At 44.5% G+C, this 144179-nt stretch overlaps 2 protein-coding genes across 2 annotated transcripts in view; both read left to right on the top strand.

Annotated features, from left to right (window-relative positions):
* LOC142196175 (uncharacterized) overlaps positions 1 to 18172 on the top strand; it is a 24583-nt gene extending 6411 nt beyond the window's left edge. The window contains exons 2-8 of the mRNA XM_075266398.1: positions 3482 to 3601; positions 5967 to 6202; positions 9462 to 9571; positions 9641 to 9828; positions 9952 to 10062; positions 13339 to 13477; positions 17997 to 18172. Of these exons, the coding sequence (XP_075122499.1) occupies positions 3482 to 3601; positions 5967 to 6202; positions 9462 to 9571; positions 9641 to 9828; positions 9952 to 10062; positions 13339 to 13477; positions 17997 to 18167 (1075 nt within the window). The 3' untranslated portion in view covers positions 18168 to 18172. The remainder of the gene's footprint in view (positions 1 to 3481; positions 3602 to 5966; positions 6203 to 9461; positions 9572 to 9640; positions 9829 to 9951; positions 10063 to 13338; positions 13478 to 17996) is intronic.
* A 10020-nt stretch (positions 18173 to 28192) lies between these two features.
* On the top strand, positions 28193 to 131552 carry FANCE (FA complementation group E). The gene is made up of 10 exons (XM_075264311.1): positions 28193 to 28392; positions 31402 to 31855; positions 39706 to 39756; positions 40610 to 40672; positions 65269 to 65412; positions 85532 to 85655; positions 87093 to 87168; positions 94509 to 94575; positions 97697 to 97822; positions 131365 to 131552. The coding sequence occupies exons 1-10, from the start codon at positions 28196 to 28198 to the stop codon at positions 131473 to 131475; spliced, it is 1413 nt and encodes a 470-aa protein (XP_075120412.1). The 5' UTR covers positions 28193 to 28195; the 3' UTR covers positions 131476 to 131552.
* Positions 131553 to 144179: the final 12627 nt, after the last annotated feature.

The following is a 144179-nucleotide window of genomic DNA, read 5'->3' as shown; positions in this document are numbered from 1 at the left end:
CCGCGCAGGAGCCGACCTGCAACTTCACAGGTACGGGGCCGGTGGGGACCGGCCCCGGGGGAGAAGGGGCCACCGATACTGACCCGGCATCCGCTGTACTAGAGAGGCGGGTGCCGGCGAGGGATAGACGCAGGCACAGGTGCTGGGGCCTGAGACATCGCTGCGCTCCTCTGCCCTGCATGAAGCCAGCGGCGGGGAGACGGAGGAGCGGAATGGCATCGCCCCTGACGCTGCTGGCTTCATGCAGGGCAGAGGAGCGCAGCGATGTCTGCAACACTTGTACCCCCTGAGGAAGCCGGTCGTGCGGCGAAACGCGACAAGGTGTCCCTGCCGTTATGTTAGTAGAGCCAAGACACCCAAACAGGACTACAGGTATTATCGTTTTGTGATGGTTACACTAAGTGTTCCCTTGTATACTGGGTATCCTATTGATGTACATCCTATTGGAGCGGAATGAGCATTTAATCGTTTTTGAAACTACCAGTACTTGGAATTTACCCAGCAAGATTATTTTCTATTGCTCTTATGTGTCTTTCTTTTTTTTAAAAAAAAAATTGCCTGTAGATCATGCTCCTGATGGCGTGCCATGTGACTTTACACTGGTTTTAGTGACTTTGGTATAATATTTATTGATATTTATTTACCTTGCAATACCTCTGTTCATTTTAATTTGTATTTATTGGAACAATACATGGATCCGAGCACCTTATTGTCTTTTGTCTGTCTTAATGGCATAAACCATCTGCCCAGCTGCTATTTTATCTTATATGTAAATTTTGTATAATAAAGATATATTTATTTTTATTGAAATTGTTTTTTTTTTTTATTTTTTTGGAGTGTTTTCCTTTTTGAAGTGGTCTATAGAAAGTACCATATATACTCGAGTATAAGCCGAGTTTTTCAGCACAGGTTTTGTGCTGAAAAAGTGCTCCTCGGCTTATATTCGGGTCATTACAGTAATTTTCTGGTAGGCCAGGATAGCAGACCCCGCCCCCCCACCGCTCCATCACACGCCGGGTGACGTGGCCACGTAAGCTCAGGCCTGCACCCGGCGTGTCTGCTTCCTGGCCTGCTAGCAGAAGTACCGTAAGTACTTCTGCAGCTTTTAATGTACAGCATTGCCGCGCTCCTGGCAGGAGCATGGCAATGCTGTGGGCCCCGGCACCCGCCCCGGTGTCTGGATGCTGGGTCTGTAAACGTAATGGCGTCGCTCTGCAGAGCAGTCGCCATAGAAACCAGCACCTCCGCTGTAATGGTTACAGCAGAGATGCTGAAGCTTATGCCTGCGATCTCTGTAGGCATAAGCTTTGGCATCTCCACTGTAAGCGTTACAGCGGAGGTGCCCTCAACCCTCCCCCCCTCCTAGTTCAAAATTACCTTTAAAGTTGCAGTCCGGCTCCTGCCTAATGAAGGCTCCCAGCCTGTCATCGCTATATTACTATTACGGCTGGTCTGTTTCTCGGGCAGGAAATGGAAACCTGCATAACGGAGATTGGGCGCTGGTGTGAACCTGCCCTCAAAGTAGAAAATGACTGTGAAACACATACGCATTAGGTATCCGTGTGTCTGAAAGTGCCCAGTCTACTGAATATAGGATACCTGCAGTGCTTCTATTCCGTCGGAAGGGGTTAATAGGAGCTCTGCAGATACCCTATATTCAGCCAGGCTGAATTCCAAGTGGGGAAAAAACCCAGTCCTCGAGCTCAGGGAAGGGGCAGACAGACAACCAAAACACCCCCTCCCCTTTCCCAGCACTTAATGTACCCAAGAACTCGGCCATTTTAATTTTGAAATTTTCCAGTAGCTTCTGCATTTCCCCCCTAGGCTTATACTGGAGTCAATAAGTTTTCCCAGTTTTTTGTGGTAAAATTAGGGGGGGGGGGGGGTCGACTTATACTCGAGTATATATGGTATATTATCCCTCTGCTTGTTATGGGGTTCTATGAATAAGCTTCTTTAACCCAGTCAGGGCCAAGCATCATTGATGACCCAATGCTCAGTCCAAATTTTGCACTTTTGTATGCAAGCAATATCTTTAATGGCTATGCAGATCTCAGCTACTTTTCCCATGTTTTTTTGTGGTGATGGGGGTGGGGGGTGGTTCAGGAAACATAAGGCTTCAAATAACTTAGTCTTATTTGGAGGAGAATGGTATAAAATGTGAAAATCTATTTTGCTTTTTACCAAAAACAAAATTTATATATACTATTGCATGCACACATTAAAATTTTGCTTTCTTAGTTCTGATCAGTTACACACTTGTATAGTTTTTATAGTTTCACTTTGCTATGATCACTATAGGTTTTTTTTGCAGTCTTTTGTACCAAAGCCAAGAATGGCTTCAAAAGGAATCCTACTAATATTAGTGTGAAAGTTTGTGTGTTTGGATGTTTGTTCCTCAATCACGCTAAAACACCTGGATGGATTTGCGTGCAATTTTCCACAAACATAGTTTTCCCTTAGGATTGAGTCACAGGCTACTTTTGGTGTCACTAAACAACATGGCTTCCTAGCAGGAGACTCTCAAAAGCAGGACTCCTAGCCCCAGCTATAGACTCACACACACTGCCTGGCATTTCCTGCCTCAACCTGCCTGCACCTCAGGAGTAGTCCTCACTCTACTCACTCACATAACACATCACATTGTCTGTATCACTACATACACACTCACACACCCTGCCTGGCATTTCCTGCCTCAACCTGCCTGCACACTCCTTACTGTCACCTCAGGAGTAGCCCTCACTCTACTCACTCACATTTTACATATAGCTTTCCACTATATAACACATCACATTGTCTGTATCACGACATACACAATACAACACATCACATTGTCTGTATCACGACATACACAATACAACACATCACATTTGCTAGCCCACCAAACTTTTTAAAGCACTTTTACAGTTTCACACGTCTGTGTCCGCCCAATTCTCAAATCACCGCAGACGAAGTCGCGGGTAAAAGCTAGTGGGCTATATATATATATATATATATATATATATATATATATATATATATATATATATATATATATATATATATATATATATATATATTTTTAACTTCTGTTTGATCCATTCCTGGCTTTGGCTCAAAATAACTGCAATGAAATCTGCAAAAAGGCTGGGTTTCTGCATTGTGGCCTTGGCCTAAGTCTGTCTTGCTGCCACTACGAAGTGTGCCAAATGAATAGCATAGCGCCCAACTTGTAAAGTCCACTGCATGCTTGGGTAAACTGGATTGTGGGGGCTCTGACACCCCCCCCCCCCCCCCACACACACACACTTATGTGAAATTGATGACAAGCTATCCAATTTTAAAGTGTGGATGCACTCCTTAACTTGACTTCAGTCTACGCAAACTGTCTGTGTGCCATTGGCTGGCCTTATGAGCATAATCCATCTAACCTGTGCATCATTTAATTTGTGTATGTAATATTTTATATAAAAAAATAAATATTTTTTTCTGCTTGCTATAGAGCATTTCTCAGAGGCAGCTGTAGATTTGGTCCAAACTGTCGTTTCTCTCATGAAAGGAAGCCTGTTCCGATTTGCCGACACTTTCAGAATGGATTCTGTGGCTATGGAGACAAATGCAGGTAATGTTATCTTTACTGAATATAAACAATTTTAAAACTTCACAGTAATGGAAATAACTAGTATAATAACTCCTGTTAATCAGTGACCAGTAACATAACTGTAATTGAAATTTCTAGACTTGTTTAACTCTTAACTCCCCCCCCCCCCCCCACACACACTACCTTACTGACCATCATTAGCTGAGTTAATCAGGTTAACATGACCGAGGGTCTAAGGCCCATTTACATGGGAAATCCAAGCAGAGCAAGGAGTAGGAATGGATGAGTACTCCTAAGAATTAGAGATGAGCGAGTAGTATTTGATCGAATACCACCCCTGCATAGTTATTGGTGGGGGAAAAAAAAAAGCGCCAGGGAAGGGAAGTCGAATTTTTACTGCGTTTACCACGTGGTATTCGACAGAGTACACCAATAACTATGCTGGGGAGGTATTCGATCGAATACTACTCACTCATCTCTACTAAGAATTAATGCCCACTCATTGGTTGAAATAACATACAGCAGCAAAGATTTGCTACATGTGAATGACTGAATAGTTTATCGCTATACACTGTAATGGTGCTATGCTGCTAATAAGAAATCTTGTGCTGCATCTGTCCTTGCCATGTGGTGATTGTTCCTGATAAATGGCCCATAAAAAAAAGTACCAATCACATCGTTCCCAATAACTGGACTGATGGGCCCTTTAACACAGATGGATTAATGGGTACAAAATAACCTGGATCTCCAAGTCTGAGAACTGTATTGTTTCAGAGGGTGATATTGATTAGATTCCTGAGCTAAAGTGATGACCAATTTTGCAGCCTTGGGGTGCATTCACACTGAGTAAACGCTAGCTTATTTTGTAGAGTAAAATTACACTTGTAAATTTTGCTATCCCATTGACTTCAATGATATTTTTTTACAAGTGTAAAAATATGCCTGTAAAAAATACGCCTGTAAAAATACGCCTGTAAAATGTCATTGAAGTCAATGGGATAGCAAAATTTACAAGTGTAATTTTACTCTACAAAATAAGCTAGCGTTTACTCAGTGTGAATGCACCCTAATACTGGAATGGCAAGCCTTTATTTTTTGCCACATTCAAGCTATTGTGGATTAGTTACAACCCTCCACAACTTAAGCACTGTTTTTCCGTGAGCAGCATGTTCCCGGTCATGGAAAAAAGCGAGCTGCCTTTTCTTCAGGCAGATTCTGTAGCTGATTGAGCCCCGGCGTCCGCCTCGTGGCAGCACCCTCCGCACTAGGCCCATTCATTTGGGCCTACTCTGGAGCAGGAAGTTGCGACTGACGGAAGCTGCTTGGCAGGATCATTTTGGCCCTATTCTGACGCAGCTTCCTGCGTCAAAATCAGGACCAAAATACGCCATCCCGTGCCCTGTGTGAACTAGCCCTAAGACTCAGTGCTAAATGTCTTCAAGTTAAAGTTGCATTACCTTTCAAGATGCAATTACCTTGTGTTGTAATGCAGTCCCTTGCAGCTTGCTAGTCATCAACACAAGATTAGCATGGGACACCCCCACCAATCAGTTATTCTCTGCAATCTGTTCTCAGCTGTGTAGTGACGATCATTGAGACGAGGGAATAAATGGCTAGAAGTTCCAACTAAGGGAGCCTTCACATGGAGTAAATGCTCCACTCATTCTGAACGTAAACTTGTTCAGAGTGAGCGGCATTAAAACAGATCCCATTGATTTCTATGGATGCTGGATTGTGTGCTCCCCACTGAAATCAATGGGAGGCTTTTTTACCTATTGCTTTCAATGTGATTCGTGTGTATCACATTGAAGGCAATAGGTAAAAAAGCCTCCCATTCACTTCAATGGGGAGCGTGCGTATGCCAGCACCCATAGACATCAATGGGATCTGTTTTAACGCAGCTCACTCTGAACGAGTCTACGTTCAGAATGAGTGGAGAGTTTACGCAGTGTCAAGGCTCCCTAAGGCTACACTTGCACAAGAATTTGCATATGCCTGGTATCTGATTTAAAAAAACAAACACAAAACCCAAAAAAACCCTGACCCTTTCACTTCAGCTAGTGAGCCAGGGCCACGAAACTGGTATAGGAACTGTCCTGAGTGTCCTTGAGCTCAATGCCATATATGTGGGCCCATGACAATACATGGGCATGTTTATGGGGCCGTAGACTCAAATGGGTTAGTGTGCTAGCTAACACAGGTAGTACACACTGAAATATGTGCTTTGTCAAACACCTATAGAGGTGAATGTGAGCTACAGAAACTGTTTAATTGCAGACAGTGGCTGTGTACAGTCAAACCCAGTGGTTTTCCCAGAAAAGAGTGAAATGGTTAACAATGCTTTAATGACAGATTGATGTCATGCAACTTTTGATCCACTCCTCAGTTTCCTACACGTTCCACCATATCAGCGATCTGATTCTCCATCACGATGCCTTGCGAGCCGTAGAGTGTCTGAGCCATGCGTTGTTCCCTGTCTGCCAAATCCCCAAGTTGGTCGTAGAGTCTCTGAACCATCTATCACCCCTCTGCAATCAGCTGCCACTGAAAATCAGAGGGTGTCTGTTCAATTGCCTAGAGAAAACTGGGCACTTGCACCAGAGTTTGTTCCACGGAATACAGGTAAAGTAGCACACTTGTACTTTATTCAGAATGTTCAGGCCTTGTTAGACCAATTTTTCATGAGTTGAAAAATTTTGGGAGCTGGCCAGTTGGAGAAATAGAAACTGTTTCTCTGTATTGATCAGCTTCAATATAAAATACAGGCTTAAAGGAGGTTTTCCGGGCAAAAAAAATACATTTAAGTGTCTATTGGTGCTATTAATGGGTTAATAAATGTATCTATATAGTTTTGAGTGATTTCTGGGGGGCCCCTAGTGTCTCCTACTCTTGTTTACATCCTTCTGCTTTCTGCTATGTAACTTCCTAACCCCTCATCATTCTCCCATCCTTCCTCACCTCCCCCATCCACCCCCTCCCTGTCTAGTGATCCTTCCCATCCTAGCTATCCTATATGTCCTACCCTACCTACTCAGCCCAACCAATAGTACATACTTCTGCCCTCCATGGCTTCTTCCTGTGAAGAAGCCTCTTGAGCGCACACACACAGGACATTTTCCAGTCTCCTCCACTACGCATGTGTAGACACGCAGTAGAGATGATTTAGGGGGCGTTCACACTACCGTCGGTGTCCACTTGTTGGGTTTTGCTGTCTGCTTGAAAAGTCGGACATCTTTGGGAACGGACAGTTAAGGACAGTCGCGGACTGTAAAAGACTGCACCCGATCTCCATTTAAATCAATACAAAATGTCAGACACAGCTAGTGACCGCTGCTAATGTCTGCAAGATTTTGAACGGACATTAGCAGCGGACACTACCTGTCGGACACAGACGGCGAAATATGTAAACTAAAAAAATGGCGTGTAATATATATAAATATATATATATATATATATCTATATATCTCCCCTTCAACATACTGTATAAAAATATGGAAAAGTGTTTGTACTGTAAAATTTCAAAGAGTTTGAGGGTATGTCCATGCTTTCCAGATTAGCTAGAGTTTTGGGAAGAAAATCTGCAATTCTTAGCTGCAAAATGGATGAGCTCTTGCTGAATCTCATCCACATGCTACATGGGGGGAGGGGGGGGGAATGTAAATCTATAACACAAAGTGCATCACTCATGACTCCCCTGGAGAGGACCTACCACCACTAAACAGGAAACCTGTGAAGATAACTCTCCTTTGAGCCTCAATTCAAGTTTCCTGCTCAGTGCATGGGGACCTGGGAGGTTTTTGCCTCCAAAAAGACTTGACTTCTCTCTTGAGGCTGTTCCTCTATCAGCCTTGTGCCTCCCAGGCTGTACTCTACCCAAACAATGGGTGGGTGGTGGGTCCACAGCCTTAAGTGTGTTCAAGCCACCCCACCCTACTCCTTTTCTTTCAGATGGGATGGTTGGTTCTAGGGCAAGCATGGGATACACCCTGGGCCATTTTCTCCACCTACCGTTATGGGCTGAGCAAGCCATTGTGTTGGTTTTGAGGCTCTGCTTGGGGCTAGTGTAGAATTGTGCTAGGCAGCTACTACTGCTTTCCTCTTCTTGGTTAGAGGATGCTTGGGAGGCTCGGTATTGCTTTTGGATGAAGTGAAGGATGGTAATCGGTCAGTACCATCCTAGCCAGCAGGGAGGGTAACCACTAGTAGATTTTTCTCAGGGTCTGGAAAGCTTATGTTAAATTAACCTGCAGCTTCCAGTAACTCTTGAAGCTAGACCTGAGGTTTCTGACTCCTGGGTTTCCCACTTCCTCCCCCTCCTGTTTGAGCACAGGTAACTACTTGTGAAAACAAGAGGCGGCAGTAACCCAGGGATCACATGACCGAGGGTCAGAAGCAACCTGGAATCCCAGGCCGTAAGGGTTTGCTTCCCTTAAAAATCTCTACCTAAAAAAATAACTGGGGAACTCAGTCTTGTTTGCCTCTTTCCTTATACCAACATGGAAGACTGGGTAGTTATGAAGATGCTGCTTTTCTTGCCATCTAAGGCATTCTCTAGCTTCCATAAAAATAGATGAAATACCTCCTTATGTTGGGGTAATCTATATAGAGGTTGCCAAAATTCAATCAGCATAGCCCATTTGCGTAGTATACACACACGACAAAGTGAAGGCTCTTGAGCTCATCAAAGTTTGCTACACTTTCGGTGGTGGTTCCACATCCATTAGCTCATATTCGCAGGGCAGACACCTGGAGTTCTCTGTAACGTTCCGAAGAATAATTCTGCAGCTTAAAGAGGACTCTTCACCACCTCTACTAATTCAAGTGCTTAGCATTTAATAGGTGCTGCTCTGCTAATTCCAGCACAGTTCACCTCTTGTTTTTGTTTTCTTTTTCTCTAGCCTCCATTCCCAAGTAACAAGCACAGTTAATTTTGGTATCTGTGCTAAGTAATGTTATGTAGTGATTCAGAGCCAGCCAATGTTAGAGCTCAGAAGCTCACCACTTACCTGTTCCTCCCTGACATTGCCCTCCTGATGTGTGCCTGATATACTATTTAAGATCTGTACTAATTAATGGCATTGATTGCTCAAGAATGGCAGGGTCTGTAGAAAAAAAATCCAACTGTTCCAGAATCAGTGGAGCAAACAGACTGCTGTCCCTAGCGCTACAGTGCCTCCTAGTGTGGCCTGGTCCTGACACTCCAATGCTTTTTTGCAACGGAAGGCCTCACTGGCTTTGATGTCCTGGGTCCCTTTCCTTAGGCTTATCAAAGGACTCAGCCATTTCACAGATGGTAACGTCCCGTGTCATTCACTGAGGCCGCTGATTGGACTTCTGCCAGAAGAAAACACTGAAGCAGCAGGTTCATACCGCAACTGGAAAGCATCAGGGATAGTTGAGCATGGTTTTTTTTTTTTTTGTTAAAACTGACATCTGCATAGGTAGTTGAATCATAAAAATCACAAATCTCAAGTTAGTCCTCTAAGGAGAAGAGAAATACACACATTGGGTGTTGCCCAAATAGAATGTTTACCTGCATGCATTACAATAAAATCAAAAATAAAGCAGCAATTCTGGCTTTATTTTGTCAGCCACCAAAAGAGTTTTAAAAAGGGTTTTCTGCTAAAATGGCATATCAATAAAAATGTCAGTTCTTCCTGCAAAAAAAACCCCCAAAAAACCCATTGCAAAAAGTCTAAGAAAAATAGCCATGGTCTTGGAGAGTGCCTTTACAAAAAGGGTTTCTAGTAATTAAAAAAAGTCCTCATACAGTTGCATTGGTGGAAAAATTTAAAACCCTAGGGCAAAAAATGGCTGGGTCATCCAGGATTAGAATAGGCCATTCAGTAAAGTGTTAATTAAAGAAATGTTTTCTCTTTAGGTCTTGTGAGATCTGTCTCTAGTCCTATTCTAATGGATAAATCAAAGGAAACGGAATTCAATCATTCAACAAACCGCAGAACCTCTCTGAAAATACTTCATTCTAAAATGGTTAGTACAGCAGTAACTATTGTAACTGCAATGCATGTGTAGAGAACTAATAATTTTTCCATACTGTAGGAGAATTCCAGCTTACAGTATGAACGCAGCAGAGATGTAGTTTGTGGGATCTGCATGGACAAAGTATATGACAAACAAATGGAAGAAGAGAGAATATTTGGAATTCTGCCAAACTGCAGTCATGCATATTGTGTTGGCTGTATTAAACGCTGGAGAAAGACTCGGGACTTTCAGAATGAGGTTATAAAGTAAGTGTCACTAACAGATAAATACTGCTGATATTCCTATGTAAAGTGGGGACATTTGAATTTTAAAGTAAATGAGTCTTTAATATTTTACTTTTTTTTTTCAAATGCGCTTTACTCCAAAAGGAGTTGCCCTCAGTGCCGTGTAAAGTCAAGTTACTTTATCCCACATAAATACTGGATTGGAGACTCCGATGAGAAGCTACAGTTGATTGAGGATTTCAAAGCAAAGACTGGGTAAGTAGACTGTTGCAGTATGATGTGGTAGAAATGTATAAATGGCTGTTGCAGGTTGTTGTCTTGATATGTCTGTGGAGGGCTAGTGAGACTAAAAGCAAAACTCAGCACATGTCCTATTCCTGTCATTTTGTCAGCCTCTATTATGTGGAAAGTATGGTAAGGGTGCTTTCACATCACATTTTTTTCACATCCGTTTAACTGTTCAGTTAAATGGATCCGTTATTTTAATTAAAAAAATAAAACTGATGCAAACTAATGTCAATTCAGGCATCAAAAAGACTGATCCGTTAACGGATGTGCATCAGTTTTTTGCTAAAAAAGTATCAGTTTTTTGTTTACCTTGTGAAACACTAAGGGCTCGTTCACAATTCGCTTCAAAATCCGCCCCTTTACAATGGTGGTCTATGCAGACCGCTGGGCTTCTTTTTCCGCTAGCGACGGGCTGCTGCTAGCGGAGAAAAGAAGCGACATGTCCTTCAGGCGGAAGCCGCGGCCCTGGACCGCAGCTTCCGCCTAGCGGCGGCACCCTCCTATGTCGGCTCATTCATTTGAGCCGACATAGGAGGGGAAAGCCGCGACAGGCGGGTTTTGACCAGAGACTTGGCTCGCCGCGTCTGTCAATAACCGCGTGGGAGATGCACATGTGAACTGACCCTAAAGTTTGTTGATAGAAAGAGGAGCTGTCCCCAAGCACTACAAGTCACAGCACAAATAACAAAAAAAAAGTGCTGTGACTTGTGCTTGGGGGGGACAGTTCCTCTGCCACCCCCCACATGTGCTTCACATAGTACCATTAGGGGTAGCACATGTGGGGGAGGATCAGCCAAGTGTGCTGCCCCTAATGGCCCGGTCCCAACACTAGATATTCTGCCATTGTGATCCCCTTAGAGTAATGTCTGCAACACACACTTGTGCTTCACAACACCATCAGGGGTAGCACATGTGGAGGGAGGCAGCAATTAGGGATTTATTGTATCCTCACCATGTGCTACCCCCTAAAGCCTGCTACCCCCTGCCATATGTAATCCCCCATTACAGAAAGGGCTGCTGCTGTCCCTTCCCCATTTCTCACCACTTTTTAGGCTCCTGAATGCCTACAGCATCATGTCCATGCTTCTCTTCTCTTCACTGGCACTTCACTGCTAGCTTGTCCTGGCTCCTGGATGGAGTGGGGGAGGGGCAGGATGTGTGAAGTGAAGAAAGCATGAGTATGATACTGCAGACAATGACACTATCAGAGGTGGAGGATTGAGGGAAGAACAATATTATCACTCTTGCTGGGAACCGGGAAGGGATTGGACTTGCTTTACGCTGAACTTCAGCTGCTTCTTCCCAGGAGACCCTGCAGTTTCTGGTTGCAGATAAGGGGTGGGGTTATGGCAATGAGGGAGGAGCTCCTATTCAGTGAATGAAGCAAGAGGCTCTAACAGACTGTAGTGAACAGATGCACAGTGCTGGCAGCTGCTCACATAGGAAACTAAGGGGAAGTGACACTGAACCGTCACGGATCTGTTATGTTTAACCCCTTAAGGACCAGGCCATTTTTTGGTTTCGCATTTTCGTTTTTCCCTCCTCACATTTCAAGAGCCATAACTTTTTCATTTCTCAGTTCACAGAGTCACATGATAGCTTATTGTTTGCGGGACAAATTGTAATTTGTAATGGCACCATTCAATATGCTGTGCAATGTACTGGGAAGCTGGAAAAAAATTCAGAATGAGGCGCAATTGGAGAAAAAATGCATTTGCGCCATTTTCTTATGGGTTTAATTTTTACAGCATTCACTGTTTGGTACAAATGACATGTTACCTGTGTTCTACGTGTCAGTACAAACGCGGTGATACCAAATTTATATAGTATTTGAAATTTTTTGATACTTTTAAAAAAAATGATAAACTTTGCAAAATAGAAAAAAAATTTTGTCATCATGTTCTAACACCTGTAACTTTTTCATATTTCCATGTATGGAGCTGGTTGTGGTGTCTTTTTATGCGGGACAAGATGACGTTTCTATTGATACCATTTGGGGAAAGATCTGATGGTTTGATCACTTTTTATTCAATTTTTTATAGGAGGCAAAGTGTTGAAAAAAACGCTTTTTGGCTGTTTTTATTTTTTTTGCCGCTACGCCGTTCGCAGTACGGGATAAATGTTTTAATATTCTAATAGTTCAGGCATTTTGGAGCGCAGGGATACCTAATATGTTTATGTTTAATGTTCTTTAATTACTTTTATAGCTGATCTAGGGAAAGGGGGGTGATTTGAACTTTTATATTTATTTTTTTAATACTTTTAAAAACTTTTTTTTTTCTTCTGTTACATTTATGATCAGACCCCTTAGGTACCTTGAAACCTAGGGAGTCTGATCGCTCATACTATTCACTGCAATACTACAGTATTGCAGTGAATAGGAAAATCGCAGCACTTCTATTAGACGATGCCTCTGGCATCGTCTAATAGATCTCATGCAGAGACAAGCCTGGAAGCCTTCAATAGGCTTCCGGCTGTCATAGCAACCGATCACCGCCCTCATGTGACGTTCAGGAGGGCGGCGATCGGCAAAACATGGCGGCGCCCATGCCGCCAGCGCCGTTTACACACTGCGGTCACGTTTGACCGCAGTGTGTAAAGGGTTAACAGCAGCGATCGGCTCGGGCACCGACCGCTGCTGTTAGTGGCAGGTCCTGGCTGTATTATACAGCCGGCATCTGCCGTGTATGGAGCGAGCTCAGCGTGTGAGCTCGCTCCATACATCCTCATGCGACCCATGACGTACAGTTACTTCAAGGGTCGCTAAGGGGTTAAAGGACAGAAAAGCGGAGTAGTACACTTTTCCTGTCCGTTAGCAATAACGGAGAGGGACATTTTCAAGCCACAACGGAGTCCCCCTCCCCCCATTGGAGTCAATGGGTCCGCTGACTGACATGTTTTTACAGTTGTTTACCTTATAAAAACTTGTCAGTCAGGTGACCCTACAAAACTTGATATGAAAGCACCCTAAGTCATCTGTTCCATTTGCTCATAGAACTGTACATACACATTTTGCATGTAGCCTTAGAGAGGCAGTTCTTGTCACACAATTGAAAGTACATTCAGCATATGCCTTGAAATAATAAAGGTGTTCATGAATTGTTTTCTCTGGAGTACTGCTAACACATGCCTATGTATTGGTTTAAGAAATTCTAAACTTGTCACCAAAAGAAGGCTTTAAACTAAATGTGACTAGAACCTAAGGGCAAACAAACATTACTTACGATTATCTTTACCCTGCAGCAAGATTCGCTGCCGATTTTTCCTTAGGAGCAATGGGTACTGCCCTTTTAAATCTGAATGTATTTATCTTCATGACTTACCACATGGTCACCGAAGGAGAAAAAAGAAAGATCAACGAAGGGCTAGTGCTTCTGCATTGGTAAGTAGAAATGTTAATACAGGACCTTTCATGTCCTCCAACATCATGTGTGTACGTTAAACACTGCTGCAAAGCTAATGGTACACTGTCAAATATGCCAGTATTTTTCCTGGTTGCAGAGTATCTTCTAGTAGCCTGTTTCAGTACAATCATTGAACTCAAAGGGTCTGATCTTGCTGCTCACCAGCATCACTCTACGGTAAGGAACTACCGTGGCAGTACACTTGTATTGTTGGTGTCTATTCACACGGAGGAAAATGGTGAGGAATTTGGGTGTGGAATATTTCACGATAAAAAAAGCGCCTCCATTAACGTCAATGGGTTCCTTTTTCTGCTAGTAGAAAAAGTAACCCGTTGAAGTCAAAGGGAGGCTTTTTTTTTTTTTTTTTTTTTGTGCTGAAATTCCACGCCAAATTCCTCACAATTTTCCTCTGTGAATGGACCCTTAAGGCCCATGTGGCCAGCCCCTCACTCTGATCTCAGTACTGAAACAAACAGCATCTGTGCAACTGAGCAGATAATGGTAAAACTGACGACTTGCTATGCAACACTATATAATGCCCTGTTCACATCTGCTTTTGTATTGTCAGGGGAGAGTCCACATTGAGACCCCCCCCCCCGAACTGAATACAAATGCAATTACAAGCGCTGTGCTGTAAAAGCACACGGACCCCATAGACTATAATGGGGTCAGTGTGCTTGCCGTGCACTGCCCGCACCAATCATGTTTGCATGAGTACCTTTCAAATGTTCACGTTTTGTCGCCTTACAACCACAAACAAGTATATTTTGAGATTTTAAGTCATGGACAATACAAAGTAGTACATAATTGTAAAGCGGTAAGAAATGATACATGGCTTTCAAATCTTTAATCTCCTATATGTGAAAAGTGTGTAACATGCAAAAGTCTTCAGCCCCCCTAGATCAATACTTTGTAGATCCAACTTTTGCTGAAATTACAGCTACAAGTGTTCTATGGTATTTCTTTCTCTATCAGCTTTGCGCATGTAGAGGCTGATACTTCTGTTCATTCTTTGCAAAATGCCTCAACCTCAGCCAGATTGGATGTGAGCTTTTGTGAATTGTAACTTTCATGTCTTGCCACAGATGCTCAATGGAATTTAGGTCTGGACTTTGACTGGGCCATTCTAACACATGATTGAACTAAACAATTCCACTGTAGCTCTGGCTGTCTTGCTGCAAGGTGAATCTTTCCCAGTCTTGAGTCTTTTGCAGCCTCCAGTAGGTTTTCTCCCAAGATTTCCCTAATCGCCATCAATCTTCCCATCAACTCTGACCAGCTTCCCTGTCCTTGCTGAAGAAAAGCCTCCTATCTGCATAATGCTGCTGCCACCATGTCTCACGTTGGGGATGGTGTGTTCAGAGTGATGGGCAGTGTTACTTTTCCACCACACATGGTGCTTTTGAACCTACTACATGTTTGCTGTGTCCCTTATATTTCTTGTGGCAAACTGCAAACTCTTATGGCTTTCTTCTTGCCACCTAAAACCTACGTGTCGAATTTTGCTGTCCGCTTGAAAAGTTGGACATCTTTGGGAACGGACAGTTAAGGACAGGCACGGACTGTAAAAGAATGCATATACAAAAGGAAAAATAGTCCAGCACCAGAAGCGTATAATGTGATAAAACATAGCTTTTAATTTGAATAGAAAAAGTAAAAAAACATATAGGAGGATACAGAGAAATACACAGTATCTTCTAGATTCGACACATATTCATGAAAAAAATCAGTAGATGGGGGGGAAAAAAGCATGACTGTGATATTAAGATGGAACAAACCACATCCTTGTTCACATGAGAGCTGATGCATTTCGAGATGTTGATCTTAGTTGTACTACGACATCAACATCTCGAAACGTGTCAGCTCAACAAGGACGTGGTTTGTTCCATCTTAATATCACAGTCATGCTTTTTTCCATCTACTGATTTTTTTTTTTCATGAATGTGTCGAATCTAGAAGAGAGGGTGCATGCACACTACGGAACGCCGGCGTGTATGAGAGCCGTACACGCCGGCGTTACAGCAGGGCTGCCGGACACTTCCCATTCATTTCTATGGGAGCCGGCATGCGAGCGCTCCCCATAGAAATGAATGGGAAGTGTCCGGCAGCCCTGCTGTAACGCCGGCGTGTACGGCTCTCATACACGCCGGCGTTCCGTAGTGTGCATGCACCCTTACTGTGTATTTCTCTGTATCCTCTGTTTTTTTTACTTTTTCTATTCAAATTAAAAGCTATGTTTTAGCACATTTATACGCTTCTGGTGCTGGACTATTTTTCCTTTTGTATATGTTTTGCCGTCCCAATCCGGGGGACTGGTCCGTTCGTAATCAGTTATTTCATGTGACAGGCTGTGGACTCATACTATTGTGTTTTCTAAAAGAATGCACCTGATCTCCATTTAAATCAATGCAAAATGTCACGGACACAGCTAGTGTCTGCTGCTAATGTCCGCACAAGATTTTGAACGGACATTAGCAGCAGACACTACCTGTCGGACACAGATGGTAGTGTGAACACCCCCTTAGTTATCCTGTGGACAGATTCTCCCACCTGAGTTTTGGAATTCTGCAGCTATTCCAAAGTGACTGTGGGCCTCTTGGCTGCTTCTGACCAGTGCTCTCCTTGCTCGATCTTTGTCTTGGTGGACTGCCGTATCTTGGTAGGTTTTCAGTTGAAGAATACTGTTCCATTTTGAATGATGGATTGTACAGTGCTCTTTGGGATGCTCAGAGCTTGGGATATGTTTTTATATAACCTATACCTGCTTTATACTTCTCCACAACATTACTGCATCTCTGACCCTGGATCACACCTGTGTTTCGGTTTTCGTTTGGGAGGTCCACTTGGGGACCCCCAAATGGAAGCCTAATCTGCTTAAAGGGGCTCTATCAGCAAAATCATGCTGCTAGAGCCCCACATATGCTTGCATAGCCTTTTAAAAGGCTATTCAGGCACTGTAAAAGTTAAACTACCCCCCCGTTTTAAAATAACTTAGAAAAGAATCTTCTCTACTTACGGAATGCGCACCCTGGGCGGGCATTCAGGGTGCGCCGTCTTCTTCTTCCCCGCCTCTTCTTCCTCTGTCGTCTTCGGGTCCCGTCCTCCTCCGGCGCTTGCTCGCGGACACTGATAAAAAAAACAGCCCGGGCGCATGCGCAGTAGCCGTAGTAGAAGCCGCGTGCTACTGCGCATGCTCCCGGGCTGTTTTTTTTTTTTTTTTTATCAGTGTCCGCGAGCAAGCGCCGGAGGAGGACGGGACCCGAAGACTACAGAGGAAGAAGAGGCGGGGAAGAAGACGGCGCACCCTGAATGCCCGCCCAGGGTGCACGTTCCGTAAGTAGAGAAGATTCTTTTCTAAGTTATTTTAAAACGGGGGGGTAGTTTAACTTTTACAGTGCCTGAATAGCCTTTTTAAAGGCTATGCACGCATATGTGAGGTTCTAGCAGCATGATTTTGCTGATAGAGCCCCTTTTAAAAAAAAAAAAAAAAAAAAAAAAAAAAAAAAAAAAAAAATTGGAAACGGCAGACCCTGGGTCTGCAAGGGTTTGCCTTAACACAGCAGAAAAATTTGTCCAAGTTCCTTAGTTTTCATGATGCTGTTTGTTCACTAGTATTCACTTGCAAACCACTAAGGCCTTCACAGAACAGGTGTATTTATACTGAGACTAAATTACACACATATGGACTCTATTAACTAATTGACTTCTGAAGGAAATTGATTGCACTGGATTACTTTCCACATCACACTCTTCAGATTTTTATTTGATTAAAATTTTGAAAACCATGTCATTTTTGTTCCACTTCACAACTATGTGCTACTGTGTTGGTCTATCACTTAAATATATTTTATTCAGATTTAAAATTTGTGGTTGTAAGGTGACAAAATGTGAATGTCCAAGGGGTATGAATACTTATGCAGCACACAGCCAAGGGAACATAAAGTGACTTGCAAATGTCGCAGGGCAATGATCGTGTTTGGATCTCCAAAGTGTACTGCTTTTGTGCCACTGCCTCCAATTCACTTATCTATAGTCTCCCTTTAATCCCCTCATGATTCATTTACCTTCTGCATTTCCCTCTTTTCCTGGCTTGCCATCTTATCTCATGTATTCAGGCTTTCAGTTCCCTCAACATTTACTTGTCTGCTATATTCATTCCTCCTCAAATTGTCTATCAGCTGATTTTCAGTGAGGAAGAAGGCAAATGGAATGTGATTCACAGACAGCAGAAAACTGGAAAGTTAAATGAACAGTATTTACTGTATATGATTTGGCATGTACATATTTAGAAGTTTTATAAAATAAATGCAAATTCATACATTCCTCTCTTACAAAACATCAAACCTGTTGTGGTCTAGTATTGTTTATTCCCAATCGCTAAATGCAGAAATTGACTGCAATACCAGATACAGCCCACAGACAGATGGAATGGAGAGGGGGTATGAAAATTACAGCCTTTAAATTTTGTATTTGACACAGCAGACTTATGTCTTTCAGTCCTATTCCCAGCTGGTAGGAATTTACGAAGAAGACTTCAGTGAAGACGAAGACATTGACCTTCTGCACTGTGCTCTAACTCTGGCGCTCATTGAAGATCGATTTGAGATTGGATTGGGCTTTCCTGAGGAAGTTGAAATCTTGTTGGGAGAATGTAGTGACTCTGAGTGAAGAACGTGTGTATAATAAGGGATGTTCCCACATGTCTGGGTTTAAATTATAGCAGTGCTTTTCAAGCAGGCCATTAAAATAGTCCATTGTATTTTTGGGGCATATCAAACTTTAAAAAAAAAAACTGTTTAAAAGAGATTTTATAGCTGTTAAAATAGTGCTAGAATAAAGAGTTTTGTGTATATTTATTTTATTTATTTATTTTAAATTTCCCCCCAACTTGCACTTGTATGCACTTTCTGCTGTATCTCTAAGGCCCTGTTCACATCTGCATTCGGGTTTCTGTTCAGGATGTCCACTTGGGGACACCCCAAATGGAAATCTATACGCATTAAAAATCAGTTACCAGAAGGAAACCTGCAGACATCATAGACTATAATGGGGGTATGTGTGGTTTCTACTCTGTTGCTGCACTAAACATGCGGAGAGAAAAGTGCTGTTTGCAGGACTTCTCTCTTCGCATGATCTGTACTGAAACTTGCATGGACCTCGTTAGTCTATGGGGTCCATGTGGTTTCTTGGGTAACCGCTTTTTAATGCATATAGGTTTCTGTTCGGGTGGGGTGTTCCGAAGCTGACTCCTCAAACAGACTACAAATGCTGATGTGAAACAGGCCTTACTAGCTTGTCATGCTTGCAGCACACAGTATTTGGCTGCTTGAACAGTTGGAGGCTCTGATTACATTATACTTGGATCAACAAGGAAATGGTGCAGGGATCATCAACAATATTTGTATGGTGTCTATTACACTAAAATAAGATGAGGTACTGGGTGTGCCTTGCCATAATTAGATTACACTAAAGTCCTATAACCACCAACCAATAGGGGTGTTGCCATTTTAGTTTATTGGTATTTAATTCTCATGGCAAATTACAGTTGCAATGACAGAACATGTGCAGCACTCTAGTGTGGTAAATGCGTGTAGCTGGGAACACAGTGAGGTAACACATATAGGGTGGAAACACATTACTGGATGCAGTCCTGTGGCTGTCACTGCTTTCATGTGTCTAAGCGAAACTGATTAATTTTAGATGGATTTCATTACTGATGGCACAGTAATGGCAAAAAGGTCAGTAATTGGTGTTTTGCTTACACCAAAGTGAAAACTCCAGCAGCTAGGTACATGGTGTCATCATCACCCTAAAGCTACATTTGCATGGCTGTAAACAATTTTTTTTTTTCTATTTTTTGGTCACATGGCAGGGGTTAAGGGGTTAAAGGGGTTGTCCCATTTCAAGGATCCTATCTATACTGGTAGCTGGACCACTTTAGTTTTGAAGGGGATAATAAAGGACTATATTAGAAATTCCCCATCATTTAGTTTTCTAAAATTGCACCCCAAATTCAAAACAGCATTTGAGGAGTTTAACCCTTTAAGCACTTCACAGGAATTAAAACAAAATGGAGGTCCCCCTCCCCCTTTCCCACCAATTCTTCATTCATTTAGCTCTAAAATTAACATTCACAAAGAATTAAAGGAGCAAATGCATCTCAGTTTTGCTACTTCTCCTGAGCACAGAAATATCCCACATGTGCGTATAAACTGTTGTTTGAGTGCACAGTATGGAAGGGAAGGAGTGACACTGGATGATTGAAAAGTAGATTAGGTACCATGACTCATTTGTAGAGCCCCTAAAGCAGGAGTAGGCAACTTTTTTTTGGCAATTTAAATGAAAAACAAAAATCACACAAATGATATTCTTACAGCGCAAGTCAATAATTGTAAGGCTGACAACTCCTATATGAGTCATATAACATAGAAGTGCTGCCACCAGATGCTTCAGGACACATGTGCTTTCTGCTATTTTCTGGGACGAATCTGTAATTTTCCATTCGAAGCAAAGGTAGAGCGACAAACTGAAAATTATGCAAACCCAACAAGAAATGAAGGAAACACTGATGGGACAGTGCAATGGGAATGTGGAGGTAAGTAATGCAGATGTCAATGGACTCTAGTGATGCCACCCCTCAACCTGGAAATCTGGTGGAACCTGAAGACAGACAAATCTGTTGAGTCCCTTCAGCTGTTTGGCTGAGGAAATGCAGGCCTAGCTGACTCAAGAAGCAGTGAAGGAAGCTAGCTGCAACAAAGGCTACCTTGGTGATAGAGCTGGGAGGCAGAGTCTGCTAAAGGCAGAATAGTAGCCTGGGAGAGCCTAGCTATCGCGGTACCCTTTGACCACTTGGAGGTAAACTGCTCTGTAGAAGGAAAAAGGACTTCTAAATGAAGCCTGGGGACGGTTTGTGAGAAGCTATTCCTTCAAGATATGATCAATGCAAGCTGGGTGGTAAGGACAGTATAGTGCTGTGGACAAGTATTGTCAGGAGAGGTGTTCATTGCAGACCAGCTAGACTGTCGAACTCCCTTCTGACAGTGGAGAGACATTGTTAATGGCACAGACAGATATCTCTTGCCCCAGGGCATATAACGGAAAAGCTGTTCAGTGTACTGTCGGCTTTCTAGCATTATATAAACCCAAGGACATGAAAGGTCCTCTTTAAAAGCTGTGGGTATGTAAAAAAACAAAACAGTGCTAAAATCAGTGGAGTACTATTATGTATCTAGCGCTTTTCTCTTCACATTTTTTGTCCTTTTCGGGCTGAAAATGACAGAACCAATTATAGTCTAACAGTGATAGCGAACCTTTTACAGGCCGGGTGCCAAAACTGCAACCCAAAACCCATTAAAATAATGCAAAGTGCCAACATGGCAATTTAGCCTTAATCCTGTGCAGATCCACAATGGCGTACTTTTGAACAATTAGGGTATGTTCACACTGCGGAAAATGGATTCCACATGTGAACATACCATGCGGTTAGCCGTGAGTGCACTGCACTGCATCGGCATCCCGCTTCGGATTAGGCCTGAATTAATGTGCCTAATTGGGAGGCAGTCTCACACCGAGGCTGAGTCATCCGTGGCAAGATAGATACTAGCTATCGGAAAAAAGAAGCAAGCGGCTCCCATTGAAGTCTCCTCAAAATCCGCTGCCAAAAAACTCAGTATGAACATACCCTTAAAGGGGTTGTCCCATCACAAGGATCCTATCTATACTGCTTCAAATGTGAATGTAAGACTTTTCCTAAATACATTGCTTCAGCAAAACTGCTTTGTTTGTTCACTATCTTACTTTATTCAATTCATTGTTGACACAGCCCTTGACTTATCTGGTCAAAAGTCAAGTGATGTATCTGCCTGCTCTCGGGAGGGAGGGGCTAAGTGCATGGGAGTGATCCTGGAGGGGGGGTAGTTTATACTTTGGGGGGAAGGGGCTGCCAAAACAGACCCGGCATCCGCTGTAATAGAAAGGCGGATGCCGGGTCTGTATTGGCATTGTGAAGGCTGGGGAACTGACTGTCTCACCATCTATGAGCGAGCATGCAGGGCCAGCGGCATAGAAGCGACGTCATCTCGACGCTGGCTTTGCATATGTAACCCCACCCCCAATGACGCAACAAAGCAGGAAGAAAGAAGATTTCATAGCAGCGAACACTGAGTATGCGACGTGGGAATACCCCTTTAATGTTCACTATTTACATTGTACAGGATCTGTTTTGTTGTGGCAATGTAACTACAGTATGTATGAATATCACATGTCTGCTATAAAACAGACTGCGTGATAAACTGTATTTTTCGGACTATAAGACGAACTTGACTAGAAGATGCACCTAGGTTTTAGAGGAAGAAAATAGGGGGAAAAAAATTAAAGCAAAAAAAAAAAAAAGGTAAAATAATATATGGGAGTTGTAGTTTTTCAACAGCTGCAAGGCCATGTTGACAGATGTACGGGTAAGCATAGAGCGTTTTTTGTGGGGTCAGGTGTACTTTTTAGTTATACCATTTTGGGAAATGTCTATTGCTTTGATCACCTTTTATTTAAATCAGAGGCAAAACGGTGAAAAAAAAATGGGCTGTTTGGCACTCTTGATTTGATGTTCGCCGTACAGGAAAAATAGTAGTTCGGGCATTTTCGGACACAGGGATACCTTTTGTGTTTCACAGTAATATTCTACTTTTATATGAATTCTAGGGAAAAGGGGTGATTTAGAAGTTTTATTTTATTTTTTTATTAAACTTTTTTTTTTATGATTTTATTAGCCCCCACATAGGGGGCTTGAACCTGCAATCATTTGCAAGTCCCATAGACGGTAATTCAATGTATTGCTGTCTATGAGAGATAATGTACATTACTATTGCAGCTACTCATAGACCAGCCCCAGTAGTAATATTACTATGACAGGCCTGGGAGTCTTCAGCAGGCTCCCAGCTGTCATTGGAACATGTAGTCTCTTGCGGCCTCGCCGCGCAGTAGCCGTTCTGCATCTTTAGAGGTATGGGGCTCCCCATAAGTTCACCAACATGGATCTATGGTGTTCACAGGAAACCCGAATGTAGGTTTGAACCTAGTATTGGCATTATTATTAATATATATCTACTGATATTTCTTTTCTTTTTTTTTTCTTATGGTAGAGTTGGAAGGGACCTCAAGGGCCATCGGGTCCAACCCCCTGCGAGTGCAGGTTTTCCTAAATCATCCCAGCTATATGTTTATCCAGATTCCGCTTGAAGATTTCCATTGATGGAGCGCCCACCACCTCCCGTGGCAGCCTATTCCACTCTCTCACTACCCTCACTGTCAGAAAGTTTTTCCTAATGTCTAATCTGTATCTCTTTCCCTTTAGTTTCATCCCATTGCTTCTTGTACTTTCCTTGTGCTAATGAGAATAGGGTAGATCCCTCTGCACTGTGACTACCTTTCAGATATATGTAGACTGCTATTAAATCTCCCCTCAGCCTTCTCTTCTGCAAACTAAACAGTCCCAGTTCTTTTAGCCGCTCCTCATAGGACATGGTTTGCAGACCTTCCACCATTTTGGTCGCTCTTCTCTGGACTTGCTCCAATATATCGATGTCTTTCTTGAATTGAGGCGCCCAGAACTGTACACAGTATTCCAGGTGTGGTCTGACCAGGGAAGAGTACAGCGGAATAATGACCTCTCTTGATCTAGATTCAATGCTTGTCTTAATACATCCCAGAATTTTATTAGCCTTTTTTGCAGCAGCACTGCACTGTTGGCTCATGTTGAATTTGTGATCTACTATTATGCCCAAGTCCTTTTCCCCTATGCTATCACTTAGTTCTATTCCTCCCATACTATATATGTTTTTTACATTTCTGTTACCCAGATGTAGAACTTTGCATTTGTCCCTGTTAAATAACATTTTGTTCGCCTCAGCCCATTGTTCCAGTGTGTCTAAGTCCTTTTGGATACACTCTCTCTCCTCTCTAGTGTTGGCTATTCCTCCTATCTTCGTATCATCTGCAAATTTTATGAGTTCCCCAATAATTCCATCGTCCAGATCATTTATAAAGATATTAAAAAGTACTGGGCCCAGAACAGAGCCCTGCGGCACCCCGCTTTTGACTGCATTGTAGTGTGGCATTGCATGCCACACTACACAATATAAGGAATGCACTTTTTTTCTTTTTTTTTTTAATCTTTTTTTGCGCTGTCTTTTTCACCCTGTCCTGGTGCTTAGTAATATCTTATCAGTGAAAGGCTGTGCCTTTCCATTTAGGGTCCATTCACACGGAGGGAAATGGTGAGGAATTTGGTGTGGAATTTTCAACGTGGAGAAAAAAAAAAAAAAAAAAAGCTAGCAGAACTTATTGAAATCAATGGGAGGCTTTTTTTTTTTCCACGTGGAAAATTCCACTCCTAATTCCTTACCATTTTCCTCCGTGTGAATGGACCCTTAGATTTTGCTCATGGAAACGCTGTCTGTGCTCACTGCAGTCATCGTCCTTCCAAAAGCTGGTGAGAAGCTCTGGTTAAGTTCACACAGAGCTTTTTGGATTGGAACCTGAGGCAGAGGCCACCTCAGGTTCCGATCCAAAAAAACGGGTCGCCGCGACTGAAAGCCAGTGCACTGCCTTGGCATCCAACTGCGCACTCCGCTCCGGATTAGGCCCAATGAATGGGCCTAGGCCAGAGGGTGGAGTTTAAGACCGAATCGCGAGGTGACTCGGCCCGAAGAATGAGCATCTCACTACTTTTTTCTGGCTCCCACAAAACGCTCCTGAGCGACTCCCATTGATTTAAATGGGAGCCGTCTTTTTGGTCCTAGTTTTGAGGCGATTATGGCCTCAAAACCCTGACCAAAAAACTCAGTGTGAACTTACCCTAATAGTATGCAGTATCTGGGATGGAGGAGTACGATAATACAGACTACAACTGCATACCTCTCAACCGTCTCAATTTCCGTGGGACATTCACGATTCCGGTGACTTGTCCCGCGGTCCCGGTTGGAGGGAGGTATGTCCCGATTTCAACTCAGATCTGCATCCAGAGGACGCAGATCTGAGTTGAACACATACGCGGCTACAGCAAGGAACTGTCACAGGTCAGCTCCTTGCTTCGCCGCTGCCGCCGCCTACTGGCTGTGTAGACGCGATGTGAGGACTTTACATCGCGTCTACAACTATGTGCGAGAGAGCGGCGCGCAGAGAGAGTGATGGGGGAACGAGGAGAAGGTAAGTGTAATGTGTACACTGAGGTGGAACGTGAAACTGGGGACAGATGCAGAGGACGGCATGACACTGGGGGCAGAGATGGAGAGGACATGAATCTGGGGGCAGGTGAAGGGTGTAAATGAAACTGCGGGAGAGATAGAGGGGGGGACAATTTACGGGTGACTGTAGGAGGATTATACTGTGTGCGGGCACATGAAAAATGAATGAGACTGGGCGGAGTCAACACAAAAGTGGGCGGGGCTAAATTTGCCACACATTTTGTCCCGCTTTCGGTTCTTAAAAAGTTGGGAGGTATGCAACTACTAGTCACACTGAATGTCAGATGAGGATATAATATCTGTGAAGTCAGCATCTGATTATTGGACGTTTCCTGCTAGAGGGTCACATTCCCACGACCAAGTTTAAGTCGTGAAAATCGGTCCGTGTGCTGGCCAGATTTACCGAGTTTCACGGCTAAAACTTCGTCATGTGATTCCCCCCCCCCCCATACAATCAGCGAGTACACGTGACTCAAGCCTGACAACAAGGGGCATGGTTGTGTAGTATCACATGACCGCTGTAGCACGTGACAACTACGTCACAACTTCGACACTGGCGGGATTTATCATATGGTGTACAGCGCTGGAGAAGGTACGAAAGTGTTTATTCATTGTGCGTGTGTATTACCCGCCTGCCTGATGTAGTGAGGGCTCAGTTATTTAGATCTGAGGCAGTGACCGTATCTTCTACCTGTCACAATATCCGGTTCCAATTGTTACAGTGTGTACAAACCTATTAGCAACTACATCGGAACACGGCACAGTGATTGCTAGTTTCCACTCTCATGTGAAGAGGTGTTCTGTTCATGGCAGAGAGGGTGACATGTCCATCAGTGGGGATCCCGCTGCTCGGCCACCTCAGTGTTCGGTCCCAGATTGAACGAGGCCACCTTGTTCACCATTCTTTTCAATGGAAAACAGCCAATATAGCCAAAGTACGCTGCTCGGCATTCTCCTGCAGCTACAATAAAGATGAAGGGGCGTGCATGTCTAACTGGCCTCCATACGACCTGGAGTACAAAAAAATCCCAGTTCAGTGGGTTTCCCCTATCCTGTAGATAGAGGGTAACTTGTGGTTAGAATACTCCTTTATTGGCTGAAGTCATCTTGTGTGTATTGCATGTTCTGCCATTGTTTGCAGATATTATCAGCAGTTGGTTCTGCTTTCTCTTGATAGTACCTGCATACTTGGCTGAACCAACTCATGAAAGTGTATCAAGGTATCTGACCAGAGTGTTCACGTTTCCTCAGTTGGGCTGTAAATTTCTGCCCCATTTTTCAAAACTGATGTTTCACTTTAATTTGACCAAGTGCCTTTGAGAATTTCTTTATTTATTTTTTTGTGACATTAAATACTTCATGTTAGTGGTAAACATTGATCAATATAATTTGCATTTATTTATAACAATAAAATAAAATAGGAAATTTGATGGAAACTTGGAAAAATTAGCAATTTTTTTAAAATGAGAAATACTCTGCTTTTTGGACAGTCATACCACACAAATACATTAAACCCTTCCCGCCGATGGCATTTTTTGATTTTAGTTTTTCATTTTTGACTAATTCCCTGCACCCCCTATTCCAAACCCCATATCTTTTTTTTTTTTTTTTTCTCATTTCTCCGCTCTCAGAGCCATATGAGGTTTTAATGTTTGTAGGTCAAATTTTTCTTCATGATGCCACCATTATTTATGCTGTACAATATACTGGGAAGCTGGAAAAAAAAATTCAGAATGAGGTGGATTTGAAGAAAAAGTGTATTTGTGCGATTTTCTTACGGGGTTTGTTTTTACGGCGTTGACTCTGCAGCCACAATGACATATGTCGCCTGTATTCTATGTTTCGGTACGATTCTAGGTATACCAAATTTATATGGTTTTATTTACATTTTAACCCTTAACAAAAATCCAAAACTGCCATTTTAAAAAATTTTTTTATGTAGATTGTGAGCCCACAATGTACGTTTTTTTCCTATCAGTATGTCTTTTTGGAATATGGGATGGAAATCCATACAAACTCCTTGCAGATGGGTTTTTTTTTTGCCTTTGGCGGGATTTGAACACCAGGACTCCAGCGCAGCAAGGCTGCAGTGCTAACCACTGAGCCGCCGTGTGGCCCCTAAAAGTCACCATATTCTGACACCCGTAACTTTTTTATACTTCAGTGTATGGGGATGTATAGGGTGTCTTTTTTTTGCGGGGCCTGAAGAACTTACCTAAAGAGCCGCCAGGCTGCCGACTGTGGGCGCTGATGGCTTATGTTATCGCGTCTGCTTTGGGGCAGAGGTCACACTCTGCAGTCAGTGTAGGCTGTGGTCTCGAGATCCGTGGCCTACACTGACAGCCTTAGGCAAATGCACATCCAGCTGAAAGCAGTGATTGCTCAGTAACTGGGATTCCCCATTAGTGAGCGATCTGTGTGACCGCACGCGTGTCAGCATAGAGGGCTCTGCGTGCCTTCTCTGGAACGTGTGCCATAGGTTCGCCATCACGGACTTAAGCTATGGTCCCATGTTGCAAAAATCGCAGTGATTTACAGTACCTGCAAAGTGGATGGGATTCTTACTAATTCCATCCATACATTGCAGAAAAATATCCGCTATGATATCAAAAACCATTTTTGTAAATCTCATTGTGTCAGTTATACCTATATGGAAACACTAGCATTTTCCATATAGGCATAATTGAAGCAGAAAATTCACAGAGAAAAACTTTGCACTGCAGACTTTGTGAAAATCTCAGCAGGGAAAAAACATTGTGTGTGGTTTTTCCTGCAGTGCTTTTTTGCTTTTGGCTCATTATGTGGGGCCTTAGGCAAAGGTCATACGTTGCGCAAATGCAGCTTTTTAGTTGCAGACTTTGCAGTTTTTTTGAGCCAAAGTCAAAAACAGCTACATAAGGAATAGGACATATATAGGAAGTTGTTCTCTCTTCTGCTCAATCCACACCTGATTTTAGCTAAAAAAAAAAATGCAGCAAAATCTGCAACACATTTGTGCTTTTCCACATTGTGGGGCCTCAGCCATAAAGGGATTCTATCATTGAAAAAAATAGGGTTTAATCTGAAAGCACGTAGGAATAGCCTTTTTAAAGGCTATTCATCTCTTAACTTTATTTTGGTGGTTCTCACCACCGTTTTCAAATTCTTCTTCTTTTTCTCTTTATGCTCAGAAAGCAATGGGGGCTTTCTCCCTCTTCTCCGAGCAGTGTTGACTTCCATCTCTGCCTTTTCACTGCGGCAGCAGCCGACGAGTGCAACTTTGGCAATCGAAATCCTGCGCATGTGCAGTCGGCTCTGCCACTTAGGGTTTGGACAGAGCAAACTGCGCATGCTCTGTCGGCGATTTTTCTGTGAGTTTTTTCAGTTTAAAAAACATTTTTTTAGATAGCACCTCTGATGTCTGTTGAATGTTAAACGATTTTTTTTTCCCCAAACTTTCTCTTAGAAATCCTCATGACAAGCTTCTCTGCCTACAACAATGACAGGGTTAACCGTCTCTTCCTTCAGGCCCTGGGAACTGGTTCTCATGGATTCCTGGCAGCTTACAGGGTTCTTCAGATTTTCCCTGGACCTTTTCCTTGGAACAATATTTTGGAAAATCTTTGCATGAAAGTGCCCTCCCAGGATGGACCAACCGGAAAATTGATCTTGTGAGAAATATTTATTTTATATTGTGTGTGTATATATATATTATCTGAATTATGTTGGAGTAATATATTTATACTAATTCTACTTATATTAAGGGTACAGCCACACACAGTCTAAATCCCCACACCCGTAGTGGTCAACGGGCCATACAATGTTTATAGAGATATCAGAATTCCCTACAGAATTGTATAGTCAGTAGCCTCCACAGATGGACATCGTTTCAGCATGTGGAAACCAGAGCTTTCTGCTGTACCCGTCTACTATTATCAAACAAGGAAATGCCAAGGAAAATTATATGTAGAGTGAAAAAAAAATCTATTTGCACTACTGATATAATGGTTTATTTGGGCCACAGTAAGGCTAGGTTCATACCTGTTCCTAGTCTCTGCCTGGGGATTCCGTTGCCCATTCCGCTTTAAAAATGTGGAGAGAAAAGTCCCTCAAGCAGCGCTTTTCTTTCTGTATTCTCTGCTCTTTTTGGGTGGAAACCCAGTAGACCCCACAGTCTATAGGTTTCCGTTTGGGGGGGTCCCAAGCATTATTATTGTTATATAAGATATCGATATATTGGTGGACTTGGCCTATCCTATAACGCAGTGATGTAATCAATTCGCAGATTGTTTTCTTAAACTTTCTGCAAGAGAATCTAAAAGCATTGTTATATATTTGCTATTGTATGAACATAGAGTGCAAAAGATCCTAATTTGTTATATTTAGCACCTTAAGGAATTTACTCACTAGAGTTTCATAGGAATTCAGTCAGATTGACCTTGGCTGTCAGCTATTTGTTAAATGAAAAATATATCTTTGTATCGTAGCCAGTGGATATGAAATATAAAAAATTGAGTGTCTTCAGTAGTTGATACCTTTTTAATGGCTAACAAAAATGATGACAGATTGCAAGCTTTCGAGACTAGTCCGGTCTCTTCATCAAGCATGGTATAGCAAAATTTCTGAAGGGATGCATATTTATTTTGGTGAGTTTTCTAACTCACTTCTATTTATACATAAGGACACAGGAATAACGTGTTTGGTGCGACAGGTGATGAAAAGCAGTACACACAAATAAATAGATGCCTTAAAAAACAAATTATCAGTTCAAAGGATGGCCCTCTGAGTTTTATGGTCCCTTTGATTAGTGATGAGATGCCTAAGTCTTGTAGGAGGACATAAATCCATGAAATTCAAACCCCCTCTGGAATGTGTCAAAAAGGGTCCTGAGTTTATACTCCCATATTCTCCTGTCTCTCGATTTGAAATTCCTCCTTAAAACCAAAATTTTCATGTCATTGATGATATTATGATTTTGATTGCACAAGTGTTTTGGCACAGGGAGGTACCAAAACACTCGTGCAATCTAAATCATAATATGGTGGTTACTAACAGGGCATTATACGGTGTGGTGTCACTAAACTGGCATTAGATATATCATCATATATCAATACCTCAGTTATTAATATTGAATAAAGTTAGGGGTTGGCAATTAATCATAAAATAACTGAAACCAAAAGTCCACTCAATTAATCTACATAAACTTGCTTACTATTAACTAAAGGATGTTTAACTAACACTTTAGCTTTAACCGTGTGCTTTATTAGTGTACTAACCATGCTTATCACAGTTAGCATACTTGACACATTCGTGTGTCAAAACTCGGGACAGGTCCTATATCTGTACATTTTGTGGCCCATGCTCACTTGATGAAATGAATGGGTCAGTGAAGGCACGGGCGGCACACAGATAACCCATGTGCCATTTTTATTTGGACAGGGCACATGCATATGGTTATGACACAATAATTGTAACTGATATAAAATGTTAAAATACTCACTATTTTGCCCAGCCATCAGTTATGCACACTGTGGAATGAATTATGGAGCCTTTTTTTTTCCCCCTTTACTATCCTAGAAAACCACTCAAGGCTAACGCTCCACATAATGGGCCAATGCAGAATAGACTGTGGAGGAATCGGATTACGTTTTTTTTTCCGCAGCATTTTTCACAGAAAGCCTGCAGACTTCCTCTGCAGACTTTCTGCTTTAACTCTACTTATATAGAAAGCATTTCTGTAGGTATAATTGACATACTACAATTTACAAAAATGCAATGGCTTTTGAAATCGCATCATGTGCGTTGTGGATATTTTTCAGCAATGGTTGGATATGGTTAGCCAGAATTCTATTCACTTTTTACTGTAAAATTCTGCGGATTTTGCTGTGGCGTTTCCACTTCATGAATAGGGCCCCTCCTAAAAAGGTTTTTTTTTCCACCAGAAACTTTTATCACCACATTAAACATGCAGTCCTGTAGAAAAGGATCCCTGCTCTAATGATCAGTGGGGTTCCCACACATGAAATTTATGTTGTCTATCCTGTAGATAAGATATAATACATGTGTTCTGGGTGAAATCAATGCAAAGCTGAGGCCCCATGTTGAGGAAATGCAGATTTGTTGCAGATTTTGTTGATATTTTTGAGCTAAAGCCAAGAATGGCTACAAAAGAAATGGGAAATATATAGGAAGTTCTTATACTTGTACCTTCTGCTTAATCCACTTCTGGCTTTTGGCACAAAAAAACCACTGCAAAATCTGTAGCAAAAAAACCCTGAGATTTTGCAACGTGGGGCCTCATCTTAAAAGTAAAAGAACAAAACTAGCAGTTAAGGCTGGGTAATGAATTGGAAAATAACCGAAACTGAAAGTCAGTTCAATTAATTGTTTTGAAATTGCCCACATTAATTTTAATTATTTTGCATCCTTGCCACCCTGTCTCACAATGCGTTTGGATAAAGGATATGTCACTAACTGACGCCATCCAATCAGCATTGCTAATATATGAATAACTGCGTAGGGCATGTAAAAAAGGGGAGTGTCCTAAAACCATTCATTACTCAGAGCTAACATGTTCAGTTAATCGTGGTTTTAATCTAGGACATAATCTGTCATCCCATACTAACAGTTTTGTTCTACAGGTATGTGTGCCGTAATTCCCTGTTACATTTTATTCACAGAAAGCCAAAACTTTTCCTGATGCCTATTCAATTACAGAGGAATGTATTCAGCATCCTGAACTTTGTTTTTCACGTTTTACCAATCTCATGTATTAAGCTTCTAGCAGAGACAGTAAGGATAGAGCATTGCATCTCTGATGACTGGTTGCTGTACCTCACTAATCAGTTTCTCAAAAATAGTGCGGATGAAATCTGTGTCCAAAGATCTCAAGTGGTCGAAAGAGTGCAGATTCTCTGCAAAGACTTGAATCAGACAGGAGCAGAGCAGTCTAAATTAGGCCAATATAAACCATGTGGAAATGAAACCTTTTTAGAAGATAATGGAGGGTCCACTTCAAATATTTGCACTGAAGAGATCTACACAATCTCCCAGTCACATGAGTCTGCTGAAGAACTGAAAACAGAGGAAGCAGTGACCCCCAAGGAGACGGAGGAAGTTCCTTCATTCATCAAGGTAGTGCAGTACTTCCATTACAGATTATTGAACTTCAACATTAATTTTGACACATTCAACTTTTATCCTTTTCTTTATTGAGCTTAAAAGAATAGGCTGGTCTTTGATCCTTAAACCGGAAGGTTATCTATCAAAAACATTGCCTAGTGTAGGGAAGTCCGGATTTGAGTGGCTCCATTGCCTTTGCAAATAAAAGGGGACACTCCTGCTGAATGTCCATGTGTACCAAAAACGTGGAGATAATGAGCTGGTGATAGCTTTGTTGTGGGAGCTAGGGCCAATGCCAAATTTTTTAAGAACTTTGGTAAGTTACAACCACTCAATGGAGGCAAACGCTTGACCTTTCCTCCAGCAGCACCCAGCTGTGTTATTATTCGGGCTCTGCCTAGGTTATCACAAGTATTTCTTCCTGGCATGAAGGCTGATTGATCAGGGTGGTTAACGTAGTCCTCACCCTGTTCAGTCCAATGGCAAGCCCTTTAGCAAGTATTTTTGTAGTTTGAGTTGAGAAGTGATATGGGATGGTAGGATCGGCAGTCCAAAGGGTCTTTCCCCAGTTTGAGTATGACTGCAATGGTTGCATAATAGAAGAAAGGTGAAAATACTCCTTGTTGAAAGGACCAGTTTAGGGTCTTTCTAGGAGAGGGGGGAATAACTGTTCTTGCTCTTTGATATATATTTACTTTGTGATTCCGTCTGGGCCTGGGGACTTGACTCGTTTCATGTGTGACAAGACTTGATTGCCCTGCTTGTTTAAAATGGAGTTGATTGTTAGAGTATATGTCTTCTAGCCTTCTCTTACAAGCGGTGTAGGTAGTCTCTCTTATTCTGCAGCCATTCTTCATGGTTAGCCTTTGTTGGATTGGACGTTTACGCTCCAAAGATATACAGGCAGTCACATGACTACTTCCTTCCTTGGAAGATTCACGTTTAACATATGCATTTGAAGACTGTACATATTCTTTCAAATATGTCTTGCGTGAATCACTAAAGGAGGAATAATTCCGGGAGAGGCGCATTTACTTGTTGGAAGACAGTATGGTCCAGAGCGAACAGGGCGAGCTAGAAATGGTTGATGTGGTTGTAGGGGGGGGGGGGGTGAAGTTCAAACAGGATCAAAGAAAAACCAGATATCACTCTTGGGAAGTGGGTGATGAAGTGTATAATGGCCACATTGCCACATATATAGTTACGTTATAAAGTATTACTGCCCTGGGTATGATGGGTGTATTCGTGCATATTGTGTAAGCAGGAAGAGATTCTCCAATTGGATGGAATTTGTCCTGAGAAGTTAACTTGTAGATTAAAGTCGCCAAAGGTAATGGAGGCAAAAGTTTTGGCTGGCATGACAATATATACCCTAAGGATACATCAGATAATTTCAGGGAGGTTATCTAACCATAGTAATATACATGGAATATCTATGTGCATTGGGTAACATACCATGCATGCATGTATGAATGGTTGTCCATATGTGCAGTAAGAAGTTGGAGGACAAAAATAATGCTCTTAGATTATCAGAGATGGTGATTAACAGCTCAATGGTGCGACGATGGACATCAGGGTGCAAAATAGCTCCAACCAGGAACCACACAGTTAACATTTTGGCGATCGATATCAGGAGTTGAATCACCAGCCTCTGAGTATTGAAGAAAATGGTGTAGTCCTCACTTACAATCCAGAGTTGTGCAGGGAAGGCCATAGAGTAGCTTATTTGTTGTTCCTGAAGGCATTTCTTCAATTCCACAAAGGAAGCTCTAGTTTTCCCTAGCACAGCAGAGAAATTAGCAAATGCCAAGATCGTAGTATTCTGAAAACTTTAGTCCTCCCTGTATCCTAGCATCCTGCAGGATATGATCATGGTCTTGGCTACACTGGAATCTGACAAAGTGGTCATGGTGGAGCTCCAGCTGAGACAGCTGGGCAAGAACCCAACAAGACCACTCAATAGGATATGTACTGAATGGTGTCGGGTTGAGACTGATGTTCCAGAACCACTATTCCATGAAGATACTTGGATGTGTTCTCTCAGCTCATTCAGGCCTAATTAGTGCCCGCATATTATTCCTCCTCAGTCTATTTTTTAAATTGTTGTCTCCTTGTACTCCGAGAGATGTAGATTTCACTAACAAGGAAATTTTGTGCCAGTATAGGAGAAACTGGGTCCTCAAGCTGCGACACTCTGTTTTCAGCTTCCATCCAGAGTAGGCCCACATCCACTTTCACTTTCTTTTTCCATGTTAAGGAAAGAATACTTGAGAGAACCTACAGAGGCAGAAAACTGGACACGTGACCAAGAGATGCAGATGGATCACAAGGCCATCACCACTCACACAGCTAAGTAACCGATATGAAACTCATGCAGGTGGATGAAAATGACAAAAATAACCTATCAGCAAAAGAAGAAACAAAAGTCACCCAGAGACAATCAGGAGCAACAAGAAATGGTGTTGCAAGGAAGAAAAGAAGAGTAGTGGTTATGGGTGACTCACTGCTAAGAGGCACAGAGGCAGCTGTCTGCAGGCCAGACTTAACCGCACGAGAAGTATGCTGCCTCCCAGGAGCAAAAATCAAGGATGTGGCCGATAGGATACCAAGCCTCCTCAGCTCCAAGGACGACTACCCATTCCTACTGATACATGTGGGTACAAACGACATGGCAAAAAATGATTTACCAACTATCTATAAAGACTTTAAAAATTTGGGGAAGACAGTGAAGGAACTGGATGCGCAGGTAGTATTCTCATCAATCCTCCCAGTTGATGGTCATGGCATCAGGAGATGGAATAGAATACTAGAGGTAAACACCTGGTTTCGACGGTGGTGCCGAGAGCAAGGATTTGGATTTTTGGACCATGGCGTGAATTACCTCTATGATGGACTCCTTGCTAGAGACGGGATACATCTCACAAAACCTGGGAAAAACATATTTGCCGATAGACTTGCCACACTCATCAGAAGGGCTTTAAACTAGAAGAAGAGGGGATGGGAAGAAAAAAGAAAGACAAGAACATGCAGCTAAAAGACATACTTAACAAGGTTACTAGATGTGGTAAAGAGGACCCAAGACAGGATACTCAGAAGGAAATTACGAAAAAGGATGCAGTAGAGCACAATCTGAAATGTTTTTACACAAACGCACAAAGCATGGGAAACAAACAAGGAGAACTAGAGCTGATGATACACAAGGAAAACTATGACGTCATTGGCATCACAGAAACCTGGTGGAACGACATGCATGATTGGAACATACAGATGGAAGGATACAACTTATTAAAAAAGAATAGAACTAATAAAAGAGGGGTGGAGTTGCATTGTATGTTAAAAAAGAACACATCTCCACAGAAATTACAGTTTTACAGAATGATAATCTACTGGAAATTATTTGGGTAGTAATTCAAGGGAAAAACAATGATAAGGACATCATACTAGGCGTTTATTACAGATCACCAGGACAGACAGAAGACATGGATGAGATTTTTTCACAGCAAATGACCACGCTCTCAAAGAAACATGAAATAGTGATCATGGGAGACTTCAATTACCCTGACATTCATTGGGAAACCCACACAGCCAAGAGTAAAGGCTCCATCAAATTTTTATCCTCTCTAGCGGACAACTTCATTGCCCAGCTAGTAGAAGAAAACACGAGAGGAACATCCATTTTGGACCTAGTCCTAACCAACAAAGAGCACGTGGTTAAGGGACTACGGGTAGCAGGGACACTGGGATTGAGCGATCATGCTATACTTGAGTTTGGGGTTGCAAGAAGAAGAAGACCTGAGAAGACACAGACTTCAAGGCTCGACTTTAGCAGGGCAGACTTCAAGAGCCTGAAGGCAAGGGTTAGCAGAATTCCATGGTGCAAAATTCTTAAGCACAAAAATGCACATGAAGGGTGGGAAATCTTCCGTAGGGAAATCATTAAAGCACAGGAACTAACAATACCTAGAAGGAAGAAAAATGGGAAGCACCTAAAAATATCAGGATGGATGACCAAAAAATTACATAACCTGCTAAAAAGGAAAAAGGAAACATACAAAAAGTGGAAGATGGGAACTATACCTAAGGAAGAGTACACAGCAGTCTGCAGACTCTGCAAGACAAGCATCAAAGGAGCTAAGGCTGAACACGAATTGAAGCTTGCAAAAGAGGCAAAGAGTAAGGTAAAAGGATTTTGGGGATATGTTAAAAGCAAAAGAAAAGTGAAGGAGACCATTGGAGTCCTGAAGAATGACAAAGGAGAAACAGTTAACATGGTGGAACAACAGGTGGAGCTACTAAATTCATATTTTGTATCCGTCTTCTCCCAAGAAACTAATGGAAATATCAACATTAATGGTGATGGAGATGAGGGGAAGGAGGACTCCAAGCTGACTATAAGCGAAGGTCTGGTAAGAGAGCACTTAGCCAAGTTACAGGAAACCAAGTCCCCAGGACCAAATGATTTACACCCTAGAGTCCTGAAAGAGATAGCAGAGGAAATAACAGAACCCCTTGCTATAATCTTCGGTAAGTCATGGGAAACAGGAGTGGTCCCTTTAGATTGGAAAAGGGGCAAATGTTGTCCCCATCTACAAAAAGGGGAAAAGGGACGATCCAGGAAATTACAGGCCAGTAAGTCTGACCTCGATAGCAGGAAAAATCTTTGAGCAAATTGTCAAGGAACATTTACTTCGGTACCTGGATGGGAAGGCATTAATTAACCAGAGCCAGCACGGCTTTATGACCAATAAATCTTGTCAGACTAACCTGATTTCCTTCTACAACAAAATCACTGAATGGTTGGACCAAGGGAATGCCGTGGACATAGTATATCTTGACTTCAGTAAGGCATTTGATAAAGTATCACATAACCTTCTTATTGAAAAAATGATTAAGTATGGCTTTGACAAAAAATCAGTTAGGTGGATTCACAACTGGCTTAATGATCGGGCACAACGAGTAATACTAAATGGCTACACATCGAACTGGAAGAAAGTCAAAAGCGGGGTGCCGCAGGGCTCTGTTCTGGGCCCAGTACTTTTTAATATCTTTATAAATGATCTGGGCGATGGAATTATTGGGGAACTCATAAAATTTTTAGAGGAGGAAAATAGGGAAAAAAAATTTTGAAGCAAAAACTGGTAAAATATTTAATATATGGGAGTTGTAGTTTTGCAACAGCTGCAAGGCCACATTGACAGGTGACCCTGCAGCTGTACGGGGATGCATAGAGCGTTTTTTTTGCGGGGCCAGCTGTACTTTTTAGTTATACCATTTTGGGGGATATCTATTGCTTAGATCACCTTGTATTGAAAAAAAAAAAGAGGAGGTGATTTAGAACTTTTATTTATTTCATATTTTTAAAGCTTTTTTTTTTTTTTTTTTTTTTTTTTTTTTTTACTATTTTATTCCCCCCGGGGGCTTGAACCTGCGGTCACTTGATCGCAAGTCCCATAGACGGCAATACAACTGTATTGCCGTCTATGGGACATTCTGTGTATTAGTATTACGGCTGGTCATAGACCCAGCCGCAATACTAATATATAGCAGTGACAGGCCCGGGAGCTTCATTAGGCTCCCGGCTGTCACCCGAACAGGTCGGCTCCTGCGATATCGCCGCGCAGGAGCCGGCCTGCAACTTTACAGGTACGGGGCCGGTGGGGACCGGCCCCGGGGGAGAAGGGGCCGCTGATACTGACCCGGCATCCGCTGTACTAGAGAGGCGGATGCCGGGGAGGGATAGACGCCGGGGCCTGAGACATCGCTACGATCCTCTCCCCTGCATGAAGCCAGCGGCGGGGGCACGGAGGAGCCCCTGCCGCTGCTGGCTTCATGCGGGGCAGAGGAGCGCAGCGATGTCGCAGGCCCCGGCACCTGTAATGGCGTCTATCACTTACCGGCTTCCGCCTCTCTATTACAGCGGATGCCAGGCGCCACCTTCAGACTATAAGACGCACCCTTCTTTTCCCCAAAAATTTTGGGGAAAAAAAGTGCGTCTTATAGTCCGAAAAATACGGTAAGTATGGCTTTGACAAAAAATCAGTTATGTGGATTCACAACTGGCTTAATGATCGGGCACAACGAGTAATACTAAATGGCTACACATAGAACTGGAAGAAAGTCAAAAGCGGGGTGCCGCAGGGCTCTGTTCTGGGCCCAGTACTTTTTAATAACTTTATAAATGATCTGGACAATGGAATTATTGGGGAACTCATAAAATTTGCAGATGATACGAAGATAGGAGGAATAGCCAACACTAGAGAGGAGAGAGAGTGTATTCAAAAGGACTTAGACACACTGGAACAATGGGCTGAGGCGAACAAAATGGTATTTAACAGGGAGAAATGCAAAGTTCTACATCTGGGTAACAGAAATGTAAAAAACATATATAGTATGGGAGGAATAGAACTAAGTGATAGCATAGGGGAAAAGGACTTGGGCATAATAGTAGATCACAAATTCAACATGAGCCAACAGTGCGGTGCTGCAGCAAAAAAGGCTAATAATATTCTGGGATGTATTAAGACAAGCATTGAATCTAGATCAAGAGAGGTCATTATTCCACTGTACTCTTCCCTGGTCAGACCACACCTGGAATACTATGTACAGTTCTGGGCGCCTCAATTCAAGAAAGACATCGATATATTGGAGCAAGTCCAGAGAAGAGCGACCAAAATGGTGGAAGGTCTGCAAACCATGTCCTATGAGGAGCGGCTAAAAGAACTGGGATTGTTTAGTTTGCAGAAGAGAAGGCTGAGGGGAGATTTAATAGCAGTCTACAAATATCTGAAAGGTAGTCACAGTGCAGAGGGATCTACCCTATTCTCATTAGCACAAGGAAGTACAAGAAGCAATGGGATGAAACTAAAGGGAAAGAGATACAGATTAGACATTAGGAAAAACTTTCTGACAGTGAGGGTAGTGAGAGAGTGGAATAGGCTGCCACTGGAGATGGTGGGCGCTCCATCAATGGAAATCTTCAAGCGGAATCTGGATCAACATATAGCTGGGATGATTTAGGAAAACCTGCACTCGCAGGGAGTTGGACCCGATGGCCCTTGAGGTCCCTTCCAACTCTACCAAAAAGTAAAAGTAAAGTAAAGGTAGTGGAGTTTGGTTGTTACCAGTTGAATGGAGACCTAACCTAGAGTTAATTCATGGTCAGAGTCATCTGCTCACCCGTGTGAGGATCGTCCAACATGGAGAAGGCACTGGTTGTAGCGTTGACATGATGGGATATCGTATGGACAAAGTTTTTCAGTTAATCAGCTACTGTAGATTGTTTGGTCTGGTTTGTTATGGAGTTCTAACAGTGTTTGTAACATGTACACTTGGGTTGAGAAGTGATGAAGGTAATTATTTGGCATAATAATGAAGGTGGTGTTTTTTTTTGTTTTTTTTAATCAGAGAGCTCCAACACCATGCGTTTATGTAATGTGTTTTAAATTTTAAAAGCAGATTGACAAAAGTTATGCAGGTCACAATATGGTGATGGAAATAAAATTTTCTTTCCTACAAAGTTTTAAAATTTTTTAAAGACATTAAATAGGACTTTTCACTAACATTTTACATCCTTCAAAAGTTGCTTCTTAGCTGATCCAGTACAGGTGGAATTTGTTCTCTAGTCCATTTCGAAGTAGTCTGTCAATTTCAGAATAGTTATGCTCTGTTAGGTGGGAGGTCCCTGTCTGTCCGCTCCAGCTCAGGAACATCCACCTGACAGTAGGGAGCCTAATTGGCTCCACTTTTCCCCACAGCACTTTTTTTTTTTGCTGTGGCCCGCTATGTGGAACCTTTATTCTTAGGGATGCATTTTGAGCACTCGTTCATTCCACATTAAATTATTTGTATGTTCTTTTTTCCAGGGTTATATTTCAAAACTGAAGCATATCATTTATCTGGAAATGGACTCTGAGGTAATTAAAAATCGTATAGTATATAAACTTAATATACTTATTAAAGTATATATACTGGGGGTGAGAGAAGTTTAAAATGTATGTTTTATAACAACAATGCACATTTATATTGGTTGCTAAAAGTGAAAAAACAAACAAAAAAGATATATGCACTACATCTAAAAATAAGATTTCAACATATGTAAAGTTTATTTATATCACTAAGGCCTTCAACGGCATATCTTCAAAAAATCACCAGAACTGGAAGGAACAAAAATCTGCTTTAAAGCTGGAAATGTTAAAGTATTCTAGAAAATGTAGGGATTCCATATTGTGAAAAGCAGTTGCACCCCTAAACTCTATATATTTCTTGAAGGTAAACCACCTGAGAGATATGTCGCAATGGGTTATTAATAGCGATGTCCACCTTCATGTAACTTTGTGACCAACACAAAACATAATTTTTGGGAAAAAATGCACTAAAACACACATTTGTACTTAGAACTCATATTTAATCTTACATTCATACACAAAACCTATAAAATAATAGATCTAGGTGTACACAATGTTTATATATACAGCAAACAACTACAACAGGGGCTCAAAAACACTTATACAGAAGACAGGCAATATTTTGCTGTCATTCACTAATATGTTACAAAATTTATACTGCACATAGCCAACGGTGACTGCTACCAAAATCAAAATTTTTTGAAATTGCACAGCATACTTTATATAAAAACACAACTTAATATTTCACATATACAATCATTTTCATAAAACTTTGCAGCAAACAGATTACAAGCAAAAATTACAAAAAAATTCTAATTTGTCACTAAATCGCAAGCTCAAGCAATCCCTCTCTGTTTTTTAGACGTTGGACCAGGAATTTTTATTAAAGCTGAAACATATCTGTGATGTGTGCAACCCTTTGCAGGTGTGTAGTTTCTTTATTTTTTGTACCCACAGTACGTACTGCATATTTAGACTGCATTTGCAGAAAAGCTAAAAGTTGATTTTTCAGTAGATGGGTAAATAGTAGTATATTAAGAAGTAGAACAAATTCAATATTACTGCAGCACCACCTCATTGTGTACAGTGGTGAAAATAAGTGTTTGATATACTGGCAATTTTCTAGGTTTTCCCACCTACAAAGAATGGAGAGGTCTGTAACATTTATTGTAGGTACGCTACAACTGTCAGAGACAAAATCTAAAAAAAAATACAGTAAATCACATTGTATGATCTTTAAAGGGGCTCTATCAGCAAAATCATGTATCATCACATATAATAATAATAATAATAATAAATTTTATTTCTATAGCACCAACATATTCCGCAGCGCTGTACAATTTGTAGGGTTCAAATACAGACACAAAGATACATTACAAAGAAAGTCATTTCACACAATGGGACTGAGGGCCCTGCTCGCAAGAGCTTACAATCTATGAGGTAGAGGGGGTGACACAAGAGGTAGCAGGGGCGGCATTGCTTCTGCAGAGGACAGACACTTTTGTAATAGAGGTGACTGTCATTACACAAACATAAAACTTTATGAGCTGTCAACAATCGTGTCCTTTAACATGTGGATGGAGCTTGGATAGATACAGTTATCCTGAGATGACATCATATCATGTGGGGTAATGTGGGAGCGGGGACAGAGGAAGGTTAAGGGTTTACGTTAGGAATTGTGATAGGCTTGTCTGAAAAGATGCGTCTTTAGTTTGCGTTTGAAGCTGTAGAAATCGGGAGTTAAAATCTGATTGTCCGGGTAGAGCATTCCAGAGAATTGGTGCAGCTCGGGAGAAGTCTTGTATACGAGCGTGGGAGGTTCTGATAATAGAGGATGTAAGTGTTAGGTCATTGAGTGAACAGAGAGCACGGGTTGGGCGGTAGACAGAGATGAGGGAGGAAATGTATGGAGGTGCGGCATTATGGAGAGCCTTGTGGATGAGCGTGATAACTTTATATTTTATTCTACATTGAATAGGCAGCCAATGTAATGACTGGCACAGCCCAGAGGCATCGCTGTAGCGTCTAGACTGATAGATGAGCCTGGCCGCTGCATTCAGAATAGATTGTAGAGGGGAGAGTTTAGTGAGGGGAAGACCGATTAGTAAGGAGTTACAGTAGTCAAGGCGAGAATGAATCAGAGAGACAATAAGTGTCTTTAGTGTATCTCTGGTAAGGAAAGGGCGTATTCTGGAGATGTTTTTGAGGTGGAGGTGACATGAACGTGCGAGTGATTCCACATGAAGGGTGAAGGAAAGGTCTGCGTCAAACATGACCCCGAGGCAGCGGGCCTGCTGCCTAGGAGTTATAGTAAGGCCTGAGACTGCAATGGATATATCAGGGACAGATTTATAAGATGGTGGAAACAGTAGTAGTTCAGTCTTGGAGAGATTTAGTTTCAGATAGCGTGAAGACATGATATTAGAGACAGCAGAGAGACAGTCACTGGTGTTCTGTATGAGTGCAGGGGTGATGTCCCGGGAAGATGTGTGTAATTGGGTGTCATCAGCATAAAGATGGTACCTGAAGCCAAATCTGGCAATGGTTTGTCCAATGGGGGCTGTGTAGAGAGAAAAGAGGAGGGGGCCTAGGACCGAGCCCTGAGGAACCCCAACAGCAAGGGAAAGAGGGGAGGAAACAGAGCCCGCAAATGATACACTGAAGGTGCGGTCTGAGAGATAAGAGGAGAACCAGGAGAGCACAGTGTCCTTGAGGCCGACTGAGCGGAGCATAGTGAGGAGGAGTTGATGGTCAACAGTGTCAAAAGCTGCAGAGAGGTCCAGAAGAATAAGAAGAGAGAAGTCGCCATTGGATTTAGCCATTAGGAGATCATTGGAGACTTTTGTGAGAGCCGTTTCAGTAGAGTGCAGAGCGCGGAAACCAGATTGTAAGGGGTCAAGCATAGAGTTAGCAGAGAGATAGCGGATTAAACGAGAATAGACCAGGCGTTCCAAGAGTTTAGAGATGAAGGGGAGGTTAGAGACAGGTCGATAGTTAGCAGCACAGGATGGGTCCAGGGAGGGTTTTTTCAATAGCGGGTTTATAACAGAATGCTTGAAGGAGGATGGGAAGATTCCAGAAGAGAGAGAGAGCTTAAAAATTTTAGTAAGGTAAGTCGTGACAGCAGGCGACAGAGATTGGAGAAGGTGTGAGGGGAAGGGGTCACTACTGCAGGTTGTAGGGCGAGATGAAGAAAGTAGTTGGGAGACTTCCTCTTCTGTAACAGGTTCAAAAGATGAGAATGGACATTCTGAAGTGCGGTTGGTGAGGGGATCATTGCTATGGTAGGTGGTGGGATCAATGCCACCTGGGGCTTGGGCAGTAATTTCCTGACGGATCTTATCAATTTTAGCATGGAAATACGTGGCCAGGTCATCAGCACTAAGGTCTGTGAATGGCGTCTGCACCTTCGGTGTGAGTAAGGAGTGAAAAGTTTCAAAAAGCCTTTTAGGGTTGCTGGAGAGAAAAGAGATGAGGGCGGTGAAATAGTCATGTTTGGCGAGGTAAAGGGCAGAACTATATGTTTTAAGCATAAATTTGAAGTGGAGGAAATCTGCAGGTGAGCGTGATTTTCTCCAGAGACGTTCGGCAGACCTAGAGCACCGCTGAAGAAATCGTGTCTGTGGCATGTGCCAGGGCTGCTGCCTCCTACGTGGGACTTTACGAGTGGAGGGGGAGCCACCACATCCAATGCATTTTTAAGGGTTTCATTATAGTGACTGGTGGCCAGATTGGGACAGGAGATTGAGAAGATGGGGGACAGAGAGGACTGTAGAGTGTCTAAGAGGTGCTGGGTGTCGATAGCACGCAAGTTCCTATATGTGTGTTGGGTAGGTGTATCTTGTGAAGGGGAGAGGGCACTGATGGTGAGAGACAGAAGGTTATGATCAGAGAGGGGCAGAGCAGAGTTAGTAAATTTAGAAACTGTGAGGAGTCGATGGAAGACAAGATCAATCGTGTTTCCACCTACATGTGTGGCAGAAGAAGAACATTGTGAAAGACCAAGAGAAGTGGTTAATGAGAGAAACTGTGAGGCAGCTGGGGAGTGAGGGGTGTCAATAGGGATGTTAAAGTCACCCATGATGAGGGTAGGAATGTCACTGGATAAAAAGTGGGGAAGCCAAGAAGCCAAGTGGTCCAAAAATTGGTAGGGTGAGCCAGGTGGACGGTAGATCACAGCTACCTGTAAGGAGAGTGGGCGAAAAAGTCTGATAGCATGGACTTCAAATGAGGAGAATGTGAGTGAGGGTACAGGTGGAATGGCCTGAAAAATGCACTGTGGTGACAGAAGTAAGCCTACCCCACCACCCTGCCTGTTGTCAGGCCTAGAGGTATGTGAGAATTGTAGGCCACCATGAGACAGAGCAGCAGGAGAGGCTGTATCTGCCTGCTATATCCAAGTTTCAGTAAGGGCGAGCAGGCCGAGGGATTTACTAAGGAATAAGTCATTAATGTATTCTAGTTTGTTACACACTGAGCGGGCGTTCCAGAGAGAGCAGTTAAAAGAGACAGGGGAGAGATGAGGAGAAGGAACACGGTAAATGTTGATGAGGTTTGTAGGCCTTCTATGTGTGCAGGAAGAAGAGTTAGTGAAGGAAGGAGGGCCGGGGTTAGGAGAGATGTCCCCAGCAGCTAGGAGGAGCAAAATGGACAGAGACAGAAGGTGGTTCAGTGATTTATGTGAGCGCTTATATTTGGTATCACTGCTAAAAGAAGTAAAAGGATGATTAAAGAGACTGAAAAGTGTGTGAGGGCTGTACATGGGAAAAGGAAGAAAAGAGGGACTGATATGGATGGAGTGTACTGGTGGTAGAGATGGAGGAGAGGTTCCTTTGAGCAAATTGTCAAGGAACATTTACTTCGGTACCTGGATGGGAAGGCATTAATTAACCAGAGCCATCACGGCTTTATGACCAATAAATCTTGTCAGACTAACCTGATTTCCTTCTACAACAAAATCACTGAATGGTGTGTTTTTGTTTTTTTTCTTATGGTAGAGTTGGAAGGGACCTCAAGGGCCATCGGGTCCAACCCCCTGTGAGTGCACGTTTTCCTAAATCATCCCAGCTATATGTTTATCCAGATTCCGCTTGAAGATTTCCATTGATGGAGCGCCCACAACCTCCCGTGGCAGCCTATTCCACTCTCTCACTACCCTCACTGTCAGAAAGTTTTTCCTAATGTCTAATCTGTATCTCTTTCCCTTTAGTTTCATCCCATTGCTTCTTGTACTTCCTTGTGCTAATGAGAATAGGGTAGATCCCTCTGCACTGTGACTACCTTTCAGATATTTGTAGACTGCTATTAAATCTCCCCTCAGCCTTCTCTTCTGCAAACTAAACAGTCCCAGTTCTTTTAGCCGCTCCTCATAGGACATGGTTTGCAGACCTTCCACCATTTTGGTTGCTCTTCTCTGGACTTGCTCCAATATATCGATGTCTATCTTGAATTGAGGCGCCCAGAACTGTACACAGTATTCCAGGTGTGGTCTGACCAGGGAAGAGTACAGCGGAATAATGACCTCTCTTGATCTAGATTCAATGCTTGTCTTAATACATCCCAGAATTTTATTTGCCTTTTTTGCAGCAGCACCGCACTGTTGGCTCATGTTGAATTTGTGATCTACTATTATGCCCAAGTCCTTTTCCCCTATGCTATCACTTAGTTCTGTTCCTCCCATACTATATATGTTTTTTACATTTCTGTTACCCAGATGTAGAACTTTGCATTTCTCCCTGTTAAATACCATTTTGTTCGCCTCAGCCCATTGTTCCAGTGTGTCTAAGTCCTTTTGAATACACTCTCTCTCCTCTCTAGTGTTGGCTATTCCTCCTATCTTCATATCATCTGCAAATTTTATGAGTTCCCCAATAATTCCATCGCCCAGATCATTTATAAAGATATTAAAAAGTACTGGGCCCAGAACAGAGCCCTGCGGCACCCCGCTTTTGACTTTCTTCCAGTTCGATGTGTAGCCATTTAGTATTATTCGTTGTGCCCGATCATTAAGCCAGTTGTGAATCCACCTAACTGATTTTTTGTCAAAGCCATACTTAATCATTTTTTCAATAAGAAGGTTATGTGATACTTTATCAAATGCCTTATTGAAGTCAAGATATACTATGTCCACGGCATTCCCTTGGTCCAACCATTCAGTGATTTTGTTGTAGAAGGAAATCAGGTTAGTCTGACAAGATTTATTGGTCATAAAGCCGTGCTGGCTCTGGTTAATTAATGCCTTCCCATCCAGGTACCGAAATAAATGTTCCTTGACAATTTGCTCAAAGATTTTTCCTGCTATCGAGGTCAGACTTACTGGCCTGTAATTTCCTGGATCGTCCCTTTTCCCCTTTTTGTAGATGGGGACAACATTTGCCCTTTTCCAATCTAAAGGGACCACTCCTGTTTCCCATGACTTATCGAAGATTATAGCAAGGGGTTCTGTTATTTCCTCTGCTATCTCTTTCAGGACTCTAGGGTGTAAATCATCTGGTCCTGGGGACTTGGTTTCCTGTAACTTGGCTAAGTACTCTCTTACCAGACCTTCGCTTATAGTCAGCTTGGAGTCCTCCTTCCCCTCATCTCCATCACCATTAATGTCGATATTTTCATTAGTTTCTTGGGAGAAGACGGATACAAAATATGAATTTAGTAGCTCCACCTGCTGTTCCACCATGTTAACTGTTTCTCCTTTGTCATTCTTCAGGACTCCAATGGTCTCCTTTACTTTTCTTTTGCTTTTAACATATCCCCAAAATCCTTTTACCTTACTCTTTGCCTCTTTTGCAAGCTTCAATTCGTGTTCAGCCTTAGCTCCTTTGATGCTTGTCTTGCAGAGTCTGCAGACTGCTGTGTACTCTTCCTTAGGTATAGTTCCCATCTTCCACTTTTTGTATGTTTCCTTTTTCCTTTTTAGCAGGTTATGTAATTTTTTGGTCATCCATCCTGATATTTTTAGGTGCTTCCCATTTTTCTTCCTTCTAGGTATTGTTAGTTCCTGTGCTTTAATGATTTCCCTACGGAAGATTTCCCACCCTTCATGTGCATTTTTGTGCTTAAGAATTTTGCACCATGGAATTCTGCTAACCCTTGCCTTCAGGCTCTTGAAGTCTGCCCTGCTAAAGTCGAGCCTTGAAGTCTGTGTCTTCTCAGGTCTTCTTCTTCTTGCAACCCCAAACTCAAGTATAGCATGATCGCTGAATCCCAGTGTCCCTGCTACCCGTAGTCCCTTAACCATGTGCTCTTTGTTGGTTAGGACTAGGTCCAAAATGGATGTTCCTCTCGTGTTTTCTTCTACTAGCTGGGCAATGAAGTTGTCCGCTAGAGAGGATAAAAATTTGATGGAGCCTTTACTCTTGGCTGTGTGGGTTTCCCAATGAATGTCAGGGTAATTGAAGTCTCCCATGATCACTATTTCATGTTTCTTTGAGAGCATGGTCATTTGCTGTGAAAAAATCTCATCCATGTCTTCTGTCTGTCCTGGTGGTCTGTAATAAACGCCTAGTATGATGTCCTTATCATTGTTTTTCCCTTGAATTACTACCCAAATAATTTCCAGTAGATTATCATTCTGTAAAACTGTAATTTCTGTGGAGATGTGTTCTTTTTTAACATACAATGCAACTCCACCCCCTCTTTTCTATTCTATTCTTCTGGAATAAGTTGTATCCTTCCATCTGTATGTTCCAATCATGCATGTCATTCCACCAGGTTTCTGTGATGCCGATGACGTCATAGTTTTCCTTGTGTATCATCAGCTCTAGTTCTCCTTGTTTGTTTCCCATGCTTTGTGCGTTTGTGTAAAAACATTTCAGATTGTGCTCTGTTGCATCCTTTTTCGTAATTTTCTTCTGAGTATCCTGTCTTGGGTCCTCTTTACCACATCTAGTAACCTTGTTTAGTATGTCTTTTAGCTGCATGTTCTTGTCTGTCTTTTTTCTTCCCATCCCCTCTTCTTCTAGTTTAAAGCCCTTCTGATGAGTGTGGCAAGTCTTCTGGCAAATATGTTTTTCCCAGGTTTTGTGAGATGTATCCCGTCTCTAGCAAGGAGTCCATCGTAGAGGTAATTCACGCCATGGTCCAAAAATCCAAATCCTTGCTCTCGGCACCACCGTCGAAGCCAGGTGTTTACCTCTAGTATTCTATTCCATCTCCTGATGCCATGACCATCAACTGGGAGGATTGATGAGAATACTACCTGCGCATCCAGTTCCTTCACTGTCTTCCCCAAATTTTCAAAGTCTTTATAGATAGTTGGTAAATCATTTTTTGCCGTGTCGTTTGTACCCACATGTATCAGTAGGAATGGGTAGTCGTCCTTGGAGCTGAGGAGGCTTGGTATCCTATCGGCCACATCCTTGATTTTTGCTCCTGGGAGGCAGCATACTTCTCGTGCGGTTAAGTCTGGCCTGCAGACAGCTGCCTCTGTGCCTCTTAGCAGTGAGTCACCCATAACCACTACTCTTCTTTTCTTCCTTGCAACACCATTTCTTGTTGCTCCTGATTGTCTCTGGGTGACTTTTGTTTCTTTTTTTGCTGATAGGTTATTTTTGTCATTTTCATCCGCCTGCATGAGAGTTTCATATCGGTTACTTAGCTGTGTGAGTGGTGATGGCCTTGTGATCCATTTGCATCTCTTGGTCACATGTGTCCAGTTTTCTGCCTCTGTAGGTTCTCTAAAGTATTCTTCCCTTACTGTATTCAGGGGACTTGCATCAGTCTCTGCAACTGTAGGCTCTCTAGCACTTTCATCCCCCACTGTGTTCTGGAGGCTTGCTTCAGCTTCATCAATGAAGACCTCACTTTCTTTGATGCTTCTCAACGTCACTATTCTTTCTTCCAACCTCTGCACTTTTTCTTCTAAAAGGGCCACTAGTTTACATTTCATACAGGTGAAGTTGGCTTTATGGTCCGGCAGATCTTGGTTGGACCAAGGGAATGCCGTGGACATAGTATATCTTGACTTCAGTAAGGCATTTGATAAAGTATCACATAACCTTCTTATTGAAAAAATGATTAAGTATGGCTTTGATAAAAAATTAGGTGGATTCACAACTGGCTTAATGATCGGGCACAACGAGTAATACTAAATGGCTACACATCGAACTGGAAGAAAGTCAAAAGCGGGGTGCCGCAGGGCTCTGTTCTGGGCCCAGTACTTTTTAATATCTTTATAAATGATCTGGACGATGGAACTCATAAAATTTGCAGATGATACGAAGATAGGAGGAATAGCCAACACTAGAGAGGAGAGAGAGTGTATTCAAAAGGACTTAGACACACTGGAACAATGGGCTGAGGCGAACAAAATGGTATTTAACAGGGAGAAATGCAAAGTTCTACATCTGGGTAACAGAAATGTAAAAAACATATATAGTATGGGAGGAATAGAACTAAGTGATAGCATAGGGGAAAAGGACTTGGGCATAATAGTAGATCACAAATTCAACATGAGCCAACAGTGCGGTGCTGCTGCAAAAAAGGCGAATAAAATTCTGGGATGTATTAAGACAAGCATTGAATCTAGATCAAGAGAGGTCATTATTCCGCTGTACTCTTCCCTGGTCAGACCACACCTGGAATACTGTGTACAGTTCTGGGCGCCTCAATTCAAGAAAGACATCGATATATTGGAGCAAGTCCAGAGAAGAGCAACCAAAATGGTGGAAGGTCTGCAAACCATGTCCTATGAGGAGCGGCTAAAAGAACTGGGATTGTTTAGTTTGCAGAAAAGAAGGCTGAGGGGAGATTTAATAGCAGTCTACAAATATCTGAAAGGTAGTCACAGTGCAGAGGGATCTACCCTATTCTCATTAGCACAAGGAAGTACAAGAAGCAATGGGATGAAACTAAAGGGAAAGAGATACAGATTAGACATTAGGAAAAACTTTCTGACAGTGAGGGTAGTGAGAGAGTGGAATAGGCTGCCACGGGAGGTTGTGGGCGCTCCATCAATGGAAATCTTCAAGCGGAATCTGGATAAACATATAGCTGGGATGATTTAGGAAAACCTGCACTCACAGGGGGTTGGACCCGATGGCCCTTGAGGTCCCTTCCAACTCTACCATAAGAAAAAAAAACAAAACACACCATTCAGTGATTTTGTTGTAGAAGGAAATCAGGTTAGTCTGACAAGATTTATTGGTCATAAAGCCGTGATGGCTCTGGTTAATTAATGCCTTCCCATCCAGGTACCGAAGTAAATGTTCCTTGACAATATGCTCAAAGGAACCTCTCCTCCATCTCTACCAACAGTACACTCCATCCATATCAGTCCCTCTTTTCTTCCTTTTCCCATGTACAGCCCTCACACACTTTTCAGTCTCTTTAATCATCCTTTTACTTCTTTTAGCAGTGATACCAAATATAAGCGCTCACATAAATCACTGAACCACCTTCTGTCTCTGTCCATTTTGCTCCTCCTAGCTGCTGGGGACATCTCTCCTAACCCCGGCCCTCCTTCCTTCACTAACTCTTCTTCCTGCACACATAGAAGACCTACAAACCTCATCAACATTTACCGTGTTCCTTCTCTTCATCTCTCCCCTGTCTCTTTTAACTGCTCTCTCTGGAACGCCCGCTCAGTGTGTAACAAACTAGAATACATTAATGACTTATTCCTTAGTAAATCCCTCGGCCTGCTCGCCCTTACTGAAACTTGGATATAGCAGGCAGATACAGCCTCTCCTGCTGCTCTGTCTCATGGTGGCCTACAATTCTCACATACCTCTAGGCCTGACAACAGGCAGGGTGGTGGGGTAGGCTTACTTCTGTCACCACAGTGCATTTTTCAGGCCATTCCACCTGTACCCTCACTCACATTCTCCTCATTTGAAGTCCATGCTATCAGACTTTTTCGCCCACTCTCCTTACAGGTAGCTGTGATCTACCGTCCACCTGGCTCACCCTACCAATTTTTGGACCACTTGGCTTCTTGGCTTCCCCACTTTTTATCCAGTGACATTCCTACCCTCATCATGGGTGACTTTAACATCCCTATTGACACCCCTCACTCCCCAGCTGCCTCACAGTTTCTCTCATTAACCACTTCTCTTGGTCTTTCACAATGTTCTTCTTCTGCCACACATGTAGGTGGAAACACGATTGATCTTGTCTTCCATCGACTCCTCACAGTTTCTAAATTTACTAACTCTGCTCTGCCCCTCTCTGATCATAACCTTCTGTCTCTCACCATCAGTGCCCTCTCCCCTTCACAAGATACACCTACCCAACACACATATAGGAACTTGCGTGCTATCGACACCCAGCACCTCTTAGACACTCTACAGTCCTCTCTGTCCCCCATCTTCTCAATCTCCTGTCCCAATCTGGCCACCAGTCACTATAATGAAACCCTTAAAAATGCATTGGATGTGGTGGCTCCCCCTCCACTCGTAAAGTCCCACGTAGGAGGCAGCAGCCCTGGCACATGCCACAGACACGATTTCTTCAGCGGTGCTCTAGGTCTGCCGAACGTCTCTGGAGAAAATCACGCTCACCTGCAGATTTCCTCCACTTCAAATTTATGCTTAAAACATATAGTTCTGCCCTTTACCTCGCCAAACATGACTATTTCACCGCCCTCATCTCTTTTCTCTCCAGCAACCCTAAAAGGCTTTTTGATACTTTTCACTCCTTACTCACACCCAAGGTGCAGACGCCATTCACAGACCTTAGTGCTGATGACCTGGCCACGTATTTCCATGCTAAAATTGATAAGATCCGTCAGGAATCTGCCCAAGCCCCAGGTGGCATTGATCCCACCACCTACCATAGCAATGATCCCCTCACCAACCGCACTTCAGAATGTCCATTCTCATCTTTTGAACCTGTTACAGAAGAGGAAGTCTCCCAACTACTTTCTTCATCTCGCCCTACAACCTGCAGTAGTGACCCCTTCCCCTCACACCTTCTCCAATCTCTGTCGCCTGCTGTCACGACTTACCTTACTAAAATTTTTAAGCTCTCTCTCTCTTCTGGAATCTTCCCATCCTCCTTCAAGCATTCTGTTATAAACCCGCTATTGAAAAAACCCTCCCTGGACCCATCCTGTGCTTCTAACTATCGACCTGTCTCTAACCTCCCCTTCATCTCTAAACTCTTGGAACGCCTGGTCTATTCTCGTTTAATCCGCTAACTCTATGCTTGACCCCTTACAATCTGGTTTCCGCGCTCTGCACTCTATTGAAACGGCTCTCACAAAAGTCTCCAATGATCTCCTAATGGCTAAATCCAATGGCGACTTCTCTCTTCTTATTCTTCTGGACCTCTCTGCAGCTTTTGACACTGTTGACCATCAACTCCTCCTCACTATGCTCCGCTCAGTCGGCCTCAAGGACACTGTGCTCTCCTGGTTCTCCTCTTATCTCTCAGACCGCACCTTCAGTGTATCATTTGCGGGCTCTGTTTCCTCCCCTCTTTCCCTTGCTGTTGGGGTTCCTCAGGGCTCGGTCCTAGGCCCCCTCCTCTTTTCTCTCTACACAGCCCCCATTGGACAAACTATTGCCAGATTTGGCTTCAGGTACCATCTTTATGCTGATGACACCCAATTATACACATCTTCCCGGGACATCACCCCTGCACTCATACAGAACACCAGTGACTGTCTCTCTGCTGTCTCTAATATCATGTCCTCACGCTATCTGAAACTAAATCTCTCCAAGACTGAACTACTACTGTTTCCACCATCTTATAAATCTGTCCCTGATATATCCATTGCAGTCTCAGGCCTTACTATAACTCCTAGGCAGCAGGCCCGCTGCCTCGGGGTCATGTTTGACGCAGACCTTTCCTTCACCCCTCATGTGGAATCACTCGCACGTTCATGTCACCTCCACCTCAAAAACATCTCCAGAATACGCCCTTTCCTTACCAGAGATACACTAAAGACACTTATTGTCTCTCTGATTCATTCTCGCCTTGACTACTGTAACTCCTTACTAATCGGTCTTCCCCTCACTAAACTCTCCCCTCTACAATCTATTCTGAATGCAGCGGCCAGGCTCATCTATCAGTCTAGACGCTACAGCGATGCCTCTGGGCTGTGCCAGTCGTTACATTGGCTGCCTATTCAATATAGAATAAAATATAAAGTTATCACGCTCATCCACAAGGCTCTCCATAATGCCGCACATTGCGGCACATAATGCCGCTCCATACATTTCCTCCCTCATCTCTGTCTACCGCCCAACCCGTGCTCTCCGTTCACTCAATGACCTAACACTTACATCCTCTATTATCAGAACCTCCCACGCTCGTATACAAGACTTCTCCCGAGCTGCACCAATTTTCTGGAATGCTCTACCCCGGACAATCAGATTTTAACTCCCGATTTCTACAGCTTCAAACGCAAACTAAAGACGCATCTTTTCAGACAAGCCTATCACAATTCCTAACGTAAACCCTTTACCTTCCTCTGTCCCCGCTCCCACATTACCCCACATGATATGATGTCATCTCAGGATAACTGTATCTATCCAAGCTCCATCCACATGTTAAAGGACACGATTGTTGACAGCTCATAAAGTTTTATGTTTGTGTAATGACAGTCACCTCTATTACAAAAGTGTCTGACCTCTGCAGAAGCAATGCCGCCCCTGCTACCTCTTGTGTCACCCCCTCTACCTCATAGATTGTAAGCTCTTGCGAGCAGGGCCCTCAGTCCCATTGTGTGAAATGACTTTCTTTGTAATGTATCTTTGTGTCTGTATTTGAACCCTACAAATTGTACAGCGCTGCGGAATATGTTGGTGCTATAGAAATAAAATTTATTATTATTATTATTATTATTATTATTATTATTATTATTATTATATGTGATGATACATGATTTTGCTGATAGAGCCCCTTTAAAGATCATACAATGTGATTTACTGTATTTTTTTTTAGATTTTGTCTCTGACAGTTGTAGCGTACCTACAATAAATGTTACAGACCTCTCCATTCTTTGTAGGTGGGAAAACCTAGAAAATTGCCAGTATATCAAACACTTATTTTCACCACTGTACACAATGAGGTGGTGCTGCAGTAATATTGAATTTGTTCTACTTCTTAATAGAAAAAGAAAAAAAAGGACAATGGCTAAGATAGTAAGAGACAGTGTAGCTATAGGATACCATGTGGTAAAACTTGTTGTTTTAGGTTGTAATTTACCTGGTGTTCTGCCATGGTTAGCCTGTTCCGTGCCCTGTTTAAGTGCCATGTATAAGTGCACTTTGATTAATCTGCACTTCAGTTAAGATGCAATTTGGTTAAGATGCATGCTGCAAATGAAATGCCCCCTGCATGAAATGCTCCCCCATAAGCTATATCTACTTATATAGGAAAGCAGAGCTTCAGAACTAGCACTAATTTAAGTTAACTAATTAGTCTACAAACTGTGACACATGAGGAGGCTGGCAGTGTGGATCTAAGTAAAGAACACATGGAATTGCTAGGATATAGTTCAGGGATCAAGCAGAGATGGATGAAATAGATGATCATATACCATTCAATATTACAGCAGATAATTGAAGGGAGATGCAGAACAGCAAGCAGAGATGGATGAAATAGATGATCATATACCATTCAATATTACAGCAGATAATTGAAGGGAGATGCAGAACAGCAAGCAGAGATGGATGAAATAGATGATCATATACCATTCAATATTACAGCAGATAATTGAAGGGAGACGCGGCGATTTTTTAGCGTTGTGCATCATTGTCTTATTGAATAAAATCCTGTTGTGACCTGAGAGCGCCGTCTTTCCATTTCATTGAAAACGCTATAAAAGAATGTGTTCTACTTACCGAATGTGCACACTGGGTGGGCATTCAGGGTGAGTCTTCATTTTCATCCCCGCCTCTTCTTCCTCCGATGTCCTCCGGTCCCGTCCTCCTCCGGCGCTCGCGAACGGACATTGATAAAAAAAATGACCTGGGCGCATGCGCAGTAGCCGTAGTAGAAGCCGCGTGCTACTGCGCATGCGCCCAGGTCATTTTTTTCTATCAAAGTCGGTTCGCGAGCGCCGGAGGAAGACGGGACCGGAGGAAGAAGAGGCGGAGATGAAGATGAAGACACACCCTGAATGCCCGCCCAGCGTGCACGATCCGTAAGTAGATCACATTCTTTTATAGGGTTTTATTTTAAAATGGGGGGATGGGTAGTGTAATATAACATTTACAGTGCCTGAATAGCCTTTTTAAAGGCTATTCACGCATATGTGGGGCTCTATCAGCATGATTTTGCTGATAGAGCCCCTTTAAATAATTAATTTGCATTTTATTGCATGAAATAAGCATTTGATCACCTACCAACCAGCAAGGATTCTGGCTCTCACAGACATGTCAGTTTCTCCTACTCTGCACTCATTACCTGTATTAATTGCACCTGTTTGAACCTGTATAAAAGACACCTGTCCATATACTCAATCACACTCCAACCTCTCTATCATGGCCAAGGACATGTCTAAGGACATCAGGAACAAAACTGTAGACCTGCAGAAGGCTAGGATGGGCTACAGGACAATAGGCAAGCATCTTTGTGAGAAGTTGGCAGTTTATTAGAAAATGTAAAAACCAAAAATAAATAAACCTTTACTTCAGGTACAAAATAAGCAAAGTAAAATACAGCCTCAGATTCAGGCAGAAGAATGTCAAACAAAACCCTGCTTGTCTGAGCACTAACTAAATAATAAAGTACTAACTGTATGTGTGGCTTACTACCAACCACACAAATAAAGAAAAATCGTCTCATTAGACTCTGTGTCAGGACAGACCACGGCATCTCCTCTCGTTCCCAGGATCTGCCCTGAAGTGCAGGTTCTGCAGGCTTTTATAGCCCAGGACCTACACCTGGGCTGAGGCCTACTCAATGCCTGCCCTGGACCATACATAGGTCAGAAACCTGGAGCTGCTACACTTCTATTGGGACTCCAGCACTCTGCCTGTCACCTTCTCACAAAATATAAAATTTCTGTTGCTTGTTCGTTATGCACTTCACTGGACTGATTTGTACCATATTTGGCACATGGCTAATTTAAGGTGATTCTGAAGATTTTAGACTAGACTCTGAAGATTTAGACTGACGCTGGGTTCACACCTGAGTTTGGGGTCTCCGTTCTATGGTTTCCGTCTTCTGCATGCCAGAAGACGGAAACCATAGACCGGGTCCGGCCGTGCGCGGCGGTGAGCGTTTTGCGCTCTCTGCCGCGAAACCGGATTTTTTTATCCGGACACAGAGTACTGCATGTCCGACTCTGTGTCCGGATTATAAAACCCGGTTTCGCGGCGGAGAGTGCAAAACGCTCACCGCCGCGCACGGCCGGACAGCTTTCTCACCCATTCAAATGAATGGGTGAGAAAGTCTCCTGCAGGTTTCCGTCTCCTGCCTCTGTTTTAGGCAGGAAACGGAAACCTAAGTACGGAGACCGGGCCGCAGATGTGAACGAGCCCTTACTGTTATTGACACATTTGTAACAGCAGTTATAGCACCACTGGCATCCACATCGATTCCTCCATATGACATGACTCATAGTAGCCTATAGAAGATTGCTGGTACTTCATTCTTAATAGCCTCCTTGACATATAGCATTATTATTATTTATTATTATTATTGTTTACTTATTTAGCACCATTAATTCCATGGTGCTTTGCATTTGGGGGTTTACATACAATACACAAAATATACAGGTAGATATAATACTAACAGTGACCGACTGGCTCGGTGGGGTAGAGGGACCTGCCCGTGAGGGCTTACAATCTATGGGGGAAGGGGGTAGAGACAGAAGGAGAGGGGGGAGACAGTTCAGATGGTGGTGTGTTGATAGTGTTATTGGAGGTTGTAGGCCTTCCTGAATAGGTGAGTCTTCAGGGCCTTCTTGAATCCTGTGATTGTGGGGATCAGTCTTATGTGTCTTGGTAAGGAGTTCCAGAGTATGGGGAGAAATCTTGGGGGCAGTTGTGTGAGGAGCGGATTAGAGCAGAGCAGAGTAGGAGGTCGTGGGAGGAACTGAGGTTACATGTGGGCAGGTAGTGGGAGATTAGTTCAGAGATAAAAGCCTGTGTTAGCAGTACAATATAGGCCCAAAGCCTGTGCTAGTAGTAATAGCCTGTTACTGCTAGCACAGGCTTTGTGCCTGTATGGCAACAGGATGTTACTGCTAGCACAGGCATTGGGCCTGTATGGTACTGCTAGCACAGGCTTTGGACCTATATGGAAATATCCCAGACCACGTGACATCTGGGACATTACCATATAGGCCCAAAGTCTGCTAGGATTAACATCTGATCCCGGAGAGGTGAGTAACAGTGTTTATTATGTTCCTTCACCTTCTCTGGGGCTCCGATTATTATACTTGGGGTCTGAGACCCCTGAGTATAATAATAGTTCAAGGTGTCTATCTGTGGGGCATAATTCAGCTTGAAGGGTACACTGTGGCCCCTGTAACCTCTGTTATGCCCCACAGCGGCCCCCCTGCAACCTCTATTTTGCCCCACAGTCTATTTTGCCCCTGTGGGGCATAATATAGGCTGCAGATTGAGAGGATGCAGAAGGAACTTTAGTGAGGCAACTGGAATGAAATTACGGTCACCCCACGGTGAAACTTTTTTTTTTTTTTTTTGCAGGGACGCAAAGTCAGATATGCAGGACATGCATGGTTTCACGGTGGAGAGGCTGCATACGGACATCGGCGGTTTGCTTTAAAAACCCATTCAAATGAATAGGTTTTTAAACTGACTGCCGGCAAGCCGTTCCCGAGCAGTTTTGTCTGGCTTTTTGACAGACTCACAAATGGCGGACAGTCACCAGTGACATCAGGAGGGGATGGAGTAGGGGACTGGTTCCTATCATGTGAGCTAGGACTTAGAACCAGGCCAGAATCCCAGGGTGCATTATAAAGAATCTGCCTGATAAATCAATGTAAATTTAAGTCCCGCACAATTCCTTTAAGTTATGAAGTAGCCACCAAAATTATTTTTTGGTTTGGGGTTTTGGGGAACATGAGGAACTGTATTGCGGGGTCACGTCATTAGAAAGGTTGAGAACCACTGCTCTAAACCAACACGCCCCCGCAGGAACCTCAACCGCCTTGACACCTGCACCCTCTCAGACTCACTCCTACCACTTGCTGACATGTCCTCTAGGACACAGATGCCGGTGCTGCCTTCTATAACACCACCATTACCTCAGCCCTGGACTCTGTGGCCCCCTACACAAACATCAGAGCCCCACCGATCAATAGGCAACCCTGGCACACCGACCTCACTAAAAAAACTGAGATGTGCCTCGCAGGTTGCAGAACGCCTCTGGAAGAAAAGCCACTCCCAGGAAGACTTCCTCAGTTACAAAGAGGCAGTTCTCACATTTAAGAACACACCTCCGCAAAGCAGGTCTACTTCACCACACTCATATCTGCATTCTCTCGCAATCCCAAACAGCTATTCACCACTTTCAACTCCCTCCTCCGTCCTCCTGCCCCCCCCCCCAACATCACTTATCTCAGCTGATGACTTTGCCTCTTACTTCAAAACTAAAATTGACATCATCAGAGGCACTCACCCTACACCCCTGGCAACCCCTCTACCCAGCTGTTCACTGCTCATCATCCTTGACCTGTTTCTCCACCATCACTGATGAAAAACTCTCCTCCCTAATCTCCAAATTCCACCTCACCCCCTGCACGCTTGACCCGATACAGTCACGTCATCCACAAACTCACTGAAGTCATTACTCCGACCCTAACCCATCTCTTCAATTTATCCCTAGCCAATGGATCCTTCCCCTTTGCCTTCAAACACGCCACAGTCACACCTATACTTAAGAAACCATCCCTCGACCCGTCCTCTCCAGCCAACTACCGTCCCATCTCACTGCTCCCGTACGCCTCAAAACTGCTTGAACAACATGTCCACTCAGAACTCTCTTCCTATCTCTCATCCAACCTGCCCTTTGACCGACTACAGTCAGGCTTCAGACCCCGTCACTCCACTGAAACTGCTCTAACAAAAGTCACTAATGACCTTCTAACCACCAAAGCCAAGCGCCATTACTCTGTCCTCCTCCTCCTTGACCTCTCCTCTGCCTTTAACTCAGTTGACCACTCCCTCTTGTTAGAAATTCTCTCATCTCTTGGTATTTCAGACCTGGCGATTTCCTGGATCTCCTCATCCCTCACCAACCGCACCGCACATTCAGCGTTTCCCACTCACACACTACCTCCTCACCACGCCCTCTCTCTGTAGGTGTCCCCCAAGGCTCTGTCCTAGGACTCCTCCTGTTCTCCATCTACACCCTTGGCCTGGGCAAACTCATAGAATCTCATGGTTTTCAATACCATTGCTATGCGGATGACTCCCAAATATACATCTCTGGACCAGACCTTACCTCCCTGCTGGCCAGAGTTCCAGAATATTTAGCGGCCGTAGCCTCCTTCCTCTCCTCCCGCTTTCTCAAACTCAACATGGAGAAAACAGAGTTCATTATCTTTGCCCCCTCCTTAAACTGCGCTGCTCGCTTAATTCACCTCACCCCCCGATCCTCATTGGCTGCTCCCCTCTGCCAGTCCCTCCTCTGGCTACCCATAGCCCAGCGAATTGAGTTCAAGCTACTAACGTTAATATACAAAGCGATCCACAACCTGTCCCCTCCATATATCTCCGAACTAATCTCCCGCTACCGGCCTACACCTAACCTGGGATTGGAAGCTCATTTGAATATTTCTGGTGCATGCTGGGAAGAGGAGAAGAGTCGCCTTAATCTCATCGATTGCTGGGAATTGCTGGGTCTCGCTGGTTAGGAGGTTCTACACTTCGTAGACGGCGTCAGACGAGGGAAAAAAAAAAAAAACATATACAAGATCATTCATCCAAATTTAATGAGCAACATGGAAGAGGAGAAAACCCACATGGTGAGCTGCAACACTTGCTATATGTTTACAGATCTGCCGGACCATAAAGCCAACTTCACCTGTATGAAATGTAAACTAGTGGCCCTTTTAGAAGAAAAAGTGCAGAGGTTGGAAGAACGAATAGTGACGTTGAGAAGCATCAAAGAAAGTGAGGTCTTCATTGATGAAGCTGAAGCAAGCCTCCAGAACACAGTGGGGGATGAAAGTGCTAGAGAGCCTACAGTTGCAGAGACTGATGCAAGTCCCCCGAATACAGTAAGGGAAGAATACTTGAGAGAACCTACAGAGGCAGAAAACTGGACACATGTGACCAAGAGATGCAAATGGATCACAAGGCCATCACCACTCACACAGCTAAGTAACCGATATGAAACTCTCATGCAGGCGGATGAAAATGACAAAAATAACCTATCAGCAAAAGAAGAAACAAAAGTCACCCAGAGACAATCAGGAGCAACAAGAAATGGTGTTGCAAGGAAGAAAAGAAGAGTAGTGGTTATGGGTGACTCACTGCTAAGAGGCACAGAGGCAGCTGTCTGCAGGCCAGACTTAACCGCACGAGAAGTATGCTGCCTCCCAGGAGCAAAAATCAAGGATGTGGCCGATAGGATACCAAGCCTCCTCAGCTCCAAGGACGACTACCCATTCCTACTGATACATGTGGGTACAAACGACACGGCAAAAAATGATTTACCAACTATCTATAAAGACTTTGAAAATTTGGGGAAGACAGTGAAGGAACTGGATGCGCAGGTAGTATTCTCATCAATCCTCCCAGTTGATGGTCATGGCATCAGGAGATGGAATAGAATACTAGAGGTAAACACCTGGCTTCGACGGTGGTGCCGAGAGCAAGGATTTGGATTTTTGGACCATGGCGTGAATTACCTCTACGATGGACCCCTTGCTAGAGATGGGATACATCTCACAAAACCTGGGAAAAACATATTTGCCAGAAGACTTGCCACACTCATCAGAAGGGCTTTAAACTAGAAGAAGAGGGGATGGGAAGAAAAAAGAAAGACAAGAACAAGCAGCTAAAAGACATACTAAACAAGGTTACTAGATGTGGTAAAGAGGACCCAAGACAGGATACTCAGAAGGAAATTACGAAAAAGGATGCAGCAGAGCACAATCTGAAATGTTTTTACACAAACGCACAAAGTATGGGAAACAAACAAGGAGAACTAGAGCTGATGATACACAAGGAAAACTATGACGTCATCGGCATCACAGAAACCTGGTGGAACGACATGCATGATTGGAACATACAGATGGAAGGATACAACTTATTCAAAAAGAATAGAACTAATAAAAGAGGGGGTGGAGTTGCATTGTATGTTAAAAAAGAACACATCTCCACAGAAATTAGTTTTACAGAATGATAATCTACTGGAAATTATTTGGGTAGTAATTCAAGGGAAAAACAATGATAAGGACATCATACTAGGCGTTTATTACAGACCACCAGGACAGACAGAAGACATGGATGAGATTTTTTCACAGCAAATGACCACGCTCTCAAAGAAACATGAAATAGTGATCATGGGAGACTTCTATTACCCTGACATTCATTGGGAAACCCACACAGCCAAGAGTAAAGGCTCCATCAAATTTTTATCCTCTCTAGCAGACAACTTCATTGCCCAGCTAGTAGAAGAAAACACGAGAGGAACATCCATTTTGGACCTAGTCCTAACCAACAAAGAGCACATGGTTAAGAGACTACGGGTAGCAGGGACACTGGGATTGAGCGATCATGCTATACTTGAGTTTGGGGTTGCAAGAAGAAGAAGACCTGAGAAGACACAGACTTCAAGGCTCGACTTTAGCAGGGCAGACTTCAAGAGCCTGAAGGCAAGGGTTAGCAGAATTCCATGGTGCAAAATTCTTAAGCACAAAAATGCACATGAAGGGTGGGAAATCTTCCGTAGGGAAATCATTAAAGCACAGGAACTAACAATACCTAGAAGGAAGAAAAATGGGAAGCACCTAAAAATATCAGGATGGATGACCAAAAAATTACATAACCTGCTAAAAAGGAAACATACAAAAAGTGGAAGATGGGAACTATACCTAAGGAAGAGTACACAGCAGTCTGCAGACTCTGCAAGACAAGCATCAAAGGAGCTAAGGCTGAACACGAATTGAAGCTTGCAAAAGAGGCAAAGAGTAAGGTAAAAGGATTTTGGGGATATGTTAAAAGCAAAAGAAAAGTGAAGGAGACCATTGGAGTCCTGAAGAATGACAAAGGAGAAACAGTTAACATGGTGGAACAGCAGGTGGAGCTACTAAATTCATATTTTGTATCCGTCTTCTCCCAAGAAACTAATGGAAATATCGACATTAATGGTGATGGAGATGAGGGGAAGGAGGACTCCAAGCTGACTATAAGCAAAGGTCTGGTAAGAGAGCACTTAGCCAAGTTACAGGAAACCAAGTCCCCAGGACCAGATGATTTACACCCTAGAGTCCTGAAAGAGAGAGCAGAGGAAATAACAGAACCCCTTGCTATAATCTTCGGTAAGTCATGGGAAACAGGAGTGGTCCCTTTAGATTGGAAAAGGGCAAATGTTGTCCCCATCTACAAAAAGGGGAAAAGGGACGATCCAGGAAATTACAGGCCGGTAAGTCTGACCTCGATAGCAGGAAAAATCTTTGAGCAAATTGTCAAGGAACATTTACTTCGGTACTTGGATGGGAAGGCATTAATTAACCAGAGCCAGCACGGCTTTAGGACCAATAAATCTTGTCAGACTAACCTGATTTCCTTCTACAACAAAATCACTGAATGGTTGGACCAAGGGAATGCCGTGGACATAGTATATCTTGACTTCAGTAAGGCATTTGATAAAGTATCACATAACCTTCTTATTGAAAAAATGATTAAGTATGGCTTTGACAAAAAATCAGTTAGGTGGATTCACAACTGGCTTAATGATCGGGCACAACGAGTAATACTAAATGGCTACACATCGAACTGGAAGAAAGTCAAAAGCGGGGTGCCGCAGGGCTCTGTTCTGGGCCCAGTACTTTTTAATATCTTTATAAATGATCTGGACGATGGAATTATTGGGGAACTCATAAAATTTGCAGATGATACGAAGATAGGAGGAATAGCCAACACTAGAGAGGAGAGAGTATATTCAAAAGGACTTAGACACTCTGGAACAATGGGCTGAGGCGAACAAAATGGTATTTAACAGGGACAAATGCAAAGTTCTACATCTGGGTAACAGAAATGTAAAAAACATATATAGTATGGGAGGAATAGAACTAAGTGATAGCATAGGGGAAAAGGACTTGGGCATAATAGTAGATCACAAATTCAACATGAGCCAACAGTGCGGTGCTGCTGCAAAAAAGGCGAATAAAATTCTGGGATGTATTAAGACAAGCATTGAATCTAGATCAAGAGAGGTCATTATTCCGCTGTACTCTTCCCTGGTCAGACCACACCTGGAATACTGTGTACAGTTCTGGGCGCCTCAATTCAAGAAAGACATCGATATATTGGAGCAAGTCCAGAGAAGAGCAACCAAAATGGTGGAAGGTCTGCAAACCATGTCCTATGAGGAGCGGCTAAAAGAACTGGGATTGTTTAGTTTGCAGAAGAGAAGGCTGAGGGGAGATTTAATAGCAGTCTACAAATATCTGAAAGGTAGTCACAGTGCAGAGGGATCTACCCTATTCTCATTAGCACAAGGAAGTACAAGAAGCAATGGGATGAAACTAAAGGGAAAGAGATACAGATTAGACATTAGGAAAAACTTTCTGACAGTGAGGGTAGTGAGAGAGTGGAATAGGCTGCCACGGGAGGTGGTGGGCGCTCCATCAATGGAAATCTTCAAGCGGAATCTGGATAAACATATAGCTGGGATGATTTAGGAAAACCTGCACTTGCAGGAGGTTGGACCCGATGGCCCTTGAGGTCCCTTCCAACTCTACCAGAAGAAAAAAAAAAAAAAAAAAAAGATCCTCCAATGACCACCTACTCCGCTCTGCTCTCATCCGTTCCTCACATAACCATCTCCAAGATTTCTCCCCATACTCTTTTCAGAACCCAGAGTATAATAATCGGAGACCCGGAGGAATAAAAACATAAAAAACTACTGTTACTTACCTTTCCCCCGGCTCCTACGCTGTCTTCTCTGCTGCCGTCATTCTTCTATGACGTCGGACTTCACATGACCCGGGAAGCAGGGCGGGTTCATGTGAAGTCAGAGGCGTCAGAAAGGACGTCAGGAAGGAGGCCTGGCAGGATCGTGGAGAGGTAAGTAACAGTGTTTTTTATGTTTCTTACCTCTCCCCGTCTGCCAATTATTATACTCGGGAGTCCGAAAAGACCCCCGAGTATAAGGATAGCAGCAGTAGCGGCTGTCACCAGGCCCCGGGCCCTGTGGCAGCTGCCTCTGCTGCTATGGCAGTAGTTACGCCACTGTGTATATGCACGTATATTTGTAAAAATGTCTATTGTAAGAATAGAAGAAAATAGTAAGTAAATAGTTAGAAAATAGCTTTACAGGAGATTATTGCACATCATCAGAAGGTGTACAGGACAGGAAGAGAGGATGTTCAGAGGGTTACTGTTGGTGGATGAAAAACTACTAGGAGAGGGGCCACACAGTGGCTCAGTGGTTAGCACTGCAGCCTTGCAGCGCTGGAGTCCTGGTGTTCAAATCCCGCCAAGGGCAAAAAAAATCCATCTGCAAGTTTGTAGGTTCTCCCCATGTTTGCATAGATTTCCATCCCATATTCCAGAGACATACTGATAGGGAAAAATTTACATTGTGAAATCTATGTGGGGCTCACAATCTACATAAAAAAAAACTACTAGGAGTTGCAGTTAGTGGATGGGAAGGGTTGCCTCATGACAAAAAACTGACACTCCCACAACCAGGAGGTATAGCATGAACCTGAAAACATGAAGAATTGGTAAAATTTGTCCAAATACTGTGAGAAGGTGACAGGCAGAGTCCCAGGTTTCTGACCTATGTGTGGTCTAGGGAGGGTCTGGAGTAGGCTTCAGCCAAGGTGTGGGTCATAGGCTCATTACTGGCCCATAAAAGACTGAAGAGCCTGCCCTTCAGGGCAGATCCAGGGAGCGAGAGGAGGCGTCTGGGTCTGTCCTGTTAGTCTGGTGAGACTGTATCATGCTTATTGGTTTGTTCGTGTGGCTGTTAGTAAGCCACACATATAGTTAGTTTGTCATTACTGTTTAGTTAGTTGCGCAGACTAGCAGGATTTTGTTTCTTATTGTTTTGACTGAAGTTAAAGCTGTATTTTATTGTGCTAATTTTGAGCCTGACGTAAACGCTTATGTATTTTCCTGTTTTTGGGTTTTTTTTCTAAATCTGTTTCCTGCATATTTATGTCCCTGTCTTTGACTGGTTGGCTCCACACCATTGCTGCTACCAAGCTACTCTCCCCACAATATACACAGATTTCATCAATTATGTTTGTTAATTTATATAACAAGCCTTTCCTGCCTATAGTCATATTTTCTTGGTCCCGGAAAACCCCATTTATGGGTTCCGGATGATGAAAGTTTTTTCCTAGTATAGAAGATGAGTAATGCTCAGAACTAAATGGCTATTCTGATTTTATTGTTTGATTCTTTTTGTTTTATAAAGCTTAAAACAGTGTTTTCCAATGTTGGTTTTGCACAAGTTTCCCCAAAATGCCTCTTTCAACTATGTATTCATTTGGACTCCATTTCTCCGGATCTTAGTTATGCTCACGCAGAATCTTTGGCTAGTATTTTCTTCCTTGAAAGGGTAAGTTACTATAGAGTGATATATGTTTATATAATTTTGGATATTGGCAGAATAAGTTAAAATGTTTTTTTCACTTGCTTTCCCTTATTTGTAGAAAAATGTACCAGCAAATAAAGCTCACTTAGTGGGGTGCAACACATTGAGCACATAGGCTTTATTGCATCAAGCGTGTAGTGTTGAAGCTTTCTGTAAAAATGTAAATTTCAAATTGAGATCATAATAGTCTTCAATATAGCAAGTGCCAGTTTGCAGTCTGATGCTAATATTTCGACAATTCTAAATGCTGTGTAATTTAGTGTTCCAGATTCACATGGTGCTGTTTTGTGAAGTTTTTGAGGCATCTATTTTGATCTGTAAGTTTCTTGCACAATGTCATCAACCTTAACAGCCAGATTCAATGTTAAAAGGGTTTTCCTGGCATAAATATTTTTGCTTAGGATAAGTCATCAACATGAGATTGTGAGGGTCCAACAACCAACATTTCCACAGATCAGCTGTACTCATCAGCTGATACAAAGAAAATGAAGCAGGAAGCAGACAGCTCAGTTCTTTGTATAGTGATTGAACTGCGTCCACTACAGCACAGCTCCCATTCAAGTGATCTGCAATACTCTGGGTCTGGCCACTACGCAGAGCTGTTTGCTTCATCAACTGAGAACAGCTGATTTATGGGGCTGCTTGGTGTCAGACCTTCACCTGATGTTTATAACCTATCTTCACTATTGACAGCAGCATCTGAGGGGTTAAATTGCCAGGGTCAATGTCATCTTTATACTTGAATGTTGCCACAGTTTACATCTGTAATATACAGCTTGGATATGTCGTAGTTAGTGCTGGTACAGTACCAACACCATCCCTACACTGTATGGTTATGACACTGACCTCAAGGTATTAAATGGAGGAATATAAAGTTGAGATTCATTTTTACTGTGTTTGATCCATCTTTTCTTTACAAGCTGATTTATAATCTTTTCATGGTATCTGTGAAAATGCCAACTTTCCCAGTTGTATTTTCAATGTTAATTCTATCTGCACCCTCAGAATGCCGATAGAGTTGACTACTATGATAAAGCAGGAAGCCTTCAGCTTGCTGTGCCACCATGCAGGCTGCCACTAGTATTACTCTTAAATTTGGGGAGTCTTATACTTTGAACTGATGTACAGAAGCTGGTTTCTTAAATATCTCAAGGATCTCATGGAACTGGTTAACTGGTATTTAAATACCCTACATGTCGGGTTCTTCTGTCCGCTTGAAAAGTCGGACATCTTTTCATGTGGACAGTGAAGATGTCGATGCCCATTTAAATAAATGACAGGTGTCACGGACACAGCTAGTGTCCGCTCCTAATGTCCGTGCCAGATTTTGAGCGGACACTACTTGTTGGACACCGACGGTAGTGTGAACGCCCCCTAACTAGTTGTGATCCCATAACATACTAATATGTAATGGCTGCCTGTTTCCACAAACTAAATTAATAGTACAATAGTGTAGTATAATAGTTATGAAGGTGATGTCGGCTTTGGAGCTAAGCTTTCGTCATCGGGACATACACAGCTGACTTCCTGCTCTAACAGCTGTGAGTGATGAAAACATGGGCAAGTTCATTATGCTTTGCACGCCACTCTTCTGGCATACAAAGCATAAAAAAAGTCAATTTTTTTGCTCAGACTTTTGTACAAAAAATTTGCAACATTTTGTTTTCTAAACTGCCATTAGTCCTTCCACATTTATTATCATTTCCATCAGAAGTCTAATGTAAATGATGCAGGAAATGTACACCAGTTATTAGCTGATAGGGCTCCTGCGGGAGCTCCCAGCCATGTCCTCCTCCTACTGCTCCTGGAATGATAATGCACATGGTGTGAGACTTCCAGTGGCAGAGAGATGCACTTTCAGGGCATGCCAGGAAGCGACAAAGCCAACTTTTGGGGTCAAATTTTAATTCTTTAAAGTGTGGATGAATGAAGAACTTTCCCAGTGGCCTTTATAAGTCATCAGGCCTCAAGATTCTTCTCTTAAAGGGATTCTATCATTAGAATCCCTTTTTTAATTGATACTACATAGGAATAGCCTTAAGAAATAGAGATGAGCGAACACTAAAATGTTCGAGGTTCGAAATCCGATTCGAACAGCCGCTCACTGTTCGAAAGGGTTTCGAGCCCCATTATAGTCTATGGGGAACATGTACTCGTTAAGGGGGAAACCCAAATCCGTCTCAGGAGGGTCACCAAGTCCACTATGACACCACAGGAAATGAACACCTCTGGAATGCAACTGGGACAGCAGGGGAAGCATGCCTGGGGGCATCTAACACACCAAAGACCCTCTATTACCCCAACATCACAGCCTAACAACTACACACTTTACACATTCAAAAAAACCTCTATCAAAGTGGGAAAATACCTGGAAACCTTCTTTACTCCCCAAATGGATGGACACAAACCCCAATTTAAGCTCAACAAACATTATCAACCACCCCTTTAAACCACGTTCCCCATGACAACCACGGATGGAACAGGCAATGGGAAATCCTTCAGTCCCCACCCTCAACTGCCATTCTGTGTGTGTGTGTATGTGATGTGGTAAGACCTTCCAAAATTCACTTTTTATGCCCTTAACATGAGCCCTTCCAAACAAAGTTACAGGACCCTTGGCATGAGTAGAGCCTTGCACCATCAGTATTTTTGGCCCTTGGAGTGAGTAGAGCCTTCAAAATTCAGTGTTTTTGGCCCTTGGAGTCAGTAAAGCCTTGCACCAGCAGAATGTTAGCCCCTTTAAAACTCTTTGCCCCTAAAACAGTGGTTCCAGAACCATCACTCTTTGTGTTGGATTGATGCAGTGGATTGGACTGAGGACCCAGACACTGACCTTGATTTTGACTGTCAAATTGATAACATTTTGGCATCATGTCCTGGGGGTAACTTTTATTTAGAGGACCGCAAAGGGGGAGAATTGGCTGCAACCACTATTAGCAGTAATGGTCCTCTAATATCGGACTCTACATTACCTATACAGGGTTCTGATCAGGTGTTAATTGTCCAAACAACATGCTCCAGTACTTTACGTGTAGATCAAAAACCACTTTCCCTTCCGACACCAGATTTAACCAAGCTTCACCATCATCATCCTGCTGAGATGGAGCCATTAAAGGAAACCTTGCCTTCAAAGGCATGTCCTGGAGCTGCAACTGAGCCCAATGTAAACACAGAGTCATTTTGAACTGAGCAAAATTCACCAGCAGTGTTTTTGGCCCTTAGGGTGAGTTGAGCCTTGCACCAGCGTGTGTCCCGTAACATCAGGCGGGCCCTAAGTTCTGCGCTTTGCACAAAAGTTCCACTTGACCACCGACGCGTGGACAAGTGCATGCGGCCAGGGACACTACATCTCAATCACGGCACACTGGCTGAATGTAGTTGAGGCTGGGACCGGGTCGCAAACTGTGGCGGCCTGCCTTCTCTCCCCGCCCATTATTCCTGGCAGGAGTGCTGAAACACCACCCTCCTCCTCCTCCAAGTGGACCCCAGCTACGAGCTGGAAACGCTGCAACACTGGCGTGAGGAGACATCAGCAGGCCGTGCTGAAGCTCATCAGCTTGGGGGACAGACAGCACACTGCCTCTGAGGTCAGGGATGCCAACCTGGATGAGATGGCAATTTGTTTTTTCCCGCTGCCCCTGGGGCTTTTTTGTCTTGTTGGAGGGCTCTGGAGCTTGCCAGCCTCCAACACGTTCCATGCTTGGCCCATGTGTTCAATGTAGTGGTGCAACGGTTTTTAAAATCATACCCCAAAATAGCAGAGCCAAGGGTGAAAGTGCGGCGCTTGGCTACCCACTTTCCCAAGTCTACACTAGCTGCTGCTAGCCTCAAAACACTCCAGAAAGGCCTACATCTGCCCGAACACCGGCTGTTGTCCGTCGTCCACACACGCTGAAACCCTACATACCATATCTTGACCAGGGTGTGTGAGCTGCACAGACCTTTGATGAAGTTCCATCTACAAAACCCAAGGGTTCCTCAAAGTCAGCTCCCTCAGTTTCTGCACCATGAGTTTCCATGGGTGGCAGAGTTATGGCTAGAGGCAGAGGCATGGATAGGGGTGATGTCTAGGGGCAAAAGCAGTGTGGATGTGGAGGCAAGCTAAGCAGCAAAAACTGGGGATACAAGCAGAGGCATGGACTGGGGTGATGTTTGGGGGCAAAAGCAGTGTGGGTGTGGAGGCAAGCTAAGCAGCAAAAACTGAGGATACAAGCAGAGGCATGGACTGGGGTGATGTCTAGGGGCAAAAGCAGTGTGGATGTGGAGGCAAGCTAAGCAGCAAAAACTGGGGATACAAGCTGAGGCATGGACTGGGGTGATGTCTAGGGGCAAAAGCAGTGTGGATGTGGAGGCAAGCTAAGCAGGGAAAAAGGTGGCTAGAGGCAGAGGCATGTCCAGAGTCACAGTACAGCTGCTTGACAGAAGCTAGGCCTGAGCCAGATGCTAGGCCTGAGCCAGATGCTCTCTTTTCTAGCCTCCTTAGAAAAATTCCCCCATCGAGGCCACGTTTCTCGATGGGGGAGATAATTTGTAACTGTATAGGTGGAGGACAAACTGAGTGTGGTTTGCACACTTTGCAATGCTAAACTGAGTAGGGACTTTAAAAAGAGCAACTTTACCACCTCTGTCATGTGCCGTCATTTGTAAAGTGGGCTTAGTGGGTGACAGCAAGCGCAGGATAATCGTCGTCTGGCATTGCGGCCACTGCCTCTCCCACTGTTGACAGTGCTGGCGCTGCAGTCCAGACCACCATCCAGGTCACCTCCAAATCTAACTCTGACACTTTGGGGAGTTCACCCTCATCCTCCCCTTTTCCTGCCACTTCTCCTTTTGCCTGCGCCATCATGCGCCTCTTCCCAGCAACTCCCCATCTCCCAGGCCTTTCATTCCAGGCTAAAGTACAGCGCAACCCACCCACATGCCCAAGGCTTCAACGGCCTCATCTTAAATCTTCTGGCCCAGGAGATGTTGGCGTTCCAGCTTGTGGACACTCTGCCCTTTTCGGGCCTGCTGGCTACTGCGCCACCTCACTGTGCCATCCACACCTTTCACCAGCACTTTTCCCCAAACATGAGGAGGTCCCTAAGTTCAGCGCTTTGCACAAAGTTCCACTTGACCACCTACGCATGGACAAGTGCATGCGGACAGGGACGCTACCTTTTAATCTTGGCACACTGGTTGAATGTACTTGAGGCGGGGACAGGGTCGCAAAATGTGGTGGACTGACTTGTCTCCCCACACAACATTCCTGGGAGGAGGGCTGAAACACCACCCTCCTTCTCCGCCGTTAAGTGGACTCCAGCTACGAGCTGGAAACGCTGCAACACTGGCGTGGGGAGACGTCAGCAGACCCTGCAGAAGCTCATCAGCTTTGGGGCCAGACAGCACACTGCCTACAAAGTGAGTCATGCCATCCTGGATGACACGGCAATGTAGTTTTTGCCACTGCACCTGGACCCACACGTTTTTAACTCAGTGCTACTGGTGAAAGTGCTGTGCTTGTGCGGATAGTTTTGAAAGTCTATAGTTGCCGCTGCTAGCCTCTATGCACTCCTACAACGCCTGTATCTGCCTGAACAACGGCTGTTGTGCGATGTCTCCACACGCTGGAACTAAACATATCATCTGTTGAGCAGAGTGTGTGAGCAGCACAGACCTTTGATGGAGTTCCAACTCCAAAACCCAAGGGTTCGTCAAAGTCAGCTCCCTCAGTTGCTCAACCATGAGTGGCCATGGGTAGCAGACTTATGTGAAATCCCATCCATTGCACTGGACACGAAACATTAGCATGCGCTCATCACAACTCCGGATTTGGCAGCTGCGTTAAGCAGGGTACAACACAGGCCAGGCCCAAGCACCAGGAACAGGTGTTAGAAAAACTGCAGCATCCGCCATTTCCTTCCAATTTTGTGGTTGTGGACCCACCACCGACGTTTCTGGACCTCAGTGGGGATGATGAGACACAGTTGCCGTCAGGGCAAGCTGTGGTTATGTGCGGTTTGCAGTAAGGGGACAGTGCGCAATTGGAAGAGGAGTTGGTGGAGGACGAGGCCACCGACCCCACATGGACAGGGGTGATGTCTAGAGGGCAGGGGTGAAAGCAGTGTAGATGTGGAGGGAAGCTAAATCAACAAAAAAGCTGGGTAGAAGCAGAGGCGTAAACTGGGGTGATGTCTAGGGGCAAAAGCGGTGTAGATGCGGAGGGAAGCTAAGCAGCAAAAACGGTGGGTAGAGGCAAAGGCATGCAAAACTCTACCCTGTTGCAAGACTAATTCCTAGGTCTGGGACACGTTAATGGCCCCCCCCTGGCCAAATTACCGCCACTCGGGCCTAGTGTCACCAGGAGGGACAAGTATAGGCGCATGTTGTGGGAGTACCTGGCCGACCCCAGCTCTGTCCTCTCCGATCCCTCTGTGCCCTACACTTATTTTCTCATAAGTTTTTCTGCAATACACATGTCCTGTGAAGTTCCCTTGGATCTCAGAGGAGTTGGCCTCAGTGCTGTTCATCTGAGTTCCCTTGGCAATTTGCTGTAACCTACTCTAGGCAGCTACCATAGCATCCAGCATGGCCTGCACCATCATGCACCTCTTCCCAGCCACTCCCCATCTCCCCTGGCATTTCAGGCAGAAGTACAGCGCAAGCCACCCACATGCCCAAGCCTTTAATGGCCTCATCTCAAAACTGCTGGCCCTGGAGATGTTGGCGTTTAGGCTTCTGGTTACCTAGGTCTTCCATCACCAGATGGCAGCTGGGACACCTCCCTATGCTGGGCCTAGCCGTTACTACTTCTCTTGGTGTGCTGTCCCTGCCTTGCACCTGCTTGTGTCCCATAACATCAGTCGGGCCCAGAGCTCCGCGCTTTGCTGCAAGGTCCACTTGACCACCGACAAGTGCCTGTGGTCAGGGATGCTGCTTATCTTTAATGACAGGCAGGGTGAATGTAGTGGAGTCTGGGCCTGGGGTGCAAACTGGGGTGGCCTATCTCCTCTCCCAGCGCAAAATTCATGGCAGGAGTTAACTGAAAGCCTACTACGCTGCAACCTCCACCCCAGCTACTAGCGGCAAACGCTGTAACACTGGCGTGGGGAGATGTCAGCAGGACGTGCTGAAGCTCATCAGCTTGGGGGACAGACAGCACAGTGCCTCCGAGGTCAGGGATGCCATCCTGGCTGAGATGGCAATGTTTTTTTCCCTGCTACACCTGGGGCCTGGCATTTTAGCAGCTGTGATAATGGCCGGAACCTGGTAGCAGATCTGGAGCTTGCCAGACTCGAACACGGTCCACACATGGCCCACGTTTTCAACTTGTTGGTGCAATGGTTCTTTGAAACCTACACCATTGTGCCTGATATACTGGTCAAAGTGTGGCCATTTTCGTAAGTGAGAAGTAGCCTGTGCTAGGCAGAAAACATTCAGAGCACACTCCTCTCATCTTCGCACCGTTGGCTGGCGGAGGAAGACGAGGCGGATGGAGTGGCATCTGATGTCCCTGTCCCACACGAGGCTTGAGGGTGCACTTCAGTGCATCCCTTTGCTTCACCACAGATGGTGTGAAGGGGAGTGGAAAATGGAGGAAATTGAGAGTGACCCTTACAGTTGGGGGCAGCAAAGTCATGCCAAGTAACACACTGGCACACATGGTTGACTTGATGTCCGGTTGCTTTTCAAGAAACAAACGCATACTTCACATCATGGAGAGCAAATAATACTGGATTTTTGCAAGCCTCGACCCCCGGTATAGGTCAAATGTCTGTTCCTTTGTTATATTAGGGGAGAGGAAAAAAAAATTGCAAAAATAATTGGCAGAAGCAACTGGTGCAGAATATGATGGGAATGTTTCCGTAAACCCTCTTGGGCGTCAGAGAGGATATTTCCTCCATGAGGCTCACAACTTCCATCTGCTGCACAACCACCAGGGGAACACGGTACAAGGTCTGGTACACGTTAATGTTTCCCCCCCTTCCCTGCCCAAACTACTGCCAGTTAGGGGCCTAGTGTCATCATGAGGGAAAAGTATAGGCACATGTTGCGTGAGTACCTGGCCAACCACAGACCTGTCCTCTCCGATCCCTCTACGAATTACACTAATTGAGTGTATAATTTGGACCTGTATCCCTTGGGTTGACTGTACATAGCCTGACAATTGGTGTGTATCCCACTTAGGTTTTGTGGGGACACACCGTGGAATGCTGGGTTTAGCGTACATAGTCTGACAATTAATGTGTATCCTACTTAGTGTTGGTGGGGTTACACACCGTCACAACCTGGCTAAAGCTTCTATAGCCTGACAATTAGAATGTATGTATGCCAAGGTTTTGGGGGGGGGGGGGGGGGGGGGTTACACACTGTTGCAACCTTAGTGAAGCTTCATTAGCCTGAGAATTAAAATGTATGTATGCATCCCCAAATTATTTGGGGAATTAACACTGACAACCTGGGTGAATATAGCAATAGCCTGAGATTTATGGTGCATGCATATCAAAATTATTTGGGGAATTAACACGGACAACCTGGGTGAATATGGCAAGAGCCTGAGATGTAGGGTGTATGTATCCCCAAATTATTTGGGGAATTAACACTGACAACCTGGGTGAATATTGCAAGAGCCTGAGATGTAGGGTGTATGTATCCCCAAATTATTTGGGAAATTAGCACTGACAACCTGGGTGAATATAGCAATAGCCTGAGATTTATGGTGTATGTATCCCCAAATAATTTGGGGATTTAACACTGACAACCCAGGCTGAGCATTTCAGTGTATTCCAGTTAGCTACGGGGGGTGGGGTGGGGCACACTGTTAGAACGTGGATTGCGGGTATATGGGCTGAGCATTTCAGTTTATGCCAGTTAGTTCCGGGGGGTACACTGTTAAGATAAGATAAGATAATCCTTTAATAGTCCCACAATGGGGAAATTTCAGTGATACAGTTTCATAGATGGTACAGTAGTATATAACAAGAGAGAAAAACACATACAAGCTCATGGCAGATAGAGAAATCCTAGGAATCATAGCAACTAAAAAGAAAGTAACAGACACACTGTAGGATCATTTAGTTCTCTGTGTGAAGTGATGTTAATAATACAGCCCGACCGTGGTTGGAGGACATGAGGAGGGGGGTCACAGCATGTAGATATAACAGGCAAAAAACGTTTATTATATGCAGCTATCATGCTAACATGTGGCAGTTCCTTTGGTAGGTGGTGAGATCTCATGCTCACAGCTGATAGTTCGGTATCTTGCATCAGCGCTATTGTCCATTAACCACAAAAAAATGCCCCAAATATCCTTCATCACAAGCCCTCCTCTTCCTTTCTTCTTACCACTGTGTTCTACTGCCCAGAGGTGTCTGAAACCATCCAGGTAGACAGGGTGCTGCTCTCTTGCCAAGCTTCCATAAACAGTGGCGGATCCAGGGTTTGCGGGGCCCTGGGCAATTGACTTTGGCGGGGCCCTACGCGCAGCGCGCCGCAGCAAATTAGGCCCAGCCCACTTTTATGTTGACTCTGCCCATTCTCATTCATTTTTCATGTGATTCCACACAGTATAATCCTCCTACAGTCACCCGTAAATTATGTCACCCCTCCATCTCTCCCCCATTTTCCTATACACCCTTCATCTACCCCTAGTTTCATGTCCCCCCCCTCTATGTCCCCAGTTTAATGCCATTCTACCCCTTTATCTGCCCACAGTTTCATGTCCCCCCCGTCTCTGCTCCAGTGTCATGCCGTTCTCCCCCCTTCATCTGTCCCAATGTCATGCCATTCTCCCCCCCTTCATCTGCCCCAATGTCATGCCATTCTCCCCCCCTTCATCTGCCCCAATGTCATGCCGTTCTCCCCCCTTCATCTGCCCCAGTGTCATGCCATCCCCCCCTTCATCTGCCCCAGTATCATGCCATTCTCCCCCCTTCATCTGCCTCAGTGTCATGCCATTCTCCCCACCTTCATTTGCCCCAGTGTCATGCCGTTCTCTCCCCCTTCAGTTGCCCCAGTGTCATGCCGTTCTCGCCCCTTCATCTGCCCCAGTGTCATGCTGTTCTCCCCCCTCCATCCACCCGTGTCATGCTGTTCTCCCCCTCCATCTGCCCCAGTGTCATGCCGTTCTCCCCCCTTCATCTGCCCCAGTGTCATGCTGTTCTCTTCCCCTTCATTTGCCCCAGTGTCATGCCGTTCTCCCCCCTTCATCTGCCCCAGGGTCATGCCGTTCTCCCCCCCCCTTTCATTTGCCCCAGTGTCATGCTGTTTTCTCCCCCTTCATCTGCCCCAGTGTCATGCGTTCTCCCCCCTTCATCTGCCCCAGTGTCATGCTGTTCTCTCCCCCTCCATCTTCCCCAGTGTCATGTTGTTCCCCCCCCCTCCCCTTCATTTGCCCCCCAGTTTCATTGGGCCCCCTCCATCTCTGTCCCCAGTTTCATGCCGTTCTCTCCCCACCCCCTTCATCTTCCCCAGTGTCATGCCGTTCCCCCCCTCCCCTTCATTTGCCCCCCAGTTTCATGGGCCCCCTTCATTATGTTCCACCTTAATATTTAATACAAAACAAACACTTACACTCACCTTCTATCACTCACCTTCCATCGTTCCCCCGACGCTCCTCTCTCCAGTCACATACGCGATTAAAGCAGAATCTGTGACCTCAGCTCCTGCTTAGCTCCGGCCCGGCTTGCGTGTGTAGGCGCGATGTGATGACGTCATCGCGCCTACACACGCAAGCCGGACCGGAGCTTTAAAGCAGGAGCTGATCTCACAGCTCCTGCTTTAATCGCGTATGTATTCAGCTCATCGGCGGACGGACGCCGATGAGCTGAAATCGTGACAGGCAAGTGCCGGGGGGCCTCCAGAGGCTCTGTGGGCCCCGGCACTTGCCCGACTATGCCGAGCTGACCGGGACCATTTTGTTAGGGCCCTGGATCCGCCCCTGTCCATAAACACATGGGTAGGTGGGTGATGGTAGGTTCCCAGGTTGTAACAGAGTCCCACGTGTTCACAGTAAAAGAAAGAAATACCAGTCAGCTGTAGGCATCTTCACACATCAGCAATAGACTCCAAAAATCATCTCCTTGAAAAGAAGAAGTCCACACTTCCATGTAGGTTAGAACGTGGATTAAGGGTATATAGAGTATGTGGGAATACACTTTCAGTGTATCCCACTTAGTATTATCCCCACCGCGGAAAGCTGGGTAGTGCTGATGCAGTCTGTGAATCCCACGTTAGCGTTAGTGGGTAGACACTGTGACATTCTTTTTCTGATTCTCCCTTCAATGTAGCTCTTAAAAGAGCTGTTGGTTTTCTTCTCTCCTCTCCTCTCCTCTCCTCTCCTCTCCTCTCCTCTCCTCTCCTCTCCTCTCCTCTCCTATCCTATCCTATCCTATCCTATCCCTGCCTAGCAGAATCTAATCCCTATCTAAATTGACGGAGACCTCCATCCCTGACGAAGTGCAAGCTCTGACTGACTCGAAGATGGCCGCCGCTGTTCTTCTGAATCAGAGGTCACATGTTTTCGGCAGCCAATGGGTTTTTAGCATTTTTTTCAATGTCCCTGTTGTTGTAGTTCCTATCCCACCTCCCCTGCGCTGTTATTGGTGCAAAAAAAAGCGCCAGGGAAGGTGGGAGGGGAATCGAGTTTTTAGTCAGTTTACCACACGGTGTTCGATTCGATTCAAACATGGCGAACAGCGTGATATCCGATCGAACATGTGTTCGATAGAACACTGTTCGCTCATCTCTATTAAGAAAGGCTATTCTTCCCCTACCTTTAGGGCTAGTTCACACGGGGGGCAATGAGGCAGATTTTGACAGCAGATTTCACCTCAAAATCTGCCTCCATACAATGGTGGTCTATGGAGACTGCTAGCTTTCGTTTTTCTGCTAGCAGTTTTTTTTGCTGCTAGCAGAAAAAAGAAGCAACATAACCTTTCTTCAGGCCTGAGGAAAGCAATAGAGGTGAATAGGAGGCGAAAAACGCATAGCGTTTTTTGCAAAAATAGCGACCGAAAACACATAGCGTTTTTTTTACAGTCCATTCACTTTAGGTGAGGGGAAAACCGCCTGGCGTTTTCTGAAGCAGTTTTTACCAAAAACTGCTCCAAAAAACGCCTCCAGGTCAAAAAACCCACTTCTTAATTAGGAAGCGTTTTTTTTCGGGACCAAAATAAGCCAGGCAGTTTTTATGTGTGAACTAGCCCTTAGAATTCTTCTCCACGCCGCTATTCCATAGATATCCCATTTTTTCTCAGTATGCTGTTGAATTTCCAGACAGCACAGGGGGCGTCCCCTGTGCTGTGTGAAAACTTTCAAGCGCCATCTCTATCTTCTACAGCTGCACCTTTTCGCCGCATGAGGAATTCTAAAGGTAGAGGAAGAATAGCCTTTCTTAAGGCTATTCCTACGTGGTATTAGCTAAATAAAGGATTCTAATGATAGAATCCCTTTAAGATAACCCCGGATTATTATACGAAGTAATTCCTGGAGATGAGTCTGCTAACAAGTCAGGCCTTGATCCTGGTGTACACCCTACCAAAGGAGTATGAGGTGGTATGGTTGTATTATACTTTTCTACCACGTTTTCCATGTTATTTTCTGTTTATATAGGAAAAGGAACAAAAAGAGTCTTAAGTAGAGATGAGCGAACGCCATTCGATCGAATAGGTATTCGATCGAATATCATGGCGTTCGATGTATTCGTTTACAATCGAATACAAGGCCGCATACGCAGTAAAAATGTGTCCCCTCCCACCTTTCCCTGACGTGTTTTTTTCACCAATGACTGTGCAGGGCAGGTGGGACAGGAACTACGACAACGGAGGCAGTGAAAAAAATTGAAAAAACCCGTTGGCTGCAGAAAACATGTGACCTCCCATTTTAAAGAACGGCCGCCGCCATATTCGTGTCATTTCAGTTTTGGAGTGATGGGGAGAGATTGTTTTGAGGGCGATAAAGTGCTTTCATAGCTTTGGTTAGGCAGGAAATAACAGCTCTTTTCAGAGTTTAATACATCATGCAGTGTAGCAGCAGGGGACGTGGATATTCCGCTGGGTATCCAGTCCACAGTCCAGGTACTGGAGAGGGGCTGCCAGCATTGCCCCTCGTCAGTAGCAGCAGGGTACATGCGTGAGGACGTGGACGTGCATACCCAGCTGTATATCCACTCCACAGTCCAAGTACTGGAGAGGGGCTGCCAGCAGTGCCCCTCGTCAGTAGCAGCAGGGGATGTGGACGTGGATATCCAGCTGGGTGTCTAGTCCACAGTCCAGGTACTGGACAGGGGCTGCCAGCAGCAGCAGGGGACATGGGTGAGGACGTGGATAACTAGCTGGGTATCCACTCCATAGTCCAGGTACTGGAGAGAAGCTGTCAGCACCCAATTTACTCTTCTTCCTCCTCCTCCAACCCCAGCCCCTACTTCTGAATGTGATTTTTTTTTTATATTAAAAATATATATGAAGAGCTCAACGGAAAAATGGCCTAAGTCCAAAAATCAATATTGTGAGAAAAACGAAATTTAAAGTTTTAGCCTAAAGCAAACGGGCATTATTGTGGAATATATCTATCCAATGTAATCAGCTAATGAACACCGTTAATCCTAATCATAAATTGTATTATTTTTTTAAAAAAATTGCAGCTTCATGTATAAAATCTTATGCTAATATCGTCAAATATACCGTAAAAATTATTAAACGATGAAGAATAATAATTACCTGCCTCCCTTTTCGGCGCTAAATATGTGCAAAAGTCGATTTAGAGCCTTTTAAACAATAAGACAAAGTTTTTACACTAATATAAACAACAGACCGGAAGTCACGATTTCAATGAAAAAATGACCAACCAGAGTGAAGTAAGTAAGTTTTTATTGGACTTAGGCCATTATTCCATTGAATTAAAATTCTTCTGCATTGAACTACATGGACTTAGGTCATTAATCCTAGGTACCTTGTAAACCCAATGCATAGAACGAGGTACAAAGAAGCTTTCTAGGTAATAATTTGAAATATGACAAAATGTGGACTTAGGCCATTTTTCCGTTGAGCTCTTCATATATATATATATATATATATATATATATATAATTTTCCATTATCTCCCCCCGGGGGTTGCAACTCAATTTTTTAGGGCCCCAGCCCAAGGGCCTGCAAAATAATTTTTTAGGGCTCACCCCCAAGGGGTTGAGAATTAATGTTTTAGGGCTCACTCCAAGGGCCTGAAATCTAATTTTTTAGGGGTCACCCCAAGGACCAAAAAATAAAACACTGCTGCTGCATGGCTCTAGTCACCAAAAGGGCCAAAAAATGAAACGCTGCTGCATGACTCTAGTCACCCCAAGGGCATAAAACACTGCTGCTGCAAGGCTCTACTCACTCCAAGGGCCCAAAACACTGATTTTTAAAGTATCTACTCACTCCTAGGGCCAAAAGCACTGTATTTTAAAGGCTCTACTCACTCCAAGGGCCCAAAACACTGCTGGTGCGAGGCTCTACTAACTCCAAGGGCCAAAACACTGCTGGTGCGAGGCTCTACTCACTCCAAGGGCCAAAAACACTGCTGGTGTGAGGCTCTACTCACTCCTAGGACCAAAAACACTGCTGGTGCGAAGCTATACTCACTCCAAGGGCCCAAAACACTGCTTTTTAAAGTATCTACTCACTCCTAGGGCCAAAAGCACTGTATTTTAAAGGCTCTACTCACTCCAAGGGCCAAAAACACTGCTTCTGCGAGGCTCTACTCACTCCTAGGACCAAAAACACTGCTGGTGCGAGGCTGTACTCACTCCAAGGGCCCAAAACACTGCTTTTTAAAGTATCTACTCACTCTTAGGGTCAAAAGCACTGTATTTTAAAAGCTATAATCACTCCAAGGGCCAAAAACACTGCTGGTGCGAGGCTCTACTCACTCCAAGGGCCAAAAACACTGCTGGTACGAGGCTCTACTCACTCCAAGGGCCAAAAACACTGCTGGTGCGAGGCTCTACTCACTCCAAGGGCCCAAAACACTGCTTTTCAAAGTATCTACTCACTCCTAGGGCCAAAAGCACTGTATTTTAAAGGCTCTACTCACTCCAAGGGCCAAAAACACTGCTGGTGCGAGGCTCTACTCACTCCAATGGCCAAAAACTGCTGCTGCGAGGCTCTACTCACTCCTAGGACCAAAAACACTGCTGGTGCGAGGCTGTACTCACTCCAAGGGCCCAAAACACTGCTTTTTAAAGTATCTACTCACTCTTAGGGTCAAAAGCACTGTATTTTAAAAGCTATAATCACTCCAAGGGCCAAAAACACTGCTGGTGCGAGGCTCTACTCACTCCAAGGGCCAAAAACACTGCTGGTACGAGGCTCTACTCACTCCAAGGGCCAAAAACACTGCTGGTGCGAGGCTCTACTCACTCCAAGGGCCCAAAACACTGCTTTTCAAAGTATCTACTCACTCCTAGGGCCAAAAGCACTGTATTTTAAAGGCTCTACTCACTCCAAGGGCCAAAAACACTGCTGGTGCGAGGCTCTACTCACTCCAATGGCCAAAAACACTGCTGGTGCGAGGCTCTACTCACTCCAAGGGCCCAAAACACTGCTTTTTAAAGTATCTACTCACTCCTAGGGCCAAAAGCACTGTATTTTAAAGGCTCTACTCACTCCAAGGGCCCAAAACACTGCTGGTGCGAGGCTCTACTCACTCCAAGGGCCCGAAACACTGCTGGTGCGAGGCTCTACTCACTCCAAGGGCCCAAAACACTGCTGGTGCGAGGCTCTACTCACTCCAAGGGCCCAAAACACTGCTTTTCAAAGTATCTACTCACTCCTAGGGCCAAAAGCACTGTATTTTAAAGGCTCTACTCACTCCAAGGGCCAAAAACACTGCTGGTGCGAGGCTCTACTCACTCCAATGGCCAAAAACACTGCTGCTGCGAGGCTCTACTCACTCCTAGGACCAAAAACACTGCTGGTGCGAGTCTGTACTCACTCCAAGGGCCCAAAACACTGCTTTTTAAAGTATCTACTCACTCTTAGGGTCAAAAGCACTGTATTTTAAAAGCTATAATCACTCCAAGGGCCAAAAACACTGCTGGTGCGAGGCTCTACTCACTCCAAGGGCCAAAAACACTGCTGGTACGAGGCTCTACTCACTCCAAGGGCCAAAAACACTGCTGGTGCGAGGCTCTACTCACTCCAAGGGCCCAAAACACTGCTTTTCAAAGTATCTACTCACTCCTAGGGCCAAAAGCACTGTATTTTAAAGGCTCTACTCACTCCAAGGGCCAAAAACACTGCTGGTGCGAGGCTCTACTCACTCCAATGGCCAAAAACACTGCTGGTGCGAGGCTCTACTCACTCCAAGGGCCCAAAACACTGCTTTTTAAAGTATCTACTCACTCCTAGGGCCAAAAGCACTGTATTTTAAAGGCTCTACTCACTCCAAGGGCCCAAAACACTGCTGGTGCGAGGCTCTACTCACTCCAAGGGCCCAAAACACTGCTGGTGCGAGGCTCTACTCACTCCAAGGGCCCGAAACACTGCTGGTGCGAGGCTCTACTCACTCCAAGGGCCCAAAACACTGCTGGTGCGAGGCTCTACTCACTCCAAGGGCCAAAAACACTGCTGGTGCGAGGCTCTACTCACTCCAAGGGCCCAAAACACTGCTTTTTAAAGTATCTACTCACTCCTAGGGCCAAAACCACTGTATTTTAAAGGCTCTACTCACTCCAAGGGCCAAAAACACTGCTGTTTAAAGGCTCAACTCACCCAAAGAACCAACAAATCTCTTCTGGTGCAAGGCTGAACTAAGTTAAAGGGCCTAAAACTCTGCAGGTAAAATGCTGAAGTCACCTAAAGGGCCTCAATCTCTCCTGGTAGCTCAGCTTAAGGGCCTGTAACTTAATTTGGAAGGACTCCTGTTAAAGGGGTTGTCCCATCACAAGGATCCTATCTATACTGCTTGTTAATGTGGATGTAAGACTTTCCCTAAATATATTGCTTCAGCGAAACTGCTTTGTTTGTCCACTATCTTACTTTATTCAATTCTTTGTGGCCACAGCCCTGACTTAGCTGCTCATGAGTCAAGTGATGTATCTGCTGCTCGGAGGAGGGGCTAAGTGCAGGGGAGCGAGCCTGTGTTTCTAGCTATTCCTGTGTCTACACCACGTGACCTAGCTTCCTGTTAGCAGATAGAGGAGAGGAGCTGCTTTCATTTCTTCTTTTCTCCCAGTTATCAGGCTAGCTAATTCAATTGTGTTCATTATGGCAGAGACAGGCAGTCTCTTTATGTAACACAGAATGGAGTTGCTGCTGCCTGTACTTCATAGTACAATATGGGGGGCGGAGCTAAACAGCAGGTTGCATGTGAAACCCTGCCCACCAAATGATGCAAGAAACCAGGAAGAAAGAAGATTTTACAGCAGTAAAGACTGATGAGTATGTGAGGTGGGAATACCCCTTTAAGGGCAAGAAAAGTGAATTTTGGAAGGTCTTACCACATCTCTCTCACACACACACACACACACACACACACTCAAAATGACAGTTAAGGGTGAGGGCTTTTGAATTTCCCATTGACTATTCCATCTGTGGTTGTCATGGGCAACGTGATTTAAAGGTGTGCTTGATAATGTTTCTTTAGCTTAAATTTGGGGTTGTGTCCATCCATTTGGGGAGTAAAGAAGGTTTCCAGGTATTTTCCCACTTTGATAGAGGTTTTTTTGAATGTGGAAAGTATGTAGTTGTTAGGCTGTGATAGTGGGGTAATACAGGGACTTTGGTGTGTTAGATGCCCCCAGACATGCTTCCCCTGCTGTCCCAGTTGCATTTTAGAGGTGTTGGCATCATTTGCTGAGGTTTAAAAGTGGACTTGGTGGCCCTCCTGAGTCGAATGGTGGGATCCCCTGATACGAAGCATTTTCTCCCATAGACTATAACGGGGTTCGATATTCGTTTGAATATTGAGATGCTATTCGGAATGAATAACGAGCATCGAATATTTTACTGTTCGTTCATCTCTAGTCTTAAGGAGTCTGCTCTAAAATCCTAAAAGGATGTTCAGCAGAGTAAATTCACTGTATGTGGGGAAAAAACTATCCTCCTCCTACAGAAAACATTTATACAGTTGTACAACCGTGTCATACAGATGGGCATAAACTGCAGTTTGGGCACACAGCAGGGTGCAGATATGAAGGAACGCTATGTGCTTTTGGAGACCAGATTGTTGGTCTTTGGATGCCATGACACTTTTGCAGAGACCCTATAATTACCCCTAAAAAATGTGATTACTTCTTGGGGAATTCCAAGTTACTGGCACCTCCAGGGCTCTGCAAAAACAACATGGAACCCAAAAAGTCCCTCTAAATCTTAAATCTAAAAGCAAAAAAACACAAAACAGTGCTCCTTCCCATCTGAGACCTGCTGTGTGCAGTTTACACCCACATATACACCTTTTTATGTACCCAGGTTAGTTCAACAGTCAGTACTATTACTCCTTAGATGGAGTCCCCTGTATCAGGTTATCCTGGTCCCTTAGCTGGTATATTCTCTGCTATTTTGCTCCAACTATCTACTTGCAGGGATGCAGCTGGAATCCATGCATGTGCCAGACGCTGATGCTGTGTTGTTACATTGAGCATTGGCACTGGATGACAACATCAGATGCTCTCTCAGGAAGTGTGGCCTGCTCCTGCCTGTAGTATGGGCCTGATTTATATGTCTCACTCTACCTTCAGAACGAGGCCTTGCTGCGGAGGGGGCGGGTCATGAGGGGAATTTCAGCAGCAGTCTTTTTCAGAATAAATTCCCAATCTCAATTCTCACTAGACAAAAGTGAGAAGATTTATGATGAAATTATGATGCACTACATATTATCAGTTGTGACGCCCTCTAGTGAGGGTCATTGAGGTCTCCGCCAGGTGCTCCCCCTCTTTTCCCCCGAGGGTGGATTCTACCTCCACTGGAGGTACTCCGGCGGCCTTCGTAGTGGCTGGCTTTTCCCAGGTTTTTTCATAGGTGCCTTCTGGTATCACGACCTGCTTTTAAGCAGCTCCACCTATGGTGCCCTCCTCCTGGGGCATAGACAGGGAAGTCCAGCATGCTGTATCCTCTCGAGGTGCTTGTGGCCCGTCCTTTTTCCCGGGATCAACAGGGCTGGCTTTTTGTTTTGGCAGCATTTTGCAGCATTTGACAGTAACTGCAAAGTGGATGGGATTCTTGCGAATCCCATGCCCATTTTGCGGTAAAAATCGCAGCATGTCAATTATATCTACGTAAACGCCGGTGGCTTCCCCGTAGATATAATTGTAACAGTCCGCAGAGGAAAACACAGTGAACTTTCTGTTTAAAGTACTGTGGGAAGAATTGCGATGCGTTCCTGCCGTGGTTTTTCCCACAGTACCTTATAGCTGCGGGTCATTCCGTGGGGCCTTAGCCCAGTGGTTCTTAACCTTGTTTAAGGTACTAAACCCACCAGTTTCATATGTACATTCACCGAACCCTTCTTTAGTGATAAATCAAATATGATTTTTTTCCAAATTCAAGACATAGGTATATGTTTTTTTTACTGGTACACAAAATGAACTGTGCATAGGGCCTAGGGTTCGATCGAATCCCATGCCCATTTTGCGGTAAAAATCGCAGCATGTCAATTATATCTACGGAAACGCCGGTGGCTTCCCCGTAGATATAATTGTAACAGTCCGCAGAGGAAAACACAGTGAACTTTCTGTGGCGATGGCAGAAGTGGCTCTTCCTCCACCAGATCTTCTGATATTCTGTTGAGCCGCATTGTAACAGGTACTACTTTTTCTGGAGAACCTTTCATCAGTGAGACCTTCTGTCTAAATGTCAAGCTGGTGAGTCGAGGACTTCTAGAGAAGGAGGTGGGATAGTGAGGATTGGGTTGGCGGAAAGAGGACATGCAGACCAAGAAGCAAGGCAGATTATAGGGGGAGAGGAAAAAAAAGTTGGGGTGATGAAAACCACTCACTGAAATGGGAGCATTACTGAGCATTATGGGGAGCAATAGCATTTCTGATCAAGAGGCTGATCAATTTTGTAGTAAAAAAAAAAAACCTTTTGATTCCCTTTTTTTTTTTTTTTTTTTTTGGTCGTTATAGGTACTTTCACTCTCTGCACCAGCATCTCGTACCCTTACTGCAGCACTTAGTGTATTTTGCCGGAAATATTCCAGGCCAACATGTAACACTCTAATTAGCCCACTGTTGACTAAAGCTGAGACAGGTAAGTTTAATAATATTTAGTCATAGCTCGTGCACATTCCACTCATCTCAAGTATCCCTCCACTTCACAGTAAATATTTCACAATAAATGCTTAAAGGGGTTGGCAAGGAGACTCGAAAGGTGAAAACCCCCCAAAACACATACTCTCCAGTGCCCAGTGCTCCAGTGTCTCCCTCCATGGTCCAATCCTCCTGCTCAGGGGTCTTGTTTTGCTGGAAATCCTGGCCGAATGTGACCACTGAGGCCCAAGTAAAGGAACTGGGACATCACTTGCATATGTCACCTGGTTGACCTCAACAGTCAAATGCAGCAGGGTCTGCCACCAAAACAAGAATCAGAAGGACTGGACCACGTTGGGAGACATTGGAGACAGGCGAGTATGGTTGTCTTTTTGAAAAGAATGTGTGTGTGGGGGGGTGTTTTTCACTTTCCCCAGCCTCCTAGTCAAATCCTGGTGCCAGGATAACATCCCATTTCTTGGCTTATTAGAAAGTAAACTCTGGCTCTCAAGGCTAAGTATAAATTAATTAACCAGTTTTATTTTTATTTGACTTGCCAGTGAGAAAAAACAGTGAAAAGCGGCAGACATTATCAGACAGTTAAGTCACATATATCTATGTAGAAATCAAAACTGATACATGATTCATATGTACTTCTGAGTGCCAAATTTTACTTTACATTTCTTAAAGGAGTGGTCTTCTAGAGTATTGTCAATCAAGCAGCCTCCCAAAAAAGCTGCACAGAGCTTTTCTCATTGAGGCTGGGGCCCCACAGGTCGGAAACGCTGCGGGAGAAAATTGCAGCATTTGACAGTAACTGCAAAGTGGATGGGATTCTTGCGAATCCCATGCCCATTTTGCAGTAAAAATCGCAGCATGTCAATTATATCTAAGGAAACGCCGGTGGCTTCCCCGTAGATATAATTGTAACAGTCCGCAGAGGAAAACACAGTGAACTTTCTGTTTAAAGTACTGTGGGAAGAATTGCGATGCGTTCCTGCCGTGGTTTTTCCCACAGTACCTTATAGCTGCGGGTCATCCCGTGGGGCCTTAGCCCAGTGGTTCTTAACCTTGTTTAAGGTACTAAACCCACCAGTTTCATATGCACATTCACCGAACCCTTCTTTAGTGATTAAATCAAATATGATTTTTTTCCAAATTCAAGACATAGGTATATGGGTTTTTTTACTGGTACACAAAATGAACCGTGCATAGGGCCTAGGGTTCGATCGAACCCCAGTTAAGAACCACTGCCTTAGCCTAAGTGTCACTTCAGTCAGACTCCCATTTAACACTGGTAACCTATCTTAAGAGATATATTGTGAATATAATTAGTGTATTCACCACTTGATTGCGTAACATTTTTAGTTAATGTTTTTGTGTTGAAGTTTTAAAACCATTGCTGACACGTTTTCCTTCCTTTTCTGTATTGTGATAGGATCTGTATTGGCAGATTTTCTTTGTCGAATGATTTCTGAATGTCTTGAGCCACATGAATTACATCTGTGTTTTGAGTAAGTGTAATCTTCATTTTAAAAAGAAATATCTATAATTTTGCACACTCGAATTAAGAGCTGGGTTTTCAACTTGCTTTCATTTATGTTTTTGATAAATCAAACTCTGAACAAGAATTTAGCTGACAGTTATTGATCCCTTCCTGACATCTGTATGTGCCAGGTACTGGGTATTTAAAGGGGTATTCTAGTCAGAACAAGTTACCCCCTGATTGGTGGGAGTTGGATCACTAGGACACCAACTAATTACAAAAACTAGGTTGCTTTACATCCTGATTTTGAATGGATTGGCAGGGTGGACATTGATTTCCATGGAGCCACAAGAGATGGCTATGTTCACCTCATTGTAATCAATGTTCTTTTTGCCACTCCTTCCAAAACTGGGGCACAAATCACCTCAATTCTGATGATCAGTAAAGGCCCTAGTAGTAGGACCCCAACCAATGAACAAGTTCCCCCCCATCCTTTGGATGGGAGTACTGAGTAAAATATCCCTATAAAGTTGGCACTTGTGAGTTGAGCAGGGCACTATACATGCCCGATCTCTGCTGTTTGTGCATAGTATAGCACAAACGATCTAACAATTGAAATTAAAAGGAAATCAAAATTTAAATTAAACACAGAAAATATAAAAAATAAACATAAGTAAATTAGACTTCCAAATCTAAAAAATATTTTTCTCATATGGTGAACGCCACAGTTTAGCCTCCCAAAGATGTTTATTAGAGATGAGCGAACACCCAAATGTTCGAAGTTCGAAATCCGATTCGAACAGCCGCTCACTGTTTGACTGTTCGAACGGGTTTCGAACCCCATTATAGTCTATGGGGAACATATACTCGTTAAGGGAGAAACCCAAATCCGTCTCAGGAGGGTCACCAAGTCCACTATGACGCCCCAGGAAATGATACCAACACCCTGGAATGACACTGGGACAGCAGGGGAAGCATGTCTGGGGGCATAAAAGTCACTTTATTACATGGAAATCCCTGTCAGCTTGCGATTTTCGCAAGCTAACTTTTTCCCATAGGAATGCATTGGCAAGCGTTGATTGGCCAGTCTTCAGAATTCGGCCAATCAGCGCTGGCTCTGCCGGAGGAGGCGGAGTCTAAGATCCACACCAGTCTCCATTCAGGTCTGACCTTAGACTCCGCCTCCTCCGGCAGAGCCAGCGCTGATTGGCTGGAGACTGGCCAATCAACGCTGGCCAATGCATTCCTATGGGTATGCGGTGATGCAGCCGAGCTGAGCGAGTGCACACACTCACCTCTACTGTGCAGAGACTCAGCAGTGTTGAGCCAGTTCTGCTCAACTACCCCGTGTGCCGGTCGGCTCTGCTGTGCGAGCTCGGCACACACTCAGCTCTGCTGATTCTGTATACTGGCCAATCAACGCTGGCCAATGCCAGCGGTGATGCAGAGCTGAGTGTGTGCCGAGCTCGCACAGCAGTGCTGACCAGCACACGGTGTAGTTGAGCAGAACTGGCTCAACACTGCTGAGTCTCTGCACGTCTTCTGTATCTCATTCGGCCAATCAACGCTGCTCAATGCATTCCTATGGGGAAAAAAGTTTATCTCACAAAAAACACAATTACACACCAGATAGAGCCCCAAAAAGTTATTTTTAATAACATTCCCACATAAATAAAGGTTATCCCTAGCTTCCCTAGCTATCCCTGCCTGTACATCTATCCCTGTCTCATAGTCACAAAGTTCACAGTCTCCTATGACCCAGATTTGAAATCCACTATTCGTCTAAAATGGGGGTCACCTGATTTCGGCAGCCAATGACTTTTTCAGATTTTTTTCAAGGTCCTTGTTGTCGTAGTTCCTGTCCCACCTCCCCTGCGCTGTTATTGGTGCAAAAAAAGTGCCAGGGAAGGTGGGAGGGGAAGCTAATTTTTTTGGAGTTTGCCACGTGGTATCCGTATGGAATCGAACATCTCGAACAGCCTGATATCCGATCGAACATGTGTTCGATAGAACACTGTTCGCTCATCTCTAATGTTTATATTAAAAAAAGGCCAAAAAAAAAATGGCAATAAAACCATCAGACATAAATCTAAAATAATCTTTTCCATTTCATCCACCATGACAGCTACACAAGGAGGTTGACCTCTGACCCCGCTGTAGGGACAGGAACTGAGAGACTTGTTAAATACACCACTCCCACCACCATTCACCAGTGTTTCCTGTCCCTACACAGGGTCGGAATGAGAGGCTCTCCTCCGTCTGGGGGAATAGGTAAGTATTACCACCGTCCGGCCCTCGGTCGTAGTCAAAGGCGCCTGCCTCCCTGGGCCATTAAGGACACGGAGGTATCGCTCCGGCCTGCCCCCGGGTGGAAAACTCCCCCCTTCCAGCGGTCAGTTATGGCTAATGCAGGGGGTAGAGTGGATGCCGGCTCCGGCCAGCACACAGGAGAGGAACGGCCAACCTAGGCGTACTGGCGTTCCAGGATGTGACATAGCCGAGCACAGTGGCGTGCGTCCCAGCTTCCTGGGAGGCTGCAGGATCAAGGAATTTCTGGCTATACAAGGGATGAATGTCGGGCGGTGAGTGAACCAGGCGACATTCCTGCAAGGTATGTGATGTATCACTGTATGTTCCAGCATGTTGCTCTCTGAGGCACAGCTGTTGATCACAAATCCCCTGGCTGTTCCAGCTCCCTTTGTGTTGTGAGTACTTGGAACAGCTGCTCTGTACCTGAGAATTTTATTGATTTATTTTTATTTTTTTCGCTTTCTCCTTTTAATGGGGCAGAGTGTAATTTGGGCTTCCAGTCTCCAATTGTAATTGGAGACGGAAGGTTCCCATTAAACCTTGGGTGTATTAAAAACTCCCAGGGAATGACCACTTTGTGGGAAGGAGTTGGCATTCCTGTTCTAGAAACCCTATGCTCAGGAAGTACGGCGAAGGCCCTTAAGGGGGTAAGCCAACTTTGGAGGACTTAGGCCTTTCAGTATAAAGAAGTCCAGTCCTCCAGTTCTAGCCTTGTGCCCTGTCTAGATGACAGAAGGAAAAGTAGGTTTATTTCTCTTAAAGCCTTAGAATGGGTAGGACCTTGTGGCTTATAGGAGGCTTTTCCTGAGATAAAGACTAAGCTTAGCCAGGGAAAGCATAGAGGGTAAAGTTCTATTGAGAGGCAAATTCCCAGGATGCCTAGTGTATAACAGAGTAAAACATGGTAGCAGTTTGCTGATTATCCCGCAGATCCTGCTGGGGGGAAACGCCCAAGGTGAAAGGCTTATCTCAGGTGAAGCCTTGCTAGCTGGGATTCTGACAAAACGGTTTGCACAGGTGCAACATTGTCTGGCGTGGCCTCAGTTAAAATTTGGCCTGGTCTGATCATCACCTGCCACATCCTAAAAGAGTGCGGTCAGTAATTTCAGGGCTGAGGCCTGATCAAAACCGGCTATTCTGCTGTGTTAAAGACAGAGTGGTACATATGGATAGGTATACATGCATAACACCAGGGGTGAATGATATATAATGGATGCATTATATCAGTGCTGGATGATATATACTAAGTGATATATAGCAGACATAACACCATTGTTAATGGTAGATACTGATGATACCATTGCCTTATGATATATATGGATAATGCCAATGCTCATTGATGCATGGGTGTATGTGTATATGTAAGTATAGTATACACTGATATGTGTATGTGTATATATATATATATATATATATATATATATATATATGTAGGTGTGTATATAGATATGGCAGGCATAACGCTTTGCGGTGTGGGTTAATCCCATTGTTGAGTCATATGTACATGTGTGCATGCATAACACCATTGCTGGTTGATATATGTGGTTCCTTTTGGAACACTATGTGCTGAAGGTGGTAGGCCAGGGTGTGCCATTGTGGAATGAGATCTTACAGAGACCCTGGCTGTGCTTGTTAGATGCTCTTTGACATGTGAACACTGTGTGAACACTGTGCGAACAAAGGCAAAAAATTAACTGGATGAATACAAGCTATTTACTAACCTGTATGGCCGCATGGCCGAAAAGCATTTACTAACCTGTATGGCCGCATGGCTAAAAGGCATTTACTAACCTGTATGGCCGCATGGCTAAAAGGCATTTACTAACCTGTATGGCCGCATGGCTAAAAGGCATTTACTAACCTGTATGGCCGCATGGCTAAAAGGCATTTACTAACCTGTATGGCCGCATGGCTAAAAGGCATTTACTAACCTGTATGGCCGCATGGCTAAAAGGCATTTACTAACCTGTATGGCCGCATGGCTAAAAGGCATTTACTAACCTGTATGGCCGCATGGCTAAAAGGCATTTACTAACCTGTATGGCCGCATGGCTAAAAGGCATTTACTAACCTGTATGGCCGCATGGCTAAAAGGAATTTACTAACCTGTATGGCCGCATGGCTAAAAGGCATTTACTAACCTGTATGGCCGCATGGCTAAAAGGCATTTACTAACCTGTATGGCCGCATGGCTAAAAGGCATTTACTAACCTGTATGGCCGCATGGCTAAAAGGCATTTACTAACCTGTATGGCCGCATGGCTAAAAGGCATTTACTAACCTGTATGGCCAAAAGGTATTTACTAACCTGTACGGCCGCATGGCTAAAAGGCATTTACTAACCTGTATAGCTTCATACTAACCTGTATAACTTCATGGCTAAAAGGCATTTACTAACCTGTGTAGCTTAAGAGCTGAAAGGTATAGCTTCAGGGCTGAAGGCGGTGACTGACATATATAGACCCTTTGCTGAAGGGTATATATGGACAGAGTACTGATCTCCATGGGGGAGATAGACATGCTATACCTATCACCATTACTGAACAATATATACGGATGAACTTATGAGGCTTACATAACTCCATTATTGAATGGTGTGTATATATATATATATATATATATATATATATATGTGTGTGTGCGTGGCACATATGGCATACATAACACCATTGTGGAATGGCATATAATGTCGGCTACAGATAGGTGTGTATATATAGCATGTATGACACCATTGTTGAATGGTATGTAACGGATGCAATACACCAGTATTGAATGCTATATATACGAAAAGATATAGCATGCTCAATACCATTTTTGAACGGTATATAATGATATAGCATGCATAACACCATTACTGAATGATATATAACGGTGTATGGGTATATAGCTTACATAACACCATTGTCGAATGGTATATAATGGATGCAATATGCCAGTATTGAATGATATATACGGAAAGTTATAACATGCTCAATACCATCTTTGAATGGTACATAATGATATGGCATGCATAACACCATTAATGAATGATATATGATTATGGGTATGCATTTATATATATGTAGAGATATATGCATATATGTGTATATAGCTTGCATAACACCATCGTTGAATGGTATATAATGGTTGCATTACACCAGTATGGAATGGTATATGTGCATAGAGGTATAACATGCTTAACACCACTGCGGAGTGGTATATAATGATATAGCATACATAATGCCATTATTGAAGGGTATATTATGTGGTATATAGATAGGTGTAGATAACATGCATAACACCATTGGCGAATGGTATAAGGGACACAGTATATCAGTACTGAACAATATATACAGATTGAGATATAGCATGCTTAACACCATCATTGAATAGTATATGGTATGGAGATATATGCGGTTATGTGTGTATATATATATATACTTATGTATATGGCACGCATAACACCATTGTGGAATGGTACATATTGATCGGTGTGTGTGTGTGTGAATATGGATAATAGGACTGACGCCATTGTCGAATGGTATATGCCTATTGCGCAAGGACATAATATTCATTACAGGTTCCTGCTTATATCAGGTGAGATATCTAGTGATTGGAGAATAAAACCCCTTTCTGACAACAGTGCAAACGGCTACAGTCTTCTGCGGGTTACAATAGGTCCGTCTGTTCTGATAATAGTGTATGTTATTATACAGGCGACCTGTTCTGATAATAGTGTACGTAGGTTGCACTTTATGCCTAGGCGGATAAAGGAGTATGTTAGTAGATATTTGGTAAGTCCGGCTAATGGCCTATATACATTCTGCCTGTTCTGCAGCGGGGTCAGTGTCCAGATCTTTTCTAGGGAGAGAAGGTTCTCATTCTATCCTTCCTGGATTCTGAGCAAAGGATTATATCTATTGATCCTTATCCTGTCAGTTTCAGAAATAAATTCCACTCCTGAGGACAGGGATGAAGGATTCAATGCCACTAGGTAAAGCCATGAACATTGAAGAGGTAGTTTGTTCGCTCTCTCCACTGCTAGGCTCTTAGCGGAGATTCAGGCTCTATCTATTAGGGAACCTTATCTCAGAATCAAAGTGACAGGATTCTTTAAGGCCGGATCCAAAATTTTATGCCGGAGGCAGTGGCAGAGTTCCTCAGAGAGCAGTTTAGAGAACTACCTCCTTTCGCTCAAATCCCTCTTCTTCAAAAGAGAGGGAGTAGCAGGCCATGGACGTGAGAAGGGCAGTGGTCGCCTACCCGGAAACTACCTCCTCCTGGAGAAAGGATGTCAATTTATTAAATTAAATTTGTGGGTACAAAAATAAAGGTCATAAGGCTTCCAAAACTACCATTGCAGGGGGATTAATGTGACAATCCTGCAGGCTTTCCTGTTAAGGAATCTACCAGAGCCAGGGAACATCAAAGCTCATTCACCTGGGGCAGCTTCCTCCTCCTGGGATGAGAGACGGGAGGCTTCCCTAGAGCAGATATGCAGGGCTCCCACTTGAGCTAGTTCGCTGACCTTTGCTAAACACTACAGGTTAGGTTCGGTAAGTGATTTAGCCTTTGGACGTAAGGTCCTTTCAGCAGGTAATCCCGCCCTAGGAGTTGTAATCTGGTATATCTCCTTGTGTAGCCGTCATGGTGGATGAAATGGAAAACCGGAGTTAGAACTTACCGGTAACTCTATTTCCATGAAATCCACCATGACGGCGTCTAATTACTCTCCCTAGTTAATATCTTTATGTAAGACAGCATACTGTAGTTTATATTTCGCACCTTTCCTTTGTAATTTGGTAAACACTGGTGAATGGTGGTGGGAGTGGTGTATTTAACAAGTCTCTCAGTTCCTGTCCCTACAGCGGGGTCAGAGGTCAACCTCCTTGTGTAGCAGTCATGGTGGATTTCATGGAAATAGTTACCGGTAAGTTCTAACTCCGGTTTTCCATATATGCCATGGATCAACTAAAGTTTCACAATTTTGCCAATGAGGAACTGATAATTTAATAGAAAAATGAAAAAGACAATGATTTGCATTTGCCTATGTATTCTTTAGTACTTTCTCTTTTACAGTCCAATCTTTAAGGTACCATGCTCTGAAGTGACTGTCAGTGTTCTTCACATGCTGGTTGATAAAAAGGTATGGCAATGTATAACAAAATAACAAGAAAGCTTTCCTAGTGTATTTAATCAATCCAGAATACACTCATTGATGAAAAAAACAAGCAAACGCATCAATAATGAGTTTTTGGAGTGTAATAAAACTTTATATGTGTGAATGTAATAATGATATAGGTAAGTGACTACAATATTAGTGTAAAAGTATACATTTATTATGGTAAACTGTGCAATTGAAAGTAGGCTGTAGTACCCTGTTGAGATACAGTGGAGTACGGAGGCATAAAGGTTCCATATGGTATCTAGACCTTTATATCCTGCATATTCGTAGATTGCCAAAGCTGATGTCCCAGCTGGTCCCATAAATGCTCTATTAGAAGGGTGACCAACTGTTGTATGTGATGGCTCACCAGATCATCTCACAGTTGGGGCGGTGTGTTGCTCCACAGCAAAAGCTAGTATTAGCAGGTACTAGCAGTCCTCCAAACTCAAATCTAACTGACATTGAATATCGAGCAGAATCTATTGCTAAGGGTGATGTAATTATAGTCTGTAACAGTCCATGTTTCTTATTCACATCACCGCTGTAAACCAAGGTGATGACAGTGGAAGGCTTTTAATGCCAGTACTTTAAATGGGCTCAAAATTTCCTGGTGAAGGAGGGGCTAAGCACTTTTATACCTTCTTGTGGCAAGCGCCATTGTCTAAACAGACCACAGATCATTTACATAATTTATCTGCCTGAGACAAAACTGCATTCTGAGGTTTGCAGCAATCTGGCATTTCTGGGTCCATCAATGAGTGTAATTTCTAACATGGTTATAGACATTTATGTTGACTGTTTTTGTGATTCCATGATATATATTATTAGAATTGGAATTTGTAAGAGCTAAGTGAGAGGGAAGAATTTATTATCATTTATTTATGCTGGGAACTGGTGTACAAATGCTGTTTCTCATTTTGGAAATTCACCAATTTGTGGCTTGCACACTACTTTCTGAAAAAATGGGCATGCATGTTGGAAGTTAGCCAGAAACTAGCATAAATGATGATTCAGACTTGCACCAATTGCTAGATGGTGTAGATTTCTGATTCTGGTGCATGGAGGGTTTTAGATGCACCTAGTATATTAAGAGGAATTCTATACTTAATAAATTAGGCACATTGTTAGTTTTGGCTACTGAAATCAATCTTACAACAGAATTTTTCGGACTATAAGATGCACCGGACCATAAGACGCGCTAAGGTTTTAGAGGAGGAAAATAGGGAAAAAAAATTTGAAGCAAAAAATTTTGTAAAATATTTAATAACATAATAATATAATATTTCACCAATGTAAATAGAACCGGGGGTTTTCGGACACAGGGATACCAAATGTGTATGTGTTTCAACAGTAATGTTTTTGTTTTGATATGTATTCTAGGGACATGGGGGTGATTTGAACTAATATATATATATATATATATATATATATATATATATATATATATATATATATATATATATATATATATATATTTTTTTTTATTTTTTTTTTGAACTTGCAATCATTTGATCATTTGATTTCATAGAGAACATTAAAGGTTGTACTTAATACTTTAAAAAAAATATAGAGAATATTTTATTTTATTTGCAAGCTTTCCTTTATTGGGCAAGTTTACAAATGCACAATAAGTCCTTTACTTCACATAAAGCCTTTGTTAATAATTAGTTGTACAATATTGTCTGAAAAATCTAATGTACATTCTATCAACTGTAAGTATGCTACAAAAAGTCTCTATGTAACCCCACATCAGTGTACATTTAGCTATAGAGTTAAAAGGGAAAATACACCAGAATAGCAGACGATAGACCAAAACGAAGAAGCACTGCGCTTACTCCAATATGTTTAGAGAATCACATGTAGCTTTATTTCGATATATACCAACACAGAGTGTAGTAAGGAAAGAGCTTCTTAAACTAACCTAATTGGATTTCCTCCCATACTACAATACTGATAGGAAAAAAAATATAGCGCCCCCAAACAGGTAATAGTCCCTCCCCTCTACATACTGTTAGTATAGCTACAATTACATTTTATTTACCTGCTTACTAATGCAGTTCTCAGGATCACAAAGGATTTGTGCATCTTCTATGCTTCTCCTCAGCAGCACCATAGTAATGGTTCCAGGAGCAAAATACAAGATGCACACATCCTGTGTGTTAGAAGAGATCCTGGGAGCTGCATTAGTAAGCAGTTAAGTGGAAAGTGATCCACTAGTGTAGGCTGTGCCAGCGCTCACTCTCAGAAATGGGTCTTCTAGACACCTACCAGGTGTTTGCTGATGCTGTGGAAATCACGCAACATAGGAGCATCAGCCGACACAGAGGTCCCCAATTACTAGCACAGCCTGGTACCAAGTAATTCATGGGCCCGGTACTGGTCCACAGCCCGGGCATTTGGTACCTCTTTCCTAGGGGGAGTAAAACTGGGAAAGTCACTGGTGAAGAAGAACCTGCATTTAGATCATAGATTGAATAACATCATGCAATATCAATCAGCTACTTCTAAGGCCTGCAGAGTTTTATGTATTAAAAGGAGTATGGACTTGCAGGACAGTGATGTAATATTACCACTTTATAAATCACTGGTGTGGCCCATCCAGAATATGCAGTTCAGTTGTACGTACCAGTTCATAGAAGGGATGTCCTTCTGTTACTTGGCCATTTAAATTAGCAGAATTTTTGCAGAAACGAGATACCAAAACAAATCTATTCATATACAGTAATTATAGGTGACCCCTGCCTTTAGCAGAACAGACTCAAATGTGTAATTAACTTCTTAACGATTTAATAGAATCACTGTTTCAGCTGCGGTTAATGGGTTACTCACTAAGGATTTTTTTTTTTTACTAACTGGTCACATGGCCATGCTGGAGCTCAGTCCCATTTATTGGGGTGGAAATATGGTATTGCCATGTGATCAATGAACATTTTGAAGTCCTGCACAACATCTTTCCTGGCTCTGACTGTGGTTATAGAACTGATGGTAGCTGAACACTGTAAATATAATTATAACGATTGGTATGTATTATTGTACTTATTTTGTATTCCATGTGGGATATATGACATCACAATTGTTGTTTTGTTTTTTTTTACTTTAGGAGAAATTAAAACAATCGGAGTTTGAGCTCCTGCTTAAACACCTAGGTTATGCAGCAGAGAACTTATCTAAGTCTGTGGCATTTTCTAAACTATTATTGGTTCTTCTGACAAGTAAAAAAAACTTGGTAAGTGTTTTTTCCATTTAAAAATTATTGTTGCTAGGCAAACAAATATCTCCCAGGTCACATGATCGGAAACCAACCCCCGTCCCCTAGGCTCACTCCTCTCCCACCATCTGCGGTTTTTCACAGTAAAGCCAGCCATCATAGCACAGGTCAACTACCCATGAAACCTAGAGATGAGGCTTTGCACATTTTAACAAATGTACAGAGTAAGCAAAGTTAACTGCAGTCCCTGGAAACACCTTTAACCCTTAAGTGCATCAGGATGTACATCTAGGGGACAAAGTATGGGATCCGCAGAGCGGATACACTAGCTGCCGTGTCTGGGCTGTTTCACACAGCAGGGACCCAGAATCGTTGTCAGGGCGTTTAGTCACTCAGATGCCATGGTCACGGTATCTGCTTGCTTTCACTTTTCTTATTGTGATCGGTAACGTGGTAACTCCCCCCCCCCCCCCCCCCGTGGTGTGATTGTGACCCACTTGGTAATGTAACTACTGAAGTTTCAATAGCCACATAGGGAATTTGACATAGACTGCAATACAGTAGTATTACATGTTCAAGCCCCCTAGAGTTTGAAAGAAGAGAAAAAAAAAGGAATGAAAAGTGATTAAAACATCATCCATTCTCGAACATAGTATCAATAATAATATTGTTCTGTAAAAAAAAAAAAAACTCCATACGCTGAAATATAAATAAAAAATAAAAGTTCCAGAATAGAGTGGTTCAAAGAGTTTTATTTCAAGATTAAAAATAAATAAATAAATAAAATTGCAGCATTGCCATGATAATAAAGACCAGGAGAATAAAGTTAACGTAGCATTTTTACCACTCAGTGGAAGCCATTAAAAGCAAAAAAAAATGTTGGTACTGCATTTTTTTTTTTTTTCAATCCCACCTTATTCTGAATTTTTTTTCCTGCTTCCCAGTACATTATACAAAATAATAAATGGTACCATTTTGAAGTACAAATTGTCATGCAAAAGTCATGCCCTCATATGACTACATAAATGGAAAATTTATGAAGTTACTAGCTTCTGCCCGCGACTTCGTCTGCGCGTTGTTGGACTGGATGATCCGCCTATATTCAGCAAAATGCTGCCGTCGATGGTTTGCCTGTTCCGGCGTTTTGGCAGCTCTTAGGGTGAGTTCACACTGAGTATACGCCAGCTTATTCTGAACGTAAAACACGTTCAGAATCAGCGGCGTATAAAGCAGTTCCCATTCATTTCAATGGGAGCCGGCATACGAGCGCTCCCCATAGAAATGAATGGGCTGCTTTTTTCACTACGAGCACTCCCATTAAAGTTAATGGAAAGTGCTCGCATGCACGGCTAGCTCTGCTCATGCCGAGCTGTACACGCAAGCACTTCCCATTCACTTCTATGGGAGTGCTCGTAGTGAAAAAAGCAGCCCATTCATTTCTATGGGGAGCGCTCGTATGCCGGCTCCCATAGAAGTGAATGGGAACTGCTTTATACGCCGCTGAGTCTGAACGTGTTTTACGTTTAGAATAAGCTGGCGTATACTCAGTGTGAACTCACCCTTAAGCTGTCCTGCTGCTGAACTTATTCCTCACAGCATGGCTGTGATTGTTGGGGCATCTCAGGTGTTTTGGCAACTCCCAATCTGGCCTGCCGCTGAACTCGTTCCTCGCGCTGTGCCCGTGATTGTTCTGGCAGCACGCTGGGAAGCCATATAATGACTCTGTTGTTGGCGTTTATGATCCGCATGCTCCGGCATTTCGGCAACTCCCAATCTGGCCTGCCGCTGAACTCGTTCCTCGCGCTATGCCCGTAATGGTCCTGGCATCTCAGCAGCTCGCTGGGACACCATATAATGAGCGTGTTGTTGGCGTTGATGATTCGGTTACTACGGCGTTTCAGCATCTCTCAAGTTGGCCTGGCACTGAAGTTGTTCTTCGCACCGTGCCTGTAATTGTTCAGGCATCTCAGCAGCTCACTGGGACGCCATATAATGAGCGTGTTATTGGCATCGATGATCTCCCTCAGCTCCAGTTGAGGAGAAGTCTGTGACTTCAGGCTTCCTTCATAGCTCTTGTTGTTTGCGACAAATTAGATTCTCTTTTTCCAGGCATGTTTAAAATTGACAAACTGCCAATTTGGATTAAAGGTGATTGCCTATGTCAGTGTGTCAGAAGTGCCTATAGCAGATCAGATAATATGCAAATGCATGAACACTAAGGGATAGCGTGTGTTTACACAGAGAGATAACAGCCTTGGCTTTCGCAGAAGCTGAGATAAGAGCAGTGTAATATAGTATATGAACATCAATTCATAACAGTCGTGAAGCCATGTCATTTACTAGGATAAAAGTAGCCTATATTTTAATTGAGGTTACAATCTATCCGTGTGCCAAATTTCATTCAAATCCGTTCAGCCATTTTTGCGTGATTGAGGAAAAAACACACAAACCTCCAAACTTTCACATTTATAATATAAGTACGATGGCTTCGGAATGCAAGGAGTAAAAAACGAAAAAAAAAAAATGAAAAATGTCTCTGCTCCATAAGGGTAAGGGACCGGCCCTCGTTTCCTTCACAACTGAACCAGAAGTGGCGCAATAGAACACCGGCAGAAGCAGCATTCTATCGCAGGATAGGTAAGTATGTTGGGGTGGGGAGGGAGTTTGGGGACAGAGTTAGTTAGAAGTTGGGGAAGGGGGGATCTTAGTGAACTACAATGCATCATGGTAATTGTAGGCTAAGACATCAGGAAGCTACCCAAGTAAATGCAGAGGACACACGGAACTCCCAGAGAAAGCCAGAAATCACTTAAAACACGGCTAAAGGTATTTTAGTGCACTTATTATCCCATTGATAGCACTAACAGACTTTTTTTTAAAGGTATTCAATCATTAAAAAGCTATTTTTTTTGTCCCTAACACATAGGAATAGCCTTAAGAGAGGTTATTCTTCTCCTACCTTTAGATGTCTTTCTCGCACCGCCGTTCGGTAGAAATACCGGCTTTCTTCTGTATGCAAATGAGTTCTCTCGCAGCACTGAGGGCGTTCATCCCAATGCTGTGAGAGAAATCTCCAGCGCCACCTCTATCTTCACCTGGAACGGCCTCTCCCTGCGTCTTCTTTTGGCACTGGTTTCAATCTTTTAGTCCCCAGGCCTGATGGCAAAGCTGACTGCGCATGCCAGCAGCCATTTTCTTATGGCCACTTACCCCAGCTTACTGTATAAGAAGCCACAAGAAAATGGGCGCTTACACCAATTTACTGTCGGCTCTGCCCGAAGCCCGACGGCAGATCGGACTGCGCATACCTAGAAGTTGGAAGACAGCGCCGGAAGAAGTTGCAGGGAGAGGCTGTTCCAGGCGAAGATAGAGACAGCGCTGGAGAATACTCTTGCAGCATTGGTGACACCTCCAGTGCTGTTTGATCGCTGGGGGCCATCCCCAGTGCTGCGAGAGAACTCATTTGCCTACGGAAGAAAATCTGGATTTCTACCGAATGGCGGCGCGGAGAAGACATCTAAAGGTAGAAGAATAGCCTTTTTTAAGGCTATACCTGCGTGTTGGGGACAAAAAATTGCTTTTTAACCCCTTCTCGCTGAAGGCACTTTTTGACTTCTTGACCAAGCTCGATTTTTCAAAACTGACGTGTCACTTTATGTGGCAATAACTTTGGAATGCTTTAACTTACCAAAGTGATTTTCAGATTGTTTTTTCGTAACCCATTATACTTCCTGTTAGTAGTAAATGTATGTTTATATGTTTTGTGTTTAATTAGGAAAAATTAGGAAATTTCGTGGAAATTTTGAAAAATATGCATTTTATAAAGTTTGAAATGATGTACATTGCATACAGATAGTCAGACCACCAAAATTATATCCTAAATCTAATGTCCCAGACCTCTGCTTTACGTCGGCATCAAACTTTAGTCACCCTTTTATTTTTTACGGACATTATAAGGTTTACAAGTGAAACAACAATATTCAAAATTTTCAAGACATTTCCAAAACCCATTTTTTAAGGGACTAATCCAGTTATGAAGGGGTTTTGAAAGACCCTTGTATTAAAACCCCCCATAAATCACCCCATTTTCAAAACTGCACCCCTTAAATAAGCCAAAACAACATATACCTAGTATTTTAACCCTATAATTGCTTAACAGGAATTAATACAAAATGGAGGTGACATTTTCAAATTTGATTTTATTTTACTAATATTTTCATTTATCCCTAGAATTTGCACATTCACAAGGGGTTAAAGGAAAAACGCATCCCACAATTTGTTATGCAGGTTCTCCCGACTACCATAGTACCCCACTTGTGGGTGTAAACTAATATATGGATGCACAGCGAGACGCAGAAAGGAAGGCACGCCAAGGAGCTCTTAGAGGGCAGATCTGGCTGTGATCAGTTTCAGGAACCATGTCGCATTTACAAAGCCCTTGAGGAGTCAAAACAGTGGAAACCTCTAGAAAGTGACCACATTTTGAAAACCGCACCCCTCAAAGAATTTATCAAGTGATGTAGTGAGCATTAGTAACCCAGAAGTGAATATGTAAGCTGTGCGGAGTAAATTGGGTACACCAAATCCCATTCTATTTTCCCACTAGCTCCTGTGACACGGACGGGGAAGAGGGGCATTCTGTGGGATCAGCGCTGGTATATTCTCATAAGCTCTAAATATGGGGTGTCCCCTGAAAACGCTCGCACAGCTTATACATTTGCTTCTAGTCGCAGCCACTTATGTCCTAATGATTTGGCGACTTTTGGGGGTTTTGTCTTCACATTGTACAAGCTAGATTTTTATTTTCTGGCAATGTGGCCATATGAGGGCTTGGTGTTTGCGGCATTAAATGTACTTTTCAATGCCACCATTTTGGGGTGCCTATAACTTATTGACTACATTTTTTTTTTTTTTTAAATTGTAATTTTTATTGAAAGGATTTTTGTAAATTACAACACAAGAGTTGAAAACCTAAACATGAAAGTGAAGCAATACATATAACGTTAAATAGACTGGAAATGTATACATATCACAAAAACCTGAGAATAGAAATGAGGGGGTGGGGGAGGAAGGGAAGGGAAGGGGAAGGAGTCGGAGACCATTCAAAATACAGTATGCGTTCCAAGATGACCATATAGCCTGGAACGCCTCAACAGTATGGTTAAGTGTGGCTGTCAAGTTCTCCATGCTACGGACATCCTTAACTTGGGCTACAAGATCAGAACCAGAGGGAGGAGAGGCACTCTTCCATCGGAGAGCGATGAGAGTTTTGGCTGCGGTACAGAGATAAAGAAACAATTTAGAGGTGTGCTTACCCAGATGAGCAGGGGGGAGATTGAGGAGATAGATGAGGGGATCTAAAGGGACACCTTGAATAAATAGAGCGTCTGTAAGGGACTTGACCTCCAGCCAGAACGGACGGATCCCTGGACAGTCCCAAAAAATATGATACAGGGTACCCACTCCTGCCCGGCAACGCCAACACTGGGAAGAAATGTTAGGATTAAGGGAGTGGAGCAAGGCTGAAGTATGGTACCAGTGCATAAGTAGCTTGTACTGAGTCTCCCGGAACGTAACACAGGTGGAGGATTTAGCTGCACGGGACCAGATAATTTGCCATTGGTTCGGGGAGATCTGCCTGTTCAAGGCCCCAGACCACCTCTCCATATATTTATGCGATATGGGGCCCTGCCGTCCCGAGGAGGAGAGGATACCATAAATGCCAGAGATAAGGCCTGCAGTAGAGGTGCCCGCACGACACAGTTTTTCAAAGACAGTCGGTGGGGACACCTTCAGAGAGCCGTACTGGGTAAAAACAAAATGGACAATCTGCTGGTAATGCAACTATTCAGTGGCGGGTAGATGTAGTTCTGACACAAAATACTCAAAGGGCCTAAGCACCAACGTCAGCGGGTCTATTAAGTCAGCGACACGGAAAAGGCCAAGCCTACTCCATGGTCGCACCAAAGCTGACGTAAGTCCCTCCGGTAAGAGGGGGTTGTACAAAAAGGAAATCATGGACGAACACTGGGAGGCAAGGGGAAAGATTTTAGAGCAGGTAATCCAAATGGCCCTTGTGAAGCGTATAGGACCCAAAAGGGGAGTGGACGGAAGGGGAGAGGAACGGGACCACAGAAACGCATTGGGATGCATCGGAGCCATCCAGAGTTTCTCTATCTCAACCCATTTTGTATAGGCCTGCGGGGCTGACCAAAATGGTAGGCAGCGCAAGTGAGTAGCCCAATAATAATGCAATATGTGTGGTACCGCCAATCCCCCCTCCTCCCTACCAGACAGCATCACCGAACGAGGTATGCGGTGACGCTTGCCATTCCAAATGAACTTAAAGATGGATTTTTGAAGGAAGCGCAATTCAGAGTGAGGGACTGTGACCGGAAGAGTTTCAAAATAGTAGAGGAGCTTCGGGAGGAGGGACATTTTGACCGCATTAATACGACCTATAAGCGAAATATGGAGAGGACGCCATTTATCCAAGAGGGCTCTCAGTTCATTAAAGAGGCTAGGGTAGTTAACTGAATAGAGGGTGGAGTAGGAAGGGGAGAGCTGGATCCCAAGATATCGGAGAGAGCGTTCCCGCCAATTGACTACATTTTATTAACTCTTTCTGGGTGGGATGTAAAAGGAAACATCAATTCTGGCATTGCTTTTCAGCATTTATTTTTTTTCCCGTGCAGCGTACAGCATAAGTAACATGTTAGCTTTATTCTGCGGGTTGGTACGGTTACGGCGATACCTCATTTATATTATTTTTTAATGCATTGCTATTTGTGCAGAATAAAATTCATTTTAGGGGATAAAATCCATTATTTTTACATCACCATCTTCTGAAAGGCATAACATTTTTATTTTTCGCTAGACAGAGCTGGTTGAGGACTTAATTTTTTGCGGGATGACCTCTGCTTTTAATTGGTACCATTTTGGTTTTCATCTGACCATTTGATTACTTTGATCAATTTTTAACATTTTGTAAGGGAAAGGTGGTGAATAGAGATGAGCGAACACTAAAATGTTCGAGGTTCGAAATTCGAATCGAACAGCCGCTCACTGTTCGTGTGTTCGAACGGGTTTCGAACCCCATTATAGTCTATGGGGAACATATACTCGTTAAGGGGGAAACCCAAATCCGTGTCTGGAGGGTCACCAAGTCCACTATGACACCACAGGAAATGATGACAACACCTCTGGAATGACACTGGGACAGCAGGGGAAACATGTCTGGGGGCATCTAACACACCAAAGACCCTCTATTACCCCAACATCACAGCCTAACAACTACACACTTTACACACTCAATACCACCTCTCTGACAGTAGGAAAACACCTTGAAACATGTGTATTTGGCACTTGCAGTGAGGAGAGCTTGTCACCAGCAGTGAATTTGGCCCTTGTAGTAAGTTGAGGTTGGCACCAACATTTGTTTTGAAAATCAGGGTGGATTGAGCCTCTAACCAGCAGAGTTGGGGCAAATTCATGGTGGAGGGAGCCTCTAAAAACCCCAGTTTGGACCAATTCATGGTAGAGGGAGCCTCTAAAAACCCCAGTTTGGACCAATTCATGGTGGAGGGAGCCTCTAAAAACCCCAGTTTGGACCAATTCATGGTGGAGGGAGCCTCTAAAAACCCCAGTTTGGACCAATTCATGGTGGAGAGAGCCTCTAAACAGCCCAGTTTGGGCAAATTCATGGTGGAGGGAGCCTCTAAAAACCCCAGTTTGGACCAATTCATGGTGGAGGGAGCCTCTAAAAACCCCAGTTTGGACCAATTCATGGTGGAGGGAGCCTCTAAAAACCCCAGTTTGGACCAATTCATGGTGGAGGGAGCCTCTAAAAACCCCAGTTTGGACCAATTCATGGTGGAGGGAGCCTCTAAAAACCCCAGTTTGGACCAATTCATGGTGGAGGGAGCCTCTAAAAACCCCAGGTTGGACCAATTCATGGTGGAGGGAGCCTCTAAAAACCCCAGTTTGGACCAATTCATGGTGGAGGGAGCCTCTAAAAACCCCAGTTTGGACCAATTCATGGTGGAGGGAGCCTCTAAAAACCCCAGTTTGGACCAATTCATGGTGGAGGGAGCCTCTAAAAACCCCAGTTTGGACCAATTCATGGTGGAGGGAGCCTCTAAAAACCCCAGGTTGGACCAATTCATGGTAGAGGGAGCCTCTAAAAACCCCAGTTTGGACCAATTCATGGTGGAGGGAGCCTCTAAAAACCCCAGTTTGGACCAATTCATGGTGGAGGGAGCCTCTAAAAACCCCAGTTTGGACCAATTCATGGTGGAGGGAGCCTCTAAAACCCCCAGTTTGGACCAATTCATGGTGGAGGGAGCCTCTAAAAACCCCAGTTTGGACCAATTCATGGTGGAGGGAGCCTCTAAAACCCCCAGTTTGGACCAATTCATGGTGGAGGGAGCCTCTAAAAACCCCAGTTTGGACCAATTCATGGTGGAGGGAGCCTCTAAAAACCCCAGTTTGGACCAATTCAAGGTTTGAGGGAGCCTCTAAAAACCCCAGTTTGGACTAATTCATGGTGGAGGGAGCCTCTAACCAGCAGAGTTGGGGGAAATCAGGGTGGAGGGAGCCTCTAACCAGCAGAGTTGTGGGAAATCAGGGTGGAGGGAGACTCTAACCAGCAGAGTTGTGGGAAAGCAGGGTGGAGGGAGCCTCTAACCAGCAGAGTTGGGGGAAATCAGGGTGGAGGGAGCCTCTAACCAGCAGAGTTGGGGGAAATCAGGGTGGAGGGAGCCTAGTATTAGCAGAATTGTGCAACGCTTATGGTGGATGAGTATGAGGATGCGGAGGAATTGGAGAGGTTGAGCACAGACATGGAGTTTCATGTTGGGGTGCTTTACACAGGTGGGCACAAAAATGAAGGCTCTATCCAGTGGTGGTTCATTTTTATCAAAGTGAGCCGGTCGGCACTCTCAGCTGACAGACGGGTGCGCTTGTCAGTGATGATGCCACCGGCTGCACTGAACACCCTCTCAGATAGGACGCTGGCGGCAGGACAGGACAGCACCTCCAAGGCATATAGGGCAAGTTCAAGCCACAGGTCCAACTTCGACACCCAATACGTGTAGGGCGCAGAGGGGTCGGAGAGGACAGGGCTGTGGTCGGAAAGGTATTCCCGCAACATGCGCCTATACTTCTCACGCCTGGTGACACTAGGACCCTCCGTGGCGGCACTTTGGCGAGGGGGTGCCATCAAGGTGTCCCAGACCTTAGACAGTGTGCCCCTTGTTTGTGTGGACCGGTGAGAACTTGGTCGCCTACTGGAGGAACTGCCCTCCCTGCCGCCAACGTCACATGCTGGAAACATCGCCATCATATTCTGCACCAATTGCTTGTGGCAAGCATTGATGCGATTGGCCCTCCCCTCTACCGGAATAAAAGATGAGATGTTGTTTTTATACCGGGGGTCAAGGATAGCAAAGATCCAGTACTGGTTGTCCTCCATGATTTTGACAATACGCTTGTCGGTTGTAAAGCACCCCAACATGAACTCAGCCATGTCTGCCACAGGGTTAGTTGGCATGACTCCTCTGGCCCCACCGGAAAGTTCAGTCTTCATTTCCTCCTCATCGTCCATGTCTACCCATCCGCGCTGCAACAATGGGACGATTCGAAGTTGCTCGGAAGCCTCCTGTATCACCATCACATCATCGGACAACTCTTCTTCCTCCTCCTCCTCCTCCATTAAACGCGATGAAGCGGACAGATGTGTGGACCTACTCTCCAGCTGTGACGGATCGGATGCTATCCCTGACTCCTCTGTGTGATCTGAGTTATCCCTGATGTCAATCAGGGATTCTCTCAGAAAACACAAGAGCGGGATTGTAAGGCTCACCATCGCATCCTCAGAGCTCACCCTCCTTGTGGACTCCTCAAACACCCGTAGGATGTCACAAAGGTCTCTCATCCATGGCCACTCATGGATGAGAAACTGAGGCAGCTGACTTTGTGGCACCCTAGGGTTTTGTAGCTGGTATTCCATCAAAGGTCTCTGCTGCTCAACCACTCTATTCAACATCTGAAACGTTGAGTTCCAGCGTGTAGGGACGTCGCACAAAAGCCGGTGTTGTGGCACATGCAGGCGTTGCTGGAGAGATTTTAAGCTAGCAGCGGCTACTGTCGACTTGCCAGTAGCTCTGGAACATTGGGGTAGCTCTTTAGGAAACGTTGCACCACTAGGTTGAAGACGTGGGCCAGGCATGGAACATGGAGTCCGGCAAGCTCCAGAACTGCTACCAGGTTCCGGCCGTTATCACAAACGACCATGCCTGGGCCCAGGTGCAGCGGCTCAAACCATATTGCCGTCTCATCGAGGAGGGCATCCCTCACCTCGGAGGCAGTGTACTGTCTGTCCCCCAAGCTGATCAGCTTCAGCACGGCCTGCTGACGTCTACCAACGCCAGTGCTGCAACGTTTCCAACTCGTAGCTGGGGTCAATCTAACAGCGGAGGAGGAGGGGGGTGTTCTTCTCGTGTCACTGCCAGGAATGTTAGGCGGGGAGACGAGGTACACCGGGCCAGTTTGGGAAGCAGTCCCAGCCTCAACTACATTCACCCAGTGTGCCGTCAGTGAAATGTAGCGTCCCTGTCCGCATGCACTTGTCCACGCGTCGGTGGTCAAGTGGACCTTTGTGCAAAGCGCGGAACTAAGGGCCCGCCTGATGTTGAGTGACACGTGCTGGTGCAAGGCGGGGACGGCACACCGGGAGAAGTAGTAACGGCTAGGGACGGCATAGCGAGGTGCCGCAGTTGCCATCAGGTCCAGGAAGGCGGGAGTTTCAACAAGCCGGAACGCCAACATCTCCTGGGCCAGCAGTTTAGCGATGTTGGCGTTCAAGGCTTGCGCGTGTGGGTGGTTAGCAGTATATTTCTGCCGCCGCTCCAATGTCTGAGAGATGGTGGGTTGTTGTAAAGAAGCGCCTGATGGTGCAGGAGAAGGAGATAAGACAGGAACAGGGGAGGATGAGGAAGAAGTCAACAAAGTGGCGGAGGCAGATGAAGTGGTGTCCTGGCTCGTACTCTGGAGTGCTTCGCCAGCACAGTCAGCAGAGGCAGTGGCAGTGGCGTGAACGGCAGGCGGCCTTTGTCCTGCCGTTGCTGCCTGCCACTGATTCCAGTGCTTGGATTCCAAATGACGGCGCATTGAAGTAGTGGACAGGTTGCTCTTCTCAGAGCCCCTAATCAATTTCGAGAGGCAAATTGTGCAGACAACACTATATCTGTCCTCGGCGCATTCCTTGAAAAAACTCCACACCTTCGAGAAATGTGCCCTCGAGGTGGGAGTTTTTCGGGGCTGGGTACGAACTGGAACATCTTGGGAGATTCCGGGTGTGGCCTGGCTTCGCCTAAGCTGCTGACCTCTGCCTCTGCCTCTAGCCTTTTTGGTGCTGCACCTGCCTCAACATCCACACTACTTTCCCCGCTTGACATCCCCCCTGTCCAGGTCGGGTCAGTGTCCTCATCATCCACCACTTCCTCTTCCAACTCCTGTCTCATCTCCTCCTCCCGCACAATGCGCAGGTCAACTGGATGCCCTGACGGCAACTGCGTCACATCATCGTCGATGAGGGTGGGTTGCTGGTCATCCACCACCAAATCGACCGGAGATGGAGGAGACTCTAGTGTTTGAGCATCTGGACACAGATGCTCCTCTGTTAGGTTCGTGGAATCGCGACGTGGAGGGGCAGGTTGAGGGACAATGAAAGGAGCGGAGAACAGCTCTGGGGAGCAGGGACAGTTGGGGTTATTGTTCTGTGAAGCTTGGGAATTTTGGGAGGAAGGAGGACGAGACTGTTGGGTAATAGGAGGAGAGGAGGCAGAGTCTGACTGGCTGCTGGACAATGTGCTGTAAGCGTTATCCGACAGCCATTGCAAGACCTGTTCCTGGTTCTCGGGCCTACTAAGGTTTGTACCCTGCAGTTTAGTTAATGTGGCAAGCAACCCTGGCACTGTGGAGTGGCGCAATGCTTGCTGCCCCACAGGAGTAGGCACGGGACGCCCTGTGGCTTCACTGCTACCTTGCTCCCCAGAACCATTCCCCCGACCTCGCCCACGGCCTCGTCCACGTCCCTTTCCGGGAGCCTTGCGCATTTTGAATTCCCAGTCAGAAACTGGCACTATATAGCAGTAGCAAGAAATGAGGGTATTTGTAAACCCAATATATTCTTTGAATTCCCAGTCAGACAATGGCACTATATGGCAGTAGCAAGAAATGAGGGTATTTGTAAACCCAATATATTCTTTGAATTCCCAGTCAGAAACTGGCACTATATGGCAGTAGCAAGAAATGAGGGTATTTGTAACCCCAATATATTCTTTGAATTCCCAGTCAGACAATGGCACTATATGGCAGTAGCAAGAAATGAGGGTATTTGTAACCCCAATATATTCTTTGAATTCCCAGTCAGACAATGGGACTATATAGCAGTAGCAAAAATTGTGGGTGCACGTAACCCCAATATATTCTTTGAATTCCCAGTCAGACAATGGCACTATATGGCAGTAGCAAGAAATGAGGGTATTTGTAAACCCAATATATTCTTTGAATTCCCAGTCAGACAATGGCATTATATGGCAGTAGCAAGAAATGAGGGTATTTGTAACCCCAATATATTCTTTGAATTCCCAGTCAGACAATGGCACTATATAGCAGTAGCAAAAATTGTGGGTGCACGTAACCCCAATATATTCTTTGAATTCCCAGTCAGACAATGGCACTATATAGCAGTAGCAAAAATTGTGGGTGCACGTAACCCCAATATATTCTTTGAATTCCCAGTCAGACAATGGCACTATATAGCAGTAGCAAAAATTGTGGGTGCACGTAACCCCAATATATTCTTTGAGTTCCCAGTCAGACAATGGCACTATATGGCAGTAGCAAGAAATGAGGGTATTTGTAACCCCAATATATTCTTTGAATTCCCAGTCAGACAATGGCACTATATAGCAGTAGCAAAAATTGTGGGTGCACGTAACCCCAATATATTTTTTGAATTCCCAGTCAGACAATGGCACTATATAGCAGTAGCAAAAATTGTGGGTGCACGTAACCCCAATATATTCTTTGAATTCCCAGTCAGACAATGGCACTATATAGCAGTAGCAAAAATTGTGGGTGCACGTAACCCCAATATATTCTTTGAATTCCCAGTCAGACAATGGCACTATATGGCAGGAGCAAAAATTGTGGGTGCACGTAACCCCAATATATTCTTTGAATTCCCAGTCAGAAACTGGCACTATATGGCAGTAGCAAGAAATGAGGGTATTTGTAAACCCAATATATTCTTTGAATTCCCAGTCAGAAACTGGCACTATATGGCAGTAGCAAGAAATGAGGGTATTTGTAACCCCAATATATTCTTTGAATTCCCAGTCAGACAATGGAACTATATGGTAGTAGCAAGAAATGACGGTATTTGTAACCCCAATATATTCTTTGAATTCCCAGTCAGACAATGGCACTATATGGCAGTAGCAAGAAATGAGGGTATTTGTAACCCCAATATATTCTTTGAATTCCCAGTCAGACAATGGCACTATATAGCAGTAGCAAAAATTGTGGGTGCACATAACCCCAATATATTCTTTGAATTCCCAGTCAGACAATGGCACTATATAGCAGTAGCAAAAATTGTGGGTGCACGTAACCCCAATATATTCTTTGAATTCCCAGGCAGACAATGGCACTATATAGCAGTAGCAAAAATTGTGGGTGCACGTAACCCCAATATATTCTTTGAATTCCCAGTCAGACAATGGCACTATATGGCAGTAGCAAAAATTGTGGGTGCACGTAACCCCAATATATTCTTTGAATTCCCAGTCAGAAACTGGCACTATATGGCAGTAGCAAGAAATGAGGGTATTTGTAAACCCAATATATTCTTTGAATTCCCAGTCAGAAACTGGCACTATATGGCAGTAGCAAGAAATGAGGGTATTTGTAACCCCAATATATTCTTTGAATTCCCAGTCAGACAATGGCACTATATGGCAGTAGCAAAAATTGTGGGTGCACGTAACCCCAATATATTCTTTGAATTCCCAGTCAGACAATGGCACTATATAGCAGTAGCAAAAATTGTGGGTGCACGTAACCCCAATATATTCTTTGAATTCCCAGTCAGACAATGGCACTATATAGCAGTAGCAAAAATTGTGGGTGCACGTAACCCCAATATATTCTTTGAATTCCCAGTCAGAAACTGGCACTATATGGCAGTAGCAAGAAATGAGGGTATTTGTAACCCCAATATATTCTTTGAATTCCCAGTCAGACAATGGCACTATATGGCAGTAGCAAAAATTGTGGGTGCACGTAACCCCAATATATTCTTTGAATTCCCAGTCAGACAATGGCACTATATAGCAGTAGCAAAAATTGTGGGTGCACGTAACCCCAATATATTCTTTGAATTCCCAGTCAGACAATGGCACTATATAGCAGTAGCAAAAATTGTGGGTGCACGTAACCCCAATATATTCTTTGAATTCCCAGTCAGACAATGGCACTATATGGCAGTAGCAAGAAATGAGGGTATTTGTAACCCCAATATATTCTTTGAATTCCCAGTCAGACAATGGCACTATATAGCAGTAGCAAAAATTGTGGGTGCACGTAACCCCAATATATTCTTTGAATTCCCAGTCAGACAATGGCACTATACAGCAGTAGCAAAAATTGTGGGTGCACGTAACCCCAATATATTCTTTGAATTCCCAGTCAGAAACTGGCACTATATGGCAGTAGCAAGAAATGAGGGTATTTGTAAACCCAATATATTCTTTGAATTCCCAGTCAGACAATGGCACTATATAGCAGTAGCAAAAATTGTGGGTGCACGTAACCCCAATATATTCTTTGAATTCCCAGTCAGACAATGGCACTATATGGCAGTAGCAAAAATTGTGGGTGCACGTAACCCCAATATATTCTTTGAATTCCCAGTCAGATAATGGCACTATATACCAGTAGCAAAAATTGTGGGTGCACGTAACCCCAATATATTCTTTGAATTCCCAGTCCGACAATGGCACTATATAGCAGTAGCAAAAATTGTGGGTGCACGTAACCCCAATATATTCTTTGAATTCCCAGTCAGACAATGGCACTATACAGCAGTAGCAAAAATTGTGGGTGCACGTAACCCCAATATATTCTTTGAATTCCCAGTCAGAAACTGGCACTATATGGCAGTAGCAAGAAATGAGGGTATTTGTAAACCCAATATATTCTTTGAATTCCCAGTCAGACAATGGCACTATATACCAGTAGCAAAAATTGTGGGTGCACGTAACCTCAATATATTCTTTGAATTCCCAGTCAGACAATGGCACTATATAGCAGTAGCAAAAATTGTGGGTGCACGTAACCCCAATATATTCTTTGAATTCCCAGTCAGACAATGGCACTATATAGCAGTAGCAAAAATTGTGGGTGCACGTAACCCCAATATATTCTTTGAATTCCCAGTCAGACAATGGCACTATATGGCATTAGCAAAAATTGTGGATGCACGTAACCCCAATATATTCTTTGAATTCCCAGTCAGACAATGACACTATATAGCAGTAGCAAAAATTGTGGGTGCACGTAACCTCAATATATTCTTTGAATTCCCAGTCAGACAATGGCACTATATAGCAGTAGCAAAAATTGTGGGTGCACGTAACCCCAATATATTCTTTGAATTCCCAGTCAGACAATGGCACTATATACCAGTAGCAAAAATTGTGGGTGTATATAGCCCCAATTCTATTGCTAGGGGACTTGCAGGGTATTTCTGAGGTGAAGGTGGGGGGGGCACACCGTTGGAACGGGGATTTGGGGTGTATATATGGGGTATACGGGAATACACTGTCAGTGTATTCCATTCAGGATCCTGGGAAAGCTGGGTTGCGGCGATTGAGCCCGTCAGTGCCACGTTACACTGACAAGCTTCTCCCTGGAATTTAGCTCTTATAAGAGCTGTTGGTTGTCTTCTCCTTCCTATCCTACCCTGTCCCTGCCTACCCAGAATCTAAGCCCTAGCTAACTGGACGGAAACCTCCGTCCCCGGTGAATTGCAAGCTCAGAATGACGCGAACCTGGGCGTCGCTGTTCTTTTAAATTAGAGGTCACATGTTTTCGGCAGCCAATGGGTTTTGCCTACTTTTTTCAACGTCACCGGTGTCGTAGTTCCTGTCCCACCTACCCTGCGCTGTTATTGGAGCAAAAAAGGCGCCAGGGAAGGTGGGAGGGGAATCGAGTAATGGCGCACTTTACCACGCGGTATTTGATTCGAACATGCCGAACAGCCTAATATCCGATCGAACATGAGTTCGATAGAACACTGTTCGCTCATCTCTAGTGGTGAATAATCATTATTTTGTGCGGTTTTCTAAGTTTTTTTTTTTATGCCGTTCGGGTTAAATAATGTTGTAATTTTATTTTTCAGGTTATTACGGACGTGGTGATACCAAATATGTAATGTTTTTTTCTATTTTTCTTTATTTTACGTAAAACATTTTATATGGGGAAAAATGGATTTTTGGGGCTTTATTTCTATTTATTTAAACTTATTTAAACTTTTTTATTTTTATTTTTTTTTCACTTTTTTTTTTCTGTCCCCTTGGGATTGAAGCAGTGATCTGCTGATCACTGCTTCACTAGATATACGATGCAATACACGTGTTACACGTGTATTGCAGTGTAGAGAAAGCTCTCAGCCTGTGTAGAGGCACAGGGCTGGCCGCTTCCTTTTGGGCAGGATCAACCAGGTACGTGGAGGGGGTAAGTGATGGGGCAGACCCGGGGTCACTGATCAGACCCCGGGCTGCCCCCTACGAACATCGGCACCCCCTGAAACCGGCGCAGGGTGTGCCGATCGGCACCATAATACACTGAAACCTCGAAGATGCCGGCGGTCATGTTTGGTTCCGACCACGGGTGTTACAGGGCAATGTCAGCCGTATGTTACTTTTTAATTCTTTTTAGGCTTAGTTTACTGTGTTATTCAGCAGTTTTCTCTTAGGGTATGTGTAAATGTGTATTATGTACAGTGGGCTTGTGCGCATGTGCAACAGAACTGACCTCGCTGTCGCAGCGAGGCTGGATGTAGAGACCACGAAAATGCACTTTTTTTTTTCCTATAAAATACGCTGAATGGCATGCTATTCAGCTCCAAAGGAAAGATCCAACCTTTATTTATTTATTCTCTTGGCTCCTGATGTATTGCTCAAGGTAGGAATCATCCCTTGAGACAGCCACATTTTATTACTCCTTAACCACTTCCGGACCGCCCATAGACTATATACGTCCGGGAAGTGGTTGTCTAGTTCTGCCAGGACGTACCGGTACGTCCACCAGAACACAGCAGCTGCACAGAGATCGTGCAGTTGCTTTCACTAGGAGCCGGCTGTAACTTCAGCCGGAGCTCCTAGAGAGAAGACAGGGCAGATTTATTCCCTTCCCTGCCTTCTCGATTGCTGTGTATACAGCGCTCAATGAGCGCTGTATACACAGCTATGGACGCAGCCATAAATCAGCTGCCCTCTGACCCGGCAGACACGTGATCCGCCGGGAGCAGTGTCCTGCCAGAGCTTCTGGGTCCTACAGGACTCAGATCAGCTCAGTAAGCTGTATTTACAACGTGCAGGATGCTGGATTCCTCCTGTATCTGCGGTTAAATGTAGCAGCCCCAGTTATAGGAGAAATCAGCCTCCAGTACAAAAAAATAAGTGATCAGATGTCCCCAAAGGTCTCTTATCACCTTATGGGGACACGATCTGGAAAAAAAAAAAAAAAATAAAAAAAGTTTTAAAAAAATGTAAATAAAATAATAATAAAAAATAAATAAATAATACGCTAATAAAACGCCGTTATTAAAGGTTATAGCCCCGCCCCCGACGACACCATACAAAATACAAAATTACCGTAACGGAGAGAAAAAACTATTTTATAAAGTCTTTCAGTGACACTTTGTGTTTATTAAATTTAAAAAAAATTATAAATTGAAAACCAGACACAATTTCCCTCCTATTTTGTTTATATTTTCCTGGATATAAAAAAAATTTAAACACATTTGAAAATAAAAATAACATAAAAATAAAGCCCTATGTGTCCCCGAAAAAAGACGCAAAAATTAGTTGACTAAGACATACGAGAAAAATTTTACAGACTTCAAAACCGCACATACAAAATAAACCTAAAATGTGTCTGGTCCTGGACCACAAATTGGCCCGGTACTGAAGTGGTTAAGCAAACTGTAACAAAAATTGCAAATCATACTATTAGGCTTCTATCCAGCTGAATAGCCGGAAATACACCTTCATGATGAGAAAATATAGTGGTTACATACAGAAATTCACTTACATAGGATAAAATAAGAATATTGAGATGGTTTTTTGAACATTTATGTTAAATAGAGATGAGCGAACAGTGTTCTGTCGAACACATGTTCGATCGGATATCACGCTGTTCGCCATGTTCGAATCGAATCGAACACCGCGTGGTAAAGTGCGCCATTACTCGATTCCCCTCCCACCTTCCCTGGCGCCTTTTTTTGCTCCAACAACAGCGCAGGGTAGGTGGGACAGGAACTACGACACCGGTGACGTTGAAAAAAGTAGGAAAAACCCATTGGCTGCCGAAAACATGTGACCTCTGATTTAAAAGAACAGCGCCGCCCAGGTTCGCGTCATTCTGAGCTTGCAATTCACCGGGGACGGAAGATTCCGTCCAATTAGCTAGGGCTTAGATTCTGGTAGGCAGGGGTAGAATAGGATAGGAAGGAGAAGATAACCAACAGCTCTTATAAGAGCTAAATTCCAGGGAAAAGCTTGTCAGTGTAACGTGGCACTGACGGGCTCAATCGCCGCAACCCAGCTTTCCCAGGATCCTGAATGGAATACACTGACAGTGTATTCCCGTATACCCTATATATACACCCCCGATCCACGTTCCAACGGTGTCCCCCCCCCACCTTCACCCCAGAAATACACTGGAAGTCCCCTAGCAATAGAATTGGTTGCTACTGGTATATAGTGCCATTTTCTGACTGGGAATTCAAAGACTATATTGGGGTTACATACACCCACAATTTTTGCTACTGGTATATAGTGCCATTTTCTGACTGGGAATTCAAAGACTATATTGGGGTTACATGCACCCACAATTTTTGCTACTGGTATATAGTGCCATTTTCTGACTGGGAATTCAAAGAATATATTGGGGTTACATATAACTTCAATTCCAGGGAGAAGCTTGTCAGTGTAACGTGGCACTGACGGGCTCAATCGCCGCAATCCAGCTTTCCCAGGATCCTGAATGGAATACACTGACAGTGTATTCCCGTATACCCTATATATACCCCTGATCCACGTTCCAACGGTGTGTCCCCCACCTTCACCCCAGAAACTAACTTCAATACACTGGAAGTCCCCTAGCAATAGAATTGGGGCTATATACACCCACAATTGTTGCTACTGGTATATAGTGCCATTTTCTGACTGGGAATTCAAAGACTATATTGGGGTTACGTGCACCCACAATTTTTGCTACTGGTATATAGTGCCATTGTCTGACTGGGAATTCAAAGAATATATTGGGGTTACATGCACCCACAATTTTTGCTACTGGTATATAGTGCCATTTTCTGACTGGGAATTCAAAGAATATATTGGGGTTACGTGCACCCACAATTTTTGCTACTGGTATATAGTGCCATTTTCTGACTGGGAATTCAAAGAATATATTGGGGTTACATGCACCCACAATTTTTGCTACTGGTATATAGTGCCATTGTCTGACTGGGAATTCAAAGAATATATTGGGCCTACATATACCCTCAATTCTTACTACTGCCATATAGTGCCAGTTTCTGAGTGGAAATTCCCCAAATAATTTGGGGATACATTCACCCTACATCTCAGGCTCTTGCCATATTCACCCAGGTTGTCAGTGCTGCACCAGCTCGTTCCCAGACAGCTCGGCCCAAAAAACACATTACCTATATAGAGGATTTTGACAATGAAGACCACATGTTCTAAATCTAATCTGTCTGCAACTTTGTTGACTTTATTAACAGCTATAGAAGCTTTAGCCAGGTTGTGACGGTGTGTAACCCCAACAACACTAAGTGGGATACACATTAATAGTCAGTCTATGTACACTAAACGCATCACTTAAGTAATTTTTTGTTCCTCTCCCCTAATATAAGAAAGGAACAGACATTAGACCTAGACCGTTGTTTCAAGGCTTGTAAAAATCCAGTATTATTTGTTCTCCATGATGTGAAGTATGCGTTAGACTCTTGAAAAGCAACCCAACATGAAGTCAGCCATGTGTGCCAGTGTGTTACTTGGCATGCCTTTGCTGGCCCCAACAGTAAGGGTCACTCTCCATTTCCTCCATTTTCCACTCCCCTTCACACCATTTGTGGTGAAGCAATGGGATGCACTGAAGTGCACCCTCTAGCCTTGTGTGGGACAGGGACATCAGATGCCACTCCATCCCCCTCGTCTTCCTCCGCCAGCCAACGGTGCGAAGATGAGAGGAGTGTGCTCTGAATGTTTTCTGCCTAGCAGAGGCTAGTTCTAACTTACGAAAATGGCCCCACTTTGACCTGTATATCAGGCACAATGGTGTAGGTTTCAAAGAAACATGGCACCAACAAGTTGAAAACGTGGGTCATGTGTGGACCGTGTTTGAGTCTGGCAAGCTCCAGATCTGTGACCAGGTTCCAGCCATTATCACAGGCGCAAAAATGCCAGGCCCCAGGTGTAGCAGGGAAAAAAACATTGCCATCTCAGCCAGGATGGCATCCCTGACCTCGGAGGCAGTGTGCTGTCCGTCCCCCAAGCTGATGAGCTTCAGCACGGCCTGCTGACGTCTCCCCACGCCAGTGTTTTAGCTTTTGCCGCTAGTAGCTGGGGTGGAGGTAGGCGCAAATATGCCAGGCCCCAGGTGTAGCAGGGAAAAAAAAAAAAGTCATCTCAGCCAGGATGGCATCCCTGACCTCGGAGGCACTGTGCTGTCTGTTCCCCAAGCTGATGAGCTTCAGCACGGCCTGCTGATGTCTCCCCACGCCAGTGTTTTAGCGTTTGCCGCTAGTAGCTGGGGTGGAGGTTGCAGCGTCGTAGGGTTTCAGTCTACTCCTGCCATGAATTTTGGCCTGGGAGAGGAGATAGGGTACCTCAGTTTGCAACCCGGGACCAGACTCCACCACATTCACCCTGCCTGTCCTTAAAGATAAGCAGCATCCCTGACCACAGGCGCTTGTCCAAGTGTCGGTGGTCAAGTGGACCTTGCAGCAAAGCGCGGAACTAAGGGCCCACCTGATGTTGAGTGACACGTGCTGGTGCAAGGCGGGGACGCCACATCGGGAGAAGTTGTGACGGCTAGGGACGGCATAGCGAGGTGCCACAGTTGCCATCAGGTCCGGGAAGGCCGGAGTTTCAACAAGCCGGAACGCCAACATCTCCTGGGCCAGCAGTTTAGCGATGTTGGCGTTCAAGGCTTGCGCGGGTGGGTGGTTAGCGGTGTATTTCTGCCGGCTCTCCAATGTCTGAGAGATGGTGGGTTGTTGTAAAGAAGCGCCTGATGGTGCCTTTGATGGTGCAGGAGAAGGAGATAAGACAGGAACAGGGGAGGATGAGGGAGAAGTCAACAAAGTGGCGGAGGCAGATGAAGTGATGTCCTGGCTCGTCCTCTGGAGTGCATCGCCAGCACTGTGAGCAGAGACAGTGGCATGAACGGCGGGCGACATTTGTCCTGCCGTTGCTGCCTGCCACTGATTCCAGTGCTTGGATTCCAAATGACGGTGCATTGAAGTGGTGGACAGGTTGCTCTTCTCAGAGCCCCTACTCGATTTCGAGAGGCAAATTGTGCAGACGACACTATATCTGTCCTCAGCGCATTCCTTGAAAAAACTCCACACCTTCGAGAAACGTGCCCTCGAGGCGGGAGTTTTTCGGGGCTGGGTACAAACTGGAACATCTTGGGGGATTCCGGGTGTGGCCTGGCTTCGCCTAAGCTGCTGACCTCTGCCTCTAGCTACCCTTTTTGGTGCTGCACCTGCCTTAACATCCACACTTGACACGCTTGACATCCGCCCTGTCCAGGTGGGGTCAGTGTCCTCGTCGTCCACCAACTCCTCTTCCAACTCTTGTCTCACCTCCTCCTCCTGCACAATGCGCATGTCAACTGACTGCCCTGACAGAAACTGCGTCTCATCGTCGTCGATGAGGGTGGGTTGCTGGTCATCCGCCACCAAATCGACCGGAGATGGAAGGAGACTCTAGTGTTTGAGCATCTGGACACAGATACTTGTCTGTTAGGTCCGTGGAATCACGAAATGGAGGGGCAGGTTGTGGTACAGTCAAAGGAAGGGAGAACAGCTCTGGGGAGCAGGGACAGTTGGGGTTATTGTTCTGGGAAGATTGGGAATTTTGGGTGGAAGGAGGACAAGACTGTTGGGTAAGAGGAGGAGAGGAGGTAGAGGCTGACTGGCTGGTGGACAATGTGCTTTAAGCGTTATCCGACAGCCATTGCAAGACCTGTTCCTGGTTCTCGGGCCTACTAAGGTTTGTACCATTCAGCCTAGTTAATGTGGAACTTTTGTGCAAAGCGCAGAACTTAGGGCCTGCCTGATGTTAAGGGACACACGCTGGTACAAGGCTCAACTCACCCTAAGGGCCAAAAACACTGCTGGTGCAAGGCTCTACTCATGCCAAGGGCCTCAATCTCTGCTGGTAGCTCAGCTTAAGGTCCTGTAACCTTGTTTGGTAGGGCTCATGTTAAGAGCTAGAAAAGTGAATTTTGGAAGGTCTTACCACATCACACACACACACACACGCACACACACGCACACACTCAAAATGACAGTTAAGGGTGAGGGCTTTTGGATTTCCCATTGTCTATTCCATCTGTGGTTGTCATGGGGAACGTGATTTAAAGGGGTGGTTGTTACTGTTTGTTGCGCTTAAATTGGGGTTTGTGTCCATCCATTTGGGGAGTAAAGAAGGTTTCCAGGTATTGTGATGTTGGGGTAATTCAGGGTCTTTGGTGTGTTAGATGCCCCCAGACATGCTTCCCCTGCTGTCCCAGTGTAATTCCAGAGGTGTTGGCATCATTTCCTGTGGTGTCATAGTGGACTTGGTGACTCTCCTGAGACGGATTTGGGTTTCCCCCTTAACGAGTATATGTTCCCCATAGACTATAATGGGGTTCGAAACCCGTTCGAACACTTGAACAGTGAGCGGCTGTTCGAATCGGATTTCGAACCTCGAACATTTTAGTGTTCGCTCATCTCTAATGTTAAATTGTTTTATATTGGTTTTATATGTTTATTAGTGTAATTTTCTTTTTGTAGATCTGATGAAGGGGTGAAGCCATATGAGTGACTTCATTACCCCGAAATGCGTAATCTTATTGCAAATAAAGTACCTCTTGTTATTCTATTGATCCTACTAATCTGTCCCGAGTGAGCGCGGAACCTACCATTTGTCTGGATACATCCACAACTTACCTGTGAACAGTTAGCCTACTCTGTGTCGCACATTGGTTTATGCTGCTATCCCCACTCGGCTGACTAGAGGCACAATTGTGCATATGTTTCGAAAACCTGGTGTTTACCCATAACCATATCCAAGCCCTGGAGAAGCGTGGTTACCCTTGAACTAGTTCTATCTATTCTAAGTAAAATATAGGTAGAAAATCTTACATAAACAGAAAAATACAAAGTAATACATTTCTGTGATCACAGCATCATTGGCACAAATTCAAACAAGCAGCCTTTACACTTTGATAGGCAAGTGCAATTGTAATGTGAGCTTAGCAAGTTTGTTGAAACAAACTCTGACCAGACTGCAGCCCCTTTGTTATAAGTAAGATATTGTTTAGTAAATTAGAAGGCGTAATAGGTCTGCAACATATATACCTGAATTTAAGTGAAAAGTCTTCACAACACTACTGTTTCTGAGTGTCTAAGCCAGGGGTCCTCCAACTTTTCAAACGGGGCCAGTTCACTGTCCCTCAAACCACTGGAGGGCCGAAATATAGTTTAAAAAAAATTTAAGATTTGCTCCACAGTAGCGGCGCCCACAGTATTATACACTCCACTGCAGCCCCCCCCCCGCAGTATTATATGCTCCACAATACTCCCCCCCCCCACACACACACAGTATTATATGCTGCTCAGTACGCCCCCCCACAGTATAATATGCCCCTAAGTACGGCCCCACACACAGTATTATCTGCTCCTTAGTACGCTCCCCCTACACAGTATAATCTGCTGTTTAGTACACCCTCCCACAATGTATTATATGCTCCTCAGTATGCCCCCCCACACACACTATTATATACTCCTCCATACGCCCCCCCCTGGATTATATGCTCCTCAGTACGCCCCCCCTCTTTATGATATGCTCCTCAGTACTCCCCCACTGTATTATATGTTCCTCAGTATGCCCCCAGACACTTTCTCATATGCTCCTTAGTACATATGTAACCCCACACTTTATTATGTGCTTCCCAGTACATATCCTGGATTCCCCATTCGTGAGCGATCCAGACGACGGCATGCAGGCCACATGCGGCGGGCCGGACAAATATCCTCGGTGGGCTGCATGTGGCCGTAGTTTGAGGACCCCTGGTCTAAGCAATGGGAAGGTTTTACTTAAGGCTAAGGCCCACGTTGCGAAAATGCAGCTTCTTTTGTTGCAGATTTTACTGCGGTTTTTTGAGCCAAACCTAGGAGTGTCCACAAAAGGAATGGAAAATATAGGAAGCTCTTACACTTGTCCCTTCTGCTCAATCCAGTCCTGAATTTGGATCCAAAAAAGGCAACAAAATCTGCTACATAAAAAGCTGTGTTTCTACAACGTAGGTCCTTAGCCTAAGGTCAGGGCCGGTAAAAATCGCGGTGTTTTACAGTACTTGCAAAGTGGATGTGATTCTTGCGAATCCCATGCCCATTTTGCAGAAAAAATAGCAGCGCGGACACGCCGCGATTTCTAAAACCGTCGCGGTTTTGAAAATTGCAGCATGTCAGTTATATCTACGGAAACACTGGCTGCTTTCCATAAGATATAATAGTAACAGAAAGTCTGCGGAGGAAAACTCTGTGAGCTTTCTGTTCAAAACGCTGCAGGAAGAAACGCAATGCAGCTTTAGTGCAGCGGTTCCAGCCCATGGGGCCTTAGCCTAAAGGAGTTTTTCTATCTCAAGATTTACTCTCTCCTTCACTTCCTGGTTTTGAGCTCAGTTCAGCAGTGTTCTTGTTGTAAACTGCACAGTTATCTCTGGATTCAAATCAAATCAAAGAAGCTTTATTGTGGGAGTGGGTAATTAGGGGGGGTGAATGGGTGATTAGAGGGTATAACAGTCAATGTAGTTTCATCTTCCCCTCATTTGGTGACAGCTGGACACATATTGGGCAGCGATCTCCACAGTGGACTCCTCTTGTCCCAGTAGGATGTAGAGTTTCCTCTTCTCGTCTGCAGATGTGAAGTCTGGGATGTGCGCAGAGAGTCTTTGGAAGTAGATGGCCCTCACAGCTGAGTATTTGGATCAGTGTAGCAGGAAGTGTCCCTCGTCTTCTAGAGCCCACTGGTCACAGTGTTGGCACAGTCTGTTTTCCTGTGTCTTGTACGTCTGCCTGTGTCACCCTGTCTCCATCTCCAGGCTGTGGGCGCTCAGTCTCTACTGGCTCAGGGCCTGTCTTTGTTTGGGGTGGGGTATTTATTCCAGCTAGGTGACCATGGTATAGTCCCTTTGCGGTGACTGGTACACGGTGAGTTTCTTGGAGTTATTTTTCTCCATTCCTCGATGTACCGCTCTTTGTCACTCGCAATGGCCCCTTTTATTTGAACCTTGTTCAGGGCGTGTTGGGGGTTTTGGTTTGGCAGACGGTTGATGCTTGGTTGGGGGCGTCCGATTTGCACAGGGCTCTATGGCTCAGCCAGGCTTGGTGGTGGTAAGAGCCGGGACTGCTGCCCTGTATGTGTGTCCAGAATGATAGTGCCCTCTTCTGCATGGGGAGCCTGCCTAGCCTAGCCTTCAGTTCTTAACCCCTTCCCACTCTCTGCTGTACTATTATGTCACGCTGAGCATTAAGTTAGCACCGTAATAGTATTGAACCATAATGTTATACAGCTGAGAGCCAGGACAAGCTGTCCAATTAACCCCTGATTGGAGCTCCACTCCGATCAATGGGTTTATTGGTTATTAGAGATGAGTGAACGGCGTTCGATTGAATTGATATTCGATCGAATATCAGGCCGTTCAAGGTATTCGATTACAATCGAATACCACGAGGCAAACGCGCTAAAAATTCGTATCCCCTCCCACCTTCCCTGGCGCTTTTTTTTGCACCATTAACTGTGCAGGGGAGGTGGGACAGGAACTACGACAACGGAGGCATCAAAAAAAAAAATCAGAAAAAGTAATTGGCTGGCTAAATCAGGTGACCTCCACTTTATACAAATGGTCGATTTCAGATTCGGGTCATATGAGATTGTGAACTGTGAGACTGCGATAGATATACTGGCAGGGTTAGCTAGGGATTACCTTTATTTAGGTGGGAATGTTACTCAAACAGCTCTTTGGGGCTCTATCTCATCGGGATCCCTGTCAGCTTGCGATATGCGAGAGCTGACTTTTTCCCATAGGAATGCATTGACCAGTGTTGATTGGCCGAATGCCATACATAGTACAGCCTTCGACCAATCAACGCTGTTTCTGCCGGAGGAGGCGAAGTCTAAGATCGGTCCACTGCAGTCTCCATTGTGGTCCGATCTCAGATGTAGCAGTGTTGAGCGCATAGGTGTTGCAGAGCTGGCTGTGCGCTGAGCTCTGCTACACCTGAGATGTAGCAGAGCTGAGTGTGCGCTGAGCTCTGCTACACCCGAGATGTAGCAGAGCTGAGTGTGCGCTGAGCTCTGCTACACCCGAGATGTAGCAGAGCTAAGTGTGCGCTGAGCTCTGCTACACCAGAGATGTAGCAGAGCTAAGTGTGCGCTGAGCTCTGCTACACCAGAGATGTAGCAGAGCTAAGTGTGCGCTGAGCTCTGCTACACCAGAGATGTAGCAGAGCTAAGTGTGCGCTGAGCTCTGCTACACCAGAGATGTAGCAGAGCTAAGTGTGCGCTGAGCTCTGCTACACCAGAGATGTAGCAGAGCTGAGTGTGCGCTGAGCTCTGCTACACCCGAGATGTAGCAGAGCTAAGTGTGCGCTGAGCTCTGCTACACCCGAGATGTAGCAGAGCTGAGTGTGCGCTGAGCTCTGCTACACCCGAGATGTAGCAGAGCTAAGTGTGCGCTGAGCTCTGCTACACCAGAGATGTAGCAGTGCTCAGCGCATGACCAGTTCTGCTACACCTGTGCGCTCAACACTGCTACATCTGAGATCGGACCACAATGGAGACTGCTGTGGACCGATCTTAGACTCCGCCTCCTCCACTAGTCAATGCATTCCTATAGGAAAAAGTCAGCTCCTGCATATCGCAAGCTGACAGGGATCCCGACGAGATAGTGGCATAATACAGGTACTTGGGCATGTTAGATGCCCCCCAGACATGCTTCCCCTGCTGTCCCAGTTGCATTCCAGGGTGTTGGCATCATTTCCTGGGGTGTCATAGTGGACTTGGTGACTCTCCTGAGTCGAAGTGTGGCTTCCCCTGAAACTAAGCATTTTTCCCCATAGACTATAATGGGGTTCGATATTCGTTCGAATAGTCAGATATTAAGGGACTATTCGAAACGAATATCGAATATTTCACTGTTCGCTCATCTCTATTGGTTAGGGAATAAAGGACTTGTTTTTACAAAAAAATGTGCCCTGGGCGAGGTCCCCCCCTTATTTCTTCTAAGTCTATTATTGCTATGTGTCTCTGATAAGGGAGGTAGAGCACCACCCCTAGGGTTTTTTTTTTTTGGACTACTGCCTACATTGTTGTATGTCTTTTTGAAGTCGAATTCCTTTGGAATCTATGTATTTTCTATACTATAGACTTTAGTAGTGCCACCTTTTTTCTTTTTTTTTTTTTTACTTTTTCATTGAAACATTGTTTAACCTACACAGTGAAGTCAGGGGAAAAAAATGTCAGAAGTAATGATTTTTCGCCATCTCACCTTACTAATAAATATGCTATAAAAAGTGATCAAAGAGTCACATGTACCCCAAAACAGTACCCATAAAAATCACAGGTTGTCCCACAAAAAATAAGCCCATAACCAACTCTGTCAACACATAAAAAAATATATATATAAATAAGATATCGCTATAATTGTACCGACCTGCAGAATAAAGGTAACATGTTACTTTTGCTGTGCACTGTATGGAAAAACATTTAAAAGGAAAAAAAAAAACAATGCCAGAATTGATGGGATTTTCTTAATCAACCAAGAAAGAGTTAATAAAAAAAAAAAAATCATTAAGTTACAGGCACCCAAAATGGTGTCATTACAAAATAAATCACATCCCTCAAACATACAAGCCCTCATATGGCCACATCACCAGAAAAACATAAAAAATATAGCTTGCATAATGTGAAGACAAAAATCCCAAAAGTCGGCAAATCATTAGAACAAATCTGGCTGAGGCAGGAACGGAATGTATAAGCTGTGTGAGCATATATGAGGGGACACTCCAGATTTAGAGCTTACAAGAGAAAGGAAACCATAAGTGACGTAAATGCAAAAATGAAAATTGGCTCTGTCTTTAAGGGGTTAAGTTGTTGTATATGGAGGAATGAGCTAAAGTTTCTCTATACTGATGTTCAGGAGTAATCAACTAAATGTTTCAGGTAATTGTTGAAGTTATTGCTGGTTAAGGTTTCACACCAGATACTGAAAGCAAAGATTCACATACTTTTGCCACTCACACACGTGTGTTGTTGGAGAATTGTCTTCTGCATATAAATGACCAAGTCTAATATTTTTGGCTCATTTTTTTTTAATTTGGTTCTTGTTAACTTTTAGAAGATGACTAGTACAATACCCGTGGTTTCACTCGTGGAAAATATGTTAAATTGTTGGTTATGCTCGCTAAAGTAAAATTTTCAGTGTTGCACTGAAATTAACATTTTCAGAGCGCTACAGTAAATCTTTTTTTTTTTCCACTTAATATTTTTATTTTTTTGGCATTTTACTAATTTGTCGTAATATTGATGTGATCAACTTTATTTTTCAAAATTTTTTATTGATTTTTACATATTCAATACATATTATGTAGTATAAACTATTAAAACTGTTTTTTGAACTATTTTTTATTAAAAATTTAAATTTATGCACCTTACACAAACATAAATCATTTACACCAGGGGCATAACTACTGGGGTTGCAGCAATAGCAGCTGCCACAGGGCCTTAGACATTAGGGGACCCGGCGACAACCGCTACCACTGAATTTTTTTTTTTTTTCTTAAATAGATCGTTACTAGCTGGAGTTACTCCAGATGGTAACGGGCCATATTTACTTACCGATCTTGGCACTGGCCAAGTGATGCTGCGAGCCCACAAACATTATTTATTATACTCTAGGGTCTGAAAAGATCCCCGAATATAATGACCGGAGGCCCAGGAGAGGTAAGGAAACATAAAAAACTGTGTTACTTACCTCTCCGGGCAGGCTTCAGAGGTCCCCCACCTCTGCAAAAAAAAAAAGTTTCTGCCTGTTATATCTACATACTGTGCCCCCTCCTTCAGTCTTCCAACCACAGTCGACTGTATTATCAACATCACTTCGCACAGAGAACTAAATGATCCTGCAGTTTGTCTTTGTATCTTTCTTTTTAGTTGCTTTGATACCTAGTATTTCTCTATTGGCCGTGAGCTTGTATGTGTTTCTCTCTTGCTATATACTACTGTACTATCCATGAAACAGTATCACTAAAATTTCCCCATTGTGGGACTATTAAAGGATTATCTTATCTATCTTGTGTGACGTCACATGAACGGGGCCTGTGTCCGTTGCGACGCAGGCCCCCCAGGTCACGTGACATCCCGGACGTCATTGAAGATGGCCGCCATCAGTGGGAAGTACAGCAGAGCCAGGGATAGGTAAGTAACAGTGTTTTTTTTTTTTATGTTTGTATCCCTCCTGGGTCTCCGATTATTATACTCTTGGGTCTGAAAAGCCTCCAGAGTATAATAATTGTTCATGGGTGTCCACAATGGGGCACAATGCTGGGTGAAGGAGCCATTATGAGGTATAATGCTGTGTACAGGGGCCACTCCTGGGGTATAATACTGTGTGCAGGGGCCACTGTGGGGCATAATACTGTGTGCAGGGGCCACTATGGGGTATAATAGTGTGCGCAGGAATGCGAGGACGACACGTCGGTTGGGGTCTTCAGCATCAGGGAGGACCCATGTTAAAAGTTCACCATGGGGCCCCACCATTCCTAGTTATGCCACTGATTTGCACCCAATTAACAACATAGAGCAACTCTTCACCCCCTCCCTCCAGTTTAATTTTCATGGACCAAAGAGTAAAATGAGTTTACAGTTAAACTATCTATTGTGGTGCTTCAGTGATGAAAGCTCCCTGTATAGTAATACTGACAATCTTACTATGAGGCTGTTTTCGCCTGACCAATATTGCTGCTCAGTAAGGCTGATTGCACACTACAGTATTTTTCACAGGTCTCCAGGCCGTGGATTCTACATCTCCATAAACTTCTATGGAGCTTGCAAAATTCACAGCTTTGTGTACAAAGTAGTCTATGGAACCACCAAATCCATAGCCCGGAGGCCCGTGACAAATATTATTGTAAGGATTGGAGTCAGGGTCAGGCAATGCAAAGTGACACAGCTGGGAAAGCAACACTGTGCAACTAATGACAAAAGGGGTCGCAGGCCCTGCAGCTATAACTATGCTGTAATATCTGAGATGAGGCAGACCAATGCACTTCCTAATTGAAGTGCGCCTACCACGGCTCCTAACCTTCTATCCGGCGGCTAGGATAAGGGGAGAGGAGGCCCTGAAAGTGCTAGGGACTGGAGTCACGGGGTCACACCTAAACAGAAAGCACAGTGTAAATGCAATGCAAAACAAAAGACTAAACAGCATGGAACCAGGGAGGACCACAAGTCCCAGCAAGACACAGAAGAGAAGGCGAGGTCAGACGAGCAAGAGGTCGAGCCAGGAGATATAATAAAGGTACCGAATCAGAAGACAAGGGATAGCCAAAAATACAAGCCGGGTCTAAAAACCAAGAAACATATGGAATACAAACAGACAGGGAATCAGACTGAGCAGAGGAACCAGGAAACACAAAGTGAATGGCTGGCAAGGATCCATGCCTGGGTGGGGTTTAAATAGCAGCAGGGAACACACCTGATGACTAATGACATGGAGACTGAGAGCAAGGAAAAGATTAACCCTTAATGTAAGGCATTTGATAAAGTATCACATAACCTTCTTATTGAAAAAATGATTAAGTATGGCTTTGACAAAAAATCAGTTAGGTGGATTCACAACTGGCTTAATGATCGGGCACAACGAGTAATACTAAATGGCTACACATCGAACTGGAAGAAAGTCAAAAGCGGGGTGCCGCAGGGCTCTGTTCTGGGCCCAGTACTTTTTAATATCTTTATAAATGATCTGGATGATGGAATTATTGGGGAACTCATAAAATTTGCAGATGATACGAAGATAGGAGGAATAGCCAACACTAGAGAGGAGAGAGAGTGTATTCAAAAGGACTTAGACACACTGGAACAATGGGCTGAGGCGAACAAAATGGTATTTAACAGGGACAAATGCAAAGTTCTACATCTGGGTAACAGAAATGTAAAAAACATATATAATATGGGAGGAATAGAACTAAGTGATAGCATAGGGGAAAAGGACTTGGGCATAATAGTAGATCACAAATTCAACATGAGCCAACAGTGCGGTGCTGCTGCAAAAAAGGCTAATAAAATTCTGGGATGTATTAAGACAAGCATTGAATCTAGATCAAGAGAGGTCATTATTCCGCTGTACTCTTCCCTGGTCAGACCACACCTGGAATACTGTGTACAGTTCTGGGCGCCTCAATTCAAGAAAGACATCGATATATTGGAGCAAGTCCAGAGAAGAGCAACCAAAATGGTGGAAGGTCTGCAAACCATGTCCTATGAGGAGCGGCTAAAAGAACTGGGATTGTTTAGTTTGCAGAAGAGAAGGCTGAGGGGAGATTTAATAGCAGTCTACAAGTATCTGAAAGGTAGTCACAGTGCAGAGGGATCTCCCCTATTCTCATTAGCACAAGGAAGTACAAGAAGCAATGGGATGAAACTAAAGGGAAAGAGATACAGATTAGACATTAGGAAAAACTTTCTGACAGTGAGGGTAGTGAGAGAGTGGAATAGGCTGCCACGGGAGGTGGTGGGCGCTCCATCAATGGAAATCTTCAAGCGGAATCTGGATAAACATATAGCTGGGATGATTTAGGAAAACCTGCACTCGCAGGGGGTTGGACCTGATGGCCCTTGAGGTCCCTTCCAACTCTACCATAAGAATAATGACCTAAGCACACCCAATAGAACTCCTAACACGTCTCCCAGGGGGACGCCGCGCAGCAAGGAGACCGCAGCAACTCCGTATCCTGACAATTATAGTGTGCAAGCAGCCACTAAGGATACCAGACATGTTTTGTCAGGGCATGCGTGCGTGTACATGCATGTAATTCATGTGTATGTATGTGTGTGTGCATTCACGTGTGTGGTCCATGTGTGTGTGCATGCATCTGATCCGTATGTATGTGTGTGCATGCACGTGTGTGGTCCGTGTATATGTATGTATGTGTGTGCGCGCGCATGCGTCTGATCCATGTGTATGTATGCGTGTGTGCATGCACGTGTATGGTCCGTGTATATATATGGGTGTATGTGCGCATGTGATCCATGTGTTTTGTGCATGCGGTAGTTGTGTGTGTGAATACGCATGTGCTCTGTTCATCCGTGTGCATCCATCTGAGTGTGTTTGTGCGTGTATGGTGCGTGCGTGCGTGCGTGTGTGTGTGTGTGGTATTTACGGGATGGTGTTGTGGTATTTGTGGGGTTATGTTTGTTTTGTGTGTGTCTAGAGTGTTTGTGTGGTGTGTTGTGATATTTGTGTGGTGTTGTGCTTGTGGGTTGGTGTATGTGTGATGTCGTGTGTGGTGCTGCGGCCCCCTTAGCAGCGACTCTTTGGCGCCGTCGCTATAATCCGTCCCTGTCAATCACAACTGTTGTTTTCACCTCAGCGCTTTCACAATCACATTTCCCCCCATTTTATGTATACGGCCTAAGTTTAGCGGCCCCAATCTCATTGGGGGGGGGGGGGGCGCTAGCAAGATGTAACCTTCGCAGTATTCTGTTCCTGTGAATGGACAGGGGGCGTGCCAAATTTGACCCAAATCGGGCAAGAACTGTGGATTTGTATAGAGCAGACTACTAAAGATTTTGAGTTTTATATCTATAGATTTATCATACATACTGTTTTATAAGTATACACATTACACAGTTTGTGAAGATTTAGTGCATTGCATTGTAGGTTAAATTTGTTGAATTTTACAGGTACAGTCTGCCCATATTGAACTCTTGATCAATTTCATCCGCTCCAATCAAACTTTTATGAAGAAGTGCTTGCAACATGCTCTGAGGAAAGTTCAAGAAAGCATCAAGTGAAATATTTGTACCATTTTGTGTCTTAGATGCTAAATATCCATGCATTTCTATGCTGCTAGGCACAATTTGGCAACAGTTGGGAGTGTGTGGGTATTGCCTGCAAAAGATCACCCAGATACCTGGAGAAACCTCTGTTTCTAAATGACTAAAAAGAAAACACTTTTTTTTTTTTTTTTTTTTTTTATAAATATAATAACCTTAAAGAGGGCCTTTCATGCCGTCTGACATTGGCAGTATTCTATACTGCCAGAAAGCTGCATCCCAGGCCCATCCCCTGACAGTGGAGTTATATTGCTGCTGAAACAAACAGAAGTGGCACACATATCTGAAAAGCTGAATTCATGTCGGGTTTTTGCTGTCGGACATCTTTGGGAACGGACACTGAAGGACACCCACGGACAGTAAAAGAACGCACCCAATGTCCATTTAAATCAATGCAAAATGTCACGGACACAGCTAGTGTCCGATTCTAATGTCCGCACAAGATTTTGCACGGACATTAGCAGCGGACACTAGCTGTCGGACACCGACGGTAGTGTGAACGCCCCCTATGGCTCCAGTGTTTTATGGTCCTGTGTTTAAAGAATGGGAAATATAAAATAAATATTTATATACAGACACACACATTCCACAGCCTTATTTTTTTCAGTGTCCTGCTGCGATCTCTGCCTTTCATTGAAAAACCGTGTGAGGAAGAATCTGGGCAGAATCTGCCGTTGATTGAGGTACAGAATCCACCCCCAAATCAGCGTCAAATTCCTACTTGTGCATGGCCCCTAAATATCGAGCCCAGTCTAATCTTCCAAATCTGTGGTCCACAGTGAGTTTACCACTCCGTCTAGAGATTTGTTTGTCTGTATATCACAATGCTGCTTTCTATGCATTGTATAATGATTGTATTGCCGGTATACTATATATTTTTCTGTTTATGATATTATGTTAATAAAATAGTTTTAGGTTTTTTTTTAACAAAAAAAAAAATATATATATATTATTTATATATATATATATATATATATATATATATATATATATATATATTCTATATATCCATCCTTGTTTCTAGCAGTGCAGGGATGGCAACAGATTAAATAGGTATAAATTAGTTTTTTTTATTTTATCTGTGAACACTTTCCCAATATATCCCCTAATACTATGGCAGATAACAGGTATTTAAATAAGGCAGCAACCATAGCTACTGGGACTTTGCTGTATTATGCCCACACTGATAATGAATAGAGATGAGCGAACAGTGAAATGTTCGAAGTTCGATATTCGAGTAGTCCCTCAAAACTGTTCGAACGAATATTGAACCTCATTATAGTCTATGGGGAAAAAATACTCGTTTAGGGGGAAACCAATATTTGACTCAGGAGGGTCACCAAGTCCACTATGACATCTCAGGAAATGATGCCAACACCTCTGGAATGCAACTGCTGTCCGCAGGGGAAGCATGCCTGGGGGTATCTAACATGCCAAATTGTGTTACCCCACTATCACAGCCTAACAACTACACACTTTCCACACTCAATACAACCTCTATGGAGAGTTCAAAAATACCTGGAAACCTTCTTTCCTCCCCAATAGTATGGACAGAAACACAAATTTTAAGCTAAAGAAACAATAGCATGCACTCATCACAATCCCTGACTTGATAGCTGCATTAAGCAGGGTACCACACTAATCAGGCCCGAGCACCAGGAAGAGGTTTTACAATGGCTAACGGATAATGCTTAAAGGTCCTTATCCACCAGCCAGTCAACCACTACCTCAAGTCCTCTTCCTTGCCAAGAGCCTGGTCCACTTTCCTCCCATCATGCCCAATCTTCCCAGGACAGGCATCCCACATTTCCCCTCTCCCAGGAGATGTTTTCAGGTCCTTTAACTGTCCCTCACTCTGTCCAACCACTTCACCAATCCCAGAAGCTACCACTTTGTGCGTCCTGATTCACAAACAATCGAGCCTCTGCCATTTCCTGGCAATTTTGTGGTTGTGGACCAGCAACCTGTCTTCAGTGACGGCAGTGCTGGCGTTGCAGTCCAGATCACCAGCCAAGTACCACCGCCTCTGACACTTTGGGGAGTTCATCCTCAACCTCCCATTTTCCTGCCACTGCTCCTTTTGCCTGCACCATCATGCGCTCCTTCCCAGCAACTCCCCATCTCCCAGGCCTTTCATAGCAGGTAGAAGTACAGCGCAACCCACCCACATGCCCAAGGCTTCAACGGCCTCATCTTAAAACTGCTGGCCCAGGAGATGTTGCCGTTCCGGCTTGTGGAGACCTGCTGGCAACTGCGGCACCTCACTATGCCGTCCATACTTCTCCCGGTGTGCCGTCCACGCCTTGCACCAACTACCAAGGCATGGATAAGTGCATGCGGACAGGGATGCTACATATCTATCACGGCACACTGGGTGAATGTAGTTGAGGCTGGGACCGGGTCGCAAACTGTGGCGGCCTTCCTTGTCTCCCCGCCTAACATTCCTGGCAGGAGCGCTGAAACATCATCCTCCTCCTCTTCTTCCGCTGTTAAATCGACCCCAGCTACGAGCTGGAAACGCTGCAACACTGGCATGGGGAGACGTCAGCAGGCTGTGCTGAACATCATCAGCTTGGGGGACAGACAACACACTGCTCCAAGGTGAGGGATGTCATCCTCGATAAGACGACAATATGGTTTTCGCCGCTGCACCTGGGCCTATGCATGTTTTCGTGTGTGATAATGGTCAGAACCTGGTAGCGGTTCTGGAGCTTGCCAGCCTCCAACACGGTCCATGCCTGGCCCACGTTTTCAACTTAGTGGTGCAGTGGTTTTTGAAAACGTACCCCAATGTTCAAGAGCTACTGGTGAAAGTGCGGCGCTTGTGCGGCCACTTCTGCAAGTCTACAGTAGCTGCTGCTAGCCTCAATACACTCCAGCAGCGCCTACATCTGCCTGAAGCACTGGCTCTTTTTTCAAGGTCACCACATGCTGAAACTTTATGTAACATATGTTGAGCAGGGTGGGGGAGCAGCAGAGACCTTTCCACTGGACACTTTACAAATTTACTAGGACCTCTATGAAAGTGGAAAAATACTTGAAAACCTTCTTTCCTCTACATTAATATGGACAGAAACATAAATTTAAACCGAAAGAAAGATTAGCATGCGCTACTCACAATTTCTTATATGACAGATGCGTTAAGCAGGGTACAACCCAGACCAGGCCCGAGCACCAGGAACAGGTGTTACAATGGCTAGTGGATAATGCTTCCAGCTGCTTTTCCACCAGCCAGTCAGCCACTACCTGCAGTCGTGTTCATACCCAAGAGTTTGCCCCTACTTCAGCCCAACATGCCCAATCTTCCCAGCAGTCATCCCACCCTTGTCCCCTCCCAGGATCTGTTTTCGGGTCCTTTTACTGTCTCTCCCTCTGTTGAACCACTTCCCGATTCCCAGGAGCTACCAGACGACTTGTCGTGTCCGGATGCCCAAATACTGGAGCATCTGCCATTTCCTGCCAATTTTGTGGTTCTGGACCAGCAACTGGTGTATCTTGGCCTCAGTGGTGATGATGAGACACTGTTGCCATCAGGGCAAGCTGTGGTTATGTGGGTTTTGCAGTTAGAGAAGAGTGAGCAATTGGAAGAGGAGTTGTTGGATGACGAGGCCACTGACCCGACATGGGTCAGCATTGATGTTGACGCAAGCTAAGCAGGAAAAAAGGGGGCTAGAAGCAGAGGCATGGATAGGGGTTATGTCTAGCAGGGAAACAGCGTTGAGGTAAGCTCAGCAGGAAAAAAGGGGGCTAGAGACAGAGGCATGGACAGGGGTTAAGTCTACAGGGGGAAAGCAGTGTAGATGTGGAGGAAAGCTCAGCAGCAAAAAAGGTGGCTAGAGGCATGTCCAGAGGCACAGAACAGCTGAATCACAGAAGCCAGGCCAGAGGCAGCAAGGCCCAAGATGTTCCCTCTTCTAGCCACCTGAGAGAAACCACCTGCCTGGACACCTCAATATCTGCCTCTGACACTTTGGGGAGTTCACCCTCATCCTGCACCTTTTCCTGCCTCTGCTCCTCTCACCTGCACCATCATGCACCTCTTCCCAGCAACTCCCCATCTCCCAGGCCTTTCATCTCAGGCAGAAGTACAGCGCAACCCACCCGCATGCCCAAGGCTTCAACAGCCTCATCTTAAAACTGCTGGCCCAGGAGATGTAGCCATCCCGGCTTGTGGAGACTCAGGCCTTCTGTGATCTGCTGGCAGGTGCGGCACCTTGCTATGATGCCCCTAGCCGTCACTACCTCGGTTGGTGCGCCGTCTACGCCTAGCGCCACGACGTGTCCCCTAACATAAGTCGGGCTTTGATTTCCGCGCTTTACTGTAAGTTCCACTTGACCACTGACGCATGGCCAAGTGCCTGCAGTCAGGGACACTGCTTCTCTGTAATGACAGGCCGGGTGAATGTAGTTGAGGATGGGCCTGGGGTGCAAACTGGGGTGGCCTATCTCCTCTCCCAGCCCAAAATTCATGGCAGGGGTTGACTGAAAGCCTACTCTGCTGCCACCACCTGCAACCTGTACGTGCTTCAGCACTGGGGTGTGGAGACAACAGCAGGTCATGCTGAAGCTCCTCAGCTTGGCCGACAGAAAACACACTTCCCCCGAGGTTAGGGATGGCATCCTCGATGCGACGGAAATGTGTTTTTCGCCGCCGCACCTGGGACCAGGCATGTTTCTGTATGGGCTAATGGCCAGAACCTGGTATCAGATCTGGAGCTTGCCAGACTCAAACACGGTCCACAGATGGTCCATGTTTTCAACTAGTTGGTGCAATGGTTCTTTGAAACCTACACCATTGTGACTGATATACTGGTGAAAGTGCGGCCATTTTCCTAAGTGAAAAGTAGCCTCTGCTAGGCTGAAAACATTCAGAGCACACTCCTATCATCTTCGCACCATTGGCTGATGGAGGAAGACGAGGGGGATGAAGTGGCATTCCATGACACTGTCCCACCCGAGGTTTGAGTGTGAAGTTCAGTGTATCCCATTGGTGTGAAGGGGAATGTAAAAAGGAGTTGGGAGCAGCAAAGTCATGCCAAGTAAAACGTGTATCCCACTTAGTTTGGGGGGGGGGATACACACTGGTGAACCCTGGATTAAGCATATATAGGGTATATAGGCTGACAATTTCAGTGTATCCCACTTAGTTTATTCCACACCGCGGAAAGCTGGGTTGAGCGGATATAGCCTGGCTTAATTGCTGTGTATCCCACTTTGGCGTTTGTGGGTACACAAAGCTGGATTGAGCGTCTTCCTGCAGTGTAGCTCTTAAAAGAGCTGTTGTTGCGCTTTTTCTTTTGATTTCCTGCCTAGCAGAATCTAAAACCTATCTAGCCCTCAGCAGATGTCTGTCTTTAACTAAGTGCAAGCCGCAAATGAATCAGCAGCCAATGGCTTTTATCTAGTTTTATTCATGGCCTCCATTGTTGTAATTCCTGTCCTACCTCCCCTGCGCTGTTATTGGTGCAGAAAAAGTGCCAGGGAAGGTGGGAGTGGAATCAAATTTTAAGTGCATTTGCCACGTGGTGTTTATATCGAATCGAACATGGCGAACAGCGTGATGTCCGATCGGACATCTACTCGATAGAACGCTGTTCGCTCATCTCTAATCATGATCATTAACCCTGTTAGGCTGAGGCACCATTTTTCTGCAGGACAAATGTAGGATTTCTGATCCACAAGTAGTCTAGACATCTGGTCTCAGGCCTGTCTTCAATAGGATTCTATTGCAAGCTGCACTAGCCAGCCTATAGTAGTAGAAGTGAAGGCATAAAATTAAAAAAAAATATTAAAATTTAAATCACCCGCTTCCCTAGAACACACAGATGTAAATAAAGTAAGAATAAGCACATTAGGTATCTACTCATCCTAAAAATCCCGAACTACAAACTATTTTTCCCTGTAATGGTATAAGACGCATTATTCAACCATCTACACAGTAATATATTATTATTATTGTTTATTTATATAGCACCATTAGTTCCATGGTGCTTTACATTTGGGGGTTACATACAGTACACAGAATATAGAGGTAGATATAATAATAACAATGACCGACTGGCACAGTGGGGTAGAGGGCCTACAATCTATGAGGAAAGGGGGGTAGAGACAGAAGGACTGTACAGATGGCAGTGAGGTGATATAGAAAAGTTACTGGAGTCAGAATACGCCAGCTTGAAGAAAAATCCTTTTCACGTGATTAAAAATTTACCAAAGTACATCAATTTGGTATCGCCACAATCATGGAAACTCCAAGACTGTGGGCAATATGTCATTTTGACCACAATGAACGCTGTGAAAACAAAAAAACATAATATCCCTTGCAGGGGCCATAACGCAGATTCTTTCTAATTCCAAACCATTCTTAATTTTTTATTTTTTTTTCCCAGCACATTCTATGGAATATTAAATGGTATTATAATAAAGTGTAATGTATACTGCAAAAACTAAGCCCTGATATTGCTCTGTAAACCAGAAAAATTAAAAGGCTTTGGGAAGGAGGGAAGTAAAAAAATGAAAATCAAAAATGGCTGCAGGTTTTTGTTACATAATGTAATAAATCTGACCCAAACGCCACCACAGCCAGTTCAGGAGAAATATATTTTTCAAAGTATAGACAACCCCTTTAACTTTTAAATCAACTGGGGGCAGTGGTTTTGTGAGTTTCACTAAAGCTGCTGAGGCCAATTGGCAACCTCAGGAAGAGACCCCTGATGTCACAGGTAGTGACATTACATGCCCTACAGCAGAATTCTGAAAGAGACCCGTTGAGCAGAAGGACTGGGGGAATGCTTGTGCAACAGAGACAGGTGAGTATGATTTTTTTTTATTGCCTTCAGCTGATGTAAAAGTTAAAGGGGTTGTTAATAGAGATTAGAGATGAGCGAACACTAAAATGTTCGAGGTTCGAAATCCGATTCGAACAGCCGCTCACTGTTCAAGTGTTTTAGACCTTTATCAAACAGTCGCATTGCTGCAGAAGTGAATAGCCAGGTTGCAGATGAGAAGCAGACGTTTGCACTAAGGAGAAGGGCACTTCTAATACTATGGCAATCTGACTATTTGATATACTGTAGAGATGAGCGAACACCCAAATATTCGAAGTTCGAAATCCGATTCGAACAGCCGCTCACTGTTCGACTGTTCGAATGGGTTTCGAACCCCATTATAGTCTATGGGGAACATATACTCGTTAAGGGGGAAACCCAAATCCGTCTCAGGAGGGTCACCAAGTCCACTATGACACCACAGGAAATGATGCCAGCACCTCTGGAATGACACTGGGACAGCAGGGGAAGCATGTCTGGGGGCATCTAACACACCAAAGACCCTCTATTACCCCAACATCACAGCCTAACAACTACACACTTTACACATTCAAAAAAACCTCTATCAAAGTGGGAAAGTACCTGGAAACCTTCTTTACTCCCCAAATGGATGGACACAAACCCCAATTTAAGCTCAACAAACATTAACAACCACCCCTTTAAATCACGTTCCCCATGACAACCACGGATGGAATGGACAATGGGAAATCCAAAAGCCCTCACCCTTAACTGTCATTTTGAGTGTGTGTGTGTGTGTGTGTGTGATGTGGTAAGACCTTCCAAAATTCACTTTTCTAGCTCTTAACATGAGCCCTACCAAACAAAGTTAAGGTAAGCTGAGCTACCAGCAGAGATTGAGGCCCTTGGCATGAGTAGAGCCTTGCACCAGCAGTGTTTTTGGCCCTTAGGGTGAGTTGAGCCTTGTACCAGCGTGTGTCCCTTAACATCAGGCGGGCCCTAAGTTCTGCGCTTTGCACAAAAATTCCACATTAACTAGGCTGAATGGTACAAACCTTAGTAGGCCCGAGAACCAGGAACAGGTCTTGCAATGGCTGTCGGATAACGCTTAAAGCACATTGTCCACCAGCCAGTCAGCCTCTACCTCCTCTCCTCCTCTTACCCAACAGTCTTGTCCTCCTTCCACCCAAAATTCCCAATCTTCCCAGAACAATAACCCCAACTGTCCCTGCTCCCCAGAGCTGTTCTCCCTTCCTTTGACTGTACCACAACCTGCCCCTCCATTTCGCGATTCCACGGACCTAACAGACGAGTATCTGTGTCCAGATGCTCAAACACTAGAGTCTCCTCCATCTCCGGTCGATTTGGTGGCGGATGACCAGCAACCCACCCTCATCGACGACGATGAGACGCAGTTTCTGTCAGGGCAGCCAGCTGACATGCGCATTGTGCAGGAGGAGGAGGTGAGACAGGAGTTGGAAGAGGAGGTGGTGGACGACGAGGACACTGACCCCACCTGGACAGGGCGGATGTCAAGCGGGGAAAGTAGTGTGGATGTTGAGGCAGGTGCAGCACCAAAAAGGGTAGCTAGAGGCAGAGGTCAGCAGCTTAGGCGAAGCCAGGCCACACCCGGAATCCCCCAAGATGTTCCAGTTTGTACCCAGCCCCGAAAAACTCCCGCCTCGAGGGCACGTTTCTCGAAGGTGTGGAGTTTTTTCAAGGAATGCGCCGAGGACAGATATAGTGTTGTCTGCACAATTTGCCTCTCGAAATCGAGTAGGGGCTCTGAGAAGAGCAACCTGTCCACCACTTCAATGCACCGTCATTTGGAATCCAAGCACTGGAATCAGTGGCAGGCAGCAACGGCAGGACAAACGTCGCCCGCCGTTCATGCCACTGCCTCTGCTCACAGTGCTGGCGATGCACTCCAGAGGACGAGCCAGGACATCACTTCATCTGCCTCCGCCACTTTGTTGACTTCTCCCTTATCCTCCCCTGTTCCTGTCTTATCTCCTTCTCCTGCACCATCAAAGGCACCATCAGGCGCTTTACAACAACCCACCATCTCTCAGACATTGGAGCGCCGGCAGAAATACACCGCTAACCACCCACCCGCGCAAACCTTGAACGCCAACATCGCTAAACTGCTGACCCAGGAGATATTGGCGTTCCGGCTTGTTGAAACTCCGGCCTTCCCGGACCTGATGACAACTGTGGCACCTCGCTATGCCGTCTCTAGCCGTCACAACTTCTCCCGGTGTGGCGTCCCCACCTTGCACCAGCACGTGTCACTCAACATCAGGTGGGCCCTTAGTTCCGCGCTTTGCTGCAAGGTCCACTTGACCACCGACACTTGGACAAGCGCCTGTGGTCAGGGATGCTGCTGTTAGGCAGTGTTAGGGAACCCTGGAACGGGGACACAAGAGACAGGGAGCCCTAAGCTTATGCCCCCTACTGTCCCTTCCTATTGCCAGGCCCTATCCTACGTAATAGGCGGCAACCACGAAGACAGTCCCTCCCTGAGTATGTGACACACAAATGCAGACAAGACGAACAACAACAATGGGAAGTCAACTTAGCCAAGGGTCAGTAACAGTCGGGCAATACAGTACCAAATCGGAGTCCAAAAAGAGAAGTCAGTGAGGAAAGCCAAAGGTCAAGTATAATACAGTAATCAAAACAGAGACAGTAAGAGCAGGTATGCGCACGGCAATAGCAAGCTGGTCTGAATGGGAACCAAGGCTATATAGGGAGGAAGAACCCGCCCATGGAGTTGACAGGAAGGCGGCTGTCAATCACAGGGCACGGCCAGATTAACCCTTAGAGGAGCAGAGCACACTGAAGGTGAAGGAGATGGGTGTGGTGGAAAATCAATTACCAAGGTAAAGAATAGGGCAGTGTTCAGACAGTGCAAAGAGAAACCAACGGAATAAATTACAACCGAACACGTCTCCTGCGCCGCAGCGTGCAGCCGGATGATGGCGCCAATGCCCGGATGGGCAAAGATGTTACAGCTGCTTATCTTTAAGGACAGGTAGGGTGAATGTGGTGGAGTCTGGTCCCGGGGTGCAAACTGAGGTACCCTATCTCCTCTCCCAGGCCAAAATTCATGGCAGGAGTAGACTGAAACCCTACGACGCTGCAACCTCCACCCCAGCTACTAGCGGCAAATGCTAAAACACTGGCGTGAGGAGACATCAGCAGGCCGTGCTGAAGCTCATCAGCTTGGGGGACAGACAGCACAGTGACTCCGAGGTCAGGGATGCCATCCTGGCTGAGATGGCATTTTTTTTTCCCTGCTACACCTGGGGCCTGGCATATTTGCGCCTACCTCCACCCCAGCTACTAGCAGCAAAAACTAAAACACTGGCGTGAGGAGACGTCAGCAGGCCGTGCTGAAGCTCATCAGCTTGGGGGACGGACAGCACACTGCCTCTGAGGTCAGGGATGCCATCCTGGCTGCGATGTCAATGTTTTTTTCCCTGCTACACCTGGGGCCTGGCATTTTTGCGCCTGTGATAATGGCTGGAACCTGGTAGCGGCTCTGGAGCTTGCCAGCCTCCAACACGTTCCATGTTTGGCCCACGTCTAACTTAGTGGTGCAACGTTTTTTGAAAACATACTCAAATGTACCGAAGCTACTGGTGAAAATGCGGCGCTTGTGCGCCCACTATTGCAAGTGTACAGGAGCCGCTGCTAGCCTCAAAACACTCCAGCAAGGCCTACATCTGCCTGATGTCCACACACGCTGAAACGCTACATACCATATCTTGACCAGAGTGAGTGAGCTGCACAGACCTTTGATGGAGTTCCATCTACAAAACCCAAGGGTTCCTCAAAGTCAGCTCCCAAAGTTTCTGCACCATGAGTTTCCAGGGGTGGAAGAGTTATGGCTAGAGGCAGAGGCATGGATAGGGATGATGTCTAGGGGCAAAAGCAGTGTGGATGTGGAGGAAAGCTAAGCAGAAAAAACTGGGGGTACAAGCAGAGGCATGGATTGGGGTGATATCTAGGGGCAAAAGCAGTGTGGATGTGGAGGCAAGCTAAGCAGCAAAAACTGGGGATACAAGCTGAGGCATGGGCTGGGGTGATGTCTAGGGGCAAAAGCAGTGTGGATGTGGAGGCAAGCTAAGCAGGGAAAAAGGTGGCTAGAGGCAAAGGGATGTCCAGAGGCAGAAGACAGCTGCATGACAGAAGCTAGACCTGAGTCAGCAAGGCCCAAGATGCCCTCTTTTCTAGCTTCCTTAGAAAAATTCAAGGCCACGTTCCTCGCTGGGGAGATAATTTCTAAATGTATAGGTCGAAGACAAACTGAGTGTGGTTTACACACTTTGCAATGCGACTCCCCATCTCCCAGGCCTTTCATTCCAGGCTAAAGTACAGCGCAACCCACCCACATGCCCAAGGCTTCAACGGCCTCATCTCAAAAATTCTGGCCCAGGAGATGTTGGGGTCCCGGCTTGTGGACACTCTGCCCTTTTTGGACCTGCTGGCTACTGCGCCACCTCACTGTGCCGTCCACACCAGCACTTTTCCCCAAACATGAGCTAGTCCCTAAGTTCAGCGCTTTGCCCAAAAGTTCCACGTGGCCAGCTACGAATGGACAAGTGCATGCAGACAGGGACGCTACCTTTCAATCTTGGCACAGTGGTTGAATGTACTTGAGGCATGGACCGGGTCGCAAAATGTGGTGGACTGACTTGTCTCCCCACACAACATTCCTGGGAGGAGGGCTGAAACACCACCCTCCTCCTCCGCCGTTAAGTGGACCCCAGCTACGAGCTGGAAACGCTGCAACACTGGTGTGGGGAGACGTCAGCAGGCTGAAGCTCATCAGCTTGGGGGACAGACAGCACACTGCCTCTGAGGTCAGGGATGCCATCCTGGATGAGATGGCAATTTGTTTATCCCCGCTGCCCCTGGGGCCAGGCTTTTTTGTCTTGGAGGGCTCTGGAGCTTGCCAGCCTCCAACACGTTCCATGCCTGGCCCACGTGTTCAATGTAGTGGTGCAACGATTTTTAAAAACATACCCCAAATTAGCAGAGATAAGGGTGAAAGTGCGGCACTTGGACACCCACTTTCCCAAGTCTACAGTACCTGGAGCTAGCCGCAATACACTCCAGCAAGGCCTACATCTGCCTGAAGCACCTACTGTTGTGCGAGGTCACCACACGCTCAAACCCTAGATTCCGTATGTTGAGCAGGGTGTGTGAGCAGCAGAGACCTTTGATGGAGTTCCATCTACAAAACCCAAGGGTTCCTCAAAGTCAGCTCCCTCGGTTTCTGCACCATGAGTTTCCAGGGGTGGCAGAGTTATGGCTAGAGGCAGAGGCATGGATAGGGTTGATGTCTAGGGGCAAAAGCAGTGTGGATGTGGAGGCAAGCTAAGCAGAAAAAACTGGGGGTACAAGCTGATGCATGGACTGGGGTGATGTCTAGGGGCAAAAGCAGTGTGGATGTGGAGGCAAGCTAAGCAGAAAAAACTGGGGGTACAATCTGATGCATGGACTGGGGTGATGTCTAGGGGCAAAAGCAGTGTGGATGTGGAGGCAAGCTAAGCAGCAAAAACTGGGGATACAAGCTGAGGCATGGGCTGGGGTGATGTCTAGGGACAAAAGCAGTGTGGATGTGGAGGCAAGCTAAGCAGGGAAAAAAGGTGGCTAGAGGCAAATAGATGTCCAGAGGCAGCAAGGGCAAAGATGCAAAACTCTCCCGTTTCAAGAATTTTCCCTAGGTGTGGGACACGTTAATGGCACCCCCTGGGCAAACTACCGTGGTGGACTGACTTGTCTCCCCACACAACATTCCTGGGAGGAGGGCTGAAACACCACCCTCCTCCTCCTCCTCCGCCGTTAAGTGGACCCCATCTACGAGCT

The sequence above is a fragment of the Leptodactylus fuscus genome, chromosome 2 (assembly GCF_031893055.1).
Source record: "Leptodactylus fuscus isolate aLepFus1 chromosome 2, aLepFus1.hap2, whole genome shotgun sequence".
NCBI classification, from domain to species: domain Eukaryota; kingdom Metazoa; phylum Chordata; class Amphibia; order Anura; family Leptodactylidae; genus Leptodactylus; species Leptodactylus fuscus.
This window is presented reverse-complemented; position numbering and strand designations above follow the sequence as displayed.

Coding starts and splice junctions, on each gene's coding strand:
- FANCE (XM_075264311.1), top strand. CDS start 28,196: ATGACAAGCTTCTCTGCCTACAACAATGACAGGGTTAACCGTCTCTTC. Junction 39,757..40,609: donor ATCTGGAAATGGACTCTGAG/GTAATTAAAAAT, acceptor TCTGTTTTTTAG/ACGTTGGACCAGGAATTTTT. Junction 87,169..94,508: donor GAATTACATCTGTGTTTTGA/GTAAGTGTAATC, acceptor TCTCTTTTACAG/TCCAATCTTTAAGGTACCAT.